The sequence below is a fragment of the Neoarius graeffei genome, chromosome 21, assembly GCF_027579695.1.
Source record: "Neoarius graeffei isolate fNeoGra1 chromosome 21, fNeoGra1.pri, whole genome shotgun sequence".
NCBI lineage: Eukaryota > Metazoa > Chordata > Actinopteri > Siluriformes > Ariidae > Neoarius > Neoarius graeffei.
The window spans coordinates 38,773,765-38,917,943 of NC_083589.1; the positions used below are offsets into that span (position 1 = coordinate 38,773,765).

General features: G+C 41.7%; 3 protein-coding genes across 13 annotated transcripts in view; all 3 read right to left on the reverse strand.

Annotated features, from left to right (window-relative positions):
- Nucleotides 1-5,753: 5,753 nt before the first annotated feature.
- Nucleotides 5,754-48,815, reverse strand: LOC132869724 (ubiquitin carboxyl-terminal hydrolase 15-like). Of its 6 annotated transcripts, XM_060903084.1 has the most exons (22): nucleotides 48,714-48,815; nucleotides 47,450-47,577; nucleotides 47,088-47,218; nucleotides 45,667-45,793; nucleotides 44,102-44,247; nucleotides 37,263-37,324; nucleotides 36,727-36,816; nucleotides 27,643-27,787; nucleotides 25,593-25,766; nucleotides 23,360-23,518; nucleotides 22,019-22,243; nucleotides 21,679-21,762; nucleotides 20,252-20,346; nucleotides 18,036-18,224; nucleotides 17,793-17,905; nucleotides 15,519-15,794; nucleotides 15,328-15,398; nucleotides 15,130-15,245; nucleotides 10,104-10,253; nucleotides 7,901-8,004; nucleotides 7,706-7,794; nucleotides 5,754-7,569 (listed from the first exon to the last, which is right to left on the reverse strand). In XM_060903084.1, the coding sequence occupies exons 1-22, from the start codon at nucleotides 48,800-48,802 to the stop codon at nucleotides 7,348-7,350; spliced, it is 2,985 nt and encodes a 994-aa protein (XP_060759067.1). In that variant the 5' UTR covers nucleotides 48,803-48,815; the 3' UTR covers nucleotides 5,754-7,347. The 6 variants fall into 6 exon arrangements, with proteins under 6 accessions (XP_060759067.1, XP_060759063.1, XP_060759062.1 ...); XM_060903080.1 differs by lacking the exon at nucleotides 36,727-36,816 and having other exon boundaries at nucleotides 7,706-7,788; XM_060903079.1 differs by lacking the exon at nucleotides 36,727-36,816.
- A 5,433-nt stretch (nucleotides 48,816-54,248) lies between these two features.
- LOC132869725 (sodium- and chloride-dependent GABA transporter 2-like) lies at nucleotides 54,249-87,379 on the reverse strand. Its single transcript, XM_060903085.1, has 15 exons — nucleotides 87,325-87,379; nucleotides 86,787-86,960; nucleotides 80,441-80,575; nucleotides 80,157-80,297; nucleotides 79,945-80,032; nucleotides 78,112-78,244; nucleotides 73,436-73,570; nucleotides 67,789-67,892; nucleotides 65,223-65,347; nucleotides 60,456-60,568; nucleotides 58,724-58,861; nucleotides 55,553-55,655; nucleotides 55,168-55,268; nucleotides 54,781-54,951; nucleotides 54,249-54,646 (listed from the first exon to the last, which is right to left on the reverse strand). Exons 1-15 carry the CDS (start codon nucleotides 87,329-87,331, stop codon nucleotides 54,497-54,499), a joined length of 1,818 nt encoding a protein of 605 aa, XP_060759068.1. The 5' UTR covers nucleotides 87,332-87,379; the 3' UTR covers nucleotides 54,249-54,496.
- A 6,393-nt stretch (nucleotides 87,380-93,772) lies between these two features.
- kdm5a (lysine demethylase 5A) overlaps nucleotides 93,773-144,179 on the reverse strand; it is an 80,209-nt gene continuing 29,802 nt past the window's right edge. For 2 of the 6 annotated variants that reach the window (XM_060903091.1, XM_060903088.1), the window contains 22 exons: nucleotides 142,774-142,852; nucleotides 142,528-142,619; nucleotides 142,204-142,362; nucleotides 140,893-141,012; nucleotides 140,603-140,761; nucleotides 137,698-137,879; nucleotides 135,306-135,468; nucleotides 135,098-135,217; nucleotides 134,487-134,681; nucleotides 129,018-129,199; nucleotides 128,690-128,814; nucleotides 128,450-128,600; nucleotides 118,187-118,304; nucleotides 115,438-115,793; nucleotides 115,115-115,253; nucleotides 114,821-115,000; nucleotides 114,014-114,736; nucleotides 111,532-111,660; nucleotides 111,127-111,271; nucleotides 100,975-101,192; nucleotides 100,120-100,557; nucleotides 93,773-94,840 (listed from right to left, as the gene is read on the reverse strand). In XM_060903091.1, the coding sequence (XP_060759074.1) occupies nucleotides 94,607-94,840; nucleotides 100,120-100,557; nucleotides 100,975-101,192; nucleotides 111,127-111,271; nucleotides 111,532-111,660; nucleotides 114,014-114,736; nucleotides 114,821-115,000; nucleotides 115,115-115,253; nucleotides 115,438-115,793; nucleotides 118,187-118,304; nucleotides 128,450-128,600; nucleotides 128,690-128,814; nucleotides 129,018-129,199; nucleotides 134,487-134,681; nucleotides 135,098-135,217; nucleotides 135,306-135,468; nucleotides 137,698-137,879; nucleotides 140,603-140,761; nucleotides 140,893-141,012; nucleotides 142,204-142,362; nucleotides 142,528-142,619; nucleotides 142,774-142,852 (4,407 nt within the window). In that variant the 3' untranslated portion in view covers nucleotides 93,773-94,606. Of the gene's footprint in view, nucleotides 94,841-100,119; nucleotides 100,558-100,974; nucleotides 101,193-111,126; nucleotides 111,272-111,531; nucleotides 111,661-114,013; nucleotides 114,737-114,820; nucleotides 115,001-115,114; nucleotides 115,254-115,437; nucleotides 115,794-118,186; nucleotides 118,305-128,449; nucleotides 128,601-128,689; nucleotides 128,815-129,017; nucleotides 129,200-134,486; nucleotides 134,682-135,097; nucleotides 135,218-135,305; nucleotides 135,469-137,697; nucleotides 137,880-140,602; nucleotides 140,762-140,892; nucleotides 141,013-142,194; nucleotides 142,363-142,527; nucleotides 142,620-142,773; nucleotides 142,853-144,179 lie in introns of all 6 variants that reach the window. The other 4 variants (XM_060903090.1, XM_060903086.1, XM_060903089.1 and 1 more) reach the window with 3 other exon arrangements.

The following is a 144,179-nucleotide window of genomic DNA, read 5'->3' on the forward strand; positions in this document are numbered from 1 at the left end:
AGAGCGGGTCGTGTTCACTGAGCTCTAGATAAAATCTGGGGAGCTCATAAACTCGTCAGAGTGAAGCCAGCTGGCCGCCATCTTACCACTCACATCGTGTGGATTTGGCTTGTGTGTGAAACTATTCTATCCGATCAAACTTGCCTCAAGAAAAGGATCTCTTGATTTTATTTTTTTCTGGTGGTGTAGTAGTTAGGTCTGTCGCTTCACAGCAAGAAGGTCCGGGTTCGAGCCCCGTGGCCGGCGAGGGCCTTTCTGTGCGGAGTTTGCATGTTCTCCCCGTGTCCGCGTGGGTTTCCTCCGGGTGCTCCGGTTTCCCCCACAGTCCAAAGACATGCAGGTTAGGTTAACTGGTGACTCTAAATTGACCGTAGGTGTGAATGTGAGTGTGAATGGTTGTCTGTGTCTATGTGTCAGCCCTGTGATGACCTGGCGACTTGTCCAGGGTGTACACCGCCTTTCACCCATAGTCAACTGGGATAGGCTCCAGCTTGCCTGCGACCCTGTCGAACAGGATAAAGCGGCTAGAGATAATGGATGGATTACTTTTTTCCTTTCATTACCTCCTCTTATTTTCTCAACTTTAACCCCCCCATTCCTGACATATCATTATAGTGCTCCCCTTCACTGTTATAGTTTTTTCCCCCCCTTTTCCAGTCCAGTCTCTGATCACTGTTCTTTTTGAACAGCTCTTTTACTACTACAATTATTTTTACGGAGATTACTTCAGTTTTTCCTCTTCTACAGTATATCTTACTCTTCCGTATATTTCTTCTATTTATTTTACCAACACAGAAGCTGTACAATACTTTCCTTCTATTCAGGACAGTCGTCGAAACAGGATTAGTTTCTTGTGTTATTTGTCATTTTCACTTCATTCTCACAATCATGTCTTAACAGTATTTATTGGTCACATAATTCAGTGTCATTTTAGACACAACCAATTACATTTTGATGCTTTTTTATTTTTAAGACCACACAGTGTTTAGCAAATGGTGCAACCTTTAATGTAGTAAATAAATGCAATGAGAAATACAACTTGGCAAACAATGTGACAAATGCAACTTTTATCACAATTATGAATGATGCATGCATTGGAAAATGAAATCATTCATGCCTGTGCAAGATGAGTTTTGTTAACTGCTTGCGGAGTGTGGGTCTAGTCCACTCATCTTCTCATTGAAGCATTTGGCAAGATGGTGCATCCGCCATCCATATTATCAGACATTGTATTACTCATTGCATTTATTTACCACATTAAAGGTTACCCCATTTGATAAACACTGCATGATCTTAAAAAAAAAGCATCAAAATTGAATCAGTTGTGTCTAAAATGACAGTGAATTATGTGACCAATAAATACTGTTAAGACATGACTGTGAGAATGAAGTGAAAATGGCAAATAACACGAAAAAATAATCCTGTTTCAACAACTGTCCTAAACAGAAAGGAAGTAAAGAAAGAAAGCACAACTTTATTCATCACACACGTGAAATTCTGTATTTAACCCATCTGAAGCAGTGAACACGCACACAGAGAGCAGTGGGCAGCCATGCTAACGGCGCCCGGGGAGTTAGGTGCCTCATTTAAGGGCACCTCAGCCCAAGGCCGTCCCATATTAACCTAACTGCATGTCTTTGGACTGTGGGGGAAACCGGAGCACCCGGAGGAAACCCACACAGACACGGGGAGAACATGCAAACTCCACACAGAAAGGCCCCTGCCGGCCATTGGGCTCGAACCCAGGACCTTCTTGCTGTGAGGCGACCGTGCTGCCCGGTATTGTACAGCCTCTGTGTTGGTATAATAGAAGAAATATATGAAAGAGAAAGATACACTGTATAAGAGAAAAACTGAAATAATGTCCATAAAATAATTATAGTAGTAAAAGAGCCATTCAAAAAAAAAAAAAAATCAGACACTGGACTGGAAAAGGGGGAAAAAAACTAACAGTGAAGGGGCGCATTATAAGCTATGTAAGGAATGGGGGTAAAGTTCAGAAAATAAGAGGAGGTAATGAAAGGGGGGAAAGTCTGGAGATACTTTTCTTGGGGCAAGTTTGATCGGATACAGTGGTTTACCACATAAGCCAAATACACGTGATGTGAGTGGTAAGATGGTGGCCAGATGGCTTCACTTGTCTCTACAGCCAGGAATAGGCTCGGAGCTCTCCAGATTTTATGTCGAGCTCAGTGGTCATGTTCCACAGAGCCACCATGTTGCACCACCAATGTTTCTACAGTAGCCCAGAAAGCACAAACCAAACACTGTCTCTAGAGAATGCATTTCGCATTTCTACAAGTGACAACTTGAATCTATCACCAGGGTAAGACAAAGAAAAAAATAAAGAAAGGAAGACGAAGATGAAGAAAGAGGTAAATGTCAAAGTTGTATTTTGCTTATGTAATTGTTTTGCTAGATCCAATAAATTAATAACAATATAATAACTATTTATTGTTTATAATAATCATAATAATAATATCTGGCAAAGCCATGGCCTAATGGTTAGAGAAGCAGCTTTGGGACCAAAAGGTTCGAGTCCCTGAACCAGCAGGAATGACTGAAGTGGCCTGGAACAAGGCACCTACTGTAACCCCCAGCTGCTCTGGGTATGCTGTCTGTCACTCTGGATAAGAACATCTGCTAAACATGTCATTAATGTAATGTAATGTAATGTAATGTAATATGCTCACAGTTTAAGTCTGTCTGAAGTAAAGCTTATTCCTGCACATATAGTGCAAGTACACACAAAGCCCAGACAAACACCAGCCTGCCAACCACATACCAAGCTTTTCATTTTCAGAAGTTAACCATAAAAGATTAAAAAAGTGTTTGACACTTGCATTGTTTTTAATTTTATTTCACAAATTGATCGAAACCCACCTAAAATATTGAAATGTTGATTAGCCTAACAGTCGCTGAGATAAAACAACAAAAAAAGTGCCTATGTATGCATTATTAATGGGACAAAACAACTGGTGTAAAACTTCAGCTCTGCTCCCTGACAGCCACCGTAGTGTTATAGATGCTTGGAAAGGGAAGGGGTATTCAGTTGGTTGTAATCTCAATACTAGATACCACTAAATCCCACATAGTGCACCTTTAAATGAAAAAAAAAAATCCTGAATTTGCAATATTTTCAACGTGTATAAATGTATTTAAAAATTTGGACTGAAGTTTAATTTCATGTTTTGCCAGTGTAATCAACCTTCATACTCTCACTTGATGTGGGAGTCAATATTTGAAATTCAAAATAAATGCATTTAATCAGTGTCTAAAAAGCCTTCAGTCTCTAATTTGCAGAATAAATCATAGAAAAGAATTACAGAATGAACGAATGAACGAACAAATAAACATTTGAAGATAGATGCTTGTTTTCTTTTTAACACCTCTTAACACACTGACTCAACAGCTTAATGGTAGGAATACAATCCAAGCCATCAACATGTACCAGTCATCAGATACCCAGCTGGGCACAAGAGGAGATCGATGCAGCTGATGTCAAGACACGAAAACTTCAAAATGCATGGAGGATTCCATTTGAAAAGTTCAGCACCCCAACTCTATGAGCCACGGAAATAGGAAGGGCAAGGATTAGTGAGCGTCAGACCCACAATCCAGGATGAAAAACAAGGCGCATCCATGAGAAAGATGATCTGCCAGGATGAACTAGTAAGAGAGTGGACCAGAATAAGACAGACAGCAGAAGACAGAGGGTGATGAGGATGAAGAGGAAAAATCATGGAAGACCAAGCCCCTCCATGGGATGCATCAGCAGCAGATAGAGGAAGTGGCTGAAGTCCTACCAGTGGCTAGAGAAGGCTGGCTTGAAGGACAGCACAGACACTCTGATCATGGCAGCACGAGAACAGGTCCCAAGTATGAGGTCCATAGAGGCAGGTGTCTACTACAGTAGATATAAGGTGCAGGCTGTGCAAAGATGCCCCTGAGACAAATCCAGCATGCAATCCAGGATGTAAGATGCAAGCTGGGACAGCATACACTGAGAGGCATACCCAAGTGTCTGAGAAAGTGTACAGGAACATCTGTGCTGAGTACAGACTAGAACTCCCCAAGTCCCAATTAGACATGCCACTAAAAGTGGTTGAGAACAACAGACCTAAGGTCCTGTGGGACTTCAAGTTCCAGACTAACAAGCAGGTGCTGACTAACCAACCAGACACAGTGATGGTAGACAAGAAGCAGAGGAGTGTAGTTGTGATAGATGTGGCAATCCTAGCTGACAGTAACATCAAGCAGAAGGAGCACCAGAAGTACCAGGGACTGAAAGAACAACTAGAACAGATGTGGAAGGTAAAAGTCCAAAGTGGTCCCAGTGGTGATTGGAGCATTAGGGGCTGTGACCCCCAAACTGGGAGAGTGGCTCCAACAGATCCCAGGTACAACATCTGAGGTCTCTGTCCAGAAGAGTGTAGTCCGAGGAACAGCCAAGATACTGCACAAAACCTCTGGTAGAGGACCCAAGCTTGAGGAAGACCCCACCACCACCACTAGGGGGCGTGAGAGGCAAGTTATTTTTAATATATACAGTATACTGACTGTGATGACCTGGCGACTTGTCCAGGGTGTACCCCACCTTTCGCCCGTAGTCAGCTGGGATAGGCTTCAGCTTGCCTGCGACCCTGTAGAACAGGATAAAGCGGCTAGAGATAATGAGATGAGATGAGACAGTATACTGAATTGTTGCGTGTACATCTCATCTCATTATCTCTAGCCGCTTTATCCTGTTCTACAGGGTCGCAGGCAAGCTGGAGCCTATCCCAGCTGACTACGGGCAAAAGGCGGGGTACACCCTGGACAAGTCGCCAGGTCATCACAGGGCTGACACATAGACACAGACAACCATTCACACTCACGGTCAATTTAGAGTCACCAGTTAACCTAACCTGCATGTCTTTGGACTGTGGGGGAAACCGGAGCACCCGGAGGAAACCCACGCGGACAACATGCAAACTCCGCACAGAAAGGCCCTCGCCGGCCGCTGGGCTCGAACCCAGGACCTTGTTGCTGTGAGGCGACAGCGCTAACCACTACACCACCATGCCGCCCCGCGTGTACATTAAAAGGATAAATATAACAAACATGTTAGGTAGTGCTGAAGCAAATCTGGCACTAATGCAAATGACTGAACTAGAATGTTTCTTGTATCTACAGTTTGTAATGAACTGTATGCTATTAGTTGAATTCATCATTTCCATTATTGCGATAATCTTTAAAATCTATGAGAAGCAGCTATTTTAACAGTCGTCAGCACTATTATAATTATATTGAAAAGTAACATTAAACCTGCATATACCATGGCAGGCCAGTTAGTGTTCTTGGAAGGAATTTGTACCTTTAGTCGAGAGAGTGTGTGTGTGTGTGTGTGTGTGTGTGAGAGAGAGAGAGAGAGAGAGACTATATTACCTCCCCAACAGACTTTTTAGTCTGATAGTATTTTCAGTCCATGACATAGCGAACCAGTATCAGGATGTATTCACTGACAGATATTGTACTTCAAAAAAAGTCGTTCTGGATAAGGGCATCTGTCCAATGCCATAAATGTAGGCCATTGCAGGGCAGCATACACACACATTTACACCAAAGACCAATTTAGCATAGCCAGTAAAATTAATCTGTACTAACAGAGGGTATTTAGGCATTACTGGATTGTGTCATACTTGCACCGTACTGAAAATATTCTTAGTGACTTACCTTAATACAGCATGCGCAAAGGAAAAATGCCAGCAAGAGACTTTACACAACTTTATTGAAGTTCTGTATATAAATACACATGCACATTTCAAATGTAAACCCAAGTGAACTCAAGTGCAGCCAAACACTGTAACCCCCTTCGTCATGCAAGGATGTCCGAGTTGACCTTTACAAAAGACTCCAAGCAATAGCACATCCTTTAACAGACCTAAATCCCAGTCCCCTTTATACTGCTGGGCAATACATTTTCTCTCTCTCTCGTGGTCTTAAATACATTTGTTTTGTAATGCTTACATATAAATAAATAAATTTATCAAATGTGCACTCACAGAGTGAATTCTTATATACATTATTTATAAAGCCTACCGTCAGTCTCACACAGTCCGATTATCCCTGTGCCCATGCTCCCTATTACACAAAGCACATACAGCAGTAGCCCCACTTTTTTGTGTAGTTTATATTAAAGGCGATTCAATCACCCTAACGAAGCCCTGAACTAACACGAACGCAAAAAAAAAAAAAGTCAATTCCTTAGTCAAATACATTCTGGCTGCCAATCTGGGAGAACTGGCGAATTTCAGCAGTCACTAGAGCATGTGTTTGTCAGGTTAAAGTGTGTGTGTGATGAACAAGTGAGCTTGCACCTATGGCTGCATCTATGTAAGGTGAGAAATGCAAATAAACTACAATCTGTGCAAACAGGCAACAGTCTGAGATTAGATTTAAGGCGAGGTGATGGAGGCAAACCTATTGCATCACCAAAATGTTCATAATCTCATTAACAAGCATCTATGGTGAAAAAGAATGAGACTTGCATCTAAAGCAATGGTAAAGCTATGGTTCTTTAAAAAAAAAAAAGGAAAAAAAAAAAAGGGGTCATCCCTTTAAGAAAACCTTTGTTTTTGATGTATCTTAAAGTCAGAGTCAGGAGACCCTTATTTGCAAGGCATAAGTTATCCTAAAACTCATAAGGAGGCATACAGCAGCACAACTGACTAAAGTTTTTACATATCAGTGCTCTTCTGACATGAGTGAAATAGTTTGATATATTTTCCATTGGTTTAAAGGCATCTTTCTGAGCAGCTGATAGATTGGACACCAGAAAGCTATATCCCGCTTCTGCAGTATTTGTGGCACTAATACTAGCTCTAAAAACAAAAATGGAGTGTGCAACAAAAACAAACAAAACAGTCAATGAAATTTCATTACCCTTAAAAACCCCATAGGTTCGCTGTCCATCGAACATTATATACAAGGCAAAATAACGATAAAACCTATAAATGTGTCTCTCAAGGAGAAAATAAAGTACACCACACTACAATGAAGGAAACTGAAAGAGCAACACTGCTGACTTTCAGGCATCACATTTAGACCTCTGCTGAACCAGATCGGGTTTTTGTTCACCATCAGATTTTTAGATGTGCGGAAGGAGCAGAGGCAGGGGAACCATGTGGAAAACTTAAAAAAAAAAAAAAAAGGCAGAATAAACATCACCCTGCTGTATTAGAGGCTAAAATCACAAGGGCTCTCATCACCCAGCCCATCCAGCTGTGGGACTCTCTGGTCTCGATGCGCTCGATATGGCTTCAGATGACTGACCCCACCATCCTGCGAAGCCAGGTCTGTCCCACCTCAGTTGGTGTTCATAGAAATGTCATTTGGCTCCAGCTCTTCATCCTGCTCGTTATCGTTTAGGTCTTCCTCCTCTTCGTCGTCATCTTCATCACTCTGGCCGTTGACCCCTTGTGCCAAGCTGTTCTCTTGCTCCTCAACATCCTCGTGGTCTAAAGCAAAGTAACCTGTTCCCTTTACTGTGTCCTGACGTTGGTAGAATAGGACATATGCTGCTTTGGACTGCAAACACACACACAAAACACACACACTTTGGCAGATGGTTTTGGCCATGCCTTTCTCATGTCCAAATGAACCATAACATCTCATCCCAAACAAAGCTAAAATGAACAGACTATAACTCCAGAAAAGATCTCACCACAATCTGATCCTCACTGACTGGAGATACAATGCTGTCATCAAAGTTGTACCACTTGTCATCGTCCTTGTTTTTGGCGTAGGCTGTATCTGCCAGTTGCATCAAATTTGTGTGATTCAATATGTATACTAAAGTAAACCCATGCTGGTGACCTTGTGTGTGTGTGTGTGTGTGTGTGTGTGTGTGTGCACTCACAGTGGCCTCCTCCCATTCCTCCGTAGTGGTTAGATACAGCAATGAGGTTGTAGCGGCACGGCCCAGCATTGGGGTTGATCAGGAACTCTGACATGTCCAGGTCACTGAAGAATAACAGAGGTCTTTGTTATACACATTATCAATTATTATTATTATTATAATACATTACAGGACACTTTTTCGATGGAATAAAAACATTTATTTTTTTCGCGGTCCAAATCCTGTGCTCTGATTGGCTGGTGAGCGGGTCTGTATCCTACAGTACGGACCCCAGTTACGGACCCCGGTTACGGACCTCTGGCAACTCGCTCGTTCACAACAACAACAAACATAGGAGCATTTTTTTGTCAACATTTATCTTTTTTTATAAGAAGATTTATTTATAAGATTATCAAAAATCTTATAAATTTTTGCCAGCATTTCTCAGGAGAATAGCATTAATTTTACAGCATGGATAGCGATAATGACAGTGTTCACAGCGAAAGCGAGTTTTACTACCCTGAGGAAGAAGAAATAAAACATTTCAGGAGAAAGCTAAAAACCTGTAATTTGCTAACGCCGAGCAAAAAACATGGCTGAATCCTGAATGACTCCTATTTGTATAAATAGGGGACTACATAGGCGGCAAAATGTAGTTGTTTTCCTGCCATGGAAGTGCACTTGTATACCGAGGAGAAAGCAATTTGCATTACAGCCGTGAATGAGGATTCAAAATGGCGGCTCGGCTCGGTTTTCCCTTTCGGGCGCTCTCGTTTTCTGTTAGAATTTGGTAAAGAAAAAAAAAATTATTTACCAGCTTAAGGTCGGTCTGTATGGTGAAATACCGTGAGCTCGGCCTTGAATACTGATGCTCAGTACTTTCAAGACCTCAGTCACGGTATTTCACGATACGGACCTCCCAGCTGGTAAATAACATACCGTATGTATTCTATTTCCTTCTAGCAGGTTTCATTCATTTGGTTTGACAGCATGCAGTATTGTTAGCATATCGCTTATCCTACGTGTATTACGTCACTCTACCCAATGGAGAATGAGCGTTGAATATGGTTTAGGATATTGCATGGCTGTCAAGACAACATGACATCACACATCGGCGCTGATGCGATACATATTACACGTAAAACTTCTGCGCTCGCAAGTGACTGTGACAATTTGTAAACAAACATGGCCGCCAGGTTCGCTTCATTAACTTACAGGAGATTTTGAGAGAATTTTGAAAGAGAAAGACATGTTGAACACGTATAATAATAATTTTTCATGGTATATCAGATATATTCCATTCAGCTAGCATGATACTGAAATCGTCTTTGACTCATTCAATATCACGCTAGCTGAATGGAATATATCCGATATGCCACTCAACACCAGCCAATATTACTTAAATATTACACATACGGAGTTGAACGCTAAGACGCAATATCTCATCTCATCTCATTATCTGTAGCCACTTTATCCTTCTACAGGGTCGCAGGCAAGCTGGAGCCTATCCCAGCTGACTATGGGCGAAAGGCGGGGTACACCCTGGACAAGTCGCCAGGTCATCACAGGGCTGACACATAGACACAGACAACCATTCACACTCACATTCACACCTACGCTCAATTTAGAGTCACCAGTTAACCTAACCTGCATGTCTTTGGACTGTGGGGGAAACCGGAGCACCCGGAGGAAAAAGACGCAATATATTACAGGAAAATAATCAACAGGTTGTGTGACATGTTCCAAGGTAAAATGGAGATACTTTTACCATCCTGAAGCTGATTCATTTCCAGTACAGCACTAAGTGTTTTCCCTACTGCAAGTTACCACTGACTACCATTTTTATTCATTAAAGATTGGTGTCATAATTTTTATCCATTTATAATTACATTTAATGTGGACCATCCGCTAAAAATGTGTTAAATGTATTACAAATGATTTGCCTTGCAGCTGTAACTACTGTCCGAACTGTGATTTTATAGAAAGTTAATCTACATCATCTGACCAATCAGAATTGAGTAGTCAACAGTACTGTGGTATAATACTGTCGTGCACTCTAACAAAGTTAGGAACTTGCACATTAAAAAGTACAAAACCCACCTGAATTGTACCATCACGTCTTTTCATAAACATTTAAAATCTGCTCATAAATTGATTGTGTGGTTATTTTTTAAACGTATTTGGGCATTACATGATAGTAAATTTATGCTTATGATGAGCCTACTGAAGGGGGAAGTCCACCAAGGAGTCCAGCTTATCCCTCATGTAGCGACTGTAAGAGAAGCGCTTCAGATGGACCACTAGTACAGGAGGCAGGGACCACAGGTCTAGCTTTTTAGTGGCCTGCTGGTGCTGTTTACAACTGGGACAATACCTGGAATCACACAAAAGACCAGTTATACACACATACACACACAGGTAAAAGAAGTAGATTTAAAAATATTCATAACAGCCAAATTTCGATACACTTTATGAAAACGCATACTCTTATTTGCCAAAAACACCATTAGATCTATCAAGGTTTTGGTCTTTTCATAATGAATAAAGGAATTAAACGATTAAAAATATCACTTCAACAAAAATAGTAAGCATATACGGTCACTGAACACTTTATCAGGAACACCAGTACACCTACTCGTTAATGCAATTATCTAATATGTGGCAGCAGTGCAATGAATAAAATCATGCGCATACAGTCCAGCAGTAATATTGCTGGTAATAGTTACAAGACCCATCAGAATGGGTGTGTGTGTGTGTGTGTGTGTGTGTGTGTGTGTGTGTGTGATCTCAGTGATCATCACCATGGTATAATTGGTGGTGCCAAATGGGCTGGTTTGAGTATATCTCTAACTGCTGATCTCCTGGGATTTTCACACACAACAGTCTTTAAAAGTTTACTCAGAAATGTGCACAAAAGAAAAAAAAAAAAAAGGCTTAACAAAAAGGCTCCAGTAACGCGGATAACCACTCTGTACAATTGTGGTGAACAGAAAAGCATCAGAGAATGCACAACACGTCGAACCTTGAGGCAGATGGGCTACAACAGCAGAAGACCACATCGAGTTCCACTTCTGTTAGCCAAGAACGGAAAGCTTTGGCTGCAGTGGGCACAGGCTCACTAAAACGGACAATTGAAGACTGGAAAAACATATCATGGTCTGAAGAATCTTGATTTCTGCGGAATCACACAGATGGTAGTGTCAGAATTTGGTGTCAGCAACATGAATCCATGGACCCAATCTGCCTTGTCTCAACAGTCCAGGCTGGTGGAGGTGGTGTAATGGTGTGGGGAATGTTTTCTTGGCATACTTTTGGCCTCTTAATACCAATTAATCATTGCTTGAATGTCACAGACTATTTGAGTATTGTTGCCGACCACGTGCATCCCTTCATGGCCGCAACTTACTCATCATCTAATGGCTACATCCAGCATGATAATACACCATGTCACAAAGCAAAAGTCATCTTAAGCTGGTTTCATGAACATGACAATGACTTCAATGTTCTTCAGTGGCCTTCGCAGTCATGGGATCTGAATCCAATAGAACAACTTTGGGATGTGGCAGAACCAGATATTTGCAGCATGAAAGTGCACCTGAAAATCTGCAGGAATTGTGTGATGCAATCATGTCAACATGGACCAGAATCTCAATGGAATGTTTCCAACATCTCATGGAATCCATGCCATGAAGAATTGAGGCTCTGAGAGCAAAGGGAGACCCTACCCAGTATTAGTATAGCGTTCCTAATAAAGTGCACCAGGAGTGTATAGGCAAGTGTAGAGCCATATTTGCTCATGTGTCTCTCTTGCCAAGAGCTGGTCTACTTACAGCAGTAGTGTGGCCCTAAATAAATAAATAAATAAATAAATAAAAAAGGTGTTTGCTGATTATATTGGACATTTGAATCAAGACCAGTTTGGTGACCAAAGTTTGTTTCTTTGGTTTTGTCGTATTGCTAAAAGTAAGGGAAACCTATAGTCCCTACTTGTGTACCATGCCAAATGAACTAAACTAGGGTTTCTGACACTGTATGATACACTGCTATCTATAAAATGGACAAAAGTGCATTGTTTAGAAGCAGCCACCCTGAATCAATTTCTTCCTCATTGTGACTCTTCGATAATGAAAGTCAGATGAGTCTTGCCCAAATTGTTGAACTGTAATGTGAATATACAGTGGTGCTTGAAAGTTTGTGAACCCTTTAGAATTTTCTATATTTCTGCATAAATATGACCGAAAACATCATCAGATTTTCACGCAAGTCCTAAAAGTAGATAAAGAGAACCCAGTTAAACAAATGAGACAAAAATATTACACTTGGTCATTTATTTATTGAGGAAAATGATCCAATATTACATATCTGTGTGTGGCAAAAGTATGTGAACCTTTGCTTTCAGTATCTGGTGTGACCCCCTTGTGCAGCAATAACTGCAACTAAACGTTTCCGGTAACTGTTGATCAGCCCATTCCTCCGTACAGAACAGCTTCAACTCTGGGATGTTGGTGGGTTTCCTCACATGAACTGCTCGCTTCAGGTCCTTCCACAACATTTCAATTGGATTAAGGTCAGGACTTTGACTTGGTCATTCCAAAACATTCACTTTATTCTTCTTTAACCATTCTTTGGTAGAACAACTTGTGTGCTTAGGGTTGTTGTCTTGCTGCATGACCCACCTTCTCTTGAGATTCAGTTCATGGACAGATGTCCTGACATTTTCCTTTAGAATTCGCTGGTATAATTCAGAATTCATTGTTCCATCAATGATGGGAAGCCGTCCTGGCCCAGATGCAGCAAAACAGGCCCAAACCATGATACTACCACCACCATGTTTCACAGATGGGATAAGGTTCTTATGCTGGAATGCAGTGTTTTCCTTTCTCCAAACATAACGCTTCTCATTTAAACCAAAAAGTTCTATTTTGGTCTCATCCATACACAAAACATTTTTCCAATAGCCTTCTGGCTTGTCCACGTGAGCTTTAGCAAACTGCAGACAAGCAGCAATGTTCTTTTTGGAGAGCAGTGACTTTCTCCTTGAAACCCTGCCATGCACACTATTGTTGTTCAGTGTTCTCCTGATGGGGGACTCATGAACATTAACATTAGCCAATGTGAGAAAGGCCTTTAGGCCAAGTTTACATTAGACCGTATCTGTCTCGTTTTCTTCGCGGATGCACTGTCCGTTTACATTAAAACGCCTGGAAACGCCGGGAAACGGGAATCCGCCAGCGTCCACGTATTCAATCCAGATCGTATCTGGTCCGGTGCTGTGTAAACATTGAGAATACGCGGATACGCTGTGCTGAGCTCTAGCTGGCGTCGTCATTGGACAACGTCACTGTGACATCCACCTTCCTGATTCGCTGGCGTTGGTCATGTGACGCGACTGCTGAAAAACGGTGCGGACTTCCGCCTTGTATCACCTTTCATTAAAGAGTATAAAAGTATGAAAATACTGCAAATACTGATGCAAATACTGCCCATTGTGTAGTTATGATTGTCTTTAGGCTTGCCATCCTTCCACTTGCAAGTGGTAAGTGACGCGCATGCCCGATATGCACTGAGATCACACACACAGCGGCTCAGTCCCAAATCACTGCTCGTGCGCTCTGTGAGCTGCGCAGGGCCGGAGTGCGCACCCTCCAGAGGGCACTCGCTGTTCAGGGCGGAGTGATTTGGAGCGCAGGATGCCTGCGGAGCCGAGCGTATCCGTGTATTGGCGTTGCTGTGTGCAGGCGAATCGTGTATTGGTGTTGCTGTGTGCACACTAATCATTTTAAAAAACGTTAATCTGATGATCCGCTGATACGGTCTAATGTAAACCCCACCATAGTTGCTTAGAAGTTACCTTGGGGTCCTTTGTGACCTCGCCGACTATTACACGCCTTGCTCTTGGAGTGATCTTTGTTGGTTGACCACTCCTGGGGAGGGTAACAATGGTCTTGAATTTCCTCCATTTGTACACAATCTGTCTGACTGTGGATTGGTGGAGTCCAAACTCTTTAGAGATGATTTTGTAACCTTTTCCAGCCTGATGAGCATCAACAACGCTTTTTCTGAGGTCCTCAGAAATCTCCTTTGTTTGTGCTATGATACACTTCCACAAACATGTGTTGTGAAGATCAGACTTTGATCGATCCCTGTTCTTTAAATAAAACAGGGTGCCCACTCACACCTGATTGTCATCGCATTGATTGAAAACAACTGACTCTAATTTCACCTTCAAATTAACTGCTAATCCTAGAGGTTCACATACTTTTGCCACTCACAGATATGTAATATTGGATCATTTTCCTCAATAAATAAATGACCAAGTATAATATTTTTGTCTCATTTGTTTAACTGGGTTCTCTTTATCTACTTTTAGGACTTGTGTGAAAATCTGATGATGTTTTAGGTTATATTTATGCAGAAATATAGAAAATTCTAAAGGGTTCACAAACTTTCAAGCACCACTGTACACTTTAGGTGGCTTCTGAGCTGCTGGTCATATTCTTTTGGCCAACGCTTCACTCCACACAAAGGGCAGACTCAGGCAGGAGGTGCGGCCCAAATTTAGAAAATGAAATTGTACACTAGAAATGAACTGAGGCAGTGTTATAGCTTTAATTTTTTTTTTGTACATGAACGTATTTGGGCGGCACGGTGGTGTAGTGGTTAGCGCTGTCGCCTCACAGCAAGAAGGTCCGGGTTCGAGCCCCGTCACTGGCGAGGGCCTTTCTGTGTGGAGTTTGCATGTTCTCCCCGTGTCCGCGTGGGTTTCCTCCGGGTGCTCCGGTTTCCCCCACAGTCCAAAGACATGCAGGTTAGGTTAACTGGTGGCTCTAAATTGACCGTAGGTGTGAATGTGAGTGTGAATGGTTGTCTATGTGTCAGCCCTGTGATGACCTGGTGACTTGTCCAGGATGTACCCCGCCTTTCACCCGTAGTCAGCTGGGATAGGCTCCAGCTTGCCTGCGACCCTGTAGAACAGGATAAAGCGGCTAGAGATAATGAGATGAGATGAGATGAACGTATCTTGGAATTTGACTAATTGTGTCTGTGTAAAAACTATCAATGAACCAAACTTTGACACCAAACATATCTTGGCGTTGAACAAATGGAAAATTGTGTACATTATTTTTGGCCAATCTATTCCTTTAAGTATAATTTCAGAAAAGGTAGAAAAGATAGGAGAGAACCAAACAACCAAAATATTAAAGTAATGAACATTTGTTGGGGGAAAAATGGAGTATACCCAATCTCACCATGGGTCCTCTGCTCCTAACTTTTCTTTGGTAGTGAAGAGTTCTATGCAGTCCTTTAATTTAAAGAAGGCCTTCTTTTGAGGTTTGTATTCCATGCTTTCGTGCTTATCGCAATCCTGGAGCAAGAGAGGAATGGCATATGGTCACGACTACTAGAAAGTGTGACTGGGGGAGAAAACACGACTCTGCAAATTTTACCTCCACTACACTTTCATCAAAGTATTTCTTCTTCATCTCTGGCTCCCAGTCCAAGGAGAGATAGGATCTGTCTAAAAGATGCATCTCATTTCACAAATCATTGTGCTGCCGAGATACAACTATTAAAATGTCATTATTTAAGTATACAATAGCAGATAAAAAAAAATTTTCAGCGATTAAACACGTCATACCACTGAGTCGAAGGTGTCCCTCATCGAATCGGATCTGCCGTGGCTCTTCTTTAATAAAACTCAGATCAGTCTTGCCCATGTTGTTGAACTGGAATGTGAAAAGTCGTTTTTTGTGGCCTGTGAGCTGCTGGCCTTTGGTCGTGTTCTCTGGGCCGACTCCATTCTCCAGGTCGTTGTCCCCGCCCACTGAATCCTCTGATTGGCTGTTGTCATTCTCTGATGGGAGTTCCTGGTCCTGACTGGATTCATCATCCTGCTCATCAGTCTCCATTTCACCTAAAATTAGATTGATTGATCCTCACAGAACAGTCTCTTACTCCTATATAAATCGATAGTTTATTTTAAAAAAAGTGTACAATATTCCACTTCCTCCAAATGTATCTGCAACAGATAAGCCACATGGTGTCCATTTCCAACTTCAGATATAAACGTCCGTCACATGCAAAATCTTTTGTGCAAATGCAAGCCGACACATTTGTTTTAAACGGCACACAATTCTTAAGTAAATGTCATGCAGACTTAAATGCAGTTTAGTAAAATTGTTTGTTTTTGTAGATTCCAGTGTGTACCTGATAGGTGTCAGCCATCTTGGACAACTCGAATCACTAGTTCCTTAACCTCAGATGCTATGTGACCCATAGGTGGACCATCCGAGATCTTTTGTATATTATTTCGGCCACAAACTTTAGGATCGTTAAGCTTGTCGACACCTTTGCTAGTTTGCCAGTGGGAAACTTTGAAAACACTACAATTCAATTAACTATTCAAAGCACGGAAAATATAAAAATATTTTTAAATATTATCGAAAAGTTTTGTTTAAAGCAGTTAGCAGCTGGTAAACGAGTGTGTTTGGTCATCTGCCATGCTAGTCAGTCAATTTGCCTTTTCCTGGCAAAGTAGTTGGTTCTTGGCCACACTGACCGAAACATACCAGATTCTCTAGCGAATTTTAGCATCTTTCTACAAAAGATCCGCATAAGACAAGAGATGGGGTTGAATGGACAAACCAGACACGCAGTAGAAGGAACTGGAGCAGAAAAGTTGGAGGATAAGCGTTCCATTTTGAAATAAAAAAAAATTTGTAAACACAGACAAGTCCTGCTATTTTACAAAATGCAGCATAGCAGTCATCTGAAACAAGTCTATGTAGATTTGGGCGTGTATTTATGAAAAGATTATGGCTGAGCCAAACTTCCATTGTTTATTAACTACATTAGCTTCATTATCTTTGTTGTTTTTGCCTTAACCTTTTTTTTTTTCTTTCTGACAAACCATTCACAGTGAAACTGGTACATGCTTTGTTAGTAGTAGCAAATTCCTGGAAAAATGATTCATCTCATCTCATCTCATTATCTCTAGCCGCTTTATCCTTCTACAGGGTCGCAGGCAAGCTGGAGCCTATCCCAGCTGACTACGGGCGAAAGGCGGGGTACACCCTGGACAAGTCGCCAGGTCATCACAGGGCTGACACATAGACACAGACAACCATTCACACTCACATTCACACCTACGGTCAATTTAGAGTCACCAGTTAACCTAACCTGCATGTCTTTGGACTGTGGGGGAAACCGGAGCACCCGGAGGAAACCCACGCGGACACGGGGAGAACATGCAAACTCCGCACAGAAAGGCCCTCACCGGCCACGGGGCTCGAACCCAGACCTTCTTGCTGTGAGGCGACAGCACTAACCACTACACCACTGTGCCACCCAAAAATGATTCAAACAAAAATAATTTGAAGAAAAGATCTGTACAGTTAATAATCCCACAGGTCAGGTGGATCTTCTTGAGCTGTTAATTTGAAGATTTATAAATTTCCATTGCTTACTTCTGTCCTACTGCTATGGAGGCCTTTTATTTTTACGGCTTCAGTGAAGGTTTATGTTCCAACAATGTATAAGTCATGTAGACAGTCTACAAAGCAGAGGCTCTTAGCTCACAGAAAGCAGATGTGAGTCAGGTTAATGGTGTTTCTTAAGTGACGATGTTATCATCTAAATCTACCCCAAAAATGATTTCATCCTGAAGAAACTGAGGAGGAGCAACATACAGAATTAATCATGTTAGATTATGTAAACTAGTGCTGTCTTTATAATACCACAACTAAGATTTACTGCACTTTAAAAAAATGCCAGCTTGTTAAATCATAAGGCACCTTGAGCACAGGATGAGTGTGCTTGTTTGCTTGAACTTGCTTGTAATTAAACTGACGAACATGCTTTCTGTGCAAACAAGAGCGGGAGATTAAAGGATGCGTTCAAACAGCATGCTTACTGGGCGAGCCCTCCTCCAGAATACCGTTAGTGGCATTGCCGTTGATGGCATGCTGCTTGGACAAGTGCGTCTCATCACAGTCCTCTTCTTCCAGAGCTGAGCGCACAAAACGACTGCAAATGTGACACAGAGAAATATTTTACCTGGGGGAAAAAAATTCATTCAGGCTACGGAAAAGGGGGCGAGAGATTGGGGTGTGCATGCAAACAGGAGAAGGTGAAAGGGACATCAAGAGAGCCGTACCACAGACGGAGAAGTAGCAGGTTGTAGAACTTCTCCTCGCTGAGCGTGCGCGGGATGGTTATGAGGAAAGGTAGGCCAAAGAGGGGCGTGCTGCTATGGTTATAGCCAGACTGCTTATACTTTTCTCGCAGGTGCACAGGAATCACCACGTGCTCCGTGTCTTCTAGCCGGTTTACTCCAACCTCAAACCTGTACAGAAATAACAATATTATGCGATTACGACCAATTTCACACAGCTAATACTAAACCTTTCACCAAATAACCAAGAAGCATGTATTACAAGACTTCCTGAACTGGTGGTATTAAACTTACAGATGTATGCTGGATATTAATGTAAAATTAAAAAAAAAGTGCTCGTCACGATTGTGCAAAAGAACAAAGACGGCTCACGTATTTGCCCTAATGTGTTACTGTAAAAGTGCTGCACAAACAGGCCTGGGAATTAGGAGAAAAGGTGTTGTGATATAGCGGTTGATGGCTTGAATGTGCTACCAGACTGGTTTGCGGCACCTTTTAACTGTTCGTTAGAACTTTTTTCCCGTGACTGATTGATTGACTGATTGTAATACTGAATGATGGCACCATACTGCACTAATTGCTGTAATGAATTTCACTGAAGCAGTAATTCTGTAGTTTTCAAAAAGCACATGCATAAAAATGTGCCAAGATAAATACCATAACTGTGACTACATGCTCGCAGTCAAGTTGAAAAACACGGCTCTCAATCAAAAAAAATTTCTTTTTTAATTAAAAAAAAAAAAAAAAAACTCTAAAAACAAAACTTCAACAAAATAACGTGGAAATGTTTTTATTTAATCTTGCCTGGGATTTCTTCCTACAAATATTGTGTTAAGCCTCGGTCACAACCGGCCATATGTGCTCCTACGGCCGGTCTACGTGCAAAAAACGCAAGAAAGGCACAGAGGGCGTGCGTGAAACGCACGGAGGGCGCGTGTGTCGTGCTGATTTTCGAGCCGTAGACTGGCCGCAGACCGGCCGCAGAGGTTCTTTGTCCTGTCAAACAAACTCTACGGGCGTTTAAGTTTTTTTCAGGTTGCAAGACAAACTTACGGCCAACGTGCGTCTTTCTCCATGAACAAAAAAAACGCAGCGATTTGGGAAACGCCAAAAATCGCACGGCCAAAAAAATCGTACGTCCGGTTGTGACCTAGGCTTTATGTATGGAGCCAATTTAACAAATACATTAGTAAAACTGTTTAAAATTCTGCCTAAAGGTTCGAAAACGTTACCTAAAACCTAAAGCTGTTGAATAGCTATGTGCCACAGTGAAATGAATCGAAGCCGAATTACTTCGGTTTATAATCAAATACTTGGTTTATTTGTGGTTGAGACACATGCGAGAATATATGAGAATCATATTTGAAGAATCTAAAATATGAAACATTTTGGGTTTTTTTAAACACTTGTTTACCACATAATTCCATATATGTTCTATATATTGTCATAGTTTTGATGTCTTCATTATTGTTCTACAATGTAGAAAGTAGTCACAATACATGAACACCTATGAATGAGTAGGAGTGTACTGGGACTGTTATTTTTATATATCACACACACACACACACACAAATATATTTAACAGTTATTCCACGAAATCGAGTCATACCGGAGCTGATAGCTGACGAGACGCGTAGCGTTGACTTAGCTTTAAGCCATGTACGATGAAATTGAGTGGAATAACTTATTATATCCACATTCACTGGATTTTGAGAAATGGAGCATTTTTATTTTTTGCAAATTCGATAAATAAAACTTTATACAAAACATCCGACAAAATCATTTCCACTTAGAATGTAAACAAACCAGCGAAATGACAGTAGCAATTTGTGAAAAAAAAAACTGTTATAATAATTCTTGAAAAATGATTTATATTTAAAAAAAGTTCTTACCATCAAATACTTTTATTCCATATTTTGTTGCCTTTTTTTTGTATTTTTTTAGGGGGCTGTTTTCGAGTAGAGTTTTTATTTCGTTCTCGGTTCATTCTGCAACACGCTCTGCCATTTTGTTTTTCTCTACTCACGGTATATGAGCTGATAGCCTAGTAGTAAAGTAGCCAATCAGAGCATGCAATTGCTCATATCCAGTGACTGTGGATAGAAATATATTAAGTGTGTGAGAAAATTCTCATATCATAATATAAATGTTTACATTTCTGACTATATTGCTAACCGAAAACTAGTCATAATACTTACACATAGATATCATCCCTTTCCATTATACTGCTCAGGTTCTCATTGGTGGCAAAGATTCGATGGAACCGGTGGTTGTAGATATCTGTGACAATCATCTAAACAGCAACAGCAAAACAAATAAGTTCACTGCAGTAACACTTCCCTAATATGTGCGGTGTGGGCGCCTTTTGGTGGGACTTTGGCAGCTACACCACTGGAATGACATCCTGACGACCTTTTGGTGGACTCCCCCCCCCAATTGTTTTTTTTGTAATTTAAATTTTTATTGAAGTTTTCCTTTTTCAATTCAAAATTGCACACGAAAACAATAAAGTAAAAAAAAAAAACCCCACACACAACAAAAGGGAACCAGGGGAGATATTTAAAAACAAACCTTCACATTCTGAGGAGGAAAAAAAAAAAAAAGGCAATAGTACAAAAACAGGAAACAAAAACTTTAAAGAAAATCTGGTCTCTTGCGTAGCACAAAGTATAGCCAAATCATCCAATCATCATTAAACTTGTCTTGTTGGTTTCTCATTGCGTAGGTAATCCTTTCCATTTTATACCCATCGTACACCACATCTAGCCATTCATCCACACTTGGTGGGTCTCTTTGAAGCCATTTTCTAGTTATGGCCTTTTTAGCCGCCACCAGTAATACCCTCAGCAAATATTTCAACGTTCTCCCACAGTCAAGTTCCTCAAGATCGCATAAATACATGGTTCTAAAGTCCAGGTTAATGTCCATGCGTAGTGCCTCCTCCAGGCAACCATGAACCCCCTCCCAGAAGGGGGCCATGGAGGGACAGTCCCAAAAAATGTGGTAATGATCGGCTCTATCACAGCCACAATGCCTCCAGCAGTCCGTTTGTGTTGAGAAACTAGCTTTCTGAGCCGGTGTACAAAAGAATCTGATAATATTTTTCCAGCTATAGAATCTCCACTGGGGGGAGCTTGTTGTTTTCCATTGATAAGAACATATCTTCTCCCATTCCTCCTGTGTTAATACTAAGTTGGTCTCCTTTTCCCATCTCAGCTTAACCTTCATTGTATTGTTTCTCGTCATGGATACAATGGAATCATACAGTCTGGAGATAATCTTTTTGCATTTGAGACCTTTTACTGCTTCCAGGAATATATCTATAATTTTGTTGCCTGACTCTTCCTCTTTTTTAGGAAATTTTTTGCAAATATAATCCCTTATCTGCAAGTATCTAAAAAGGTCCTGATTTTCTAGCCCAAATTTATCTTTCAAATGCTGAAAGCTATACACCTGTCCTTGGTCGTTGACCAGAGAGCTATATGTTGTAAGGCCTTTGTTAGTCCAAACATGGAATCCCCCCCCAATTGTAAAGCGACATTGGGTATGAGAAAGGCGCTATATACCTTTAACTGATTATTATATTATTAAATGACCAAGACTTTGTGAAACAGTGATCGTTTACCTTTTCTGCAGGTACTCCGGACAGAGCCGAAAGAGAACCACAGAGGTCCGAGATGTAGCCAACTTTGGGTACCGTCAGCTTATACTGTAAAATGAAGAAATATATAGTAGAACATTACAGTGGACATTCAAGGACTCTTCTTTGGCAGCCTGTTTAGATTTTCACTTCTAACAGAGGAATAAATCGATTAATAGCATATCAACTCACCTATCCTTCAATAAAACCACCAGAGTAGATTTTAGGTGTGCTCAGTCTTGCTACAGGGTTGAGGTTGTGACTAATGTACAGTGTTTGTACTGTACCACGTGGTGCTGTTTGGTGGAAAAGCACTATTATTTACCTGTGTGGGTTTGGTGAGGGGGTCCAGCCGCACCAAGTAGACCTCCAGCGTACGCTCCTTCTTCATGGGCAAAGGAAGTGTTAAGTAACAGAACGGATCAAATGTCACAGAGATCTTTGAACACACAGGGCAGACCAACGTAGACTTAAAGAGCCCATGAAAAATATCCACAATGATGGAGTCGTTCCTCTTGATGTGGTTCTCCCAGGCCTCTTCAGCTACTACCTGACAAGTGAACACTTCGATTCAGTGCAAGCAGAACTAATGTGTGCATAATCACTACAAGGCGCTTAACACGATGGTATAAAAACCATAACAGCTACCATTTGACACATTAAATAAAAATATCAAGGTGCGGTCTTGTAAAAAGGGCGATGAAAGAAAAACTCTTATATTTTCATAATTTAAAAACACCATGTACAACATGTATAATCTGAATTACTTATACTTGTAAGAATCAAGTAATTCTAATTTGAGAAAGAACCCTTTAAAATATATATATATATAAAAGCCTGACAATGTTTACAAATTTAATGGATTATTTGAGCACATTTTGATGTGAATTAGTCACGCTCTATAAAAGCTTCAGGGCATAGGATTTTTTTCTCATATATATTTATTTTAAAAAAAAAAAAAAAACACACACACGAGCTGAGTCAGGAACAAATTATTCTCCAATATGATATTAAGCTGCTGTGAGACACCTCAACAATAAGGAAAAAATAATTCACAGTCAGCACTGGATCAGGAGCGTCCGTTCAAAACATATGTACGCGTACATCATGTGCCAGATACATCGGATGTCATCTTGCCATCAAACGTAATCGTGCCCAGCCACACATGAAAAACCATGGCAGCTGATCAGGAGAGAATATGAGTGTGTGTGTGATATTTTAACCAAAGTGAACAAGAGCCTGTGAGTGAAAAAAGTCTGAAATATAGGAAACGTATTTCAGGACTGATGGAATTTTTTGCCGCATTGTTGATGCATTTATCTGTTCTCTGTATCTGATGAAGTTTTATTAAAGGTGTTTTTTCCCCTTTTATAACTGATTACATCTTCAGTAACTGCAAAAAAAAAAAAAAAAACCCCACCACCACCTATTTGTACTTTAAACTGGTACTGTAGGCATGTTGTGTAAATCAAATGGTGCTAACCCCCAAAAAATCCATTTTAATTCCAGCTTGGAATGCGGCAAAACACCGAGGGGGATGAATACTTTTGCAAGATACTGTACGTCATTAGTTTTGAAAGCTAGTGCAGTTATATGCAGTGAAAACCTCAAGTCATAATTCTGAGAAGAATTTATTGCACAGAAACACACAGGCTGTGTGAGGTACCTTGTCTGGTCTTCCATCTGCATCTTTAAGCTGGATGTAGGGCTTCTTCCTGATACGGTTCAAGTCCTCGTGCAAGCCATCGAGAAGAAAGGCCAGCAGTTCGTGCGAGTCCTGTTGCTGATAGCCTGAGAACTGAGGGGCAAAGCGCCCTACTTGGGTCTAAACACACAGACCGAACACGATTTGCTTTAGGAAGTGCTAAAGCTTGCAAATGGTTATTTTACATGACACAAAATCCAACCCTTTTTTTTCCCCCTCCCTATTACTGCCAACTTTTATCTGTAAACTACAACCCCGATTCCAAAAAAGTTGGGACAAAGTACAAATTGTAAATAAAAACGGAATGCAATAATTTACAAATCTCAAAAACTGATATTGTATTCACAATAGAACATAGACAACATATCAAATGTCGAAAGTGAGACATTTTGAAATTTCATGCCAAATACTGGCTCATTTGAAATTTCATGACAGCAACACATCTCAAAAAAGTTGGGTCAGGGGCAATAAGAGGCTGGAAAAGTTAAAGGTACAAAAAAGGAACAGCTGGAGGACCAAATTGCAACTCATTAGGTCAATTGGCAATAGGTCATTAACATGACTGGGTATAAAAAGAGCATCTTGGAGTGGCAGCAGCTCTCAGAAGTAAAGATGGGAAGAGGATCACCAATCCCCCTAATTCTGCGCCGACAAATAGTGGAGCAATATCAGAAAGGAGTTCGACAGTGTAAAATTGCAAAGAGTTTGAACATATCATCATCTACAGTGCATAATATCATCAAAAGATTCAGAGAATCTGGAAGAATCTCTGTGTGTAAGGGTCAAGGCCGGAAAACCATACTGGGTGCCCGTGATCTTCGGGCCCTTAGACGGCACTGCATCACATACAGGCATGCTTCTGTATTGGAAATCACAAAATGGGCTCAGGAATATTTCCAGAGAACATTATCTGTGAACACAATTCACCGTGCCATCCGCCGTTGCCAGCTAAAACTCTATAGTTCAAAGAAGAAGCCGTATCTAAACATGATCCAGAAGCGCAGACGTCTTCTCTGGGCCAAGGCTCATTTAAAATGGACTGTGGCAAAGTGGAAAACTGTTCTGTGGTCAGACGAATCAAAATGTGAAGTTCTTTATGGAAATCAGGGACGCCGTGTCATTCGGACTAAAGAGGAGAAGGACGACCCAAGTTGTTATCAGCGCTCAGTTCAGAAGCCTGCATCTCTGATGGTATGGGGTTGCATTAGTGCGTGTGGCATGGGCAGCTTACACATCTGGAAAGACACCATCAATGCTGAAAGGTATATCCAGGTTCTAAAGCAACATATGCTCCCATCCAGACGACGTCTCTTTCAGGGAAGACCTTGCATTTTCCAGCATGACAATGCCAAACCACATACTGCATCAATTACAGCATCATGGCTGCGTAGAAGAAGGGTCCGGGTACTGAACTGGCCAGCCTGCAGTCCAGATCTTTCACCCATAGAAAACATTTGGCGCATCACAAAACGGAAGATACGACAAAAAAGACCTAAGACAGTTGAGCAACTAGAATCCTACATTAGACAAGAATGGGTTAACATTCCTATCCCTAAACTTGAGCAACTTGTCTCCTCAGTCCCCAGACGTTTACAGACTGTTGTAAAGAGAAAAGGGGATGTCTCACAGTGGGAAACATGGCCTTGTCCCAACTTTTTTGAGATGTGTTGTCATGAAATTTAAAAATCACCTAATTTTTCTCTTTAAATGATCCATTTTCTCAGTTTAAACATTTGATATGTCATCTATGTTCTATTCTGAATAAAATATGGAATTTTGAAACTTCCACGTCATTGCATTCTGTTTTTATTTACAATTTGTACTTTGTCCCAACTTTTTTGGAATCGGGGTTGTAATTTTGTTTAGTATAACATTCTGACAAGGTCTCATACATGCAAGATTCGGATGTACATACATTCTCATAAATGTAAGATTAGGATGTCATGGGAGTGATAATAAGCATATTAAATTTTAGTCTCTTCATACAATTGTAACCATATATTTAAATAACTTGCGAGGGAACTTGGTGACAAAACAGTGTCGCATGCTCTACTGTATCTTTTGCACAAAAAAGCCCTAATACTAAGGTACCACAGTAAATTTCTATGCAGTTACCACAATATATAAAGAGAACAAATGATAATCTAAAAACATTATCCTTTCTTTGTTCAGTTCTCAAATATTTGCCATTTACCTTGAAAGGCCTAGGAGTGACGTAGCTGTATTTGCCAGACCAGAGCTGTTTGGTGAGCTCAGCGTAAGCCTTTGCGATCTCTCCTTTCATTCCTAAAGGGTTGTCCTCGTTCAACTCATCCTGATATTTGTCCTTCAAGAAGTACTCCGTGAGTGGAGGAATATTACTCAAACACTGCAGGACACAAACACAAGGTAGAGTGAGAAAGGTCCAGAATGGAAGCGTGAAGTAAAAACTCAGTCGCAAAACGTCAGAAGGTACAAAGTACACACACTTCCAGCTTGCTCAAATACACTGTCTGTTACAAGTGTCATCATAGCACTCAGCACTACAAAGCATTAGTGTTCATCCTGCAGGTTCCTGCAGCGGCACTTTTTGCTGAAACCATAAATTCCTACTTGCTGATGAAACATTACAGCATCTCTAGGTCCTTCAGTATTCTTTAAAACCTGCAGTCCATCTTCTAATACTCAACTGATGTTTCTGATTAGACTTTACATTCACTGGCTTCTTTAGAAGACACACAAAATGACTCGATTAAATTTATAAATATCACAATTAATAAATAATTGCACATTAATAATGTAATCATTATCTATACTAAGTAACTTTAAAAACGCACAATGGAATTCAACACGATATCACTTTAGATCCATGCATATATTTGAAATTTATGATATTGTATGTAATGCACACACATCTTGAAACATCGATAAAGGACATTTATTGTCAAACTCAAGAATTAATTCACAATAAAAAAATTCAAAGTGACAGTTGGTCCATGTTCGGACCGTCATGCTGGAGATTCTGGGTCTGTGTCGTCCAGGGGTCTCAGCAGCAGTGACTGAGGGTGTCAGGAATCTGTCACGGAGGTGAGCTAGCCTGATGTGCTGATCCTGAACTGGCGTCGTGACTCGAGGCTGACCAGGGCGTGGACGATCCCTGGTGCTCCCTGTCTGTCTGTAACGCTGACTCAAACGGGAAATGGTCAAATGATGAACACCGAAGTGCCGGGCGACCTCTGTCTGTGTACTTCCGGCACACAACATCCCGATGGCCTGTTCACGTTGATTTTGGCTTAGGCGTGGCATCTTCAATAATGACAATTTTCCCATCATTCCCCCCGGGTATTTATAGGCAAGATTGTGTGTGTACAGTGTATGCAAAATTTGTTTGAAAATTAAAGCCTGTCCATGTCATTGACTACCCGAGTCATATTGTACATTATTGAGTACAACTCCCTTAAATTCTGATTTGAGCACAGATTTGGAACTTATTCGGGCGGAACGAAGTTATTTTTCCATTGTGATATATTTCTTTTCTTCTTGAGATAAACTCAGCACGAATTCAGCAAGTTTTATCAATGTGCGTTTTTAAAGTTACTTACTGTAATTCTCAGATCTTGATCTAGCAGATTATCAGAGTGTTTCCATAAACAATATTCTTCTAGAGTTTAGATATCGGACATCTAGATTTTAGCTCGAGGAAAATTCAGTGCATGTGTACTATTAAATATGCTCCATTTCATCTTTCTACATCTGTGCATGTGCACAGACAGACGTGAGACAACTAAACCTCCAGACTGCTACTAATTGATTTGATTTCCCCAATTAACAAATTCATTTCATATAAACTGATCAATAGATTGCTTAATTATAAAATTATTTTGTACATGTAAACACACTCACGAATTCCAGTGCACCTCCTTACAGTGGTAAGGAAAAGTGTAATACACATGTTGTCACTAGGGTGGTACCGTCAAGAGTGCATATTTTACACCTTTAGTGTGCATCTTTCAAACGGAAATGTGAATGTAATGTAACTTCAGCTACATAACTGGACCTTACTGACCACTGATGCAGATGTACTTTTAAATATTACTCTAAAAGCTAATTATAGATCCATCACATGCATCTTCCCTGGTAAAAGAACCATATTAAAAGCTAAGCATGCACTCTTGATGGGATCAAAACAGTGACAATGAAAAATAAAGTCTGGTACTGAGAAGGCAGTACATGAGATGAGGTAAGGAGCTGAATCCATGTCCTACCTGTGTAGCCGAGTTCATGAAGCAGGTATTTCCCAGGTTGGAGAGGCCACACAGGCCTGCTTTCTCACTGTGCCTGCTCTGGTCCGAGTACTCGTAGCTGGTATAGGGAGGGTAGGATGAAAGGCTGTAGCTAGAGTTTTTCACACTGCAGTGAAAGAAGAAGTGCCGAGACAGACAGAGAGACAGATGGGGGAAATACAAGAAAAAAATATATATATTTAATTAGAGGAAGCAAGAATCCGAGTGCACGTTCCAAAAAGAAGCTGCATCACATCATAAATAAACCGCTGACTTGAGTTTCCTGTACCCGTAAACAAAACCAAATCCTATTACTTCGAACGCTTATCCTGCTAAATGCCTAAACGTCCTACAGTCCAAACTGCACTCCAGCACAAGCAAACGTAAGCTCAAAACATCAAATCTGGCATGCTCAGTGTCTACGATCAGCGCTCCAAGTCTCTCGCACGTCCTCCCCGACAAGGCCCCAGTGAAAGCACATGGCTTTGCAGCAGACCTCTGGGTGCAGTGCACGCCTCGGTCCCATTGATCTTGCTGTGTGGTGTCGCCGCTCAGCACTCTCTCGAGCCTCTCCGGCCTCAGGCACCACCAGCAGCACAGGAGCATCTCCCCTCGGCCGCCATGCCCCCACAAACATGCAGAGAGACAGAGAGAGACAGACAGAGAAAGAGAGAGAGAGAGAGGGGGGAGAGGAAGGAGAGAGTAGCTCCCAGCTACTGCTGAAGCAGGGGAGCACTGCAGGCCAGGAGTGTCATCTGAGCTTGTCCTGTTCCTCCCGCTCCAAACAGGAGAGATGGAGAAAGAGAGGGGAAGGGGGAGGAAGAGAGATGGTGGGGGGGGGAGAGAGAGAGAGAGAGATATTTATAGAACAGCAGCAGCAGAAAGCTAGTAAGGCAGCTTCAGTCGCCGGCAGGATGATCAGCTTTTTTTTTGGGGGGGGGGGGAGGAGAGAAAGAGAGAGAGAGAGAGAGAGAGAGAGAGAGAGAGAGAGAGAGAGAGCACTAGTCGAGGTTGCGGTATGCTAAGCAATCCAGGTGCTAAGCACTCCGGATGAGACTTGTACGGCACTCTTGTTGTGTGACTAAGCATTTCTGTAGAGCACTACAATTCAATATATGGAAAAGAGAAGCCTGTAATTGAGCACACTAGCCTAAACACTGTATTGGAAAGTGCACAGAAAACACGGTGTGAAGGTCATAAAGACTGCAGTGTATGCAGAGTTTAAAAAGCACACAAATACATACAAAGATGGAGAGAGTCAGTCAATTTTGGGGGGGGGGGGGGGGACAGAGCATCCATAAAGAACAAAAATGCAGAAGGGGGGGAAGAAAAAAAAACTAGGGGCAAGACGACAAAAAGAACCGTTACATACGTTTCCGCATCACCACTAAATGCATGGTTAATTATCTACAAGATGCTACTTTAGCACAAATGGTGCCATCTAAAACTAACATCATCTGCAATTCAACACATAAATCATTTCTATTGTACAATTACAGGCCGTAATATTCCGCCTACACAGTCACTGCTACAAGGACATGAAGGAGAATCCAAATCAATTAACACTTGCCATTTCCCTCCATACACACTCCACGCATGCTTCGGGCAAAAGGGTTGTGCAAACACGAATATAAACAGGAGGCTGTGCTGAATATTTAACATGCATTTCAAACGGATTTGCTACACAAGATGTTGCATACTGAGGCAGTGCTGAGAAGGATACACAGCAGAGGAGACACATGCCGTGTCTTAATTCAATCCTCGTTCACCGTATAGTGCACTATTTGGGACGCAGCCATTTTCAGGTTGTCCGAATTCTCAATGGACAAATCACGTTCCCTGGTTGGTGCACCGAATTTACGGTGTGCAACTGATGCACACTTGGGTCGCACGAAAGTACCAAAATGCATAGCAATTTCTTTCAGGTTGAAATTTACTGGTCAGGACAGATACCGGATCGGCCGACTTCAGGTGAGTAGAGGAGCGATTTCAGACACTAAGGCTGTCAATGTTCTGAATCAGAGTTATTACAGTATTATGCTTTTTTTTTGGGTCAGGTGGGAAGGCAGAGGGTGAAGAACAAAACCTATTCAAAGTTAACAAGATCAAATTGCAATGTTTTACTGCATTTTCACAGAAATGAAAAGCAATATACCCCTCTCCAACTGTATGGCTCCCCCCCCAATATTCTTTTAATCATTTAGATATTTGGTGGATACTTTCATCCAAAGCGATTTCACAATTGAGCCAAGTATTTAAAGTTTAAGGGCCTTGATTAAGGGTACAACAGCTGAAGCTAGACAACACTCAACTTTCAGTCTACCAGCAATCCCTCCGTTTTGAGAATACAGCATTATTACTTTGTAAGCTTTATTGTTTTTATATTCATACACGGGTGGCACGGTGGTGCAGTGGTTAGCGCTGTCGCCTCACAGCAAGAAGGTCCGGGTTCGAGCCCCGTGGCCGGCGAGGGCCTTTCTGTGCGGAGTTTGCATGTTCTCCCCGTGTCCGCGTGGGTTTCCTCCGGGTGCTCCGGTTTCCCCCACAGTCCAAAGACATGCAGGTTAGGTTAACTGGTGACTCTAAATTGACCGTAGGTGTGAATGTGAGTGTGAATGGTTGTCTGTGTCTATGTGTCAGCCCTGTGATGACCTGGTGACTTGTCCAGGGTGTACCCCGCCTTTCGCCCGTAGTCAGCTGGGATAGGCTCCAGCTTGCCTGCGACCCTGTAGAAGGATAAAGCGGCTACAGATAATGAGATGAGATATTCATACACTAATATGGTCATGTAAACAATCTGTAATCGGCCCATAAGATCAGAAATAAATTATTCACATTATTCATTCTCGACCTTGTTTAGCATCCGTATTGCATATATTTCACTATTATTATTGCCAATGAGCTGTGTATAAATGCAATATTGGTATAATTTCTGGAAAAATGAGCCCTCTAATTAAATGAGAAACGCATAGAGTGAAAACAGCCTAAAGCTTTGAGCTGATTTACTGATATGTAACGCACAATACATTTACTACTGCACTACTTTCTGCTCCGTAACATGTGTCTTGGTGTTGTCACTAGATCTGGGGCACACGATCCAAGCCTGACACAGGCAGATATTTAGACATCTATTATATCCAAGCAAATTCGCTTAGAGAAAGAAAGAGAGAAAGACAGTAAGTGTGGTATCCAATTATAGATGACAGCAAAAGCACCCCTGTTTGATAAAAACATGGGATTTAAGAAAAGCCATTTACGGAAGTGCTCTGTAGCGATTTACACTTGCAAAAACTTTGAACTGCGTCCCAGAATAACTTCAATCTAAAACTAGAATATAAACCAGCCAATATGAGACTAAATGTAGAAGCCTAGTGTGTTTTTTTTTTATTATTATTTAGCGATTTAGTACTTGCTAGGGGCTAGAGAATGCATGACTTAATTCACAAGTCGAATATGAATTCTTTTTATATTTAAAGCAAACACTGATTTAGCACATCTGTAGTTTTCGCTTTTTTTTTTTTTATTAGTTCAGCTAAATGTAACAGCAAAAAACATATCATCTCATTATCTGTAGCCGCTTTATCCTGTTCTACAGGGTCGCAGGCAAGCTGGAGCCTATCCCAGCTGACTATGGGTGAAAGGCGGGGTACACCCTGGACAAGTCGCCAGGTCATCGCAGGGCTGACACATAGACACAGACAACCATTCACACTCACACCTACGGTCAATTTAGAGTCACCAGTTAACCTAACCTGCATGTCTTTGGACTGTGGGGGAAATCGGAGCACCTGGAGGAAACCCACGCGGACAACACGCAAACTCCACACAGAAAGGCCCTCGCCAGCGACGGGGCTCGAACCTGGACCTTCTTGCTGTGAGGCGACAGCGCTAACCACTACACCACCGTGCCGCCAGCAAAGAACATGTCAGTTAAAAGCCGTATGCAGACTACAAATTACATTTCCAACTTCAACGCTTCTTTAAGTATCATATTACACCATTTCAAACCATTAGGTGAAACAGGACTTACTTTATTTATTTTACTCTCATGGCATATGGGCAATCGGATATGAAGCATGCGAGACAAAGAAAGACCACGTTGCTTATGATAAGGAGCATATTTCAGTGTGGCACAGTGCCAGTATAAATTAGAGTTTATCCATCCATTCATTCATCCATCCATATTTACTAACTGCTTTATCCAATCACGGTCACTAAGATTGTCAGTATTGTTCAGGTGGTAGGCGGGTTTGGATGGATGGATAGATAGTCCTGTACACCCCTCTACACTTTAAATAAAGTGATATGAAAGTGAGTAAGTTCTATGAAAACAAAAAGGGGGAGGGACTTCGCAGTGTACTCTTATACAATATGCAGTTGAGTATAGAAGTGATTTCAAACAGTTTCAGACCAATAATGCAGATTTAGCTCCTTTCTTCGCCGTCTGCCTCACTACTGGGTTTTTTGTTTTGTTTTGTTTCTTCCCCCACTACCCTGACCAGCTGACAACTCCCCACAGCACCAAGTGGTGGCTCAGTGGTTAAAAATTTGGGCTACTGATCAGAAGGTCATGAGTTCAAATCTCAGCGCCACCAAACTGACACTGGTGGCTCCATGAGCAAGGAGCCAAACAATTGGTCAATTGTATCTTAATGTAAGTGTTTAGAAAAAGTGAGTCTTCAATCTTCATTTAAAAAGACAGTCACCCAAGTTCCAGTACAGGTTGGTGAAATATCAATGAATGCCAGTCTATAACTGGTAGTACACCAAGTACAATGCAGTACCATTATCTTCACATCACATCACATTATCTCTAGCCGCTTTATCCTTCTACAGGGTCGCAGGCAAGCTGGAGCCTATCCCAGCTGACTACGGGCGAAAGGCGGGGTACACCCTGGACAAGTCGCCAGGTCATCACAGGGCTGACACATAGACACAGACAACCATTCACACTCACATTCACACCTACGGTCAATTTAGAGTCACCAGTTAACCTAACCTGCATGTCTTTGGACTGTGGGGGAAACCGGAGCACCCGGAGGAAACCCACGCGGACACGGGAAGAACATGCAAACTCCGCACAGAAAGGCCCTCGCCGGCCCCGGGGCTCGAACCCAGGACCTTCTTGCTGTGAGGCGACAGCGCTAACCACTACACCACCGTGCCGCCCCTACCATTATCTTAACATACAAATTTATTTTTGGCGCACCAAGGTAATGTGTGCTCCTCTGGGTGCTTACCACATACTTCATTAAAAAAAAAATCTGAACACTTCATCTTGCACTGCATTATTTACACCGAAACCCAATTTTCTGCACCAGCCCTCCTAACCACACACAATTTCCTCAATGCACAAGCTGTTAATGCAGCATAGCACAACACGAGACTATCACTGTAATGAACATTTGTGAATTTAAAACAGTCAACTAACAGGAACTGCAAGAAACAGAAGATTTTTTACAAAGTAGTCATAAAAAAAACCCACAGCAACTCAAGAGTGGTAAGATGTAAGGTGGCCGTCTCAAACGCATGCAAAAACGGTGAAATGGTGAAACCAACTGTTTTTAGATGTGGATATGGATGTTCTCTCGTCCTGAGGTTTTTGTATCAGCATGCAGCAGAGTAAAAGAGTGACACAACACACACAAACTAGTGAACACTACAAGCTAAATCTAAACCTGTGCTCTCTTAAGCGCAGCTCAGAGGGACAGTGTGTGTGCTGATCATATAAAATCCTCATTTCACCAATGTGCTGATTCTCACACATTTTTATGTCAGCACTTCATTCGGTCATCTAAGGTTAAATGAGTAAAGGCCTCACGATATACATCCCATAAAATTAAATCATCTCTCAACTACACAAAATGAGTTTTCACAAGGCTGTCCAAAAGGGTTATACAGGTTCTATTCCCCAAAGCACAACAATGTAAATTAATCCTCAGAGATACAAAAGTGGTCCTTAAGCTCCAATTATGCACCTTAAAATATTCTGAAGGTACTCTACAGCCTCCAAATCAAAATACATAAAATTAAAAAGTTAGTACTTGAGACGAGCATTTACAGTTCCATCATCTTTTCTCAGAAAAAGAAACAACGTGGGTCCAGCGCATCTTTTAAATTAGACTAATCTTAAAATAAATAAATAAATAAATAAAATAAAACGCCGCCCCCACACACCTCACGCAATAAGCAGCATAACAATAAGATTCTCTGTACACTTGTCACTATTGGAGCCAAGATTTCACCAACAGCGGCAAGCGATATGGTAATAGAGCAACATGGAGACGTTACGGGGGAAAAGGTTTGAAAGGAAGTAGCAGAGATAGCTGCTGTCTTTGGAGAGTGTATGAAACTAGTACAGTTAGCTTGCTTCACTAATCTGCCAACAAAGCTAGTATGAAGCCTTACATGTAGGAGCTATACATACCGACTACTGTTACTCCTCAGAACTAAAACACCACTGGACAGCACGCGCCGACACAGCCACGCAAGACAAACTACAAGTTTGCTGTTTCTTGCTAGTGCGAACAAAGAACAGCAAAGATTTCCTAAAGATTTGCAGTAAAGATTACCTAAATCTCATCTCATTATCTCTAGCTGCTTTATCCTGTTCTACAGGGTCGCAGGCGAGCTGGAGCCTATCCCAGCTGACTACGGGCGAAAGGCGGGGTACACCCTGGACAAGTCGCCAGGTCATCACAGGGCTGACACACAGACACAGACAACCATTCACACTCACATTCACAGCTACGGTCAATTTAGAGTCACCAGTTAACCTAACCTGCATGTCTTTGGACTGTGGGGGAAACCGGAGCACCCGGAGGAAACCCACGCGGACACGGGGAGAACATGCAAACTCCGCACAGAAAGGCCCTCGCCGGCCACAGGGCTCGAACCCGGACCTTCTTGCTGCGAGGCGACAGCGCTAACCACTACACCACCGTGCCGCCCAGATTACCTAAATATTTAGCCTTTTTTTTAATGTTACTGGCAGTCGCGTTTTTCCTTACTTGCATCCCTGAGCTGCAACCTGATTGGTCTGTTAATTTAAAAAAAAAAAAAAAAAAACACTCAACACCAACCAGTACTTTTATTACAATGTATGAACAGTCAATGACAGCACTTTTTAAAATAAGTGTTCCCCCTATCTTGTAGCTCAACACAGGTGGGGTTTACATTAGACCGTATCAGCGGATCATCAGATTAACGTTTTTAAAAACGATTAGCGTGCACACAGCAACGCCAATACACGATCCGCGTGCACACAGCAACGCCAATACACGGATACGCTAATCACATGACTAATTAGACGGCACGTACGTTGAAATGTAATGTGTAAATTTCTCCTCAGCGGCTCGGCTCCGCAGGCATCCTGCGCTCCAAATCACTCCGCCCTGAACAGCGAGTGCCCTCTGGAGGGTGCGCACTCCCCGGCCCTGCAGCTCACAGAGCGCGCGAGTGAAGCGCACGAGCAGTGATTCGGGACTGAGCCGCTGTGTGTGAGATCCCAGTGCATATCGGGCATGTGCAAGTCACTTACCACTTGCAAGTGGAAGGATGGCAAGCCTAAAGACAATCATAACTACACAATGGGCAGTATTTGCATCAGTATTTGCAGTATTTTCATACTTTTATACTCTTTAATGAAAGGTGATACAAGGCGGAAGTCCGTGCCGTTTTTCAGCAGTCGCGTCACATGACCAACGCCAGCGAATCAGGAAGGTGGATGTCACAGTGACGTTGTCCAATGACGACGTCAGCTAAAGCTCAGCACAGCGTATCCTCGTATCTCAATGTTTACACAGCACCAGATCAGATACGAACTGGGTTGAATACGTGGGCCCTGGTGGATTCCCGTTTCCCGGCGTTTTAATGTGAACGGACAGTGCATCCGCGAAGAAAACGAGACAGATACGGTCTAATGTAAACTTGGCCATAGACTTGTAAAATAGGAGTCTGTGCTTGAAAGGGGGAGGAACTAGTCTGAAAGCAGCCTTATACTACCTTATATTATGTTACATATTTATACCCTGGGCGGCACGGTGGTGTAGTGGTTAGCGCTGTCGCCTCACAGCAAGAAGGTCCAGGTTCGAGCCCCGGGGCCGGCGAGGGCCTTTCTGTGTGGAGTTTGCATGTTCTCCCCGTGTCCACGTGGGTTTCCTCCGGGTGCTCCGGTTTCCCCCACAGTCCAAAGACATGCAGGTTAGGTTAACTGGTGACTCTAAATTGACCGTAGGTGTGAATGTGAGTGTGAATGGTTGTCTGTGTCTATGTGTCAGCCCTGTGATGACCTGGCGACTTGTCCAGGGTGTACCCCGCCTTTCGCCCGTAGTCAGCTGGGATAGGCTCCAGCTTGCCTGCGACCCTGTAGAAGGATAAAGCGGCTAGAGATAATGAGATGAGAATGAGATGAGATTTATACCCTGACAAATGTCAACAAATACCTTACTTTTATCCTTTATGGAGACTACCTACCCATTTGTGAATTCCCCTCTCCAATTAAAAAGAGCAATCAACCCATCTTATGATCTGGTTACCCACCAGTGTTCCCAACCAGAGAACACAGATCCCCATTTTCTCATGGATTTGTCTCCAGAAGAAAGCCAGACTGATCTTGAGAACCCTTAAATCCAGCGTCACTATGAGTATCCCTAGTGTGCAACAGTAAGGCAGTGAGAATAACCTCCACTTAACTTCCAATGCATTAAGCAGTGATACACTGCAGAGAAAACCAGTACACACACAGTCACTCCAAACTGGCCAAAAGAACACGCAGAAGCTCCGTCCCAATACTCCAAACTGTTCCCACCCTCCTTTCCCCTGTGCACTCAGCCAGCAAAATGGTTAAGGCTGAAGACAACACTTGCGATAAAGACTGGATTGGAATTTTGCCATCTGTCGCTGCTGAACGGCGGAGGACGAGGGAAAGGAGGCTATTTGGCGTACTTGGCTGGCTCTGAAGTGCACAAACACACAAACCCATGCTGCCTTTGGGTATGTTGTCAACTATTTGACCCGCCCTCCCATAAACCCCTCCCACTGAACCACGCCCAATTTGGCGCTTACTTCCTGCTGCTGAAGCTGCTGTTATGATTGTTTGTGAGAGATGAAGGGGAGATCTTTGGTAAAGCAGAGAGATTGGAAGCACCAGATGACCTTCAAAAGATAAAGAATATCATGAGTTAGAAGAAATTAAAGCAAAGCCATTACAGCCTTAAAATCTGAAGAAAACGTTGACTTTTTTTTTTTTGGAAATAATGAAATGGGTTATGGAAGCAACTCAAGCAAAGTATAAACAGGAGTGTAGCAGTTAAGCACAACATGACAAACAGTAAGAAAGAGATGAAAGAATGAGGCGCAGGGTAACTAAAGTAGCTCGAAGTGATCACAGGACTCTAAGAGGGTTTTCAAGCTTCTTCTAATTATAAAACATGACTAGGAATTAGTACTGGGAGTTCATGGTATAGTAGTATGATTGGGACTTCACCGCCACTAAACAAACACCCACACACAACACGAATGCGAGACAAACACATTAAGACACTTCTACTGTTGACCTGTGATGGTAAAAAGCAGTGGAGAATAATATGCAAATCATTTACTTCGGCATAGAGGAACCTCGAGGCCAAGTTCCATCCTCGTTCTTCTGCTCGATAACAAGAACCTGCAAAGAAAGGTCAATTCAGTCACACAGAGTCAGCTGAAGTATGGTTTTGAAATTAGCTTCAATATCTGCTGCTTGCATTTCCCATTAATTCAGGGGAAATCTCAAATATCAGGCATAACCCTGTAACATACCAGCGTGGTAAATGTTCTAATAAAGTCCATCAAATAATTTAAAAACTGTTCCAAAATTATCTTGTGGCCAGAAATGGAACTGAATCAAATAAAGAACTAATTTCTGTTATATTACACCAGGGGGCAAAACCAGCTATTGACAAAATGTGCTGATATCATGTAATTCCTCATTAGCATGCTAATACATTTTACATATAATATCTGATAGAGCCATTTAAATATACAATCTCAATGAAGTCTTTCAATTCCTGGGTGTAACACTACAAAAATCTCAAATACTTATGCAAGACACTGATATAACCACCGCCAAGCTACACATCAATGAAATTCAAAATAGAGCCCTGCACTCCCGCGGGAGTCCCGCAGGACCCGACGCAAAGCAGTGCGGCGCGGGACAAATTTTGAAAGCTCATTGCGGGCGCAGGTGGGAGGGGGAGTGCACAATGCGGGCGCGGACGGGAGAGGTGATAACCTGCAGTCCCGCTAACTAAAAACGTGTTTAAAATAAAATTTATAAATTATTAATTTATGTCTATCGTATATAATTTGTGCTGGATATTTTATTTGGCATTAATAAAAACATTTTAAGATGCCTAAATTTGCGGATGTGGTCTAATCTCACGTACGTTTCCGATTCCTTTCCGCTCTTCCGTGTTTGAGATCTCCGATCATGGCAGAAGAGCAGAGCTCCTCTAGTGAAGTTCACAGTGCTTCAGAAGTAAGTGCTGCTTTAAAAAGAGGTACAATTACCGTTAAAAAGTCAAGAGTATTAGTCCTAAGTATTAAAAAGTATTTTAAAAAAAAGTATTAACTAGTATTAAAAAGGACTGTGTATCGCACAGATTGTTCAATTTAAAGCGAGAAATAGTGTATAATCTGAGGAGCTGGTTGTGGTTGCGCAGCACTTCATATGAGAGGAGAATGAAATCGCGGTTGGAATCATAACGCCACAGACTCGGAAGTGGGAGCGCGAGTGCGCAAAGCGAGAGCTGTCAATCAAAGCGAGAGCTGTCAATCATGAGCGCATGCAGCGCTCAACTTGGAATGTGTCAGCAGAATGTCAGAGTCTAAACAATAAACTTACAATAAATGAAGGATCGGTCAGTGGAGAGCTCAGCTAAGCTCAGCATGTTTAATTCCCCAAGCCAATGACAAGAACTTTCATGAGAAATAACGCGAACGTCTGCATCATGCGGGATTTGCGGGCGGGAGCGGGACAAAATATGGCAGGCGCGGGCGGGAGCGGGACTGAAAATCATAATTCTTTGCGGGAGTGGGACTGCTTCAAAAATCACTTCAACCTAGGATAATACTAAAGCTGTACACCAAATTTCATCAAAATCCGTTCACTACTTTTTGAGAAGAGACCAAAAAATAAATAAAAAATCCTGCATTCACAAATACCTGGATTTGCATCAAAATCTAGGCGATTGTTCCTTGGTCCATGGCTCACCTTTCATCAAAAATCAGTTCACTACTTTGAGTTACGTTGGGACAAGTCAAACAAACGGAGCTGAAAGCATAACCTCCAACAAAGTTGGCAGAGATGACTATAATTGGAGGCAAACTATAACTGCAGCGAGTTCATGTGTTTTGTAGGTGATTTATGGTGATTTGTTCAACCTGTGTGTATTCAGAATGCAACTTTCAGATAAATGAACACATTTATGAGATGTTACTGGTCACTCAACTGATTTTTTTTTTTAAATCAACAATTTTATAAAAATCACACTTTTCACCAACCCAAGGATGCTTTCCAGAGTAACAACAAACAAACAAAAAACAAAACAACAAAACAAAAACAATCCAATCCATTTGAATATGTAAAATGTGACCGATTACCTACAACCCCGATTCCAAAAAAGTTGGGACAAAGTAAAAATTGTAAATAAAAACAATGCAATAATTTACAAATCTCAAAAACTGATATTGTATTCACAATAGAACATAGACAACATATCAAATGTCGAAAGTGAGACATTTTGAAATTTCATGCCAAATACTGGCTCATTTGAAATTTCATGACAGCAATACATCTCAAAAAAGTTGGGTCAGGGGCAATAAGAGGCTGGAAAAGTTAAAGGTACAAAAAAGGAACAGCTGGAGGACCAAACTGCAACTCATTAGGTCAATTGGCAATAGGTCATTAACATGACTGGGTATAAAAAGAGCATCTTGGAGGGGCAGCGGCTCTCAGAAGTAAAGATGGGAAGAGGATCACCAATCCCCCTAATTCTGCACCGACAAATAGTGGAGCAATATCAGAAAGGAGCTCGACAGTGTAAAATTGCAAAGAGTTTGAACATATCATCATCTACAGTGCATAATATCATCAAAAGATTCAGAGAATCTGGAAGAATCTCTGTGCGTAAGGGTCAAGGCCGGAAAACCATACTGGGTGGCCATGATCTTCGGGCCCTTAGACGGCACTGCATCACATACAGGCATGCTTCTGTATTGGAAATCACAAAATGGGTTCAGGAATATTTCCAGAGAACATTATCTGTGAACACAATTCACTGTGCCATCCGCCGTTGCCAGCTACAACTCTATAGTTCAAAGAAGAAGCCGTATCTAAACATGATCCAGAAGCGCAGACGTCTTCTCTGGGCCAAGGTACATTTAAAATGGACTGTGGCAAAGTGGAAAACTGTTCTGTGGTCAGACGAATCAAAATTTGAAGTTCTTTATGGAAATCAGGGACGCCGTGTCATTCGGACTAAAGAGGAAAAGGACGACCCAAGTTGTTATCAGCGCTCAGTTCAGAAGCCTGCATCTCTGATGGTATGGGGTTGCATTAGTGCGTGTGGCATGGGCAGCTTACACATCTGGAAAGACACCATCAATGCTGAAAGGTATATCCAGGTTCTAGAGCAACATATGCTCCCATCCAGACGACGTCTCTTTCAGGGAAGACCTTGCATTTTCCAACATGACAATGCCAAACCACATACTGCATCAATTACAGCATCATGGCTGCGTAGAAGAAGGGTCCGGGTACTGAACTGGCCAGCCTGCAGTCCAGATCTTTCACCCATAGAAAACATTTGGCGCATCATAAAACGGAAGATACGACAAAAAAGACCTAAGACAGTTGAGCAACTAGAATCCTACATTAGACAAGAATGGGTTAACATTCCTATCCCTAAACTTGAGCAACTTGTCTCCTCAGTCCCCAGACGTTTACAGACTGTTGTAAAGAGAAAAGGGGATGTCTCACAGTGGTAAACATGGCCTTGTCCCAACTTTTTTGAGATGTGTTGTCATGAAATTTAAAAATCACCTAATTTTTCTCTTTAAATGATACATTTTCTCAGTTTAAACATTTGATATGTCATCTATGTTCTATTCTGAATAAAATATGGAATTTTGAAACTTCCACATCATTGCATTCCGTTTTTATTTACAATTTGTACTTTGTCCCAACTTTTTTGGAATCGGGGTTGTAAAATGAGTTTGACACACTTGCCTGAAATACTGAGCCACAGAATCTAGACATCTTTTTGAAGTGCACTAACTGGCTACGCAGAGGTGCAAACCATAGCTGAACAGTTGGGACACACTCCCTACTGCTTACCGTCATCGTCCTTTACATAACCAGCTGTCATTTTACCAGTCAGTCCAGAAACAACTGAAAACACTTTTGAACACGTTATAAAAGGTCCACAAAAGTGAGTCTGAAACACCACCAAAGTACTAACTTGCTTATGCAAAGGGTTAGTTTTAGTTTGGATGGCATCCTATCAAAATACATGCAAGAAAAAAAACAAAGACTGTGCATGTTGTTACAGGAAAATAATCAAGAACAGGGTGGTATGATGTGAAGCTGAGGGGCATTACCATCACAAAGTTGATTACTTTCCTGTAACAGTACATCCCAAAGTGTTATACATCCATTAATAACATACTAATTGGCCAATGATTAAGAATTATTAATTTATTAATGAATTAAATAATTTAATCATTTATATTTACACAAGGTCTAAACAGTCAGAAACTGAAAAACAAAAATCCCCCCATCTTGGACAAAAAGCTACAGATTTCCATCTAACTGTTCCAAAGCACTGACACTGGAGACTCCTTCCATAAATGTTAAACATCTTCATAAAGAAAGCATCATAATTAGCGATTTTTCTTTGCTCGTAAAAAATGTACTTGTCTAATCTGTCTATTATCTTAGGGTGTTTTCACACTTGGTCCCTTTCAGCCATCTAACCAAACTCAGATCGATGACTCAGCATTTTTTGCACATATGTGAACACTCCAACCGTACCCAGACCCCTTTAAAGCGAACCGAACTGAGACCACCTCAGGAGGTGGTCTCAGTACGGTTCGCTAAAAATCAACGGTACGGTTCGCCTAATCTGCGCATTGTGAACAAAAAGTGCACCGGGTTCACTTCGCCTTTTTCACTGTAGTTTAACCTTCTTCGTTTGCCGTAGTTGGTCACGTGACTGTAGCAGGGAAACTCAACTTCCTTTTGGAACTTACCACAGCCGCTTTACAGTTCTCTGAACTTACTGACTGATGATGAGTCGGCCACAATAATATAACTATATTATATATATATATATAGGCGGCACGGTGGTGTAGTGGTTAGCGCTGTCGCCTCACAGCAAGAAGGTCCTGGGTTCGAGCCCCGGGGCCGGCGAGGGCCTTTCTGTGTGGAGTTTGCATGTTCTCCCCGTGTCCGCGTGGGTTTCCTCCGGGTGCTCCGGTTTCCCCCACAGTCCAAAGACATGCAGGTTAGGTTAACTGGTGACTCTAAATTGACCGTAGGTGTGAATTTGAGTGTGAATGGTTGTCTGTGTCTATGTGTCAGCCCTGTGATGACCTGGCGACTTGTCCAGGGTGTACCCCACCTTTCACCCGTAGTCAGCTGGGATAGGCTCCAGCTTGCCTGCGACCCTGTAGAAGGATAAAGCGGCTAGAGATAATGAGATGATATTTTATATATATATATATATATATATATATATATATATATATATATAAGTTTATTTTCCTTAATCCGCACTATTTTGATCAAAGAATACAGCAGGGCAAGCATGGCAGCAGACATTTTGATTCAAAAGAAAATTACCCAGAATTCCGTGCACTGGGGGTCTGAGGGCTCTAGAGGACCTGGTGTGAACAGAAAGAGGACTAAGGCCCGATCAAAGCTTAACTGGACCAGAAAAAGAACCCAGTCCTCTTTGTAATAAATTCACAGTGAGAACACAAAAAGAACTGAGTTATTTTTCTGGTGGTCCACTTTTTGGTCCACTTAGGGCATATTCACACCTACGTTGTTTGGTCCGGACCAAACGAACCAAATTTTCCTTGGTCCGGACCTTTTGGGTTGGTCTGAATACAAACCACCGAACTCTGGTCCGGACCAAACAAGCGGACCGGGACCGAGCTGCAAGGTCGGACTCGGTCCGGACCAAAGGAACCCTGGTGCGGATCTTTTGGAGGTGTGAAAACAGACCGGAGCTAATCTGACAGTTTTGCTTTTTTGTACATCGGGAGCTTCCGTCGTTTGTCGAGCATTATGGGAAACAGAGTCTTGACACTCCACCGCAAAGTGCAAACACTGTTTCGGTTGTCAAGGGTCGTTCAGTCACCAGTGGTAGGCGAGTACAAAAAATGAGTAGGGGGCAAACGTGGGCCGAGGAAGAAACGCGTACCCTTGTGGATATACGGGCAGATATCCACATATCTGAGCTTTTGGAGAGAGAACACAAAAATGCCGATGTGTTTGCTGTATTCAGTGAGAAAATGAAGGAGAAGGGGTTCACGCGCTCCCCAGAACAATGTCGGCTAAAAGTGAAGAAACTCCGTCAGACCTACATTAAAATCAGGGACATTCTTTCAAAAAGTGGCGGTATTAGCGACGCAAAAAAGAAATTCATCTATTGCGTGAAGAGCCAGAATGGTCACAACATGATGTGCGCTCATCAGCGCTATCCTCCGTAGCCGCCTTGCCCTTTGTAGTCGTCGATAAATTACTTGTACAACAGCATAGTAATCGCACGATTGTGAAAACAGTAAAAACTGGAAAAAACATATAGCTTTGATGACATTAAAAAGAATAACAGCACGGAAAGCCTCCGTGACTACTTTTGAACTTAACGCTTTGTTCGTGTCGTCTCTGACCAATAGCTGAACGACCTCAGGGCGCGTGGCTTTGTTGACAGATTTTGGTCCGCTTACTAAAATGTACAGTGTGAAAGCGAACCGCACCAAAATGAAAAAATAAAAAAAACATTCGGTTCGGACCAAAGCAAGTGAACTATCGAACTATCCTGGTCTGAATACACCCTTAAAGAGGACTGAGCCTGGTTCCTTTAAAGGGGACCAGGTGTGAAAACACCCTTAGATTATGTGGAACATCTACCAAAACAGTCCCTACTAATTAGCTGTTAGAGAAACAATAATGCATCTGAAATATTCCCAGCTGAAAGCATTCCAGTGCCAAACTTATTTAGTCACTTTAAGACGCAGCCATTGATAAGCAAAGCACAATCAAAATCTGTGTCACAAACAATGCAAAGTTTATTTTAGCACAGTACGGTTTCAGTGAAGGAAAACTAAATCACACTGTACTTTAGAGAAAAAGTTGCAGTGCTGCTTGCTTTTGCATTGTCCATTATTGTCCTACCTGGCCCTGGTAGAGTCCAGCGTCCTGAATGGTGCTGTCCGGTTTGTTCAAAGGCTCAAAGGTGTTGCTCATGTATTTGTTCCACAATCTGGTCTCCTTTTCATCAGGAATGCTGAACAGTTTGCGCATCTCCTTTTCGATAGTGTCTGCAAGGGACAAGTCTCATATTAATCATCACTCAATTCAGGCGTGCTGTATAAACGTGTCTAGTCCAGGTGGTTGAAAGGTTAAAACAAATTTTATACACTGGAATTTGTTCATCAGGCTGATGATGAAACTACTCAAAGGTGAGCCTTGAATACTTTTCAACATCAGTGAACACTGGAAGACTGATGAAACGTAGAACAATGCAAAAAGGGAGGGGGGGAAAAACACTACAGCAAGGATACACCACAGCATATGGCCACCATACAGAGATTCCCACTATCGTCACAGTTTTCTTTCACATTACTGATAACATTTCCAACAACTACGTATTACTTTAACAGTAAGCGTTTCTGCACTTAAATACATTTCAAGTTATGAAATAAATTTCAACCTACAGTTTCATTTTTTCTTTCTCTTTTAATCTACAACGTGGAAAGCCTTTATTTCACAATCTTGATTCGTCATCTTTTCATTCTGACACGCAATTTAGGGCATAAAAAAAAACAATTTGGAGTTAGAGAAGGAACACATATTGCTATCTGAACGAAAGTAAAGCCTAGGTCGCAACCGGACGTACGATTTTTTGCCCGTGCGATTTTTGGCGTTTCCCAAATCGCTATGCTTTTTTTTGTTCGTGGAGAAAGACGCGCATTGGCCGTAAGTTTGTCTTGCAACCTGAAAAAAATGTAAGCGCCCGTAGAGTTTGTTTGACATGACAAAGAACCTCTGCGGGCGGTCTGCAGCTCGAAAATCAGCACGTCACACGCGCGCCCTCCATGCGTTTCTTGCACGTAGACTGGCCGTAAGAGCACGTACGGTCGGTTGTGACCGAGGCAAAACAGAGAGCCAGCAGAACTGACACTCGTTAGCTTGGGTGAAATTAATGAGTTGAAAGAACAAAACCCATTCACTTGTATGTGTTACTGGTGATTTCTGAAATCAGGTGAATCCAGATTCACCTCGGTGATTCTAAATTTACCCAAGTCAACATTCTGAAAAGGAATTTTTGGGGGGAGTTCATAACGAAAAACACTTCAACAACCACTCTCTAGTCACCTTTCCCCTCATTTCTCAATCATCCCATCCCCTTTATATATTCTATCCTCTTATACCTCTCTTCCCAGAATTACAACAATTCAACATGCTTTTTTTTTCTCCCCACTTTTACTGGAATCGAACTCAGGACTTTCTGCTTTGAAGTCCACAACTTTACCACTACACCACAGAGGAGTCAGTTGTAACAAAGAAATTCAACATTCCACTACATTACCTAACCCTAATTCACCTAGGTGAATCCAGGGTCACCTGATTTCAAAAATCACCTGTAACATGCAAATGAAATCATGAGATAAAATGAATGAGCGTGACCATGACATCAATTTGGATTCGTTTGAAGTCACCAAATCGCAAAAACTTACCTATTGTGTCTGCTTTACTAAAGCGTCGAGTGATGACGTTGTCAATGTTGCTGTCTTCACATAGCTTTAACTCGGTGAGGTAGACCTCCACTTTGCAGTGCTTCACAAACATACCCTGCTCAACCACCTAGAGACAGCAAACCCAAGATGCCAGTGGTGAAATTAGCAATTGTTTCATACCATTTTTAGTCATTAGCGCCCCATTGTAGAACATTTTTTTTTGCAAATAAGCAATCCCAACCAAAGAAAAAAAGCAGTATGTATGAAGTCATTGCTCAATAACAGCAGGCACGGTAGTGAAACACGCAAATGAGAGATGCTTAATTTAGCAACCAAGCACAGAGACAGCTGAAGGGTCCCCTACTATTTATTTCACAGCACTCCTCCACAAATGAAGCAACACACTATAAGAATAAACTGCCTCATGTACTTGATTCGCACTTACTATCCTCAACACCAAGGTGCCAAAGTGTATAAATTAACAGCGCGAATCCGACAACTGGGCAAAATTATTTGACTCTAGTCATGTCTACGATACTTGCTCTTGCTCTAGTACACACTCGTTCCCTCCCTGTCCCTCTTTGACCTCAACCAGCATTGCTCCTCTTTCCAAACAAGGACATACACAGGCAGGTGCCGAGAATCAGCCTTTAGGCCACATCAAGCACCAGGGAAAATGCTAAATCCCAATCAACCTCTGCGCAGAACGGGAAGTCCCTGAAACTGAGGAAAAAGAATGAACCTCTTGCATGTTGTGCCTAGCAGATCGCTCCATGTAGCGTTTCAGTCATCCGGAGTCCCTCTTAAAATAGAAACGCACAAGCTACTCGATACCCCTGCGACATACATGGCAAAAAGGGGAGGAACAATCGGGTTAAAGAGAAACTCCAGAAGCTGCCATGATGCCATGACTGGGTACATTTGAATAATCAGCACGGCCACTTATTATAATGAAAGCGAGGCACTAATAATGGTAGAGAGAGACAGAAAAGTTTGAGCAGGACTTTAATTATATGTTATTATTACATGACTTTATATCAGGTCAAAAACTGTAATAAAATAGTCAAGTGATTTGACTGCTGATGGAACGCTTCATATTTTAGGAGAGCCACAAATCAAGTGCAAAAACAGATTAACTGCTGGATATCTTGGAACACTGAAGCAACTTCTCAAATTTATTTCATACTCTCTAAAGAAAAGTAAAGTGATGACCGAGAGGAATGGAAACGACTTTGTGGAACATGATGGAATTCTCTCACACCACAACTCTGTCAGCCTTCACTCTGAACAAACGTCTTCATTAAACACACCCAAAGCAATGCAGTCAACTTTGAACTGACTGGCACAAGCATGAAGTACATTTCATATAAACTTTGAGGCACACACACACACGTACATACACAAACTGATAAGAGACATACCTTTCGGGCGATTGGTTCCTGGCCCTCAGTCAGCCCATACCAGCTTACTAACTTATTCCAGCCCTCAGTAGGCACAAGGATGTAGTCCAATTCATCAATAAGGTGCTCCTTAATAGCAAGAACGTCCCCGTCTATAACCATAAAGAGACACGCACTGGTCAATCATGTGGCCAAGAGCGTACATTTTAATGAAATACCTAGCTGCATTACTAAGAGTTATGAGATTGATATGCAAGTATATAACATACAGTACATGGTCTTATTATTAACATATGAAGCAGGACATTAAACATTTTCAATATACAACAGACATTAAAACCAAGTTTTAGCTCTGGTCCTGGAAATCAGAAGCTCTGGCTGACCTTTAAGGAGACCGGAGTTGTCCACTGGTCCAGGGTAGACATTCTGATCCCCCATCTGGTACTTATCCCAACTGTCAAAGCCCACATATTTCTTCCACTGTTTGAACCAATGACTGTCTATTAAGTACCTGTTTTAAAAAATAAAATGTTATGTTTGCATGGTTAAGTCTGCACATGATCATGACGACACATTTCATTCCAGTGACGGCTTTTAGGATCAGAGTTAGAACCGTGCTATAGCCTGTGACATGATCTCTTAATATAATATCTATCAAAACAAGCAAGGTAGTCTAGGCTTTACGCTTACCTACTGTACATTACTTTAATATACCAAATACCAAACAGGCTGGGCTGCTGTTGTCATTCTACATTGCACTTTAACTGCTCAGTGACACATACATGCAAGTGGATTCACTAAATACATGACCCAGTCCTGGTCCTAAAGCAGCTCATCATATGATGAACAGTGATCACACAGTGTGTTCTGATAAAACATCTCGGATGAGACACATTTCTGAGAAGGCTTTAATGATCAGTGAGAACTCTGCTACTGTGATGTGCTGTGCTATATGAGCTCTTAATTTGGCGTCCATCAAAACGACCGATATTAGACAGATCGATATGGTCCTTGAGTTGAACTGTTGCTGTAATTCTACAGCCTTCAGGACCATCATCATGTGCATGTAGCACCTCATGCAGATCCGGTTCAACTGAGAGCTGATGAGTCAGGTGTGACAGAGCAGGAAAACTTTGGAGCTAAACTGAAATCTTGCTTATTCACTTAAATTAAAATTACGACACGTGATTATCAGCTAGATGAGAGAGTTTCAGTAAAATCAACGCTAACTGACAGGAAGACCTGGTTTATGTGAGACAGTTTGTTGACAGGTGCCAGTCTCTCGTCTCCGCCCTGGCTGGTCATGACAGATGTAGCTAACGTTAGCTAGTTAGCTAGCTAGCAACAAGAGCTAACGTCTTTTCTACACAGACCATTTAAAAAATGCAGTACGTATTTTTAATGAATAACAACTATAATTATGTTTGGTGAATGTAGGTGAAGTAAACAGTACATGAGGAAAAAAAACACTATCTGTCTATATTTGTGCTAACGAGCGCTCAGGCCGGCTAAGCTAACTGCATCGTTAGCTAGCTGTCAACACGGGCCGTTCCGTTCATTTTCCCGGTAATCTCGTGCTTGTCATCGCGCGACTCGAGCTATCAGAGGTTCCACCACTCCTACGGAAGCGTGCTGTTCAACTCTCACCAAGTGTCTCCTTTCCGGAGCTGAGTTTTGAGCAGCGCTGCGACCTCTCCTCGCTGAGTATCTAGATCAGCTGCTCCTCCCTCCGCCATCTTTCCTTAGACCCTCGCCCCGGTGCATTGTGGGACAGGGCGGGCGTCACTGGTTACGTCAAGGTGAACGAAGAGGTCCGTTTTGACCAATCAGCGCAAACAATCGGGCCTGTAAGGAGACGTGCGCTTCTGATTGGTCAGCTTCAGTTCTGTCCGTTGGAGCGCGTATGATTCCAAAAATTCTGGTGTTGAATCCTGTTAAAATCAATATCTCCAAGAGTCGATTCTACACAATAAGTGTGTCTGTGTGTACGTTTTTTTTTGTCATAAATATTACACTGTTGTCGTTATTTAAAAAAATTATATTTCACTGTGCGGAATCGACTCCCAAGTTTTGACTCCATTACAAGTTGATGTTTGACTCCAAAGCTTTGGAATTGAATTTGGAGTCGACTCTTGATGACCGAAGCCTGAAATTGGGCTGCGAGTCACTTTTAGTCCATCCTGTGTCTGTGACTGTAATACACTACTCAGCAAACATCAAGGCACATTATGGGAACGCAAGCACAGCCCAGCACTCACATTATGATTTACAGGAAATCAAAGTACTGACTTTGATGACAAGATGATGTGTGTCTGTTTTAATTGTAGATGTTTATGTTTAGTTTTATTTTAACTGCACATTGGAGCCTAGTCAAATGAAATTTCAATCTTCTGTGCTAACATATATTGACTTTGACATGATAATCAGCTTTGAATGTTCTTTTTGTAAATTTAAAGATATCTTTTTATCCTTGGAAGTATAACCACATGTGATTAATTAAATGGGTTTTTTTGTCACAAACTACCGTGAGTCGCTGTCACTGTTTTATACTATTACTTACTCAGGCAGTGCATTTGTTATTATGCTATGATGTGAGTGCATTAGGTTTTTGAGGTGGATGAAGTATTTCTGAAGTTTCAGAAGTGAGTAAGCTGTTTATTTAACTTTAGCTTCCCCTACGGCCCTATCACATGTAAAAATATTTTCACTAAAAATTGGAAATAAATGGTATGGTTATTTGTCCTAAGGCCGCAGTTATCCATAAGTATGCAGTGTTAGGCTTCTCACAGCACAGGAATTTCAGCATGCATCCTGTCTTACAGTCTGTAGTATACTGAAATATTTTCGCCAAGCTATGCGTATTTCTTTTTAACATAAAATGATTATTCATCATTAATATCATAAATACATACTTCCGTTTGTTTGTTTTTTTTTATATAACAAACCAAACCGTTTGAATATCGATTGAAATTTGAGGAAGTTACGGTCATCTGAAAAGTACGTATCGCTACCAACACAAGACTGGTATTGCTCTTTATGCCTTTAGATGGTACTTAAAAATGGCACAACTCTCAGTGTGCAAAGGGTCTCAAAAATATAGTGAACAGGGTCAAATTTCAGATTCATATTACAGTACTAGTGTTCAGCTATTAGCTTGTAAGTTATATATTCAAAGGTGCGTGTCTTATGGTCCACTTGTCAGGCGAAACCTTTAGCCCCAGGCACCCACTGGGGCAGGCAGACCATGGCGGGTCAGCACCTTATTGGCCAGGGGCTGCCCAGCTAGGATGGGCGGTAGCTGACCAGTGAAGTAAGAGTACCTCTCCCATTGTCAGAGATGACCCATGGTGCCCATGTTTTACACAAACCAAACTTGGACTTATAACCCGCCATCTCCCGTGTTGTGCCCTCACGTTTGCACGAGGTTAGAATGTCCTCTCCAGGGCAGAAAGCCAGGGCAGAAATAAGGACTGAGTTGCCCATGCTGTAATCCCCATCTCTTGGCATCCCAAGTGTGACCCGAAGGAAAGGCAAGGGCCAATACGTCCGGCACTTGTTCAGCTGCTGAAGCTGCCAGAGAGGTATTCCATGAATAACCAAACTGCCAATTGGGGCTTCTCTCTGGTTTTGAATTTGGGGTACATCTCCCCTAGACCAACTGCCAAATGGCTGATGAGTTTGATCTACCCTTATATATATATAAAACCCCAATTCCAAAAAAGTTGGGACAAAGTACAAATTGTAAATAAAAACGGAATGCAATGATGTGGAAGTTTCAAAATTCCATATTTTATTCAGAATAGAACATAGATGACATATCAAATGTTTAAACTGGGAAAATGTATCATTTAAAGAGAAAAATTAGGTGATTTTAAATTTCATGACAACAACACATCTCGGGGCGGCACGGTGGTGTAGTGGTTAGCGCTGTCGCCTCACAGCAAGAAGGTCCAGGTTCGAGCCCGTGGCCGGCGAGGGCCTTTCTGTGTGGAGTTTGTATGTTCTCCCCGTGTCCGCGTGGGTTTCCTCCGGGTGCTCCGGTTTCCCCCACAGTCCAAAGACATGCAGGTTAGGTTAACTGGTGGCTCTAAATTGACCGTAGGTGTGAATGTGAGTGTGAATGGTTGTCTGTGTCTATGTGTCAGCCCTGTGATGACTTGGCGACTTGTCCAGGGTGTACCCCGCCTTTCGCCCGTAGTCAGCTAGGATAGGCTCCAGCTTGCCTGTGACCCTGTAGAACAGGATAAAGCGGCTACAGATAATGAGATGAGATGAGATGAGATGAGATGACAACACATCTCAAAAAAGTTGGGACAAGGCCATGTTTACCACTGTGAGACATCCCCTTTTCTCTTTACAACAGTCTGTAAACGTCTGGGGACTGAGGGGACAAGTTGCTCAAGTTTAGGGATAGGAATGTTAACCCATTCTTGTCTAATGTAGGATTCTAGTTGCTCAACTGTCTTAGGTCTTTTTTGTCGTATCTTCCGTTTTATGATGCGCCAAATGTTTTCTATGGGTGAAAGATCTGGCCTGCAGGCTGGCCAGTTCATTACCTGGACCCTTCTTCTATGCAGCCATGATGCTGTAATTGATGCAGTATGTGGTTTGGCATTGTCATGTTGGAAAATGCAAGGTCTTCCCTGAAAGAGACGTCGTCTGGATGGGAGCATATGTTGCTCTAGAACCTGGATATACTTTTCAGCATTGATGGTGTCTTTCCAGATGTGTAAGCTGCCCATGCCACACGCACTAATGCAACCCCATACCATCGGAGATGCAGGCTTCTGAACTGAGCGCTGATAACAACTTGGGTCGTCCTTCTCCTCTTTAGTCAGAATGACACGGCATCCCTGATTTCCATAAAGAACTTCAAATTTTGATTTGTCTGACCACAGAACAGTTTTCCACTTTGCCACAGTCCATTTTAAATGAGCCTTGGCCCAGAGAAGACGTCTGCGCTTCTGGATCATGTTTAGATACGGCTTCTTCTTTGAACTACAGAGTTTTAGCTGGCAACGGCGGATGGCACGGTGAATTGTGTTCACAGATAATGTTCTCTGGAAATATTCCTGAGCCCATTTTGTGATTTCCAATACAGAAGCATGCCTGTACGTATGTGATGCAGTGCCATCTAAGGGCCCGAAGATCACGGGCACCCAGTATGGTTTTCCGGCCTTGACCCTTACGCACAGAGATTCTTCCAGATTCTCTGAATCTTTTGATGATATTATGCACTGTAGATGATGATATGTTCAAATTCTTTGCAATTTTACACTGTCGAACTCCTTTCTGATATTGCTCCACTATTTGTCGGCGCAGAATTAGGGGGATTGGTGATCCTCTTCCCATCTTTACTTCTGAGAACCGCTGCCACTCCAAGATGCTCTTTTTATACCCAGTCATGTTAATGACCTATTGCCAATTGACCTAATGAGTTGCAATTCGGTCCTCCAGCTGTTCCTTTTTTGTACCTTTAACTTTTCCAGCCTCTTATTGCCCCTGTCCCAACTTTTTTGAGATGTGTTGCTGTAATGAAATTTCAAATGAGCCAATATTTGGCATGAAATTTCAAAATGTCTCACTTTCGACATTTGATATGTTGTCTGTGTTCTATTGTGAATACAATATCAGTTTTTGAGATTTGTAAATTATTGCTTTCTGTTTTTATTTACAATTTGTACTTTGTCCCAACTTTTTTGGAATCGGGGTTTTATTTATATATATATATATATATATATATATATATATATATATATATATATATATATATGGGCGGCACGGTGGTGTAGTGGTTAGCGCTGTCGCCTCACAGCAAGAAGGTCCGGGTTCGAGCCCTGTGGCCGGCGAGGGCCTTTCTGTGTGGAGTTTGCATGTTCTCCCCGTGTCCGCATGGGTTTCCTCCGGGTGCTCCGGTTTCCCCCACAGTCCAAAGACATGCAGGTTAGGTTAACTGGTGACTCTAAATTGACCGTAGGTGTGAATGTGAGTGTGAATGGTTGTCTGTGTCTGTGTGTCAGCCCTGTGATGACCTGGCGACTTGTCCAGGGTGTACCCCGCCTCTCGCCCGTAGTCAGCTGGGATAGGCTCCAGCTTGCCTGCGACCCTGTAGAACAGGATAAAGCGGCTAGAGATAATGAGATGAGATGAGATATATATATATATATAAACACACACACTCACTCATGGGCCACTTTCATAGGAACCCCTGTACAGCTGCTTATTCATGTTCATGCAATTCAGTTAATATTCACTTCAAACATCAGAATGGGGATGACCACTCTCATCTCTCAGTTCTGTATTTCCACACACAGAACTGAACTGTCACTATATGTTTTGTTGTTGTGTGAAAATTCCAGATCAGCAGCTTCTAAAATACTCAAACCAGCCCATTTGGCACCAACAACCATGCCACAAAGTCACTGAGATCACATTTTCCCCCATATTGATGTTTAATGTGAACATTTACTGAAGCTCTTGACCTGTATCTGGATGATTTTGCATGAATAAACTTCTTGGCTGGTGAGCATATAAAGCTAACAAACTGTTAAATTGTTAACCATTATTGAGCCATTATAAACATGCTGTAGACCAAATTTGTATATAATAATTTTGGTGATTGGGATGATGTGCAATGGTTTAAAAAATGATTTAGAATTATACAGCAGGCTAGAGGCAGATATTGCAGTATTTGACTTTTGTAAGTATTCCATGCTTAAATGTATTTGATAAATATGTCAATTTAAAGTGTTTATTAAAATAAGTATATCATTACATTTTGTTGTGTCTCTGGGAAGATTGACAGTTTCTACTTGAAATGATTTATTATTATTATTATTATTATTATTATTATTATTATTATTGCTGACATAATGTTCTTTAAATGATGAATGACCTTAATTTCCCAGCTTGATCAATTTACCCTTATAATTTGATTCCAAAGATACAAGCATATAGAAAATGAACAGCATAATGCTCAGTGTACAGTACATTCAGGTCTAAAACAATGCTACAGATCACAAAAAATGAATGAATACTAAATAACAGACATTTTAGCATTTACTATGTTAATTCTACTATATATATATATATATATATATATATATATATATATATATATATATATATATATATATATAAAGCCTTGGGCCATTTAGTGCATTACAGTCATGTGAATCGGTATAGTGTGCACAGTAATATAAAATCTGTATCAGCACCTTGATAAAATGTAGTAACGCTCAATACCTGAGTACCTTCACTACTTTGCTCAATACGAGATTGTTTCAGTCCTTCGAAGAAGGGGAACACCAGCAAAAATGGTGAGTCTATTGATATAAAACCTCTGTTTTCTCTTTATTTCACTTCTATGGCTGGCCTATGTGAAATGTGCTTATGATTATCTCTAACATTCATGGCTGTCACATAAAGTTCTAAAACTTTGTGTCCATTTGTTGGCCTGGAAAAGAAGCATCTTTATTTGGTGAAGCCGAGTCTGCCAAAGCGAAGACAGCCAGCAAGCTCTCTTGTTCCTTCCTGGTTCTGGGTAAATCAGAGGATGGCCTGATGAGGATCTGTATACGCTAGAGAGAGAGAATGAGAGAGAGCTAGCTGAGATGGCCATATGCGAAAGAGAATTGGAAGGCATTTGCTTTTAGATTCTACGATAATACATGAAATTTCACAATATATAAGTTGTATTCTTAAGGTATCATACCTCTTTGAGAGTTCCTTTTGTGTTGCCAATTTTGTAGATCATCCATGCAGGGATACAGAGCATTGAGGACAAAGCCATTAGCCATCCTATTGCATAACCCCACCAAGGATATACGTACTCATTGTTGTATTTAAGAGGTGTATATTTGATGAGGGAGAACGCAAATGTGCCCTAAACAGAAAAAAGAATCACTTGGTAAAAAGCAGGATTTACTCTGGGTGGTCTTCACTATGGTTTCGGTAACTGGACAAACTACTGGCTACAATTCAGTAGTGCATGAAAGAAATTATTATTTGTTATTAATTATAATAATTTCATGGTAATATGTAATCTGAAAGGAAAACCAAAGTTAATCAGTGTCAGCCTCAGTAATAAAGTGTGTCTCACTATGCAGGTGAGTGGCGTGAAAAACATCCAGCAGTACTTAATTATAGGGCCTGGACGATAGCCAATCATATCCTCTATATTATCATAGAAGCGATCTGCACCTGAGAAAACAAGATCGGGGCCTCATCATGAAAGATCAACAGGCAGAAACACAAGACATCTTACACACTTCACCCAAATCTGGAGAAAAAATATGCTCAATTAAAAAAAAAGGTTGTCTAGTCAGATAGCACTGGCAGAGCTGACTATGATATAATTATGAGATTTCAAATTCATGGAAATCTTTTTTTATTTATTGTTTCAGCATCAAAAAATTCAAAAGAAGTCCAGTTTTTAATCTTCTTTATCATGCTCTTGTCTTGTATTATATCCAGCTATCGCATACCATAAATCCAGGCAATGCAAACCGTCTCAAATATGGCCATGAAGAGCAGACACATGCCAGAGGCTGCATAGTAGTCAAAGAGCTGGAAGACGTACATCCCACCCTGTTTAACGCAGATTAAAATATGTAGGTTATATTTTGTTAGCTTAGTTTAAGCTTAGAGATGAAAATCTAAAATGACTTGCTCAAATGGGTCACAGTCAGATGAATTCTGGTGAGCCAATCACAATATACAGTGCCCTTCATGATTATTGGCACCCCTGGTAAAGATTAGTTTAAGGGGGGAGGGGGTTGTTTCGAAAAAAAAATCCACCTTTTGGTGAAGTCACTTCATCTCACACTGAAAAAAATGAGAAAAATCCAACCTTTAATAATTGAAATGCATTTATTCAGAGAAAAACAAGTCCCTCATCAATAAATAATTATTTTCAACAAAAACACATGTTCCATCATTATTGGCACCCCTGGAAATCTTAGTGAACACAATGTAACTGAAGCCTGTTTCCTATTTAAATTGTACATTTTGGGGTTGATTGGAGTGTGGAGGAACTTTCAAGCTGTAATCCATGACTTCCTGATTAACTGGGGAACAAATATGAAGTGACAGAGGCCAAATTCCCTTAGTCATCCATCAACAGGGGAAAGATAAGAGAAAACACAAACCAAATAAGGGAGAAGTGTGATGACCTTCTTAAGTCAGGGAATGGTTATTTAAAAAAAAAAAAAAAAGCTATTCGCCTGAAAATGTCCATTTCTACTGTTACAGCAAATTTTTTTTTTAAGTGAACACCAACTGGAATTATTAGAAACTTGCCCGGAAGAGGACCCAAGTTTATTTTGTCCCTGCGTACAGTGAGGAGGAGGGTAAGAGAGGCCAAAAAATAAATAAAAATCCCCAAGGATCACTGTTGGTGAATTACAAGAAAAGGTAAAATCTTGGGGTTTCCAAGTCTCCAAAACCACCATCTGACACCACCTCCATGCCAACAGATTATTTGGAAGGTATGTCAGAAAAAAGCCTTTTCTGTTGGTTAACTACAAATGTAAGCACCTGAAGTTTGTGAAACGCTACTGAACCATGTTCTCTGGTCTGATGTAACAAAAATGGAGCTTTTTGGCAGTAAACACTCAAGGTGGGTTTGGTGTAAAAAGAAGGATGACTATAATGAAAAGAACATTGTCCCAACTGTAAAATATAGTGGAAGGTCTGTGATGTTTTGGGGCTATTTTTCCTCCAAAGGCCCTGGAACTTGTTGTGGTACATGGCATCATGGACTCCATGAAATACCAGGACAGTTTAAATCAAAATCTGGCTGCCTCTGCCAGGAAACTAAAACTGGGTCATCCAGCAGGACAACGATCTGAAGCATATGTCCAAATCAACACAAAAATGGTTATCTGACCACAGAATCAAGCTTCTGCCATGGCCATCTCAGTCCCCTGACCTGAACCCCCATTGAAAACCAGTGGGGTGAGCTGAAGACGAGCGTGCACAAGAGAGGGGCGAGGACCCTGGATGATCTGGAGAGACTGTGTAAAGAGGAATGGTCTCAGATGCCCTGCTCTGTATCTCCAACCTTATTAAATATTACAGGAGAGACTCAGTGCTGTTTTACTGGCAAAGGGACGTTGTACAAAGTATTAAATGCAGGAGTGGCAACAATCATGACAAGTGTTTTTTGTTGACAAAATTATTTCTTGATGAGGGATTTGTTTTTCTCAGAATAAATTAATTTCAGTTGAAGGCAGGGTTTTTCTCATTTTTTTTCAGTGTGAGATGAAGCTACTGCACCAAAAGGTGGAATTTTTCTAACCCTTTTTACTCACCTTCGCAAGGGGTGCAATAATTTTGGAGGGCACTGTATGGCAGACATATTGCTAAAGCTTATGAGTTCGTCGACAGCTGTCAGTATTAACGACAGCCATATTCATTGTTTCCATTCATTATGATAATGTTAGGTGTTTTTAATGTGTGAATGAGACATGCTATGCCCCACACACCCTACATCCCATCCCACCAATAATCTGTCTCCTGGTCCAGCCGTAATTAGGCAGTGTGCGTTCATGTATTTTGGAGGAGTAGCATTGGAGGAAGCGTTGAAGGGAGGGGGTGGGATTTTTCGGTTGGATACATTCAAAATCGAGCTTACTCTTAATGATTTCTTCAAAATTACCTACCCTAGCTTGAAGGTACATAATTGGGTCATAATTATTTTTTAGAGTAAATTTTACACTATATACACCTTCGTACACTACCGTTCAAAAGTTTGGGGTCACCCAGACAATTTTGTGTTTTCCATGAAAAGTCACACTTTTATTTACCACCATAAGTTGTAAAATGAATAGAAAATATAGTCAAGACATTTTTCTGGCCATTTTGAGAATTTAATCAACCCCACAAATGTGATGCTCCAGAAACTCAATCTGCTCAAAGGAAGGTCAGTTTTATAGCTTCTCTAAAGAGCTAAACTGTTTTCAGCTGTGCTAACATGATTGTACAAGGGTTTTCTAATCATCCATTAGCCTTCTGAGGCAATGAGCAAACACATTGTACCATTAGAACACTGGAGTGAGAGTTGCTGGAAATGGGCCTCTATACACCTATGGAGATATTGCACCAAAAACCAGACATTTAGTAGAATTTAGCTAGAATAGTCATTTACCACATTAGCAATGTGTATTTCTGATTAGTTTAAAGTGATCTTCATTGAAAAGAACAGTGCTTTTCTTTCAAAAATAAGGAAATTTCAAAGTGACCCCAAACTTTTGAACGATAGTGTAGGTCAAAGATACATATAGCAACAAAACATAAGGATACAATCCCAGCAACAAGGAATACAGTTTAGTAACTTTTTTTTTTTAGAATTTACTGCCATTTCTATGAAATGTAGTCCATGAGAATGTAGTTTGGAAAGACCCAAATAACTGCAAGACGTATTCTATTCTCTGAAGCTCCTGAGATATTCTACAGTACATCATTCATCCTTTTAGACTGGGGGCTTTAAATGGGAATTAGACTGACCATCTTCCACACAGATGTTCCCCTTTTGTTTTGCTTTGTTTCTGTTTCCCTTTTAATTCACAGCTTGGCACACCAGAATGTCTCCGACCATCAACCTGATTAAACAAACTAAATGTTCTTTGCTTTTATTGCAAAACTGAAGTGCTTACTTCCATCAGCATGATAAGTCCCACGAAGAAGGACAGGATACACACCACAAGCAAGAAGAGCTCCCTGCATTTCTTACGGCGAAACACAGTGGGATACATGTCCACTACGGCCGTAACCAAGCTTTCCACACACACAAACTATGGCAAGAAAGACAAAAATAAAACAATTGTTTCAGATGTGCAGTATTGTCTAATGGTTGTTCAGATATTCATAACAGTGAAAGTCGTGTGTCTCATGGTTTCGAAAATGATGGATCAAAAATTTAATCATGAGAAACAAATACACAGTACTTGGTGCTGGTAAATGGTAGGTTTGGTGTTGTCCATGACACTATTTTACATTATTTTTTAGCAACTTTAATTTTCTAAAATGAGTATCCAAGCTTTATTTTAATGAGTTTGTTGTAATGCATTACCTTCTCTAATCATTCAAAGAGGTCTCCACAGCATTCAGTTATCATAATAAATGTATTTAAAAATGTCTTTCAACAAACCAAAACATACACTGATTGATATGGTGAAGATTTCTATAAGGAGATGTTTACTGTATATAACTTTTACGGAAGGGGATTAATTTTCTCATGAGATTCTGTTTTCTCACAGGAAAGTCTTTGCATTTCTGGTTTCTCTGTAAGAAGCTGCATTGTTTTCTTTGTCTTATTAACCTCAAGAGAAAATGATCTAACATCTGGTTAAAGCTGCTCCAATGTAAGGGATAATGGGAACTAACTTTTCATGGACATTCCACAACACTAAATGTAACTTTAAAGAGTTAAAAACTACAATGGGTCATTCTTTAATAAATATAAAGGTAGGCAAATTGCTGTGATATAAGAGGGATAAAACACTTCAGAGTATGCTGTTAAAAGAAACTAATCAACTCTGTGGTGGTAAAATTTACTTCTTTTCATGTCACATCACACTGCCATTGATTAATGTTCACCTAACAGCAAGCCATGTCATGTTTTACCACACTAGTCTGTTCAGCTTTACCCCATATTATCTGTTCTCTTCATTCAAACCCAGTTCACCCAGATGTGTGCCAGAATATAGTCTCACACTAAGCTAAATCTTCTCACAATGCTAGGTTATAAGAGGACATACTTGTGCACCCATATTGCCAAAAGTATGTGGACATCTGAGCATCAGCCCCCAAATCTGTCCCTGAATGTCTCATTCAAAAACCATGGGCTTTTGAATAATATGGAGTTAGTCCCCTCTTTGCTGCTAGAACCGCCTCCATTCTTTTGGGAAGGTTTTCCACTAGGTTTTATCATGCTTTTTGTGGGGATTTGTACTAGTCACAAGAGCATGACTGAGAGAAGGCTCTGATGATGTCAGGTGAGGAGGCCTGGTGTGCAGTTGGTGTTCCAGTTCATCCCAAAGGTGTTCGAGTGGGGTTGAGCTCAGAGTTTTCTGCAGACCACTTGAATTCTTCCACGACAACTTTGGCAAACCATGTCTTTGTGGAGCTTGATTTGTGCAAAGGAGGGAGATCTTGATAAAGCTACAGCATACAATGATATTCTGGATATTTGTGTGCTTCCAACTTCGTAACAACAGTTTGGGGATGAACCACATACAACTGTGATGGTCAGATGTCCACATACTTTTGGTCATATAGTGTATGTCATGCATAAACTCGCAAATAAATGCGCAGCAATGTATAATTCCAGGTAAATTTGGGGCAAAACTAATGGTATTTAGGTAGTAGAAGCGGCTAAACACTAACTTGGCTGTCCAGTCCGAGGAAAACAATCATGATAAAGAAACAGCAGGCCCACAGAGGAGAGAAGGGCATCAACGTTACAGCACGGGGGTATGCGATGAAGGCAAGGCCAGGGCCTGAAATGCAGCAGGGTATAAGTGAAAGCTTTAGTTATATTAATGTAGTTCTACATCTAATATCAAGCACATGTGCTAGACATCATCAAAATCAAAACATGCACACAACCAAGTCATGTAGGGCTGCAACAACTAATCTACAAAAAAAAAAAAAAATAGTTGGCAACCAGGGGAACCATAACCAGCAATTGCCTGGATCCCCAAACTGGAAGTGGGCCCCAAGGACAACTGATTACATTAGTCCAAAACAATTTAATTTAAGGGATTCTCACAAAATTGTTGTTGTTGTGGAACGATGTAATGTAATCAGCCATCCTCTCCTACTTCATGTAATAAATTTTATGATCGGTCACATACAGGAGACAAAAACAGCATGTCCTGAAACCCTCTAAGGGTTCCCATGACACTAGCTGCTGCCAAAAGCTTCGTAATTACAGAACAGCAATCTAACACAAAACAGTTTTAAATGAGAATCTGTTATGCTGATATTATCTATGCCAAAGGTTTAATATGTCTCAGCAGATGAATTGGTTTGTTGCCAGTACAATTCTAAGAACATCTAGCTAGTCAGTAGCCTAGCTTATTCTGTCTAAACTGTTATTTATGCTAGGGCTGCCAAAATATGTCACATTAACGCATTAATAACAGATATTTTTAGGGCTGTCAAAGTTACAGTGATGGTCAAAGGTCACGGATATGGAAGATGTAATGGTTGCATTTTCTGTAGCCAAGTCCCGCAAGCAGCAGTTTTAAAAGACTTGAGAGTCCAGAGCACTGTTGTAGTCGAGTCACTAAACCTCGAGTCCGAGTCCAGTCTCGAGTCCCCAGTGGTCAAGTCCGAGTCGAGTCCACTATTGATCCAAGTCGAGTCCAAGTTGAGTCCAACACTTCAACCGCACCATTTGACGGTGGCTGTTTTAGCGCCATTAACATTAGTTTGTTCCTGAACATGACGTATGAACAGGTGAATGTGCTTCTCTTTGTCAGGGAGTGTGAAGTATTCTGTCAGAGATGGTTGGGAGATGGATGTAAATGCAGAAGGTGTGTTTATTAATACAAGTGAAGACGGTAAACAATCCAGAACGGCAGGCAAAATCGTAAAACAGTGAAACAGGCAATAGGTCGAGCGACACACAAACAGGCTATCGTAGACTCGGCAGAATCAAAGACAAGAAACAGGAAATCAGGGATCAGGAAACCAAACAAGGAAATAAGGCTCGGTAATGTGCCAGCAATGCAACTCAATACTTCGCAAAGTGAGTGTGTTTTCACAGTTTTTATATAGGTGCGCTGATTGCATCTTAATCCTGTGCAGGTGCGAGTTGTTTACAGTGCGCACGAGAGAGTCTATGCGCCATCCAGAGCGCGCCTGAGAGTCTATCTGATGCATGCGGCAAGGCATGCAGGTGTGGCATTCTTGCGCAAAATTAGTACAAAAATTAATGTAGATATAAATATCTTATGCCAAATTATTATGGTATGTTACAAAAAATAAAGAAAAAATCAGAGTCCTCATCTCCAATTTACGAGTCCTAATGCAGTTAATGCACGAGTCTGAGTCAAAGTCCGAGTCATCAGTGCTCAAGTCCAAGTCAAGTCACGAATCCTTAAAATTAGGGCACGAGTCCTGGATTCGAGTACTACAAGCCTTGTCCAGAGTCCCTTTTGCCCGGGGCCCCTTGAGTCCCTAGAAACACTCCTGCTGGCAGTGAACTTTATGGATTCATAAAACGATGTTATGAAGCATGTTATGGTGAGTGCTACATCACTTCTTTAAAAAAATTTGACTGAAATGACAGAGAACAGAGAAACTCTTGACAGTACATTACCCTGCTGGACATAACTTTGTAATGTTTTAATTTGAGTAAAATAATCATTCACTTGTGGGAATGTGAGAAACAGTCTACGTGTGATGAAAACTTTGAGTCAATTCTGCACACTGAAAATGATTTGCCTTGTGTGCACACACAGCAAGCAAAATTAATTTAGCATCAGAGTTTCAGTGAGCGAAACAAGCAGCAGATACAGTATTTATGTTGTTATTCGGAATTTGTCTGTTCGGCATTTGAACAAATGAGGGCTTGAAATACAGGTAAGTCACACCAATGTAAAAAATGTGGTAAGTGATAAAATGCAATGAGCAGAAAAAAATGTACCGTCACCTTGCATTAGCTTGAGTGTCTCATTTGATGAATGTGGGTAACTGATATTCTCATGCTGTGACAGATTATCCAATCCATTCATCCATCCATCCATTATCCGTAACCGCTTATCCTGTGCAGGGTCGCGGGCAAGCTGGAGCCTATCCCAGCTGACTATGGGCGAGAGGCGGGGTACACCCTGGACAAGTTGCCAGATCATCACAGGGCTGACACATAGAGACACACAACCATTTCACACTCACATTCACACTTACGGTCAATTTAGAGCCACCAATTAGCCTAACCTGCATGTCTTTGGACCATGGGGGAAACCAGAGCACCCGGAGGAAACCCACGCGGACATGGGGAGAACTCAGAACCTTCTTGCTGTGAGGCGACAGTGCTAACCACTATACCACCGGTGCCACCAGATTATCCAATAAATATCAGTAATCTATTGTACAACCCCGATTCCAAAAAAGTTGGGACAAAGTACAAATTGTAAATAAAAACAGAATGCAATAATTTACAAATCTCAAAAACTGATATTGTATTCACAATAGAACATAGACAGCATATCAAATGTCGAAAGTGAGACATTTTGAAATTTCATGCCAAATATTGGCTCATTTGAAATTTCATGACAGCAACACATCTCAAAAAAGTTGGAACAGGGGCAATAAGAGGCTGGAAAAGTTAAAGGTACAAAAAAGGAACAGCTGGAGGACCAAATTGCAACTCATTAGGTCAATTGGCAATAGGTCATTAACATGACTGGGTATAAAAAGAGCATCTTGGAGTGGCAGTGGCTCTCAGAAGTAAAGATGGGAAGAGGATCACCAATCCCCCTAATTCTGCACCGACAAATAGTGGAGCAATATCAGAAAGGAGTTCGACAGTGTAAAATTGCAAAGAGTTTGAACATATCATCATCTACAGTGCATAATATCATCAAAGGATTCAGAGAATCTGGAAGAATCTCTGTGCGTAAGGGTCAAGGCTGGAAAACCATACTGGGTGCCCGTGATCTTCGGGCCCTTAGACGGCACTGCATCACATACAGGCATGCTTCTGTATTGCAAATCACAAAATGGGCTCAGGAAAATTTCCAGAGAACATTATCTGTGAACACAATTCACCGTGCCATCCGCCGTTGCCAGCTAAAACTCTATAGTTCAAAGAAGAAGCCGTATCTAAACATGATCCAGAAGCGCAGACATCTTCTCTGGCCAAGGCTCATTTAAAATGGACTGTGGCAAAGTCGAAAACTGTTCTGTGGTCAGACGAATCAAAATTTGAAGTTCTTTATGGAAATCAGGGACGCCGTGTCATTCAGACTAAAGAGGAGAAGGACGACCCAAGTTGTTATCAGCGCTCAGTTCAGAAGCCTGCATCTCTGATGGTATGGGGTTGCATTAGTGTGTGTGGCATGGGCAGCTTACACATCTGGAAAGACACCATCAATGCTGAAAGGTATATCCAGGTTCTAGAGCAACATATGCTCCCATCCCGACGACGTCTCTTTCAGGGAAGACCTTGCATTTTCCAACATGTCAAGCCCAAACCACATACTGCATCAATTACAGCATCATGGCTGTGTAGAAGAAGGGTCCGGGTACTGAACTGGCCAGCCTGCAGTCCAGCTCTTTCACCCATAGAAAACATTTGGCGCATCATAAAACGGAAGATACGACAAAAAAGACCTAAGACAGTTGAGCAACTAGAATCCTACATTAGACAAGAATGGGTTAACATTCCTATCCCTAAACTTGAGCAACTTGTCTCCTCAGTCCCCAGACGTTTACAGACTGTTGTAAAGAGAAAAGGGGATGTCTCACAGTGGTAAACATGGCCTTGTCCCAACTTTTTTGAGATGTGTTGTTGTCATGAAATTTAAAAATAACCTAATTTTTCTCTTTAAATGATACATTTTCTCAGTTTAAACATTTGATATGTCATCTATGTTCTATTCTGAATAAAATATGGAATTTTGAAACTTCCACATCATTGCATTCCGTTTTTATTTACAATTTGTACTTTGTCCCAACTTTTTTGGAATCGGGGTTGTAGTTAGTGAATTGCTGTCTGTAGTACTGTTGCTTAAAATGCTGCTTTATGCTTTTTAAAAATGACATTTTAACATATTTTGCGCCCATAAAAATATTTAATCCATGAAAAATTACAGTTGATTAATTGCAAAAACTTAAACAAATTAATTGATTATCAGAATAATAGTTCATTGCAACCCTAGTCTCACGCAAAACTTACAAGTATTGTAATATACTATGAAACGTTATACTAAGTTAAAATAAAGAACAATGACCAATTTTGTTCCCGATCTTAACCATTTGAAATGTTTCAGACTAGTTGACGCTTACAAATACACAACTGTTCAAACATTTTATATCTCTAGGATTCAATATTAATTTAGATCTGATAAAATGGTGTTGCAGAAGGCCTGAAACTAATCAAACACTTCATCAACTCAGCTCTTTCCACAGAGAGGTACGTACCAGATTCAGCCACTTCGGAAATCGGCACATCCTGCTCATATGACATGAAACCAAGGATGGAGAAGATGGCAAAGCCAGCCACAAAGCTTGTCCCACTATTTAATAAGCACAGAGCCAGGCAGTCCCTGAGACAGATGGACACATTTGTTATTGAAAGCTGCAATTCAAAATACAGCATACAGTATGTGTAGGATACGTCCACTTTATTAGGAACACCTGCCAATCATATGGCAGCAGCACAATGCAAAAAATCATGCAGGTACAGGTCAAGCGCTTCAGGTAATGTTCACCTCAAGCATTAGAATGGGGGAAAAGTGTGATCTGTGTGACTTTGTGACATGGTTGTTGGTGCCAGATGGGCTGGTCTGAGCGTTTCAAAAATTGCTAATCTCCTGGGAATTTCACAGACGACAGTCTATAAAGTTTACACAGAATGGTGCAAAAAAACAAAAAACACTGCGTGAGCGACAGTTTCTGAAAAACTCGAACCAGTTCATTTGACAGAATCCATGTCAGAAAGTCACAGAGATCATACTTTTCCTTCATTCTGATGCTTGAGGTGAACATTATGCTGCTGCCACATGATTTGCTGATTAGATAACTGAGCAGGGGCGGCACGGTGGTGTAGTGGTTAGCACTGTCGCCTCACAGCAAGAAGGTCCTGGGTTCGAGCCCCGGGGCCGGCGAGGGCCTTTCTGTGTGGAGTTTGCATGTTCTCCCCGTGTCCGCGTGGGTTTCCTCCGGGTGCTCCGGTTTCCCCCACAGTCCAAAGACATGCAGGTTAGGTTAACTGGTGACTCTAAATTGACCGTAGGTGTGAATGTGAGTGTGAATGGTTGTCTGTGTCTATGTGTCAGCCCTGTGATGACCTGGTGACTTGTCCAGGGTGTACCCCGCCTTTCGCCCGTAGTCAGCTGGGATAGGCTCCAGCTTGCCTGCGACCCTGTAGAAGGATAAAGCGGCTAGAGATAATGAGATGAGAGATGAGATAACTGAGCAGGTGTACAGGTAGCAGTGTGTGTGTGTGTGTGTGTGTAGAGGATATTACGTGGTGGTGCGAAGATATGAAGTTTATCTTTGAGTGGTGAATATATTTCATGAGCGAATGAAGTGTACGAGGGATATATTTTTCAACACGAGTAGATAAACTTCATATATTCGCACCATCGTGTAACGTTCTTTATATTATATGGACACTTCCACAAAAAAATACAACTAAGTTAATCAAAAGAAATTTCATTTTGAACCGGTTCACCGTTTCAACAACACGTGTCTAGTCGGCAGGAAAATGCTGGGAGTGACATCATCAGAGTGAAATATCGGAAAATCTGTCACTCAGATCCGCGATGTATTTTGGATGAAAAATGCAGGTTTTTCAGCACGAGAAGATAAACTTCATATCTTCAAGACGTGTGATGTTCTTTTTATTATATAGATACATTCACAAACAAAAACTACACAAGTTCATCAAACCAATTCATTGATTTCTTCACGAGTGAAGATTTTAGAAAATATGTTGCTCAATGTCCCGGATGTAGTTTGTATGAAAAATACGAGTGGTGTATGTGCTCATGTCTATGTAATAAATATGTATATATTACACACACAAAAAAAATTAGTTCCGGTGCACTAATTTGATTGGTTGAGTGGCATTCCAAGAGTGCTGATATTTCATGATAACAGCACTGGGATGTTTCAGTGTGTGTATCACTCTGCTCATCCACGTAAAATTCCACTTCCAAATGGTTTTGAAACGTGTATCATTTCAAACTATGCTCGTGACATCATCAGCAAACATGGCAATTGATACTTTTCAGGAATATAACTTTTAACTTCAAATATGAAAGCTCGTCAGATGCAGATGAAAAGAAAAAAGGGACGGCACCTTTAACTTTATTGGAAGCACCTTTAACTGTCAGTTAGCTAGCCAGCTAGCCGATGTGCTACAAAGTGAGTGTAGCTTCTTAGGGATCCATTTCCACTCATCTCATCTCATCTCATCTCATCTCATTATCTCTTTATCCTTCTACAGGGTCGCAGGCAAGCTGGAGCCTATCCCAGCTGACTACGGGCGAAAGGCGGGGTACACCCTGGACAAGTTGCCAGGTCATCACAGGGCTGACACATAGACACAGACAACCATTCACACTCATACTCACACCTACGGTCAATTTAGAGTCACCAGTTAACCTAACCTGCATGTCTTTGGACTGTGGGGGAAACTGGAGCACCTGGAGGAAACCCACGCGGACACGGGGAGAACATGCAAACTCCACACAGAAAGGCCCTCGCTGGCCACGGGGCTCGAACCCGGACCTTCTTGCTGTGAGGCGACAGCGCTAACCACTACACCACCGTGCTGCCCCCATTTCCACTCACAGAGGGAAAATAAATGGAACACTTGGCCATATTATGTACAAAGTGTCACTCAATATCAATTCCTTGTTTATAGAGCTGTTGTATAAAAGCAATATCACACACGAGGTCATGCTGTTGTCGATCAATTACATCCAAATACATACAGAGTGCACAGTGAATATAATGGTGATCATATGTACAGTAATACCTGTAGCAGTTGTTGTTATACTTGTTGTAGCTCCCGAGTGCTGTTAAACTCCCCAAGCACAGCGCATATGAGAAGAAAATTTGTGTTCCTGCATCCATCCATACCTGGACAAAAATACAGAGGAAATCGATATGAAACGGTAACAATTAATAAAGCTGTTCTGTTTCTGAATTCGCTGTCACCTTTCTGAATTTGTTCTTGTGTTTCTGGATTTACTGCTGCATTTTCTGACTTGCTGTTGTGTTTTTGGTTTCGCTGTCGAGATTTTGGCCTTGTTGCATTTTCTGATTTGCCTTTTTTGTTGATGTCTTCACACACAACAGAAAAAAACTGAAATCTGTTTTATGTTAAAATAGCAATCAAAGCTGAGGTTCTCTCTTTCCGACTGTGATACACTGATATACTGTACAGTATATTCTTTATTATTCTATCCAAATTCACTGGATATGAGCAGTCGCGCTCTGATTGGCTACTCTACTACTAGGATATCAGCTCATATACCATGAGTAGAGAAAAAACAAAATGGCGGCGTGTTGCTGAACCAACCAAGGATGAAATAAGAACTCGACTCAAAAACAAACCCCCCAGCCAAAAAAAAAAAAATTGAATGAAAGTATTTGATGGTAAAAACATATCTCTTTTTTATTTTTAAATATGTATTATTATAGCATTTTTCACAAATTGCTACAGTCATTTCGCCGGTTTGTTTAGATTCTAAGCGGAAATGATTTAGTCAGACGTTTTGTATAAAGTTTTTATTTATCGAATTTGCAAAAAATAAAAATGCTCCGTTTCTCAAAATCCAGTGAATGTGGATAGGATAAAACAGTTATTCCACTCAATCTCTTCGTACATGGCTTATAGCCGACTCGGTGCTATGCGCCTCGTCAGCTATCACCTCATGTACAACTCGATTTCATGGAATAACTGTTAAGTACTGTATAATACCTTGCCCATACTCCATATCTTCTCTTAAAATGTCAAAAGGTCATGGCACCTTATGTTTTGGATTATTGTCTTGTTGCATGATACAGCCATATTTCATTTTTAACATATTTGAATTTCTTTTTTGATAACACATTCTCTATGTCCGAAATCACTCAGTCGTTCACTACTCCCTACTCACTATATAGGGAATTCTATATAGAGGACTATATAGTGAGCTCATTGGTAAAATGAAAAAAACACTTTTGGACACTACTCCACCGTGCCGTTATTTACGTCATTACTGTCGCACAATTAAAACGTGCCAGATCAGTCGGCTGGTGGGTTTTCAAAATAATAAATACATGCATGCATTTTTGTGATAAATACATATTATACTGAGCGTATTTCCCACATTAATAAATACAAAATACTTTGTGTCTGCTGCTGCAGTTCTTTTAAATCAAGGCTGAATACTTTCTTCTTTGCCGCTGCCTTTTATTAACTCAAATTTGAGGCTTTTGATTAATTGCTCGCTCTGCACTGTAACTTTTATTCTTGTATTTTATGTCTTATTCTATTTTAGCTTTTTTATTCTCTTACTATTTTTAATTGTACTTGAAATGTCTGTTTACAATGTCTTTCTTCCTCCATCCATCCACCCACCCCAACACACTTTTTTCTGTCAGCGCAACTGCAATGCATGATGGTAGATATTGCTTGGTTAGTGACCATGGGTTGTGCACAACTTTTCATGATGCATTGTGGGATACTTTGAGCGCACTATATAGGGTGTAATAATTCTCATTATACATTCGGACAGCACTACAAAAGGGCAAACTCACTATATAGTTCACTATATAGTGAGTAGTGAGTGATTTTGGCCACAGGGATTGTTTGGGTGGGGGTGTTACATTTTTCCCAGGGCACCATGCACACAGCAATGATTGCATATTTGGCATGTACACACACACACACACCAAGGAGCAATTTACATTAGCCAGTCCATGTATTGATGATGCCCATCAGACGATTCCTTACCTTGCAGGAACATTTGGCTTTTCCCTGTAAAATTCAATAACACTCCAGCACCTGATAACTCCAGCTAGTGTTACACACACACACTACAATGTCAGTGTTGCTGCTGTGATCCTGTGGTGGCCATTACGGATAATGGTAATATGGTAAATGATACCATTATGGATGTGGTAAAGGGAGGCTGAGTATCTGCATCGCACAGATCTCATCTCATCTCATTATCTCTAGCCGCTTTATCCTGTTCTACAGGGTCGCAGGCAAGCTGGAGCCTATCCCAGCTGACTACGGGCGAAAGGCGGGGTACACCCTGGACAAGTCGCCAGGTCATCACAGGGCTGACACATAGACACAGACAACCATTCACACTCACATTCACACCTACGGTCAATTTAGAGTCACCAGTTAACCTACCCTGCATGTCTTTGGACTGTGGGGGAAACCGGAGCACCCGGAGGAAACCCACGCGGACACGGGGAGAACATGCAAACTCCGCACAGAAAGGCCCTCGCCAGCCACGGGCTCGAACCCGGACCTTCTTGCTGTGAGACGACAGCGCTAACCACTACACCACCGTGCCGCCCCATCGCACAGATATTCACAAATTTCAACTAGTGAAATTGATGCATGATATTTAGTGTTTCAAGTATTCTTGGACCAAGTACTGTGTTTTCACTAAATGTACTGCACTTAGGGGGAAAAGGCACTGGGTTTCGATTTAGATAAACACTGCATGTGCGAAAGCTCCAAAGGTAAACATTTTCTTGAGCAATCAATAAATGATTCAGCAATGAGACATGGGCTCTTCAAATGGGAGGAATCTGAAGTTTTGACACAATATGTCTTAAGGAAGTCGGTTAGGTTTATAATGATAGAATGTAATAGAATTATTAAATTATACTATTTTAATCATTTTTTAAAATAATTCTTGAAGTAATAGGTTAAGGATTGTTGGCTACTATGATAAACTCCTCGTTAACCAAATTGAATCAATATTGCTGTTGACATAAGAACAAAATGGGAGTACAGTGGTGCTTGAAAGTTTGTGAACCCTTTAGAATTTTCTATATTTCTGCATAAATATGACCGAAAACATCATCAGATTTTCACACAAGTCCTAAAAGTAGATAAAGAGAACCCAGTTAAACAAATGAGACAAAAATATTATACTTGGTAATTTATTTATTGAGGAAAATGATCCAATATTACATATCTGTGAGTGGCAAAAGTATGTGAACCTTTACTTTCAGTATCTGGTGTGACCCCCTTGTGCAGCAATAACTGTAACTAAACGTTTCCGGTAACTGTTGATCAGTCCTGCACACCGGCTTGGAGGAATTTTAGCCCATTCCTCCATACAGAACAGCTTCAACTCTGGGATGTTGGTGGGTTTCCTCACATGAACTGCTCGCTTCAGGTCCTTCCACAACATTTCGATTGGATTAAGGTCAGGACTTTGACTTGGCCATTCCAAAACATTAACTTTATTCTTCTTTAACCATTTTTTGGTAGAACGACTGGTGTGCTTAAGGTCGTTGTCTTGCTGCATGACCCACCTTCTCTTGAGATTCGGTTCATGGACAGATGTCCTGACATTTTCCTTGAGAATTCACTGGTATAATTCAGAATTCATTGTTCCATCAATGATGGCAAGCCGTCCTGGCCCAGATGCAGCAAAACAGGCCCAAACCATGATACTACCACCACCATGTTTCACAGATGGGATAAGGTTCTTATGCTGGAATGCAGCGTTTTCCTTTCCCCAAACATAACGCTTCTCATTTAAACCAAAAAGTTCTATTTTGGTCTCATCCGTCCACAAAACATTTTTCCAATAGCCTTTTGGCTTGTCCACGTGATCTTTAGCAAACTGCAGATGAGCAGCAATGTTCTTTTTGGAGAGCAGTGGCTTTCTCCTTGCAACCCTGCCATGCACACCATTGTTGTTCAGTGTTCTCCTGATGGTGGACTCATGAACATTAGCCAATGTGAGAGAGGCCTTCAGTTGTTTAGAAGTTACCCTGGGGTCCTTTGTGACCTCACCGACTATTACATGCCTTGCTCTTGGAGTGATCTTTGTTGCTCGACCACTCCTGCAGAGGGTAACAATGGTCTTGAATTTCCTCCATTTGTACACAGTCTGTCTGACTGTAGATTGGTGGAGTCCAAACTCTTTAGAGATGGTTCTGTAACCTTTTCCAGCCTGATGAGCATCAACAATGCTTTTTCTGAGGTCCTCAGAAATCTTCTTTGTTCGTGCCATGATACACTTCCACAAACATGTGTTGTGAAGATCAGGCTTTGATAGATCCCTGTTCTTTAAATAAAACAGGGCGCCCACTCACACCTGATTGCCATCCCACTGATTGAAAACACCTGACTCTAATTTCACCTTCAAATTAACTGCTAATCCTAGAGGTTCACATACTTTTGCCACTCACAGATATGCAATATTGGATCATTTTCCTCAATAAATAAATGACCAAGTATAATATTTTTGTCTCATTTGTTTAACTGGATTATCTTTATCTACTATTAGGACTTGTGTGAAAATTGATGATGTTTTAGATTATATTTATGCAGAAATATAGAAAATTCTAAAGGATTCACAAACTTTCAAGCACCACTGTATATACTCACTGGACGTTTTATTAGGAACACCCATCCACCTGCTGTTTTATGCAGTTCTCTAATCAGCCAATCCCTTGACAGCAGCACAATGCATAAAATCATGCAGATACAAATCCAGAGCTTCAGTTAATGTTCACTTCAAACATCAGAATGCGAAAAATTGTGAGCTCAAAGTGTGACTTTCACTGTGGTATGGGTGTTGGTTTGAGCCAGATGGACTGGTTTGAGTATTTCAGAAACTGCTGATCTCCTGGGGTTTTCACACACAACAGTCTCGAGAGTTTACACAGACAGAATGGTGCGAAAAACAAAAACCACTAAGTGAGCGACAGTTCTGTGGGTGAAAGCAAACACCTTGTTGATCAGAGAGGTCAGAGGAAAATGGCCAGATTGGTTCGAACTGCCAGGAAGGATATAGCAACTCATAGCAACTTGTTACAACCATGGTGAGCAGAAAAGCATCTCAGCATGCAAGATCAGAAGACCACATTGGGTTCCAGTCCTGCAGCCAAGAACAGGAATCTTAGAATCAAGAACAAGATTCTATTAAAGTGGCCGGTGAGTGTATATTTATTTTTTAAATAAATTTTTAACATTTATTTATTTATTTGTCTGTTGTTTTATGATTTTTAAATGCCAACCATGAAGAACCTTGCTGCCAGTAACAGTAAGCAACATCTATAATAATGTGTTATGCAAGTCTGAACAATCCAGTATTGTTCATATTAAATCCATATTAAACCAAGCTCACAGAGTAAAGCGTTCAGTTCCCAGATTGCTGTGAACTTTGAAAGAATGTCACTGAGCAAGCAAAGCTGCTTTAAAACACGAGAACAAAAACATTTAGACTATGTGTGTTGGGGATCATTGTTTGTAATCTCCACTCTGTGATATCCAACCAAGAACCCAGATGGCCTCAGTAAACACTCTGAACGCCAACTGAGGGTCTCGACATCAACTAAGGCACCTGTCTGTTGACTCTTAATGTACCATGAAAGAATCAGTGAATTTACAGGGACATCGTCTGGAAGTAGAAAAAGGCATGACTGGGTTGTACCTGTGGATCAGCTAAACGTCCAAGATCAGGGTACAGATAAAACTGGATTCCTCTGCTGGCCCCTGGCAACGTGAGACCCCGAATAAGAAGCACCAAGAGCATGGCGTAGGGGAATGTAGCAGTGAAATACACGACCTACAAAGAAGACGACAAATGAATGTTTAGTAAGTCATATAAACCATGGTACATCTCAAAAACCTAGGGAGAAGGAGCAATAAAGGGAAATGAACAAATAAAGGCCAAATGTAGTAATTTACATGAAAAGGACATTAAAGCTGGGCGATCTGACTATATAGTATCAACACAGCAATAAATTCTTCCATTTTACACTGTACATGTCATGAGTAATGCTAGTATTGACTCTAGTGTTACTCCTAGTAATAGTTGACTGGGTGGATGTTCGATTCCTTTTCATACCTCTTTTCCTTTGTTAAATATTTTATTTCTGTTGATGTTAAATAAACATATCACTGAAACCATCTGTTCTTTCTGGAACATTGTTCGTAAACCAAAATACCGTACTACATACAGCAGTTTGCAAAAATATTCCCGTCCTTAAAGCAGATATGCAGACCCGTGGCCTCACTTTTGTTTATAAATGCCTTGAGACCTCAAGAATGGCACAGGAATACTTTTAAGTGTTAACAATAAATCTAATGTAATAATTTTTATGATTAAAGTGATTTATATAGGTAGCGGTCTGAGTGAATGACCTTGATGTCCGTAACGTCACAACAGGAAGTCTATTGGTCTCATTGTCACTTCCGCTAAACACAGAGCTGACTGCAACTCCGATCCTCCATTTTGAGCTAATTTATCGCCATGCCACGTAGATGTGTTTTTGGCCAGTGCAGCAACATGACAGAAGGTGGATTTACGTTGCATTCCTGGCCCAAGAATGTTCAAACTGCAAAGATTTGGACGCGGTTTGCAAGTTCACGGGCACATTGGGTGGCTATGAAGTGGTCTCTCCTCTGCTCTGCACATTTTACTGAAGACTCGTATGCAACCTCTGATCTGTTGAGGAGCGTTGGCTATAAGCCCGTATTGAAAGAGGGTGCAGTCCCAACAATTAAAGAAAAAGAAAGTATTTATTTATTTATTTTTAAAGTGAGTTCAGTTGCACCAGTCCTCCTGGAGCATGAGCCGAGGGTTGTTGGTAAAACCCAGGACGGGACGGAACGGGACATATCGCTTGGGCAGTGACCTCCCTGCAGTTGTTGCTAAAACTGGTGAGATCCGTTCCATCCCAGGTTTTAGTAATTGCCTGAGCCAAGCAGTAATGGCGGAATACATGGTGGAATACACAATATGGAGAGAATGAGTGGAGCAGCCATCTTATTTCTAAACTGGATATTGCTGCCATCTCGCCCTTATGTGAAAGAAGCGAATGAATGGAGAACTGAACGAACAACTGAAAGTCAGATTGTTTCAAAACAATCAGCCTTCAAGAAGCGAGAACACAGACGGGTAAGCTCCGACTCTCATTTGGATAAAAAAACAACAAAAACAGCTCGTTGTTTACCTGCATTTAGATTAATACATGTAACTTGTATTGTGTGTTTAAGTTACCGGTATAAGATTATTTAATTTGCTTCAGAATGTCATTGTCTCAGTTCATCTGATTATTTAATTAGCCTTTTATGTTTTATCAGTGAAAATGCATGCATGTACATGTATGTTGCATAAGTTATAACACTTATCCTGTTTTAATGAGAGTCAACCCACAATCAATGAAGTCAAATCAGTCTTAGTTGAGCAAGTCGGTAACGGTATTTCTTACTTTCACCATAAATTTTTATTTATATGACTTTGGTCGATAGCTGTAAAAGGCCTCGGCCTTAAAACCGGTTACTGCTGTGACATCACACACTCAGGGCTGGCTGGCTCAGCGGGGCGGCTTGAATGCCAACTTTGCGGTTGATTTTAACTCTCAAAAATATATATTTTTTCCCCATTTATGCATTTATGGTGAGGGTCTGCTGGGAACGTCTGGCCAAGCACTCTGTCAGGGAGGCCTTTAACTCCCACCTCCAGGAGAGCTTCTCCCAGCTTCCGAGGGAGGCGGGGGACATTGAGTCTGAGTGGACCATGTTCTCTACCTCCATTGTAGACACGGCTGTTCGGAGCTGTGGCCACAAGGTCTCCGGTGCCTGTTGTGGCGGCAATCCCCAAACCCAGTGGTGGACACCAGAAGTAAGGGATGCAGTCAAGCTGAAGAAGGAGTCCTATCGGGACATGTTGGCCTCCGGGACTCCTGAGGCAGCTGATGGGTATCGGCAGGCCAGGCGTGCCGCAGCTCGGGCAGTTGCGGAGGCAAAAACTTGGAACTGGGAGGAGTTCGGTGAGGCCATGGAGGAGGACTATCAGTTGGCCTCAAAGAAATTCTGGCAAACCATCCAGCGCCTCAGGAGGGGGAAGCAGTACTCTGCCAACACTGTTTACAGTGCGGGTGGGGAGCTGTTGACCTCAACTGGGGACATTGTCGGGCGGTGGAAGGAATACTTCGAGGATCTCCTCAATCCCACTGTCACGTCTTCCATTGAGGAAGCAGAGGCTGATGACTCAGAGGTGGACTCATCCATTACCCAAGCCGAAGTCACTGAGGTGGTTTGCAAGCTCCTTGGTGGCAAGGCACCGGGGGTGGATGAGATCTGCCCTGAGTATCTCAAGTCTCTGGATGTTGTGGGGCTGTCTTGGCTGATACACCTCTGCAACATTGCGTGGCAGTCGGGGACAGTGCCTCTGGAGTGGCAGACTGGGGTGGTGGTCCCTCTTTTTAAGAAAGGGGACCAGAGAGTGTGCTCCAATTATAGGGGAATCACACTTCTCAGCCTCCCAGGGAAGGTTCACTGCAGGGTACTGGAGAGGAGAATTCGGCCAATAGTCGAACCTCGGATCCAGGAGGAACAATGCGGTTTTCGTCCTGGTCGTGGAACACTGGACCAGCTCTATACCCTTCATAAGGTGCTCAAAGGTTCATGGGAGTTTGCCCAACCAGTCCACATGTGCTTTGTGGATCTGGAGAAGGCATTCGACCGTGTCTCTCATGGTATTCTGTGGGGGGTGCTTCAGGAGTATGGGGTTCGGGGCTCTTTGCTAAGGGCTGTCCAGTCCCTGTACGAATGGAGCAGGAGTCTGGTTCACATTGCCGGCAGTAAGTCAGACCTGTTCCCAGTGCATGTTGGACTCTGGCAGGGCTGCCCTTTGTCACCGGTTCTGTTCATAATTTTTATAGACAGAATTTCTAGGCGCAGTCAGGGGCCGGAAGGAATCCTGTTTGGGAACCACAGGATTTCATCTCTGAATCTACAGATGTTGTTGTCCTGTTGGCTTCTTCAAACCAGGACCTTCAGCATGCACTGGGGCAGTTTGCAGTCAAGTGTGAAGCGGCTGGGATGAGAATCAGCACCTCCAAGTCCGAGGCCATGGTTCTCGACCGGAAAAGGGTGGCTTGCCCTCTCCAGGTTGGTGGAGAAGTCCTGCCTCAAGTGGAGAAGTTTAAGTATCTTGGGATTTTGTTCACGAGTGAGGGAAGGATAGAGCGTGAGATCAATAGGCGGATCGGTGCAGCCTCCGCAGTGATGCGGTCGCTTTACCGGTCCGTCGTGGTGAAGAAGGAGCTGAGCCAAAAGGCGAAGCTCTCGATTTACCGGTCGATCTACGTTCTGACTCTCACCTATGGTCATGAGCTTTGGGTAATGACCAAAAGAACAAGATCGTGGATACAAGCGGCCGAAATGAGTTTCCTTCACAAGGTGGTTGGGCGCTCCCTTAGAGATAGGGTGAGAAGCACAGTCACTCGGGAGGAGCTCGGAGTAGAGCCGCTGCTCCTCCACATCGAGAGGAATCAGCTGAGGTGGCTCGGGCATCTCTTTCAAATGCCTCCTGGACGCCTCCCTGGGGAGGTGTTCCAGGCATGTCCCCCCGGGAGGAGGCCCCAGGGAAGACCCAGGACACGCTGGAGGGACTATGTCTCTCGGCTGGCCTGGGAATGCCTCGGTGTTCTTCCCGAGGAGCTGGCCAAGGTGTCTGGGGAGAGGGAAGTTTGGGCTTCCATGCTCAGACTGCTGCCTCCACGACCCGGCCCCGGATAAGCGGATGAAGATGAGACAAGACAAGATTTATGCAGCATACAAGAGTCAAGGATGGAGATACTATCCACTCAATTTATTTAAAAATAAAGGCTCTGCGTTAAACATTTTACTCCGCTTTAAACGTTTCCTGTTTCTGTGAAACTATTTGCCATAAATCATTCAATCATTTTTTCATTTTCAGGAGCTGCTTTATCCTGGTCAGGGTCCTGGGGATATTGGGTGCTAGGAAGGAATGCACCCTGCACAGGACACCATGCACACACATACACATCTAGGTGAAAGTTTATGTTGTCACCCCACCTACCTGCTCGTTTTTGGCTGGTGGAAGGAAACCTGAGAACCCAGAGGAAAACTCACATGGAGAACATTCACATCTCACAAACAGACAGCAACCTGAGCTAACATAGTGTCACATGATGTCAATATAAATAACCTTGTTCCTGGAAGGCCAGAGTTTGTTAGCAAATAAAATGAAATAAACAGCATCATGAAGACCAAGGAGCTATCAAAACAGATAATGGCACAACCTAGAGATAAATTATTTTTGCCACATCACCCAAATTCTAAAAAAAGACCAACCTTTCCAGTAGATTTCACTCCTTTCCAGATGCAGAAGTAGCAGAGGATCCAGGCCACAAGCAGACACAAGGCCAGATCCCAATTCAGGGAGCCCATATGGTTGATACCCGAGGAGAGTCGCAACACCCTTCTCCTGTTTCCATGCACCAAATAGACATTATTTCACTTAGACCGCATCCCTGTTATACCCAGATATACAGTCAAATACAAAAGGTTTGCAAACCCTTAGTACAAAATGAAGACAGTTTTATACTAGCAGGATATTTAATGAGTTTGGCTTCACAGATGTTCCTTCATCACAAGTTGTGTATGTGAAGGTATTAATAGTGGGAAAACAATTATGAATGAATATTCTTTGATAATTTGTATGCCCACTGCCTGTGACTTCTCTCGGGTTCTCCTGCCATCTTTTCAGTCCCTTCATTCACAACATTACATTACATGCATTTAGCAGACGCTCTTATCCAGAGCAACGTACAACGAACACACACACACCCAGCACCTGGGGAGCAGTTGGGGGTTAGGTGCCTTGCTCAAGGGCACTTCAGCCATGGATTTTCCTGCTGGTCCAAGGAATCAAACCAACAACCCATTGGGCCCCAAGGCTCCTTCTCTAACTTTTAAGTCATGGCTACCCATTCAACCCATTTTTTCCTGAAATATCAGATCAAACTTGCTTGAACAATTTATCCCCTTCTACTTACCATATCTGTTATAATACTGTCTTCTTCAGACCAGGTTTCAAAAACAAGATTTTATTTTGGATTCCTTTCTCGTTGCAGGATGTATCCCATTTCATTTGTTCATTTCTTGAAATTCGATCATGTAGTGGTAAATTTGAACATGCAGGGGCAGCATGGTGGTGCAACGGTGAGTGTTGCTGCCTCACAGCTTCAGGATCTCTTCCTGAACTGCCTGGAATATCACATGTTCTTCTACGTGTGTGTGTGTGGGGGGGCTGTTTTCTCTGGCTTCTCAGGTTTCATCCCACCTCCTAAAATCATGCTTGTACTGTACTCTGCTCTACCCTAAATTTCCCTGAGGGATGAATGAGTGTGCGAATGTGTATGTGCACGGTGCCCTGTGATAGAGTCATGTAACATCCATGGCATATTCTTGGCCTACTCCCAATGACGCTAACCAGGTTAAAGCACTTACTATTGATGAATGAATGAATGAATTACTTAAAGCTAGGGTAGGTAATTTTGGAGAAACCAGCTTAAGTAAGCTAGATTTTGAAGATATCCAACTGAAAAAGTCCACCCCTTCCCTTCAGCCCTCCCTCCAAAGCTACTCTTCCAAAACACATGAACGCACACTGCCTGACTACTGCTGGAGAACGAGTCCATGAGAGAGAGCATTGGGGGAGCATAGTGTGTCGTTGTCATATCCAACTACCTCGTGTCTAATTCATATGTCAGAAAACACCTAGCATTATCATAATGAATGTAAACAACGAACATGGCTATTGTTCGTACTCACAGATGTCGACTAGCTCGCTAGCTTTAGCAATAAGTCTGCCTAGCCTTGTGGAAGACTCTGGTCACATGCTATGAGTGCACAGGCAAAGTGCGCATAGGAACATAAAAATTATGTTCCCTAGCATTAATGTAACACAAGTAATTTTCCTTTCTTTCACTCAAACTACAGGATGCAAACTTTTATAGTTGACTGTAAAAGTAACTACACCTCACATTCTGTAATCCAAACCTCACACGAAGTTGCAATAGAAAAAAACACATTATCTGCTTATTTTCTAAAGTCTTAATAGAGAACATGATATATATTTTTTTGCAGAAAACAAAAGCAACTAGTCCACCTTTTTGCACTTACTCCCAAAATTCAATGACAGGAGACGTAGCATTAGCAGGCACTGTGATGTTGACTGAATCATTCTTCTTATGGAATTCCACACAAGTATCTTTCAAAGAAAAAGAAAACACACACACACACAAGTAATTACCCAGCATGCCATGCACTATAATTATCTATACTCGAAAGACTAATAAGTATGGCGGTTTTTATAGTCATGTTATATTTCTCACCGAGATTCCAAACATTTTGACATGAGGACCATGGCAGCTCCCAGGAAAACGAGTAGTAGAAGTAAAAAATGGCCCACGCCAGAACAATAATGTAGTAGAAATTCAATAAGGACACAATGATCTGTGTGCCATAACCTAGACCTGTGTAGAACATTGTGAGAGAGGAAATAATCAGGAAAGATAAAATGGACATTTGACTCCATAGGGGAGAACAAGATGGAAGAAATTACTTCAATCTTTGTCTGATACTCTTCTTTATAAAACAGAATAGACAAATGTTTTACCCTCAAAGAGAGGACTGATCTTTCTCCAGCAAGTGATGCCTCCTTCACTAGTGTACTGGCCTAAAGCTGTCTCCAAGGTGAACAAGGGGATCCCACAAGTGAACAGGAAAATCATATATGGGATGAGAAAGGCACCTGCAAATTTCATGGAGGAACACGACATATTTGTACTGTACAGCAAAACAAGCAGCAGATGGAACAAACAATAGGGTCGAATTGAAGCTACGTTCGTAACTCTAAATACACTCACTGGACACTTTATTAGGAATACCTGCATACTTAACAGTTATTCTACGAAATCGAATCGTATGAGTTGACAGCCGACGAGGCACGTAGCGCTGAGTTAGCTTTAAAGTGCTGATGACACGTTTTTGACATCTTTGGCGATGTTTTATAACATAAAAAGTAATTCACGATGATCCATATATTAATTCACGAAGGCGCCTATTTTACAAGTTATGATGATAAACGGGGCTATTTGGGCAAATTTGACGGGGCTGCAGCACCCAGGAGACGAAGGAGGAGGAGGAGCTATATGACGTCAGCGAAAGAACCTTTCTCCTAACTTACCAGTTTGTTGTTGATGCGACAGGTGTTCAGTTTATCATTATTAGTATTTTTATTAGACATTATTATACATTATTATATATATATTTATTATGCCTTCGTGTTGTGTTGCCGGCTTTTGCTCCAAAACCCACAAGGATGGGGTAAGTTTATTCAAGTTTCCCAGAGATCCCGAGCTGCATGCGAAGTGGGTGAAGCAAGTCAGGCGCACTCGTGACAAGTGGGAGCCCTCACCAACATCCGTCCTGTGCTCTGAACATTTCGATTTGGATTGTTTTGACACCCTTCCCAGCTTAAAAGAATCTCTTGGGTGTTCAGTTCAGCACAAACGTGTGCTGCTACCATCAGCAGTGCCTACACAGTGTTGCCAGATTGGGAGGTTTCCCGCCCAGTTGGGCGGTTTCAAGTGCATTTTGGTGGGTTTTGAACATATTTTGGGCTGGAAAACGTCAGCAGTATCTGTTGCCAGATACTGCTGAAGTTTTCCAGCCCAAAATATGTTCAAAACCCACCAAAATGAACTTGAAACTGCCCAACTGGGCGGGAAACCTCCCAATCTGGCAACACTGCCAGTATTCCGGAGGGGGTCTACTAGTAGCTATGCCGGATCCAAAGACAGTCCTCCTGTCAGAACATGTGTTGTGAAACGACATAAGATAAAGGTACGTAGAGCTATAGATTCTACATGATAATCATAAATGTAATCATAAAGTCAGCATGATATCAGTCATGTATTTGCTTGTGAAAGCTTGCGGCTTTCATGTAACTGCCGCCTAGCAACGAGAGGCAAAGGGTAAAGAGGGTAGACTATCATAGATTCTATTCGGAAGAGATCAACACAATTCTAGACTCCCAGAAGAGGAAGAGCTAGCACTAGAGAGTTCACCGGCGTTTTCATGCGCCATTTCCATTGAGTAGAACCAGAGTAGAACAGCCAGTGAACCGCAGCGTGTTCTTCCGCTGACGTCACAACATGGCCGCGAGCCACGGACCCAGTTTTCTTGCGCTGTGCAATTAAAAGTTGGATATTTGCGTAACAACAGCTTCTTTTCACGTAATTATAACAGAAATCTAACATGTTTGCCATGTTGTATAGTTTATTTAAGAAATTGCATAGAGTCATGTTCGTGTCATCAGCTCTTTAAGCCATGTACGATGATATTGAGTGGAATAACTGTTTTATCCTATTCACATTCACTGGATTTTGAGAAACAGAGCATTTTTATTTTTTGCAAATTCAACAAATAAAAACTTTATACAAAACGTCTGACAAAATCATTTCTGCTTAGGCAGACTTCTTAAAAACCTATCGATGGCTGCATGAATCGACTTTAGTGTTGTTATTTTGTAGAAAGTGCCGTCTTGCGGTCGTGCTGAGGTATAGAACAGCTTTAGACATTTATTCTTCCTTGGACATTTAGCCAGGTTCCCAACTTGAAAAAGGGCTTTAAATAAGAAGGTGTAGGCATTTTTGAGGAAAAGTAATTCAAGTGTTGTTTCTATATGATTTTTGGGTGCTGAATCCATTTCTGCCATATAACATTCTCTAAAAGTTACGGTTTAGCCGTAAACGACAAAACAAACATGGCCGCCGGTGTATTTCGTGTTTGCGCAATAACTTTGGAATGGATGGATTTGCACCAAATCTTGTGTGCTAATACTCTGTAATAGATACATGAACTGACAAAATTTTGGAGACCAACTCTTTCAAGATGGCCGACTTTCAAGATGGCCGACTTTTTGTTTGCGCAATAACTTTGGAACGGGTTGACGGATTTGCACCAAATCTTGTGTGTTAACACTCTATAATAGGTACATTAACTGATTAAATTTTCGAGGCCAACCCTATCAAGATGGCCGACTGTCAATATGGCCGATTTTTTGCTTGTGCGATAACTTTTAAACGGGTGGACGGATTTGCACCAAATTGATAAGTACATGAACTGAGACTCAAATGGTCAAGATGGCAGTAGCTTTATGTACTACCCTGAGTTTTTTTTTTTTTTGCGGGGGGCAAAAAAACAACAAAAAAAGCAAAAATTAAAAAATAAATAAAAATAAAATAAACATGGCTGGCAAAACTTTATAATGCATTTACTGTAGTTTAACCATTGCTCAATAAAGCTAAACTATACATCCACAGGTTTCAAACATGTTGATAATGAAAACCTATATCCATGAAAACTATGTGCATGACAAGAACAGTAATATTATAAACGTGAACATTTGAACGTAAACATAGCCTATTGGCCTATTCAATCTAATCCAGCCCTTGGATAATTTTCAACAATAAACAAAAAGAAGACACTGTAGTGTCACCTACTGACATAACAAAAGCTATTGATTCATGCAAGTACTGTTTGACATTCTGCATTTGCAAGATGCAGTACCTGGGTTAGGCTTGCATCCACATCGGCCTGTCTTGCATCCCGTGGAGCAGGCACAGGAGATGAACTCCTCACAAACCTCTGGAACTGGTGGCAGTGACATGAGCTGAGGAACAAGCAAGTTTTCCTCCATTTTCCACCCCATGGTCTCAGGGGGTGGGAGAACTGGCTTCTGCAAGTTAGCTTGGTTCCAGACTAAAGCTTGAAAGTGAGAGCACTGAATATGGAAGTACAATGCATCTCTAGTTGGTGGCAGCCTTTCTATTGTCATGCCCCTTACAAGCATGGTTGCTCTGACATCATTGATGTGGTCAGCATCCATTGCACCATACAGTTTGCAGACAAACTGTTCTGCATTCTGAATGGTGTGTTCACTAAGCTCTGGACCTTCACCAAGTCCCTTTAAGAGATGATGGTGCTGCACAAACACATCCCAACATGACTTTTTTGTGTGCCCTGCAATGTATGAAGTTGAATCACTTCCAGTCAGTGCATGGAAAGCTGGAAGCAGCTTCAGAACCTGTGGTTCCATCTTCAATTGTTTCACAATAGCGTGAATTGGGAAGTATTTTCTTTCCTTTGATGTACCTGCTTTCATCCAGAGCTTTTTGCATGGCATCATGTGGAAGTGGGCAATCAGTAGGATCAAGATGTCAGTGTCTCTTGCTGAAACAACAATGGTTGATGCCTTGCTTGTTATGCAATGGAGAACAATTCTGGTGTCTGCTTCCTCATGCTTAGGCCAAGTTTACATTAGACCGTATCTGTCTCGTTTTCTTCGCGGATGCACTGTCCGTTTACATTAAAATGCCTGGAAACGCCGGGAAACGGGAATCCACCAGGGTCCACGTATTCAATCCAGATCGTCTCTGGTCCGGTGCTGTGTAAACATTGAGAATACGCGGATACGCTGTGCTGAGCTCTAGCTGGCGTCGTCATTGGACAATGTCACTGTGACATCCACCTTCCTGATTCGCTGGCGTTGGTCATGTGACGCGACTGCTGAAAAACGGCGCGGACTTCCGCCTTGTATCACCTTTCATTAAAGAGTATAAAAGTATGAAAATACTGCAAATACGGATGCAAATACTGCCCATTGTGTAGTTATGATTGTCTTTAGGCTTGCCATCCTTCCACTTGCAAGTGGTAAGTGACGCGCATGCCCGATATGCACTGAGATCACACACACAGCGGCTCAGTCCCGAATCACTGCTCGTGCGCAGGGCCGGAGTGTGCACCCTCCAGAGGGCACTCGCTGTTCAGGGCGGAGTGATTTGGAGCGCAGGATGCCTGCGGAGCCGAGCGTATCCGTGTATTGGCGTTGCTGTGTGCACGCGAATCGTGTATTGGCGTTGCTGTGTGCATGCTAATCGTTTTAAAAACGTTAATCTGATGATCCGCTGATACGGTCTAATGTAAACACCACCATAGCTTCCATGCAGTTGGTGTTCAGTGTTGCATTGGACGCTTCGACACCCTCTTCATCACTAAAGCCACCTGCTGTCACTATGGTTTTGTTGACTGTCAATTAATGAATGTCAATTAAGCTCACTGATTCAGATGTGGTCCAAACAATAATGGCTTGAAATTTGCACATAAATTGCATATAAAGCTCACATTTTCGACAGTGCATACTTTAGGACATATTTACTTATTCAGCTTTTTGTTTGGGCATATTATGTTTGCCTAAAACATCAATCTGAACATGTGCTTACAAAAAAATCGACAGCCCATAAAATTTACTTCAAGGGCTCAAAAAACAATTTTCATGAATAATGTTTGATTGGAATGACATTAAGACACAAGATGTCCTGGGGATGGTCAGTTTTGCAAGCATATACTCAAAAAATGCCATTTAACAGAAGTCCATTGATCGCAAGGAAATTTATTTGTTTAATTCGTCCCACTTTTAAATTGATCAGGCTCACCCCAATTTAATATTTCTTAATTTAATCATGAAAAAAACAATGTTCAAATTTAACAAAACATAGGACATGTTTATGGTTTGTATCAACAAAATTATACACTAGTTTTTAAGTTTCACTTGATCTTCATCAGGTTTGGATTAGGCGCCTAATATTCCAGTATGTCAGGCCTCATTTGCATATGTAAACATGACATTTCAGACAACTTGTAATACAAAAAGTGTTTGTACTAATGTAAACAAGAAACTGATAAAGTTTTATGGTGATATATAAAAGTTTAAAATTTTAGCCTATCTGCCATTAATTTCCAGCCTGGGAAGACGACATCTATTTTTAACCAAGAATTACAAAAAACTGGGGACCTGATTTCAATGTTATATGGTGGATTTGTATTTAGAAGACATTGAATTTTCTAAAAATGCTGTATAACAACTTTTCCCCAAAAATGCCTACAGGGTTACAGAATTCTGAATATCCGGACCTGGCTAATTTCAGTGATGTAATTTTCAAACCTTTTTGAACTTTTGAACCAGTCAAAAAATTCAACAAATCTTAATGCTTCAAGATGAAGAATGTAAATAAACCGGCGAAATGACGAGCAATTTGTGAAAAATGCTATCATATAAAAGATATGTTCTTACCATCAAATACGTTCATTCCATATTTTGTTGCTTTTTTCTATGTTTTGGGGTTTTGTTTTCAAGTAGAGTTTTTATTTCGTCCTCGGTTGGTTCAGTAACACTACTCATGGTAGTGTAGCCAATCAGAGCGCGCGATTGCTCATATCCAGTGAATGTGGATAGAATAAATGCAATTATCCTAATCAGCCAATAATATGAAAGCAGCACGATGCACAATATCCTGCAGAAGAAAAGATTCAGTTTCAGCATCGCATCAAAGAGAATGGAGGAAAACATGATCTCAGTGACTTTGATCATGGAATGGTTGTTTGTGTCAGATCAGACAAGCATCTCAGAATGTAACCCAAACTTAAAGGCAGATGGCCTACAGCAGCAGAACAAAACATCATTTTCCAGTTCGATTAGCCAAGAACAGGAATCTAAGACTACTGCAGGCACAGACTCACCAACTGAAGAATCGGAAGAGACCGATCTTGTATAATAGGTGGTGAGCATATATTTAGTAGCTGAAATGACAGGGAAAGTGGTTGTTTTAAGGGGGTTGGATTTCAAAGACCCCCCCAAAACAGTCACATCTGACAGCTGCCTGAAGGAAACAGAGTTGGGATTCCAAACAACTGCTGTCACTCTGACCTTTGAACTGTAACCTTTAAGATCTCCTCAATGCTAACACAACCTTCAAACCTGTTATAGATTTTTTGATATAGTCGTGCAGAATGAGAAGTCTTTGGCAACCTGAGAGAACCTACAGGTCCAAGATGAAACATCTCATTTACAGTTTAGCAGTCAATCTCTGGCTTCTGAGAAAACAAACAAACACCCTCACCTCCTCCATTCTTGTAGCACAAGTACGGGAATCGCCACATGTTGCCTAGACCAATGATAGAACCAGCTACAGATAGCACAAATTCCAGTTTGTTGCTCCATTGTCCTCTTTCTTGGATCTTCTGCTCGTCTTCTTCATACCTGATCGCATTAGCCTGGCTTGTGTTGGCTGTATCTTTTAAGCATTTGAAATTGGTAAGACATGTTACTGAACATCTCATTCAAAGAGGCAAAAAGTAAAATCAGTCATAAAAAGCAGAGATTCAGTGATAATAATGAAAATATTATATTTCTCTGGTCTCTGATTTGGCAGGTGCCTTTACAATAAAAAAAGTTCACTCAAACATGCAATGCGTCTCATTTTGTGTGTCAAAGGTTCATCATAAGAATGAATTTAAAACCTTTAGAATCATATCATGCTGTGATTCCTTCTGAAGAGAAATGATTACATCCACATCTTTACAAATAATTTCGCCACAACCACCGTCATATGTTCCTATACAAATAGAAGCTTAGATTTGTGCAGCTCTACAACTTACCCTTCATTGCACCAAAGCACAAGTGCAGCAAGTTAAATTCGAGTGTCCAGTCCGGTTGTTACTATAGAAAGAAAAAGCGGGTGAAGGTTTGAGTGTGTAATCCAACCTCATCTGGTCTGCTACCTCCCACTAAAACACCACGACCACCCCCTTACTCAGACACACATATATATACACACACACTCCGGATTGTTTTTATGACCCTACACTAATGACTACAAGGGCACACAGCATGCAGAATGGCCATTGAATACAAAACATATTTGTAATAATGAAGTATTTAAAAGATCCAAAAAATGTTCATACTTTCAGAAAATTTTTAATTATGCACTCTCAAGCTCCTGCAGGCTTTCAATGTAAGCCTCACGGATGAGGATTTAACATAAAATTGAGCTACTATTTGCACATTCTGATCCAAGTCCACTTATTCAAGATCAGTGACCTTATTCCAACCCTTTTCAACCTGCACATACGCCGTTTACATTGATATAAATGCTTATTAATGTAATAAGCATGTAATGATTCACCCAACCCATGATTCGATTCATATTTTCGAAAAAATATTGAAATTAATAAAAAATGCAACATTTATTTACCTATTCTCAGGGGCGTAGCCATCATTTTAGAAGTGGGGGGGGACAAATTGTTCAGAGGTCTATTGAGTGATTTATCATCCTCTCGCATTCAATTGCACCTCTCCTTAGCAGCTAAAGAACCACATAACCACAAACAGCACAGCACCAGGGAACCGACTTTAGTTCTTTAAAATGATAGACTATCAAAATCTAAAGTCAAAATCTAAAGCTGCCAAACTCTGGTTGAGTTGACATAGAATGACCCTGGAGCATCTACAGCCAGATAATTAAGTGCCAAATGACAACACTGAACACCAAAAGTTCTGTAAAACACCATTCCTGTTTAAAATGATCAGCACCAAAATTGAGTGGAAGTGACAAGGTAACAGGCTAACGAGCCACATAATTTATTTTAATGTCAAGAAGTGACAAGTGAAAGTGACACAACAATAAACATATCAACATTAAGATCATATCAACATTAACATCAGATTAATCAATTAAGAAAAATGGTAGGACCTATGCCTGCTGCCCAATACAGTAGTCAAATAATATCTGCAAATAAATAAAAAACAAATAAACAAAAAGTCTCTTTGAAATTACATATAAACTACATCTTTAAACATCTGTGTCAGTATTTCACTTTTGAACTAAGGGGATCAAAGGCTACAGGCTCTCCTGATTAACTATATTACAAAATAATATCATCAGTTCTAGATTTCTTTTAGACCCAAGCAGAAACAATAATATAATCAAAATAAAATAACAGTTGTATTCAGTAAAAAGTAACCCAGTCTCTTTGTTGATGATCCTCTATAATATTACTCAAGTAAAAGTAAAATGTGTTTTGCAACAAAACAACTCTTAAGAGTACAATTTATCCAAAAAGTTACTCAAGTAAATGTAACGGAGTAAATGTAACTAGTTCAGAATCAGAAACACTTTTATTGCCAGGTGTGTGGACACACACGAGGAATTTGACTCCGGTTCACTTAGCTCTCATAGTACAAAACAGATAAAAAAGCGTATAAACAAACAAGCAAACAACAACAAAAATAGGTGCATAGTGCAAAGTAATCCAGGTAAGTCAATTATGGAATAGTTAAATAAATATAAAGTATACAGTGTGCACAGAATGATGGTGTTCAGATATTTTACAAGTGATATTACTGATATGGGTGGCACGGTGGTGTAGTGGTTAGCGCTGTCGCCTCACAGCAAGAAGGTCCGGGTTCGAGCCCCGTGGCCGGCGAGGGCCTTTCTGTGTGGAGTTTGCATGTTCTCCCCGTGTCCGCGTGGGTTTCCTCCGGGTGCTCCGGTTTCCCCCACAGTCCAAAGACATGCAGGTTAGGTTAACTGGTGACTCTAAATTGACCGTAGGTGTGAATGTGAGTGTGAATGGTTGTCTGTGTCTATGTGTCAGCCCTGTGATGACCTGGTGACTTGTCCAGGGTGTACCCCGCCTTTCGCCCGTAGTCAGCTGGGATAGGCTCCAGCTTGCCTGTGACCCTGTAGAACAGGATAAAGCGGCTACAGATAATGAGATGAGATGAGATTACTGATATATGAATCTGGATTTTAGCTGTTCATCACAGAAAAGATTTCCCTTTTGGTGCAATATGGTGCATAGTGCAAAGATGAATAGTAAATTTAAATAAGTATAAATATAATATAAGTAACAGTGAGCACAGAATGACTGTATGAGTGTGCAGATATTTTGCAAGTGATATTACTGATATATGAATCTGGATTTTAGCTGTTCATCACAGAGACAGCCTGAGGGAAGAAACTGTTCTTGTGTCTGGTTGTTTTTGCATACAGTGATCTATATCGCCTCCCTGAGGGGAGAAGATTAAACAGATTGTGACCAGGGTGTGATGGGTCCGCAGAGATGTTACCTGCCCGTTTCCTGACTCTGGACAAGTATAAGTCTTGGATGGAGGGCAGGTTGACACCAATGATTTTCTCTGCAGACCTTATTGTCCGTTGCAGTCTGTTCTTCTCCTGTTTGGTGACCGATCCAAACCAAACAGTGATGGAAGAGCAAAGAACAGACTGAATGATGGGAGAGTAGAATTGTGTCAGCAGCTCCTTAGGCAGGTTGAGCTTCCTGAGCTGGCGCAGAAAGTACAACCTCTGCTGAGCCTTTTTGATGATAGTGACTGTGTTAGTCTCCCACTTCAAGTCCTGAGAGATTGTGGAACCCAGAAACCTGAAGCTTCAGTCACAGTGTTGTTGGTGATGGTGATGGGCAGCAGAGTGGGGGGGCTCCTCCTAAAGTCCACTGTCATCTCCACAGTTTTGAGCGTGTTCAGCTCCAGATTGTTCTGACCACACCACCAGACCAGCCGTTCAACCTCCCATCTGTATGCAGACTCATCACCGTCCCGGATGAGGCTGATGACCGTTGTATTATCTGCAAATTTCAGGAGTTTAACAGACGGGTCTCTTGAGGTGCAGTCGTTGGTATAAAGGGAGAAGAGCAGTGGGGAGAGCACACACCCTTGGGGGGCGCCAGTGCTGATAGTCCGAGTGCTGGATATGATGCTCCCCATCCTCACCTGCTGCTTCCTGTCAGTCAGGAAGTTTGTAATCCACTGACAGGTGGAGGAGGGCACAGTGAGCTGGGTGAGCTTGGTGTGGAGGATGTCTGGAACAATGGTGTTGAATGCCGAACTGAAGTCCACGAATAGAATCCTGGTGTACGTCCCTGCAGAGTCAAGGTGTTGCAGGATGTAGTGAGGTCCCATATTGATTGCATCATCTGCTGACCTGTTTGCCAGCAGGGGGTCTGTGATGTCCTTCAGGTGCGACAACACCAGTCTCTCAAAGGACTTCATGACTACAGATGTGAGAGCTACAGGCCTGTAGTCATTCAGTCCTGTGATGGTGGTTTTCTTGGGAACCGGGATTATTGTGGAGCGTTTGAAGCATGAGGGGACTTCACACAGCTCCAGGGATCTATTGAAGATCTGGGTGAAGATGGGAGCCAGCTGATCAGCACAGACCTTCAGACAGGAGGGTGACACACCATCTGGGCCAGGTGCCTTCCTGATCTTCTGTCTGCGAAAAAGCTGACAAACATCCTCTTCACAGATCTTGAGTGCTGGTGTGGGGTCAGAGGCAAGAGGAGGCAGAATAGCAGGGGGTGTAAATGAATCTTTAATGTCTGGGGGGGAGAGGTGTGAATTTGTCGAATCTGGAGTAGAACACATTCAACTCGTCAGCCAGTTGATGGTTCATTGCAGTGTAGGGGGATGGTCTCCTGTAGTTAGTGATATTCTTCAGGCCTGTCCACACTGATGCCGGATTGTTGGCTGAAAGGCTGTTTTTGATCCTTTCAGCGTAGCTCCTCGTAGCTCGTAGTTACTACTGCCTCTAAGGTGGGGTTTACATTAGACCGTATCAGCGGATCATCAGATTAACGTTTTTAAAACGATTAGCGTGCACACAGCAACGCCAATACACGGATACGCTCGGCTCCGCAGGCATCCTGCGCTCCAAATCACTCTGCCCTGAACAGCGAGTGCCCTCTGGAGGGTGCGCACTCCGGCCCTGCGCAGCTCACAGAGCGCGCGAGTGGAGTGCACGAGCAGTGATTTGGGACTGAGCTGCTGTGTGTGTGATCTCAGTGCATGTCGGGCATGTGCGTCACTTACCACTTGCAAGTGGAAGGATGGCAAGCCTAAAGACAATCATAACTACACAATGGGCACTATTTGCATCAGTATTTTCAGTATTTTCATACTTTTATACTCTTTAATGAAAGGTGATACAAGGCGGAAGTCCGCGCCGTTTTTCAGCAGTCGCGTCACATGACCAATGCCAGCGAATCAGGAAGGTGGATGTCACAGTGACGTTGTCCAATGACGACGCCAGCTAGAGCTCAGCACAGCGTATCCGCGTATTCTCAATGTTTACACAGCACCGGACCAGACACGATCTAGATTGAATACGTGGACCCTGGCGGATTCCCGTTTCCCGGCGTTTTAATGTAAACGGACAGTGCATCCGCGAAGAAAACGAGACAGATACGGTCTAATGTAAACTTGGCCTAAGTTAGCTAGCTAGCTTAACTAACTAAATTGACATCTGTTTGTCATCTTTTGGCTAAACATTATCTACATTCAACAGCATTACTCAACTTACACGGTTTGTTTGGAAAAAACTGTCTAAAGTCTTTAGCCACTTGGCTGGTTTGCTGAACATACAGAAGCACTGCCCAGATCTGAATCACACCAAAGATACTCATACAATATTTTCTAAAGCGTCTCTGATCACACACGACAGCGGTGTTTGTTTGCCGTCTTAGCTCTGCCTGCTCATGATGCGTTTAGAGGCGGCTCTGAAAAACGCATTTCCACATGTTAAAAATGAATTAAGTGGTTGTAATGGCTGTAAAAAGTGTGGGGGACAGAGGGCACAAATACAGGAAGTGCGGCGTACCCCGCATCCACTACGCCCATGCTTATTCTTTATTAAGTTAAATATTCCTTTTGTTAAATAAAAAAAAAAAAAACAGCTTTTGTTTCATTTTCTTAATAACCAATAATTATAATTATTTGGTCACATTTGTAAAATATAATAACCTATAAACTAAAATATTCCTTTTATTAAAAATGAAAACTTTAATAACAAATAGGCCTTTTCTTAATAAACTTTTGAACATTTCCTCCATTTTTCTTCTCTTTTCTTTTGCCAGTCTGTAAAAAGAGAACTCTGATTTTTGATTTCCGAAATCTCACAAAAGCTCTTTCCTATTTTTAAAAAAGTGTGTGTGTATTTTGGCAGCATTAGAGCTGTGTTACTTCTACTTACAGTGTCACATGTATTCCTGTTACTGTATTGCTGTCCAAACGACGCAATTACAACTCGCATAATCTGAGATTACACAGCCTAATAATCACAATTTTTATTTCATTGACTCAAATAGTCATACATTTATTGTCCCATGATATGACATGCCTAGTATGCAAGTATATATAACTATATATACACTAAATACATAAGAATCCAGGAAGTGCAGTGTACTAATTGTAATAGTGGCTGTAGTAAGAAAAATCAGATGTTTTCAGAAAAAGACGACGTTGTAAACTCAGCTGATGAAGAAATGTTCTGCTTCTCTGAAAACTTTGTGAACTATGCCCAATATATAAACACAGATTTAAAAAACTAACCCCCCCAAAAAAAACTATTACTGTATATTATACATATTCACTTTGTCACTGCTGTTATTTGTTGCCTTTTTGTCTGCCTAGTTTACTTTTGACTCTCTAGTTTATTTCTGTTTTTACTTTTATTGTTCATAAATTATTAGGTGGTAACCATGACAATATCGTAAACCATATTCAACACTCATTCTCCATTGGATAGAGTGACGTAATACACATAGGATAAGCAATATGATAATATTGCATGCCATCAAACCAAATGAATGAAACCCGCTAGAAGGTAATAGGACGTGTTTTTATTCCATTTAAAAAAAAAAAGTGTCCTGCATGTACAGTATAATAATTCCCGATATTTCACTCCCAGTGCTTTTCCACTGACTAGACGCACGTTGTCAAAATGGCGAACCGGTTCAGAATTAAAATTCTTTTGTGGCAGTGTCCATGTAACAAAGAACATTACATGGTGGCACATATGAAGTTGATATTCATATCCTGTTGAAAATATTTTCACTTGTTCACTTTGCTCACTCGTGATCTATACATTCACCACTCAATCGTAAACTTCATATCTTCCAGCCAACGTGTAATATCCTGTACCATTGTACACCTATTGTACACAGCAATTCACAAGCCTCTAAAAACATGCATTTTAAAACATTTGCTTCCACAAAGAAATGCACAAAAACCACCACAAGACCTAGATTTGTTTCACTAGGAATTGTTTTAATAAAGTTGAGCAACAAAAACATACACATTGACTTATTAATTCTTTAAAATCTATTTACATCATAAATATTTTACCTACATACATCCATTTTAAACTAGTCCTACATATTTGCAGGGTAACTCATTTATGCGGCAACCAAATAGCTTAATAATCCTCCTAAAGGCTGTTAATTATGGGATATCTGGAGCAAACCAGTAATGCATTATAGGATACTTCTTGTAATGCATGATGATTCATTTAAGCAAATTAAAACAGAGCTGTGCAAATGCAGTCTGGTCCAGCTGAAGCAAACTACAGCCAATGTGCGTATGATGAGAGAAGATGTAGTAGTCTTGGGCTTAGAGCTGAGCTCTATGGTCTAACAGTTTACAGACAAAAAAAAAAAAAGGGGGAAAAAGAAAAAAAAAAAAACAGAAGTGAAGACTGATGTCTGGTGGAACAATACAAATCTCCAGCGTACCATATTTCATCATTTCCCCTTTAAATATCCATGTTTATTGTATAGCCCATGCACAGGATCCTTAAATGGATTCACCTTCAAAAAAAAAAAAAAAGTGGATCAGATGTTTTTATTCATGCATTACCCTCATCCTTCTTGCTTATGGATTGCAAATCTTGAATTGTCCAAAATCATAGTCAGTTCTTAGTCTCAGCAATCAGTCATAGATGATACATGGAGCATCAATCTGCTTTCCGCTTCCCAGATAAACAAAGAAGAGGAGGTTGAAGTGGAGGAGCAACAGCAGTTGTAGGTTGTACGCGCGTGTGTGTGTGTGTGGTGTGTGTGTGTGTACACGTGTGTGCGCGTGCTAGCTGCCCTCCTGAACCTCTGCTTGGTACAGGGGGGAGAGAGTCTGTGTGCTACACATGGCTGACGTCATCACCACAGTCTCTATGCCCACTTTGACTCCCATCACTCCGCCGGCCTTACGTGAACAAGCCGAGCAAATGTAGTCTTCGTTCTCGGCCATCTCGCATGACACGCCCACACACACCTGATGGAACCACTCGTCACATCCTCCATCACACTGAACCCAGTCCACCTGAGAGGAAAGAAGAGAGTCATATTAGAAAATACATAAAAAACAGTGCATTATTCTTATTATACCATAGAATTTTTAAAAGGTGTGGATGAATTTTGGACAGCTCTGACGGGAGTCATACAATTTTGATATCAGTTTATCGTTCTAATACATTACTGTTTCTATTGCAAAAGCTAATCCATGGTGGATAATGCTTATAATCTAATGCATATAAGAAGGTTTGTTTTTTTTAGTGCGCCGTTATTTAATAAATTAAAAAAAAAAAAAACATGCCATCATTGATAGGGTGAAGTTTTTCAGTTATGTCATTTCTTTGGAAGGAGTCTCCAGTGTCAGCACTTCGTAAACAGTCAGTAAATTCTCCACCATGACCGAGGTGAGGCTGGTGACGGAGTGACTCTTAACAGTGACAGTAATGTAAGTGATAACAGGACGTAACCTGTCTCAAGGAGATTCCATAACATTAAATATTACTATAAACTGTTAAAAACTGGGACATTGTTTAATAATAAATAAAGAATTGTAATCTTTGGGCTTTGGAATAAGAGGAGTAACATTTCAAATAACACCGTTCTTGTCTCAGTTGAACTTGTAATTTGCTGAAAGCGCCAACATTACTGTGTGTTTATAAACCAAAATGACAGGGGAAAAAAAAAAAGCAGCAGCCTTAACCATCTCATATCATCTCTAGCCGCTTTATCGTGTTCTACAGGGTCGCAGGCAAGCTGGAGCCTATCCCAGCTGACTACGGGCGAAAGGCGGGGTACACCCTGGACAAGTCGGCAGGTCATCACAGGGCTGACACATAGGCCAAGTTTACATTAGACCGTATCTATCTCGTTTTCTTCGCGGATGCACTGTCCGTTTACATTAAAACGCCTGGAAACGCTGGGAAACGGGAATCCGCCAGGGTCCACGTATTCAATCCAGATCGTGTCAGCTCCGGTGCTGTGTAAACATTGAGAATACGCGGATACGCTGTGCTGAGCTCTAGCTGGCGTCGTCATTGGACAACGTTACTGTGACATCCACCTTCCTGATTCGCTGGCGTTGGTCATGTGACGCGACTGCTGAAAAACGGCGCGGACTTCCGCCTTGTATCACCTTTCATTAAAGAGTATAAAAGTATGAAAATACTGCAAATACTGATGCAAATACTGCCCATTGTGTAGTTATGATTGTCTTTAGGCTTGCCATCCTTCCACTTGCAAGTGGTAAGTGATATGCGCTGGGATCACACACAGCGGCTCAGTCCCGAATCGTGGCTTGTGCGCTCCACTCGCGCGCTCTGTGAGCTGCGCAGGGCCGGAGTGCGCACCCTCCAGAGGGCACTCGCTGTTCAGGGCGGAGTGATTTGGAGCGCAGGATGCCTGCGGAGCCGAGCGTACCCGTGTATTGGTGTTGCTGTGTGCACACTAATCATTTTAAAAACGTTAATCTGATGATCCGCTGATACGGTCTAATGTAAACCCCACCATAGACACAGACAACCATTCACACTCACATTCACACCTACGGTCAATTTAGAGTCACCAGTTAACCTAACCTGCATGTCTTTGGACTGTGGGGGAAACCGGAGCACCCGGAGGAAACCTACGCGGACACGGGGAGAACATGCAAACTCCAGCCTTAACCATATATACATTATATCTACCTCACATTCCACATCACACTCCAGTTTTGACCGCGTAATAAATCGCATGATGTCGTTTAGCTTTTTAGTAGGGCTGTTGATGTTAATGTGATGATAAAGCGTTAAGGCAAATTCCTTTTAACGCCACTAATTTTTTTTTTTGATGCATGATTAAACGCATGCACGTTATGTGCCCCTCACCCATAGTTTGGGGGATCAGGAAGTGACATAGCACAAATGAGTGATGTAGCAAGTCGCTGGTCGGTGTAAGTTGTGATAAAGTGCACTTATGTACAGAATCAACTAATATTGTTGCATTCTGACTGTTTACATAAAACGTGTGTATTTTTATATGCTTTTAATGGTCCAGAGGGGAGAAAAGACGACGTGTTAAGGTCCAGGTAGGTGTGTGTTAGGGTGCATCAGTTGTCCCCTAAAAATAAAAAGTTCCTCCGATCATGATGCATTTTTGTTTTTATGTTCCTTTTGGTAAGAAAACACACTGGGTGAAATATTTTGACAAAATTCAAAAGTTTAATGGTGGCACCAGGAGCTCAAAGTTATGGAAAAAGCTGCTATTTTATGACTTTTATGACAAAATTTCGATCACTTTTCATGAAACATTATGGCACCTTATAGAGTATACCAAATATCTTAGATACACATTTTTAGTATATATTCTAAATATATTATCAAGCACAGTTTGAGTTTTAGCTGTTCATTGAATCATTGTTCAACTACTTTTAAACAATACAAATGTATTATGAATCACATTAATTCTTCTCAATCCCTTGCAAAGGTTCTTAACATGATCTCTGGGTCACAAGAAATCAATAAATGGAGTCCAACATTGTGATTCAAACCTTACGCGAAAACATAAAATAAGCGGTTTTTGGCAAAAAAAATGAACCTCATGGTGCCACCATTAGACTTTTGAATATGGTCAAAAAATTTTACAGGATGTCTTTATTGGTGAAAAGGAACACCCAAACAAAAATGCATCAGATTTTATGAAAGTGAGGGCAACTGATGCACCCTAGTGTGTGTGCGCGCATGCAGGCTGCACACTGGAGTGAGAGAGTTTGTTTTATTCTGAGAAACGCGTGTGTTATATATTTAAAAAAAAAAAAAGTTTATAAATGCAGTTTTTGCTGATGAATATACTGTTTTTTTTTTTTTGGGTCTGGTTTCCATCAAATCCTGCACTCTGATTGGCTGGCGAGCGGGTCCATATCCTACGATACGGACCCCAGTTACGGACCTCTGCCGACTCGCTCGTTCACAACAAACATAGTAGCAATTTTTGTCAACGTTTAGCTTTTTTTAAAAGTAAGATTTATTTATAAGATTTTTTATCAAAAATCTGATAAATTTTTGGCAGCATTTCTCAGGAGAACAGCATTAATTTTACAGCATGGATAGCGATAACGACAGTGATCACAGCGAAAGCGAGTTTACTACCCTGAGGAAGAAGAAATATAAGAAAACATTTCAGGAGAAAGCTAAAAACCTGTTGCTAACGCTGAGCAAAAACATGGCTGAATCCTGAATGACTCCTATTTGTATAAATAGGGGACTACATAGGCGGCAAAATGTAGTTTTTTTTCCTGCCATGGAAGTGCACTTGTATACCGAGGAGGAAGCCATTTGCATTACAGCCGTGAATGAGGATTCAAAATGGTGGCTCGGCTCGGTTTTCCCTTTCGGGCGCTCTCGTTTTCTGTTAGAATTTGGTAAAGAAAAAAACAAAATATTATTTACCAGCTTAAAGCTGGGCATACACTGTGCGATTTTTGGCCCGATTTTCACTCGTGCGACTATTTTGGAGATCGGGCCGAGTTTTGGCTCAATCGTGCGTCTAGGATCGTGTAGTATACATAGGCTAACGACAAGCGATTAACACCTCACGACCTCCTCCCGATCGATCGGATGAAAATCAAACCTGTTTGAAATCCTGAGCATCGGATCGTATAGTGTGAGAACAAGAATCGTAAGCTGCGTGCTGTTTACCCCTGCGATTCACTCGTACAGTGTGAGCAGCAGCTGAATACCGCGATTGGAAAAAAAAAGGAAAAAAAAAAAAAAAAAAATCGCACAGTGTATGCCCAGCTTAAGGTCGGTCTGTATGGTGAAATACCGTGACCTCGGCCTTGAATACTACTTTCGAGACCTTGGTCACGGTATTTCACGATACGGACCTCCCAGCTGGTAAATAACATTTTTCCCAGTGAGTTTTTGCATTTTACTGGAAAACATCTTTATGAGCTGCATGGCTTCATAAATGTATTTATTTGGGTTTTGTATTTTCATACAAAAACCTCCACATCAAGAGGAATCAGCTGAGGTGGCTTGGGCCCCTCTTTTGGATGTCTCCTGGACACCTCCCTGGGGAGGTGTTCCAGGCATGTCCCCCCGGGAGGAGACCTCGGGGAAGACCCAGGACACGCTGGAGGGACTGTGTCTCTCGGCTGACCTGGGAACGCCTCGGTGTTCTTCCCGAGGAGCTGGCCGAGGTGTCTGGGGAGAGGGAAGTTTGGGCTTCCATGCCCAGACTGCTGCCTCCGCAACCCGGATAAGCGGATGAAGATGAGATATGTATTTTTATTTTATTTATTTAAAGATGGACACGACTGTCGTCCAGAGTTCACATCACCGAGTTAGTTTAGTTTATTGCGTAGTTTGAGGCTGAAAGTTAAGGACAGAACTAGAGGAAAATACTGCATTGTATTCTTCACACTGAATTGTGCGAAACCCTCAAAATTATAAAGTTAATGCTGCTTTAGTTTTTTAATCCAGTTTGGGAATAAAATATCCACAAAAATGATTTTTGCTGTGTCCAGCCTTATCCTTCCTGACCTGACCACATATATTTGCATCAAGCAGGCAGATTTGTCCACGCCCACTCACCTCACCAAAAACATGGGGGGGGGAAATCCCTTTAAGGTACATTTAGAACAGATTAAAAATGTGCAATTAATCACAACAATGGACAATGCGATTAATCACATATTTTAATCGATTGACAGCCCTACTTGTAGGTTTTATAAGGGGGCAGCACGGTGGTGTAAGTGGTTAGCACTGTCGCCTCACAGCAAGAAAATTCTGGGTTTGAGCCCAGCGAGGGCCTTTCTGTGCGGAGTTTGCATGTTCTCCCCGTGTCTGCATGGGTTTCCTCCGGGTGCTCCGGTTTCCACCACAGTCCAAAGACATGCGGTTAGGTTAATATGGGACGGCCTTGGGCTGAGGTGCCCTTGAGCGAGGCACCGAACTCCCAACTGCTCCCCGGGCGCTGTTAGCATGGCTGCCCACTGCTCTGGGTGTGTGTGTGTGCTCATTGCTCACGCGCATGTGTGTGTTGACTGCTTCAGATGGGTTAAATGCAGAGAGGAATTTCACAAGTGTGTGATGAATAAAGTTGTGCTTTCTTTCTTTCTTTCTTTACAATAGTGAAAGCATTAAGATTTTGTCTCCGTTTCCGCTGAAATGAACCGCTTCTGAGTCGAACAAAATAATTGGCTCTGAATAAAATCCCCAAATAATCATTTCATAATAATTGTAATTCCGCCACGACATTAAAATCACCACAGACCAACTGCTTGACGCCTGCCTTCATTATCATCAAGTGAACCTGAACTCTCTCACCAACCTTATCCTTGCATGGTCTCTGGCAGTTCTTTGCTGCACAGACAGCATTCTCGTCGTTGGAGTCCTCCGCACCTGACCAGTCATACTTCGAGGGGATGTCCAAGATCTTCTTCTCCTTCTTCTTCTCCAGACCCTCCTTGGCGAACTCGGCTTTGGCTGCAGCTTTTTCTTTCCTCTTCCTCTCCTTCTCCTCCTTAGCAAGGCGCTTGGCCAGTTGCTTCAGCTCACGTGACTTCTCCGGACTGAGCTTGAGCTTCTTCTTTTTGGGCTTGCCACCAACCTCGAGTACCCTTTTCATGTCTTTGCATTTGGGGCGAACTTCCACGCCTGACGAGGCTAAGAGTAATTGCTGCTCGGCTCTCTCCAGTTTCCGCTTTCTCTTCTTCTCCATTTCCTTTACCTTTAGCTTCATTGGCTTCTCGAGCAGTGTGTCCTCCGACTGAGGAAGAATGAAAAAAGAGGGTTGGGGACGGCGACAGACAGGACATTTAGAGAGAGAAGTTAGAACAAGAAAAATATGCTTCATCACGAGTAAAATATGCAAGCTTTTTTTTTTTTATAAGGGGGAAAGTGGTGTGGTTGCAAGAAAGAAGGATGAAACCTACAATCCTACAGCTAATCCCATGTACCTCACTTAGGTCCAACACATCGTCTTTATGACCCTCAAGAGAATTTTGAAACAGAATGTTCTAAACTGTACCTTTCAAGGTACAAACGCTTGTCAAGTGGCTCAAGGTGCCGAGAGGATATAGTGCGACTTTTAAATCCTATTTATGCACCACATTATAGTGGAACAAAATGGTTCAAGTAGCATCTTTTTTCCTGACAGTGCATTAACTCACTTCCCGTGACTCACCTCCACCTGCAAGAAGCGCTCCTCCGAGGGCGGGTGTGTGGCCTGCAGGATTCTCCAGATGTGCTGAGTTTCATCCAGAGAGACCTCCAACAGGTCTCCCTCCATCATCAGTACCTCCAGTTGGGCCTTGGCAGCCGGGGACAGCTCCAGCACAGGAGGTTCCAAACTGCGCGGCACCAGGGGCGTCTTCCTGGGCTGTTTCCGCGGAGTGGTTGGATCTGGGAGAGGGATACAGGAACCAGATGATCTTCTGCTAATCTGACTCAATTGATACATTTCGACTATTCTGAAATCGTTTCCACATCAGCTGGATTGACCAAGTCCAGACATACAGTGGCAAGAAAAAGTAAGTGAAACCTTTGGAATGTACAGCGATGCTTGAAAGTTTGTGAACCCTTTAGAATTTTCTATATTTCTGCATAAATATGACCTAAAACATCATCAGATTTTCACACAAGTACTAAAAGTAGATAAAGAGAACCCAGTTAAACAAATGTGAGAAAAATATTATACTTCATTTATTTATTGAGGAAAATGATCCAATATTACATATCTTGAGTGTCAAAAGTATGTGAACCTTTGCTTTCAGTATCTGGTGTGACCCCCTTGTGCAGCAATAACTGCAACTAAACGTTTCTGGTAACTGTTGATCAGTCCTGCACACTGGCTTGGAGGAATTTTAGCCCATTCCTCCATACAGAACAGCTTCAACTCTGGGATGTTGTTGGGTTTCCTCACATTAACTGCTCGCTTCAGGTCCTTCCACAACATTTCGATTGGATTAAGGTCAGGACTTTGACTTGGCCATTCCAAAACATTAACTTTATTCTTCTTTAACCATTCTTTGGTAGAACGACTTGTGTGCTTAGGGTCGTTGTCTTGCTGCATGACCCACCTTCTCTTGAGATTCAGTTCATGGACAGATGTCCTGACATTTTCCTTTAGAATTCGCTGGTATAATTCAGAATTCATTGTTCCATCAATGATGGCAAGCCGTCCTGGCCCAGATGCAGCAAAACAGGTCCAAACCATGATACTACCACCACCATGTTTCACAGATGGGATAAGGTTCTTATGCTGGAATGCAGTGTTTTCCTTTCTCCAAACATAATGCTTCTCGTTTAAACCAACAAGTTCTATTTTGGTCTCATCCGTCCACAAAACCTTTTTCCAATAGCCTTCTGGCTTGTCCACGTGATCTTTAGCAAACTGCAGACAAGCAGCAATGTTCTTTTTGGACAGCAGTGGCTTTCTCCTTGCAACCCTGCCATGCACACCATTGTTGTTCTCCTGATGGTGGACTCATGAACATTAACATTAGCTAAATGTGAGAGAGGCCTTCAGTTGCTTAGAATTTACTCTGGGGTCTTTTGTGACCTTACTGACGGGGCGGACTGGCCATCGGGAGTAGCGGGAGTTTTCCTGGTGGGCCGGTGGTTCAGTGTAGGCCGGCGGAGAAAAAAAAAAAAAAAAGTTGCGCTGGCTTTTCATATGATAAGCAATGTTAACACTTTCTCTAGTGTCTGGATAATCAGCATTGGCTTACATGGGCGTCAGTCTTGGGGCTGTTGGCCAATCACAGCCGAGCCAAAGGCTTCGGTCCGGCCCCCTTCTCCCGCTTCATCTGTCAATCAATTAATTAGCCGTGCAAAAATGGAGAAGAAACGCAAGGGAGGAGCACAAAAATTAAGAGAAAAGAAAAGGCACGCACTACAAGCAGACGTGACCAAGTGTCAGAAACTGACAAATATATTTTCTGCTGCTGCATCATCTGCACCATCCTCAGCGGCGTCGCCGTCTGCAGGACAACATGACCCAGAGGGGGATGCTACTCAGGTGGGCGGCTGGAATGTTATAACATTATTTAGCTAGCTTGCTAACTTTTAGCACAACGCATTTAGGCTAGTTTGGCTGTAAAAACGTCATTATTGTGTTTGGACTACACTAGTACTGCTAGGCCTAGTATACTAACAACATTTTTTTAAACCATCTTAGCCCTATTATCAAAAAAAAATTATATTTTACTGATAGTTTGGTTTAGTGGTTTACTAAAACAATACTAACAGTATTAATCTCTTATTTAGACAGAAGATGATCCAGCTACTGCTAGAGGAAGTCAAGCCCAGGAAGTCAGTGCTCTCTCTTCAAAATTTGATTTTTTTTTACAAGGCCAAAACCAGAGGACTTAGATTATTTCTTGAGTCATCATCCCCAGCAGAAGGCAGAGAAGGCTATAGTGCAGAGAGCTTTTTCTTGCAAAGATGGCACAAATAGGAAATGGCTTTCATACAGTGAAGACAGACAAGCACTCTTCTGCTTCCTTTGTATGGCATTTGCTAAGGCTACAGATAGCAGTTTGTTCATCACTGGCATGACAGACCAGAAACACATACATCAGAGAGTGGAAGAACATGAGAGGAGCAATCTACACAGAGGCTGTGCAGAAGCACATTTCCTTAGGTCCTCAAAACGCAATGTTGAGAACCTTCTCATGGGACATCAGATGTCTCTTTGTAAAGTGCAGGTGCGCAAGAGGCGGCAAGTGTTGGAGCGCATCACAGATGTGGTGAAGCTCATTGGAAAAAGAGGTTTGAGCTACAGAGGGTCACAGTCGGAGACAGCATACATGCTTGATGATGATACAGTGGATCATGGCATCTTCTTGGAAATTATTGTGTTGCTTTCAAAATATGATGTTAGCCTCAAGGAACAATGAGCTACTTGAAGAGAACGAAGAAACAGAGCTGGAAGTTGAGGCTGCTCTGCCACCAAAAAGGGTTCGAAGAAAGAAATCCATGCCTGGAGAGATATGTCCCAAGATGAGACTGTGTCTGACACAGAGGCATTGTACAGAATAAATGTCCACAATCGCATCATGGATACAGTCATTGAGAGCATGCACCAGCGATTCCTCAAAAATGGCACCTTGTATGCTGATTTGGCTCTTCTGGACCCAAAAAACTTCAGCCAGGTAAAAATCATATTCAAGTGGTTTCCCAGAGACAGCATTCAAAGTTCTGAGCAAATGTTTACTACCACTTGATGACAGGGCAACGGTCACCAATTTACAGAGTGACCGTTGTCACTCTGTAAATTGTGACAGAGTCTGGCAGGACAGTGGGATAAGTTGAAGGCCTCAATATTTGAGGAATACACAACCAAGACAGCAAAAGAGGTTGGGTCAGAGGATGCTGAAAATGAGATGGAGATGGTGAACACAAAGTGCTCATCTTGCCAGGACTGTCCATTGTGTTGCTACCGTATGCTGAGGAAGTACAACCTCCTGACAGATGCATACCACATAATCGGCCTTGCATACAAGTTCCTGCTTACTCTGTCAGTCACACAGGTAGCATGCGAGCGTAGTTTTTCAACACTAAAATTCATCAAGGACAGGCTCAGGAGCACCCTCTTTCAGCAGCACCTGGAGGCATTTGTGCTCATGGCCACTCAGCAAGATGTTCTTAAGATGCTGGATAGCGAGGACATCATAGATGGTGTTGCAGAGAAAAAAAGTGTGCTGCTGCAGAAACTGCTACTTCAGTAAGGTGATATGTTAACTATTATGGTATGATCATTATTAGTGTGACTTACATGTTCACCAATTTTCACACTATTAAGCAACTATTGCAGACCATTTTAAGTAACTATAAAAACTATTATATATTTGTTCTAATCAAGGCCTCAGGTTAAATGATGTCATTATCCCTTCAATAATGTTTACATGCATATTTTGAACATATTTGTTCCGCCTCCAGCGTCATCTGCCGCCATGGCCCCTGAGTGGGCCAGTCAGGTACTTAATTCCCGGGCCACTTTTTTGCCCCAGTCTGCCCCTGCTTGCTGACTATTATACACCTTGCTCTTGGAATTATCTTTGTTGGTCGACCACTCCTGGGGAGGGTAACAATGGTCTTGAATTTCCTCTATTTGTACACAACCTGTCTGACTGTGGATTGGTGGAGTCCAAACTCTTTAGAGATGGTTTTGTAACCTTTTCCAGCCTGATGAGCATCAACAACGCTTTTTCTGAGGTCCTCAGAAATCTCCTTTGCTTGTGCCATGATACACTTCCACAAACATGTGTTGTGAAGATCAGACTTTGATAGATCCCTGTTCTTTAAATAAAACAGGGTGCCCACTCACACCTGATTGTCATCCCATTGATCGAAAACACCTGACTCTAATTTCACCTTCAAATTAACTGCTAATCCTAGAGGTTCACATACTTTTGCCACTCACAGATATGTAATATTGGATCATTTTCCTCAATAAATAAATGACCAAGTATAATATTTTTGTCTCATTTGTTTAACTGGGTTCTCTTTATCTACTTTTAGGACTTGTGTGAAAATCTGATGATGTTTTAGGTCATATTTATGCAGAAATATAGAAAATTCTAAAGGGTCCACAAACTTTCAAGCACCATTGTTTAAATTTATCTTAAAATATGGTATGATCATCTTCTAAGTTACAGTAATGAACAAACAATCTGTTTGAACTAATAAAACACACAATTATAATCTTGTGACTTTACTGAACATGCACATTAAACATTCACAGGGCTGGTGGAAAAGTAAGTGAACCCTTGGATTTAACAACTGGTCGAATCTCTTCTGGCAGCAACAACCTCAAACAAGTGCTTCTGGTCGCTGTGGATCAGACCTGCACAACATTCAGGAGGAATTTTCAGGGTTCCTGCTGGCGCTCGTCATGTTCGTTATCGACAAACATAAAATTACTCGCGGCCATCCCAGTGTCAAATGTATTCGTCATAGTCATAAATCATATTTTCTAGAAATCTTTCCACTTGCCGAAATCCAACCGCAGCGAAGAGATGGTAGAAAGCTAGAGTGTAAACAATAAGCACGTACTTGTGACCAATAAAAATCGACTCCACAATGACCAAATGAGTGCAAAGCTTTTGACCAAGTGCAGTGCGTCTTAATCAGCTTGGTGTGGTGGTGGAATTCTCTCTGTGTGAACCAAACGAACAATGGTGCAGTCTCAGCTGGTCAAGTTTTTTAGGTGAGCTTCAAGCGCTGAAGAAGATTTAAGGGCCGAAACAGCCACGGAGCCCCTACCGTCCCAGAGCACATCCGGTAGTGTCAGCAATGCAGGGATCGGTAAAAAACGCCAAAATGAAAGTGCTGTCAGCCGGCAAGCGACTGGAGGGATCTATGTTTCAGATGGTGTGGCGTGTCGAGTCCCCGTATGATGTAAAACGAGGAGTCATTCTGTGTTTGGTTCGTAAATCGACAGGAAATTCGGATTCCTTCACTGTTGGTTGTTCCCAGATTCTTCTTGACTCTGTTCAATTGTGAATCAAGTTGTGTGTTGAAGTAAAGGCTAAAGGGAGTCCTAATACTTCTTTTGAATAATTCCATGCTAAAATAACCTTTAGTAAGCTCAAACTAAAGAGGTTTATTTTAGCTTGATGGTGCACAGGGAGCCCAAAATCAAGTCTGATTAGTCTGGAGTGGAGACCAAATTTTATATGGAATGGAGAGGCCTAGCTGTATCTGTACAAATATTTGATCTGTGCCAGTTTGGTTGGTGTAAACCTGTATTAAGTCCACTCTGATGAGTTGGTAACCAAGAAAAAAAAAAACAGACTAAGTGAAGAAAAAAAAATAAGAAAAAGTGAAGAATACTTATTTGACTTGATTTTTCAAGGGAAAACAAAAAGTGGAGAATATTTTTCAGAACCCAGCGTGAACCCTGACTTTTGGAAGACTTGCTCCCTTACAGAACTGCTTCAACTCAGCCATGTTCTTAGGATGTCTGGAGTGAACGACTCTATTGGATTAAGGTCCATGCTCTGACTGGGCGACTCCAAAAGGTGGATTTTACTTTATTTCAAAACCATTCTGTTGTAGGTTTACTTTGATGTTTAAGGTCACTGTCCTGCTGCATCACCCAACTTCTCCTGAGCTTCAGATAGCATACAGACACCCTGACATTATCATGGAGGATAGCTTGATAAATTAATCCCCCCCCCAATCGATGATAGCAAGCTGTCCAGACCCTGAGGCAGGAAAGTGGCCTCAAATCATAATGCTCCCTTCCACCATACCCCCTGCGTTGGGATGAGGTTTTCACTGGCCCTTTTTATACCATACGAAGTGCTGTGTGCGCTTCCTGAATAATTCAACCTTTGTTTCGTTAGTTCACAAATTATTTTCCCAGTAGCACTGTAGTGTCAAGGTGCTCTTTGGCAAACTTCACGCATATAGCAATTTTTTTTTTTTTTTGGTGTGCAATATCCTGCCATGGACACACTGCCTGTTCAATGTTTTGCATACAGTAGACTCATGAACAGCGATATTAGCCAGTTCCGATGATTCCTCCAAGCATTTCGCTGTTACTCTAGGGTTCTTCTTTACCTCATTGAGGATTCTGCGTTGAGCCTTTGGAATAATCTTAAGGAGACTAGCCATAGTATTAAATTTGTCCAGTTGTAGACAGATGAATATCTAAACTTATTGAGATTGCTTTGTTCTTGATCGTGGTCTGCTGAGATCTCTTTTATGAGGCATTAGTTCATATCAGCTGATGCTTCTTGTGAATAGCAAACCCAAAATGTTTGAGGGTCAAAGTAACTAAGTCACATCTACAGACTCTTTTCATTGACTGGACTCCAGATTTGCCAAGTCCTGACTCCAGTGAGCTTTTGTTGAAGTCATTAGCCTGGGGGTTCACATATTTTGTCCAACATACACTGTGAATGTTTGAATGATGTATTCAATATGGCCAAGAATAAAGCAGCAATGAGTGTGTTAGTTAAAACAGATTGTGTTCATTATTGTAACCTAGATGAAAAAAATCAGACCATTTTTGAAGTTTATATATAAATGCACATAATTCCAAAGGCTTCACTTACTTTTTCTTGCCACTGTAGCGTTATGCTTCTTTCACACTGTGTGGAGTGTAAACTCCATAAAGATGCATTCTAATCCCAAAAGTCCACTTTTTCATAAATCAAACTACAAAGATGTCATGACTGTGCAACCTGTATTTTCATAGTAAAGTGTATGTACAGTAGCATCCGTTCTGAATTTTAGGGCAGATACACTACCATTCAAAAGTTTGGGGTCACCCAGACAATTTTGTGTTTTCCACGAAGTCACACTTTTATTTACCACCATAAGTTGTAAAATGAATAGAAAATATAGTCAAGACATTTTTCTGGCCATTTTGAGCATTTAATCGACCCCACAAATGTGATGCTCCAGAAACTCAATCTGCTCAAAGGAAGGTCAGTTTTATAGCTTCTCTAAAGAGCTCAACTGTTTTCAGCTGTGCTAACATGATTGTACAAGGGTTTTCTAATCATCCATTAGCCTTCTGAGGCAATGAGCAAACACATTGTACCATTAGAACACTGGAGTGAGAGTTGCTGGAAATGGGCCTCTATACACCTATGGAGATATTGCACCAAAAACCAGACATTTGCAGCTAGAATAGTCATTTACCACATTAGCAATGTATAGAGTGCATTTCTGATTAGTTTAAAAAGTGATCTTCATTGAAAAGAACAGTGCTTTTCTTTCAAAAATAAGGACATTTCAAAGTGACCCCAAACTTTTGAACGGTAGTGTACACCAAAAAGACAAACCTAAAAATAACTTCATTTAGTTCTAGCTTTGGGACAAGCAAAGGCTGTTAACCAAATCAACAACCAGTGACAAAGAAAAAAGTATTTATACAGTAGGAAAACTGTATCCGATAAAGAGAAGTTACGAGTCCATATTTGCCTTTCAGCAAACCTACGACGGCTTATTAGTACCATCGTGGGCTTAAATATATATATATATATATTACAGAGTTGGGGAGGGGGTAGTATTCTGAGGAGCAAAAAAACAAAACAAAAAAATCCCTTAGAATTTGAGATTAAATTTGTAAATTTATGAGAAAAGATTAGGATATTCTCTGAGATAAAGTGATACATTTGTGAGAAAAAAAAAAAACAAAAAAAATGAAATGGAGCATTGTCATCACACCACAGACGCCACAGCTGAGCTGAGAGAGGGGAAATATTAAATATAAAAGATTGTTATACATACAGGCCACTTTCTCCATGGAATAAAAACACTGATTTTTTTCGCGGTGTGGTTTCCATTAAATCGTGCGCTAAAGAGAGTAACAGCGGAAATATCGTCAAAGTTCTACTTGGAGGTGAGGAAAAGTGACGGAGACTTTTACAAGAGGACGTCACTCGTGGACTTCACTCAGCAAAGCCCTTTTGTTTTGAACAACTGCAGTATAACAATTAACTACGACCAAAAGTAACCGAACTTGAACTGTCAACCTGGATATAGCTTGTATACAAGCTGGGCTGTTGTTCAGGCTTTTTGGACTTGTACTATTTTTACTGTTAGAACTTTGACTTTGTACATGTGCATTGGATTGACAGAACATTGAATTACATTCTATCAGAATCAGCATTCAGTATTGGTAAGTTACCCCTCTGTTCTTAACTTTTTGTAAAATCTATAATTGTTCCATCGAATGTGTATGTATAATAATAATAATAATAATAATAATAATGGTTGGCTTTTTTCGTGGTATATCAGGTATATTCCATTCAGCTACTCGTCTTCAACTCGTTCAATATCCTGCTAGCTGAATAGAATATATCGGATATACTACAATAAAAGCCAGCCAATATTATTTAAATACACCATTTAAAAAAAAAAAAAGATTTTCAACTACATGTCCCAGAATGCACTGCAGCCAGGAAGCATGTGATTCTTGTCTCAGAGAATGTCAGTGTTTTTTCTTTCTCGGAAATATATGACTTTAAAGGGGAACAGAGGGCAATATATAGAGTAAATATAACAATAAAACACACATTGACGAACTTTATTCAAGACTTACAAAAGTTTTTTGTTCTAAGGTTGCAAAGTTATAGTGTTTTGAAAGTAGCTCGAGCCAACTATTTCCGCAGTTTGAACAGCCCGCCATGATATTAATTTTATCCAATCAGAATGCACGTTCATTTTCTCTGCGTAACACTCATGACGTATGTATGTGCCCAGTTGTGTTGGCTCATTGAGGTTGGGAATAGCACGTGTGAAATACCTGTTTCTGCCTCTTGCGACGATTTCGCAAGTCCACGGGTGGCGCCTATCTCATTGCAGCAAATAAATTCTGCTGGACTCATGAGCAACTCCACGTTACATTTTCCGCACGAGCACCACGCCGTGTCACCTGCACGCAGACACTCTGCCCCACGCTCGCCACGCCCATGGTCAGCATCAGTCTCATCCTCGCCGTCATCCGAGCTTTCTTCTCTTATTTCATCACCGGAGTCGAGAGTACCTCTCCTAGGTTCAAACTGGTACCCTTCTAAGCCATAGCCTGCTTGCAGTGTGTCTTGCGGGATCTCTTCGTATGATTCGACAGAGCTGTCGCTTTCACTTGATGCGCCCGACGCCATGATTACATGCTTCTCTCCTAGTGCAGTGGGTAGCGCTGACGTCACGGTCTTTTAAAAATGGCGACTCTTGTGCCGTTTAGTGTACCGACTATTATATTTACAATTACCAAGATATTTCGTTGTTTTCTAGTATATAAATTTGATAGAATACTTAAGAATACGTTACTTTGTCACATCAGCAACTGTATATATTATATTTGGTACCCCTTTAATATCACAGAGAACGTCTGAGGTTCCCCCCAACAAGTTTAAGACTTTAATCTTGGAAATTCAGCTCCATAATTTAATTAAAAAAAAAATGCCCACTGCTTTTCAGTTTTTCCCCCTTGCATATTTATCACTTTATAATCTCAGAGAATATCCCATTTTTTTTCTCGCAAATGTACAACTTTTTTCTTGGAATATTACCCCCTTTCCCTCAGCTCTGTAATTTTTTTTAACCTACAATATCCCCAATACACAGTCATACAAACCAGATTAAAACAGAGTGGCAGAATTTTGAATTTCTCTCTTGACGCATGCTCTGCATACAGATATCAGCGCAGAACATATGACGAGTAGCAAACATGCCTGAAACAACATTACCTTATGAGAACTGTATTGTTGGCATATTATAATTCTGGTACAAATCCCGTTCCACATTAAACATTTATTGCATTTATAAAAGTTTAGAGATTTATCAGAGAGACAGAGCCTGTAAGGTTCCTTACTCTGGGGGCAGGACTTGGAGGCAGAGGAGTAGGCATGTTCAGCACAGAAAGATGGTGTGGCCGGCCACATGTGACTCACAACCTCTTCTGACTTCACAGGGATCTCCTCATCACAGAACAAGTAGGGCTTTACCTCACCCGAGTCCTGGAGTCAGAGGAGGTTTTTAAGTGTTGTTTAAAATATAAAACGGTGAAAATGTAACTATGATGAACGCTCTCTTATCGGAGTCAAACACGCACATAATATTTGTACATTTTAAACCGATAAGATTGGTCTATAATATGAGAATAGACAGGCAGATAGATAGCTCAGCAATATCAAAATTGGTCAGTTTAAAAAAAAAAAAGGCAGAGCAAAGACTGTGATTAAAATATTGTGCATCCTCTGCACTTTCTTAAAGATACCTTCATGTCATAGCCATACGTCTCACGGATGTCCTCATCGGAGTCTGTCTCTTCATCGTCATAGTCTAGAGACGGCCGTGGTGAGGTTGTCCTGTTGAATCCGGCCTGCTGGAACGTCTGAATGTGTCCCTGAGAGGAAGAAAAGAAAAAACAGCAGCAGCCTTTATCTATCACATGGACATTACAGCACTGTGAAAGTCTTTTCTTCAAATATCCCAGCTTGTTAGGAAGTTGTGGTCAGAGCGCAGGGCCAGGAGGGGGAAAATAATGGGGGGGAAGCCCCACTTCAGCACAGTAAACCAAACATCCTATGCATGCCAGACAGTAGTAAATGTTAAGGTTATGCACAAAATAGGTATAGCAAATTGTTAAAACTCCAAGAAAGGATCCAGAATCACGTGTTAAATATGTAAAAGGGAACTGAAGTCATTTTTAAACTTGCTTTATTTCTTAATTAACGTGTTATTCAATTAAGTTTTTGGTTTTATTAACCTTATATACAGGGCTTTGAACCAGAATTTTTTTCCTATTGGTTCGTTCCGAACAGAAACGGAATTTTAACATTTCCGGTTTTGGGTTCCACCATTAAATAGACGTTCCCGAACCAGTTAGAACAAAAAAATTTCGTTCCCGGAACGGTTAATGACGTTCCCTGTCAGCTGTTTAACAAATGGCTATAAAATTATGTCTCTGTCTCATCCGGCTTAAGCCAAATGTAGGCTAATTCTATTAAAACCTTCATTAAATAAGACAATAAATAATTCAAAACAATTATTATTTCAAATGTTGGCGATTTGGATTCTCAGTATGTCTTCCCATCTACACAAACAGAAAAAGTGCCAAAAATGAAAGATAATTCGTTTAGTGTGTTACCAAAGGCTAGTCAGGCCCTATGCATTGATAGGCTAACAGAGGTTAACGTCATTTAATGTTCGCGAGCCTCTCATTAACGTGGACAAATATACTGATATCGTGTTTGAAATTGACGTTTTTGAATAACGATAGACTGCAATATTTACCTCTTATTTAAGATGTGGAGACGTGATAGTAGTCCACCCTCCCGCTCTCTCCATTCAGTCAGCGAACGTCACACAGGAAGTGAACCCCAGCGGGTCATAGAAACTTGCGCAGGAGAAGAATGACTTTTATTTGTAGGCTACGGAAACTTTGAGGAACGAAATAAAAACCGGTATTAACCGGTTACCATTATTTTTAATAAGCGTTTCTGTTCCGGAACATAAAAAATAATAAAGTTTCTGGTTTCGTTTCTGTTCCATGTGAAATAGAAAAAGTTCCCGGTTTTCGTTCCTTGAACCGGTTCAAAGCCCTGCTTATATATCGTGACTTGTACTGGCATACTATATTACACTTATTGGCCTTTTCGGTTTTTAGCCATGTTGAATGTAGCTCGTATGGTCCACGGCAGGTGTCACTTATCCACGTGATCTTCACAAGACTTGTTTGAGACTTCAAACGTGAAGCGTCAGCGCCGCCATTTTGAAAACTGTTTACACAGCGGCCAGATCGCCATATCATTCCGATTTAGATTAATTTCGAGATTTGCCAGCTTCATCAGTGATGGAGATTATTCCATACGACTTCGAACCACTGGTTAAATGGACACCCCACCAAAAAAAAAACGCTTTCGGACACTCGTCTGTCATGCTGGTATTTACATGACTACTGTCGTACAAGTAAAATGTGCCAGATCAGGCAGCTGGTGGGTTTTCAAAAATAATAAAATACATGCATGTATTTTTGTGATAAATCCATATTATACGGAGCGTATTTCCCACGTCAATCAATACAAAGTACCTGCATCTTTCAGTTCTTTTAAATCAAGGCTGAATACGTTCTTCTTTGCCGCTGCCTTTTATTAAATCAAATTTGAGACTTTTAATGTGATTTCTTTCAGTGCGACCACAATGCATGATGGGATATATCGCTTGGTTAGTGACCATCGGTTGTACACTGCTTTTCGCGATGCATTGTGGGATACTTTGAGTGCACTAGATAGGGTGTAAATAATCCTCACTAAGGTTTCGGACAGCACTACAAAAATGGCGTCCTCACTATATAGTGCCCTGTATAGTGAGTAGGGAGCGATTTCGGGCACAGGGAAAACTTCCGGCTTGATTACATCAGCATTGAAAGAGGGCGCGCGCGTCTTTTGACAACGTTGGCAGATGTCGGTCACTTTGATTTCCGCTGTACGTTTTACTTCCGTCCTACGATGTCTCGCACAGGTCTCGACGAATCTTGTTTACAGCCATCGCTTTGACATACGGACTGATATATTACAGAGCGTATTTCACACACTCATAACTTGCTATAGCAGTGACAAAATAGCTATCAAACATGCATTCCTACATTTTATAAAATGAGATAAATAGAATTTTGATAATATAAAATTTGCCTTCGGTTCCCCTTTAAATATTAGATAAAACGGTTCTGAAATCAGAGTCCGAGGCCACAGACTTGCCTGTAAGTCTGGATTGGCAGCAGCTTTCTGCAGCTCGGCGTTGATGATCTTCTCGGTCTTTTCACGTGCTGCGAGCTCCACCATGCGCTGGCTGAGGACAGACAGCTTGGCTAGAGCAGAGGAGAGTTCGTCGGTGGCCAGGGCTTGCCGTGCCCGGTCTTGCCAACTCATGGCACGCTCCGTCAAACACTGCAGTGCCTCACCCTCAGGCAGTCGCACAGGAAGCTTCTGCAGGGACACTAATAACGAGAGGATGGTCTCAAGTCGGGGTCGCCTTGAACGCTGGCACAGTGGGCACAGAAACTTAGACTCTTTGCTAGCACTCTGCCAGCTGCTGCCTGTTGTCAGCTTCTTCTGTGAGCTTGCTTTGGGCAAGGGCACACAGGCACCATGGAACCAGTCTTTGCACAGCTCGCACTGAAGCATTACACCTCCAGCAGTCTTGCGGCACAGGCAGAAGCGGACCTCGTCAATGCGCTCGGCCATGCTCATCTTGGCCAGGTTGGCAGCCCGCAGTGAGTGCATGGCTTCTGCCTCCTGCTGCTCCTGAGCCTTAAAGGCAGCCACCACAGCAGACGGTGAGCGCTCCTCGTCTGCCGCCTCATCAAGGTCACTCAGGCTCTCGGGCTCTGCACCACGCTCTTTCTCCAGCAGCTCTTTTGCTCGCCTGCGCTTGCTTCTGCTGCTGCCGTACACACCAATGTCGGTCCGGGGACTCAGAACCTGAGAGACAAACCCTCAAAATGAGACATGATAACTTAAATATTATATTTCTCTGGCTTTAACGAATGCTGTCTTGTCTCTCACCTGTAGCAGTGTGTAGGTGGAGTTTTTCTTAAGAAAGGTGCGTGCGGTCCTCTCTCTCCAAGCTCGTGCTGAAGCTACCTGGGACTCCACCTGTGGCAGGGCGTCCAGACGTACAGGAATGGAGCGGCCCCTTGCTAACAAAGACTCCAGCTGATCCAGGTACGCATAATTGGTGCCGTTCTGCCCCAAGAATAAAACACAGCTCATCAGTTGGACACGAATCAATAAAAAGTTCTTTTCTAGCCACGAAGTAGCAAAACTTAGAGTCTAGTGTACTTAGATGTGCTAGTGTACCTGGATGGCCTCTACTCTTGCTGTCCACTCTTTGGCTTTGTGGAGAGCTTCCCGGAGAGCCAGAACATTAGGCAGATAGGCAGGGATGTTCTTGGCCTCAACAACGATGCTTTCAAGGGTGATCATACTGTGGCGAGGCCTAAAAGTAACATTAGCACACTTAATTTCCGCAAAAGTTTTCTCCTGGCAAAAAACTAGACACGCTTAGAAAATATGCTAAGTTCGGAAAGGTGCTAAAGTACGCAGCGGACTTTTAAGATTTAAAAAAAAAAAAAAAAAAAAAAAAAAACCACACGAGTGTTTAGGTCGGTTTTGTTCATTACCTGGCATGCAGACATGCCCGTGCCTTGTCCTCCCAGCGCTCGGAGACAGTGAGGATTTCCTGCAGTTCTGCCATAGCTTTCTCCACGGCGTGGTGTGGGGCCAGACCCACACCAGAGTCAATGAGGCGCTTCATGAGCTCGAGTGTGACGCGCTGTGGCTCGTGCAGGGTCAGACGCACCTCATCCAACCAGCGCGCCTGCTGCAGCTCTTGCTTCAATCGTGCCAGCTCTGGTAGCTCCACGTCAAGCCCTGAGCCCAGCTCTACCAGAACCTGCAGTTTAGCAGAGTCTGGGGTCTCGTCTGCCAGGGCTAGCTGAGCGCGCTCGTGGAAATCCTCCACGTTCTCCAGCAGCTCCTGAGAGAATAAAGGAGGACATGGTGAAGGATAAGAGACAGAGAAGCTGAATCATGACTGAAAAAAAAAATAATAATAATTGTATAATAAAACCTGAAGTTGATTCTATGTTTAAAAAAAAATGTTCAAGTGCAGTCCCTACACTGCTGCTTATTTTGCTGCTTTTTAATTCGAGAACCCTTCAGACTTAAGGAGTGTTTACTGTTGTGCTTGAGATGAAGTTTTCAATTTCAGAAACTATTTTTAGCTTTCATATCATTCAAGATTAAACATTAAGAAAATTATGATTCACAAGACTGCCTTACAACAGATCTCACTTGGCCTTTCTTTTTTTTTTTTTTTTAAATTATGCTGCTTCTGTTTACATTTCTCTGGCCCAGGACTTAGCTCCACCCCTTACCTGGAATAGCCCTGCTCCGTTTCCTGAAAAAGCACACGTTATATTTACCAGGCATATGTGGTTTCAGAATGCATGGCTCATCATGTCTTCATCGTACTTGCAAAACACTTTGAAGTCATCTGAAGGCTCTAAAAATGACAAACTGCTCCATTAAGCCATGCTTGAAGACGAACAAGCGTTTCCTAAGGAAGTACGCGGCTCAGGGTTTTGATTCCGACATGGTGACTGAAGCAAATCTATTTAAAGTGCATATCACGGGTAAATTTAGGAGCAAGATCAATGTAATTCTCCTATTTTATATTAAACTTTGGTCAAATATCTGTCACATTTTGTGCAATTTTTTTTTACCTTGTGCAATACCAGAAAAATTCAGTTGAAATCAAGCCATTTGAGGCGAATTGGTCCGCCTCTGAAAAAACTTGGCATTTGGATTTCCAGCAAACACTGATTTTCGTGACGTCACGTGCGGGACGCCTCCCTCTGAATCCTACGCCAGTGCTGGTTTGTTTATGAGAAAACGACCTGGTGGTTTTCTGCAAATTTCTTCAACGTTATCGCGTAATTATTAAAATGGTTAACAGATGTATCGTAGGAGGGTGTAGCAACACCAATCATGATGGGATTAGTACTCATCGTTTCCCAAAAGACCGGACAATGAGAGAGAAATGGGAGCGCTTGGTCTACACAGACTGTGCACTGAAACCGTGCAAAGCTTGCGCAGCCTGCTGGCGCTTCCGCAGGTGACGTCACGAATCTGGCTCCAGACTCCCTCGGGATTTTTCCAGACGCGTTTTGTTATTTTATTTTTTTCTGCTGTAGACAGATGGCCTTGTGCAAAATTACCCTTCTGGATGAGTGTGTAAAGGGACATACTTTCATATTTAAAAAAAAAAAAAAAAAAAAGGATATGCACTTTAAGTAAATCTTAAAGATTCTCTGACCTGGGTCCATAATAGACACCATCTCTACACTCACCATTTTTTACCAGCTCCCTTTCAACATGGCTTTACCAAGAATACAAGGAGGGCATGCATATTTTATTTATTTTTATAGTGCATCAGTTGCCCCCTAAAAATGAAAAGTTCCTCCAATCATGATGCATTTTTGTTTTTATGTTCCTTTTGGTCAGAAAACACACTGGGTGAAATATTTTGACAAAATTCAAGAGTTTAATGGTGGCACCAGGAGCTCAAAGTTATGGAAAAAGCTGCTATTTTATGACTTTTATGACAAAATTTCGATCACTTTTCATGAAACATTATGGCACCTTATAGAGTATACCAAATATCTTAGATACACATTTTTAGTACATATTCTAAATATATTATCAAGCACAGTTTGAGTTTTAGCTGTTCATTGAATCATTGTTCAACTACTTTTAAACAATACAAATGTATTATGAAATCACATTAATTCTTCTCAATCCCTTGCAAAGGTTCTTAACATGATCTCTGGCTCACAAGAAATCAATAAATGGAGTCCAACATTGTGACTCAAACCTCACGCGAAAACATAAAATAAGCGGTTTTTGGCAAAAAAAAAAATGAACCTCATGGTGCCACCATTAGACTTTTGAATATGGTCAAAAAATTTTACAGGATGTCTTTATTGGTGAAAAGGAACACCCAAACAAAATGCATCAGATTTTATGAAAGTGAGGGCAACTGATGCACCCTAATATATCTGTGCAGGTTCAGATATGTATTTATACTTTCTCCTCTCAGAACCCATCATTTGGGAATGTACACTGTAAAACCATTTTAAACAGAACTAACACCTTAACGATTTCTTACCAGACCCTAAAAATAGCTGGACACTCTTCCTTCACAGGCAACAAAACAGCAGCAAAGCTACACACCCAAGAGACAAACTAAAGCAGGAGTCAATGACTTCTCCTGATGTTAAGGTCGCATCAGATTTATGCAGAATCACCAACCAACATACTTTGGTTGTAAGGTGAGAAGAGAGTCTGAGAGTGAGGTTAGTGCCTTACTTTGACCTGCCGCGCCTGGCTGATGATACATGGCAGACGGTACAGCTGCTCCACAAACGCCTTCAGCTCCTCCACCGTCAGCTTGGTGCGTGTACGACTGATCTCTGTGCGCTCCCTTCTTAAACCACAAAAATCAGTTTGTTAATCAATCCATTTCAAGTACATTTTTCATCCAGACAAAAGGTGACAAATGAAAGGAAAAAATCTGTCTCTCTTTGATGCTGGATTTTGCTGGCAGGCTTCGAGTGCACTCGTCCCCAACCTGCACAATACACTGTAATATCAATAAAAAGGTCTTCTAACTGATCACCTTTAGCTTGTGATGAACCTGCCACAGTCTACAAGGGCTCAGTGCATGGTTTAATAAATCTGAGAATAATGCAAATCATATGCTATGACCTGTACGGTCACCAATCAAACCAATCACCTTTGGGAGATGGAGATTTTGGAGCGACGTGTTAGAGAGCATTTACCACCACCACACCAACTGAGAGAATGTGTTTCAGACGAATGGTGTTCATCCCTCCAGCACAGTTCCAGAGACTTAGAATAGAAACTGTGCCGAGATTCGCTGGAGCTGTTCTGATGGCCCAACACTTTACTAACCCATTTTTTCCCCCCTTTATCACCTGTCTGTATATGGGTCCAAGATAGAAAATAAAGGACTATCCACATTCACTGGATATGAGCAATCACACGCTCTGATTGGCTACTCTACTACTAGGCTATCAGCTCATATACCGTGAGTAGAGAAATAAATAAATAAATTTTTTTAAAAAATGGTGGAGGCGGTTTGCCGAACCAACCAATGACCAAAAAAACCCTCTACTCAAAAACAAAATCCCCCAAAATACAAAATGAAAGCATCTTTCTTCATTTTCCATTAGTTATTATTATAGCATTTTTCACAAATTGCGACTGTCATTTCACCAGTTTGTTTACATTCTTCATCTTTAAAAGGGCACATCTTGGGTAAATTTGGGAGCAACATCAATGTAATCTTTTATTTTATATTAAACTTTGGTCAAATATCTGTCACATTTTACATTTTGTGCAATTGTTTTACCTTGCGCAATACCAGAAAAATTCAGTTGAAATCAAGCCATTTGAGGTGAATTGGTCCGCCTCTGAAAAAACTTGGCATTTTGATTTCCCGGCCAACATTGATTTTCGTGACATCACGTGCGGGACGCCTCCCTCTGAATCCTACGTCAGCGCTGGTTTGTTTATGAGAAAACAACCCGGTGGTTTTCTGCAAATTTCTTCAATGTTATCGCGTAATTATTAAAATGGTTAACAGATGTATCGTAGGGCAGCACGATGGTGTAGTGGTTAGCGCTGTCGCCTCACAGCAAGAAGGTCCTGGGTTCGAGCCCCGTGGCCGGCGAGGGCCTTTCTGTGTGGAGTTTGCATGTTCTCCGCGTGTCCGCGTGGGTTTCCTCCGGGTGCTCCGGTTTCCCCCACATTCCAAAGACATGCAGGTTAGGTTAACTGGTGACTCTAAATTGACCGTAGGTGTGAATGTGAGTGTGAATGGTTGTCTGTGTCTATGTGTCAGCCCTGTGATGACCTGGCGACTTGTCCAGGGTGTACCCCGCCTTTCGCCCGTAGTCAGCTGGGATAGGCTCCAGCTTGCCTGCGACCCTGAACAGGATAAAGCGGCTAGAGATAATGAGATGAGATGAGATGTATCGTAGGAGGGTGTAGCAACACCAATCATGATGGGATTAGTACTCATCGTTTTCCAAAAGACCGGATAATGAGGGAGAAATGGGAGCGCTTCGTGCGAGGTACCCGGAAGAACTAGCAACATGCAACAGACCACAGCATCATATGCGGGGCTCACTTCATAAAGCCCGACGACTTTGAGAACTATTTGCAGTGGGAAATGGGCTTGAAGAAGCAACTTGATCTGAAAAAAAGATGCAGTTCTATCTGTTAGAATGCCCAAAGCAACACCGTCTACATTTGTGTCAGCGTCACCAAAGGAGCCAGCCATGTTCGTCTCCCCTGACAGAAGGTGAAGTACCGCATCCACTGAGGCCAGAGAAACTCATTGCGTGGCTCGCAAGCCACATGCGGCTCGTCAAGCTTTAATTGGTGGCTTGCACTCGCATAGTAGCTTATAACAATATGGTAACAGCCAATAAATTTTTTCAAATGTGCTACAATAACATACAGTGAATACTGCACTACAAAAACGCAAACATGTGCATTATACTTAATGCAGTTGTTTGTGTTTTTGTCTCATTATCTCTAGCCGCTTTATCTTTCTACAGGGTCGCAGGCAAGCTGGAGTCTATCCCAGCTGACTACGGGCGAAAGGCGAGGTACACCCTGGACAAGTCGCCAGGTCATCGCAGGGCTGACACATTGTGTTTTTGTAGTATTAAGTATTTTTATTAAGTATTAATTAAGGCTTAATGGTGTTTCCTAAAGGGGGCACTGTTAAACCTGGCCGCAGTGCACGCTAGCTCCGCTAGCCAGCGTGAGATGCAGGCACAATGGATCGGTTTTTAATTAAAAAGGGCAAAAACCAGCAAAAAAACCAAACGAAAATCAGCATGAAGACGCCGGAGAGGGGACGAGCAGGCAAACGTCGGGTGTACCCAGTAAAAAACGAAAAAAGGTACAAAGCATACAAGATAAGCACAGGAAATTGGACAGACGAATTCTTATTTATTCTTCATGGCATGAATCCTCTGTGCCTAATATGCAAACAAACCCGCGCCTGTTTCAAACAAAGCAACTTGGAGCGCCATTTCAAAACCGCGCATCCAAATTTCAATGAAAGTTATCTGCCTGGCAGTGAAATAAGAAAAGATGAAAATAGCACAGCTCACACAGCTCTGTGTAAATGTTTGTAGTTTTCCACGTCAATGAAATAACACGGTTAGAACTATTCTGAGATTTAGAAAGTCATGTAGTATCCACGAAGTATTACACAAACTTTCATGATCTTTGTAGAAAGCCAAAGCAACGTAAAGACTAAATAAAGAATCATTATGGTGTAACATATACAACCCCGATTCCAAAAAAAGTTGGGACAAAGTACAATTTGTAAATAAAAACGGAAGGCAATAATTTACAAATCTCAAAAACTGATATTGTATTCACAATAGAACATAGACAACATATCAAATGTCGAAAGTGAGACATTTTGAAATTTCATGCCAAATATTGGCTCATTTGAAATTTCATGACATCAACACATATCAAAAAAGTTGGGACAGGGGCAATAAGAGTTTGAACATATAATCATCTACAGTGCATAATATCAAAAGATTCAGAGAATCTGGAAGAATCTCTGTGCGTAAGGGTCAAGGCCGGAAAACCATACTGGGTGGCCGTGATCTTCGGGCCCTTAGACAGCACTGCATCACATACAGGCATGCTTCTGTATTGGAAATCACAAAATGGGCTGAGGAATATTTCCAGAGAACATTATTTGTGAACACAATTCACCGTGCCATCCGCCGTTGCCAGCTAAAACTCTATAGTTCAAAGAAGAAGCCATATCTAAACATGATCCAGAAGCGCAGACGACATCTCTGGGCCAAGGCTCATTTAAAATGGACTGTGGCAAAGTGGAAAACTGTTCTGTGGTCAGACGAATCAAAATTTGAAGTTCTTTATGGAAATCAGGGACGCCGTGTCATTCGGACTAAAGAGGAGAAGGACGACCCAAGTTGTTATCAGCGCTCAGTTCAGAAGCCTGCATCTCTGATGGTATGGGGTTGCATTAGTGCATGTGGCATGGGCAGCTTACACATCTGGAAAGACACCATCCATGCTGAAAGGTATATCCAGGTTCTAGAGCAACATATGCTCCCATCCAGACGACGTCTCTTTCAGGGAAGACCTTGCATTTTCCAACATGACAATGCCAAACCACGTACTGCATCAATTACAGCATCATGGCTGCGTAGAAGAAGGGTCCGGGTACTGAACTGGCCAGCCTGCAGTCCAGATCTTTCACCCATAGAAAACATTTGGCGCATCATAAAACGGAAGATACGACAAAAAAGACCTAAGACAGTTGAGCAACTAGAATCCTACATTAGACAAGAATGGGTTAACATTCCTATCCCTAAACTTGAGCAACTTGTCTCCTCAGTCCCCAGACGTTTACAGACTGTTGTAAAGAGAAAAGGGGATGTCTCACAGTGGTAAACATGGCCTTGTCCCAACTTTGAGATGTGTTGTCATGAAATTTAAAAATCACCTAATTTTTCTCTTTAAATGATACATTTTCTCAGTTTAAACATTTGATATGTCATCCATGTTCTATTCTGAATAAAATATGGAATTTTGAAACTTCCACATCATTGCATTCCGTTTTTATTCACAATTTGTACTTTGTCCCAACTTTTTTGGAATCGGGGTTGTAGTATAAGACTGCTTTTTGGCTTCAGCAGAAATACTGTTCACAGACTTCGACAACAAGGACGCGATCCTTAAACAAATAAAAGGATTACAGTTGTCTGATTCAACAAAATTCCCAATTTCATCAGCTTCCACTGAATCATCCATCAGGAGGCACTGGTATCAAAGCTCCGAAACAATGAATTCAAAAATGTGATGTAAAGGGTTGTGCATGTGGTCAATTACATTGTTTCAAGAGCACTAAATCACAGACAGTTCAGACAGTTAATTCAAGACTATGACACAGAGTACAGCGATTTAGTGTTACACATGCCCCTTTTCCACCAAAGCAGTTCCAGGGCTGGTTCGGGGCCAGTGCTTAGTTTGGAACCAGGTTTTCTGTTTCCACTGAACAAAGAACTGGCTCTGGGCCAGAAAAACCGGTTCCAGGCTAGCACCAACTCTTTGCTGGGCCAGAGGAAAGAACCGCTTACGTCAGCCGGCGGCGGAGTTGTTAAGACCAACAATAGCAAGACCGCGAAAGATGGCCATTTTTAAGCGACGAGAAGCAGCAGCCGTACAAATGCGAAGTCTCATCTCATCATCTCTAGCCGCTTTATCCTGTTCTACAGGGTCGCAGGCAAGCTGGAGCCTATCCCAGCTGACTACGGGCGAAAGGTGGGGTACACCCTGGACAAGTCGCCAGGTCATCACAGGGCTGACACATAGACACAGACAACCATTCACACTCACATTCACACCTACGATCAATTTAGAGTCACCAGTTAACCTAACCTGCATGTCTTTGGACTGTGGGGGAAACCGGAGCACCCGGAGGAAACCCACGCGGACACGGGGAGAACATGCAAACTCCACACAGAAAGGCCCTCACCAGCCCCGGGGCTCGAACCCGGAACCTTCTTGCTGTGAGGCGACAGCGCTAACCACTACACCACCGTGCCGCCCAAACGCGAAGTCATCCATTATTATTATTATTATTATTATTGCTGTTGCTTCTTCTGTGTTGTTTTTGCTTCGATACTCGCGCCAAGGTTTATGCAAACGTAGCGACGTGACTGACGTATACAGCGACATAATGATGTGGCTTCCCTTAGCACCGCGAGCTACGGAAAAGCAAACTGGTTCTCAGCTGGCTCGCAAGTTGAACGAGTTGTGAACCAGCACTGGCCCCGAACCAGCCCTGGAACTGATTTGGTGGAAAAGGGGTAACAGTGAAGTGAGATGGTTGTCCCGTGGAAAGGTGCTGGAGCGGTTCCTGAGCCTCCTTCCTGAAATCAACACTTTCTTGGACAGCAAGGGGAAACACCAGCCAGAGTTGAAAGACCTACACTGGATCATCCAGCTGGCCCTCCTAACTGACATTACCGGTCACCTGAACGCTCTCAACTTGCAGCTCCAAGGGAGAGACAAGCTTCCAAGTGACATGCTGAGGGCAGTCAGAGCATTCCAAAACAAAATAACTGCTCAGTGGATACCTGACAGCACTGTTCCCTCTAAGCTGCACGCCTGCGCAATCGCGCAGTGCTCCCACGCTCTCCGCGCAGAGCAACCCTATGCCCGCGCAGAGAATTCTGAATGGGTTAGCTTGTTAGCTTTACCTGCTTTCCTGGCACTCCTAATTTTTTTTTTTAGAGTCAATATTAAAAAACTGATGGCCAGACACAATTATAGACAATAATACACAATACAAATATTTTTCATTATTTTGTGTGTTATTACTATTAGTAAAATAAAAGGTTTATGTGACATTGTAGCTTACGTATGGCACGTCCACCGGAACTGTTACGTGCCATCATGTTATGATTCTGTTGCTCGTGCTTGCCGTTTGAGTTTGGAGTGTGAAGCTGAGGTAAATGCAGCAATGGCGAAACGACCGGGTACGTCCATGCATCAAGCGAGAATAAAAAAGAAATGTGAAGCTTTTAAACTGGAATGGCTGTCGGAGTATGTGCGCACGGACAGACAGGATATAAAACTTGGGGACATTTTTTCGTTTTCGAGTGAGAAAGGGCTGCTCTGCAAGACGTGCTGCGAAGCCAAAGTAACAAGCGAGTTTTCGGAGGGAAAAGTATGGACTGAATGGAAGTTGGACTATCTCAAGCGCCACATTCAGCAGAAAAGTCATTTGAATGCTGTTGGGATTGTACGGAGGCTACGGATGGGAATGGGAATTGGTGCACTACTGCAGGAGAGCGCGAAAGATCGAGAGAGGAGGAATGAACAGTCACTGAAGAAGTCCGACCGTGAGCAAGTCAAAATTCTTAACGTCGGAATTATCCTTTACTACTAGTTTAAATTGTTTCTGTATTAATCACGATGGCTTTGTATAAAAGCATGTTAAATACTTTAGATGAAAAAAAAAAAAAAATCTCTCAATGCTCCCTAGTTTGCCACCTTTAACTTGTTGAATGTTGCCCCCTAGTGGACAAAAGACATACTGTTCTGATTTTTTTCTAGGCAAAAACAAGTTCTGGATACTAAGCCCAATGTACTTAAGTTATGGACTTTTATGGTCCTTATCTGTCATTCATGGACATAACAGGGAAAAATTGCACCCCCTGACAAAAATGTCATTGGTTATGCGTATAGTCCAATTTGAGGCAATGCTCACACTCACAGCATCCCAAATTATTTCCATTGGTGCTGCAGGGAGTCAGGGACACTTTATAGGAAGGTATTATTGCTATTGGAGTGATATTTGCCTCAACACACAAAAATGATGGGTAATGGGTTTGCTGTATGGTACTGTACAGATACGGTATGGTAAGATTATTATACAGTTGGCCCGCGTGTATGTCTGAAGTTGCTCACAATGGTACAAGGCAGGTGCTCAGGGACTTGGCACATATGCTCAGGCACATGAAAAATTAGAGGGAACATTGCCTGACAGAGAACTCATTCACTTCCCAAAACTCAGAGCAACAACCTCAAGTGACCCATCTCTGCAGCAGCACTTCAGCTACAGAGGATTTGTTGAAGTTTTGGAGGAACTGAAGGGCGAGTTTGAGTCCAGATTCAGTGATGTGACTGAACATAAGGAGATTTTCAATTTCATTGAAAACCCCTTCCATGTGGATGTATCCTCTCACTCCAACCATCACACAGCTCTGCCCTGGTAATCGTGCCACTCTGGAGAGTGAAATAATAGAGCTACAAACAAATACCATTCTCCAAGTTGAACTCAGAGCAGGTGTGGGCCACTTCTGGAGTTTGGTCTCTGAAGCAGACTTTCTCAGTTTGAAACCACTTGCACAGAAAGTGATGTCTTTCTTCATGAGCACATACACCTGTGAGTCAACATTTTCAACCATGAACACGATCAAGAGGAAACAGAGAAACCGACTGACCCATGCTCATCTTGAATGCCTCACTGTGGTTGCAACAATAAACTACAAATACAACATGAAGAAAGTCAAGGACATGCATGCCAGCTTCCGCTCATCCCAGTATTAAGGTAAATATGGTCTTAATTGAAAATGTATTGGCTGTGTTGTTTCTTTTTTTGTGGGATGTCCAATTTATATACGTAGAAATGCACATTTGCAAAAAGGGGACTTGGTATGTTGTCGTAAAAGTGGCTCTTCCCTTGATTTTGCTCTGCCAATGTGGCTCTTGTGGAAAAAAAAAAAAAAAGTGAGCATCACTGACTGAGGCCCTCGAAGCCGAGGACCAAGCAGAGCCGAGAAAAAGACCAAGAAAATTGGCAATTCACAAGTTGACTGTTGCCAGGGTAAGAAATAAGAGAGACTATACTCTAAAATAGGTGTTCCTGTGTTTGTGTGGTACACGGATAAAGTTATTTATTGACACACACAAAAGTAAACATGAAAGCACTGGGCGATAATACACTTACATCACATGTATGAAGGGATATGCGTGTCAGGGCTTGAGATCTTGGGACCTGTCAAACGCATTAAATGTAAACCCTGCTTAGCCGATTTCATGCGTGTAGCTTATGAAATCTCTCTCTTACAGTAGCCAGTACTCTTCTAAATGAAGAAATATATAAATACATAATAGTAATTTTGAATTACTATTGAATACTTGAATCATCATCAAATCCAAACAGATGAAGCCCCAATTCTGACATCTCATTATATTCTTCATTCAAAAGGTGAAGTAACATTGCGCTCAGGCGACAATTCCATATTTCAAGTCAAAATCGCTAGCTGCTAAACTTGATCTACACAGACTGTGCACTGAATCCATGCAGGGTCTCTCAGCCTGCTGGCGGATCTGCACGTGATGTCAGGAATCTGGACCAATCTGGCTCCAGACGCCCTTGGGATTTTTCCAGATGCATTTTGTTATTTTATTTTTTTCTGCTGTAGACAGATGGCCTTGTGAAAAATTACCCTTCTGGATGAGTGTGTAAAGGGACATACTTTCAGGGGGGGGAAAAAAAAAAAAAAAAAACTACTACATTGGTCCAGGATATGCCCTTTAAACATTAAAATATGTTGAACTTCTTTTAAGCTGGTTCGAAAGCTCAAAGAAAACTAAAATCAGAGTACTTTACTGTGCACGTATGCAAGTTGTCACATTTGCTAAGCGGAAATGATTTTGTCGGACCTTTTGTATAAAAGTTTTCATTTGTTGAATTTGCAAAAAATAAAAATGCTCCGTTTCTCAAAATCCAGTGAATGTGGATAGAATAAAACAGTTATTCCACTCAATCTCGTTGTACATGGCTTATAGCCAACTCAGCGTTACGCGCCTCGTCGGCTGTCAGCTCATGTACGACTCGATTTTGTGGAATAACTTTTTTTTTTCACAGTCCAAATCCTGCGCTCTGATTGGCTGGCGAGCGGGTCCGTATCTTATGGTACAGACCCCAGATACGGACCTCTGGCAACTCGCTCGTTCACAACAACAAACATGGTAGCATTTTTTGTCAACATTTATCTTTTTTTTTTTAATAAGATTTATTTATAAGATTATCAAAAATCTTATAAATTTTTGCCAGCATTTCTCAGGAGAATAGCATTAATTTTACAGCATGGATAGCGATAATGACAGTCTTCACAGTGAAAGCCGAGTTTTACTACCCTGAGGAAGAAAAAAAAAAAAAAAAAAAAAAAAAAAAAAAACACATTTCAGGAGAAAGCTAAAAACCTCTAACTTGCTAACGCCGAGCAAAAACATGGCTGAATCCTGAGTGAGTCCTATTTGTATAAATAGGGGACTACATAGGCGGCAAAATGTAGTTTTTTTCCTGCCATGGAAGTGCACTTGTATACAGAGGAGGAAGCCATTTGCATTACAGCCGTGAATGAGGATTTAAAATGGCGGCTCGGCTCGGTTTTCCCTTTCGGGCGCTCTCGTTTTCTGTTAGAATTTGGTAAAGAAAAAAATAAATATAATTATTTACCAGCTTAAGGTCGGTCCGTATGGTGAAATACCGTGACCTCGGCCCAGAGGGCCTCGCTCAGCACTTTCAAGACCTCGGTCATGGTATTTCACGATACGGACCTCCCAGCTGGCAAATAACACACACACATTACATACATACATACAAAATATATATATATATATATATATATATATATATATATATATATATATAGTATTTTATATATATATAGTATTTTATATATATGTCATACTTATTAATTTTAATATTAAAAAATTAAAATCATTCAAGAAAATTAAATTTAAATAAATGAATGAATAAAAGAATGAAAAAATGTAATGAATAAATACAAAAACAGTTTGAAGTTTGGAAAATAATTTTTAAAAAACCCACAATAATTAGGAACTATACCCTATAAATAACACTATAATTAAGACTAATATAAATAACACTACTTATTACGACCCTCCCTGTGCCTCCTATGAATTCCTAATTCATAACCGGATAAGTGTGTGTTAATTTACTTGTGTCTCTGTTTGTGGTTGAGCAGAAGCTGGGCTACAGAAGAGCAGGTCTCTGCCTCCTTCACCATCTCTCTCAGCTTGCGGAACAGATTGTTCTCTGGATACTTCCTGTCCTCTGCGTCCTCCAGCAACACCTTCAGCTCAATCAGATCTGAGAACAGAGACGAAAGAGCTCTGTGGGGGCGTGTTACGTTGTCAATGCGTGCATGTGTAGTATATGTAAATGTGTGCAATAATTACCTTTCTTGTTTTTCTGATCAGCTGACAGTGCCTCACTGACCCTTTTGGCCCAGGTGTCGTAGGACTGGGCACGGGACTTTACACCATACAGCATGGCAGGGAACTCCTCCACATCATACCGGTACCTATAAACACACACAGTTACAGAACATGTGAGCGTTACACAGACATGAATTAAGATCCATTCATTATCTAGTGTGGACAGGATACACCAGTTTCACATAGCTGCATGACACCAGCTATTTAGGTCTATAATACGTGTACAACAAAACACACACGCAAAGATCGGAGTTGCAGATTCTTATTTATGTGATGTGTGTGCACTGACCTGAGGCACTTGTTTGCAAGAGGACAACTGCAGAGCTCTGCAGCATGGTGTAGGCAGACAAGGCGCTCTGGACTGCACGAGCACGTCAGAGCAGACAAGAAGCAGGTAGTTTTACATTTGTAACACTGACGCTCATCATCTGGAACCAGCTCAAACACTTCCTGTTCTGAGGACTGCAACCCCTGCAGGCAGAGAATGGAAGATACAATACACTTTACCAAACTAAATCATTTAACAGATTTACACAAAGTGGTTAGCGCTGTCGCCTCACAGCAAGAAGGTCCGGGTTCGAGCCCCGTGGCCGGCGAGGGCCTTTCTGTGCGGAGTTTGCATGTTCTCCCCGTGTCCGCGTGGGTTTCCTCCGGGTGCTCCGGTTTCCCCCACAGTCCAAAGACATGCAGGTTAGGTTAACTGGTGACTCTAAATTAACCGTAGGTGTGAATGTGAGTGTGAATGGTTGTCTATGTGTCAGCCCTGTGATGACCTGGCGACTTGTCCAGGGTGTACCCCGCCTTTCGCCCGTAGTCAGCTGGGATAGGCTCCAGCTTGCCTGCGACCCTGTAGAAGGATAAAGCGGCTAGAGATGATGATGATGAGATTTACACAACTCAGGAATGTCTCCTGGAAACATTTCTATACATCTGCAGATTCCAAGGTCATCAGTTCAAACAATTTTATGTAAGTACATGTTGCTGGGAGGTGTAACCACTTTGCCAAGCCACGTCACTGGAAGAAGAATCAAATGGTCACCCTCAGCTGAGAGGAAACTGGTTTGGATAGTCAGGAACAAAAGGAACCACCAAGGCACAGGCTTACCATGAGCTGGAAGCTGCTAGAACACTGTCTACAGTCAAGCAAGTTTTACACTGCCATGGACTGAGAGGCTGCTACCCAAGAAAGAAGCCCCTGCTCCAAAATCTACACATTCAAGCTCGACTAAAGTTTGCAGCTGACCACATGGACAAAGAAAAAGCCTTCTGGAGGAAATTTCATGGTCAGATGAGACAAAGATTGGAGTTGTTTGGCCACAATGACCAAAGGTGGAACACTGTACCAAGTCTTAAGCACGGTGGTGGTAGCATCATGCTCTGGAGCTGTGGATGAAATAATGAAGAATGAGGACTACCTCAGAATTCTTCAGGATAACCTCAAACCATCAGAATCTTGGACACAATTAGGACTTCCAACAGGACACTGACCCCAAATACACATCAAAAGTTGGTTGTGGAATGGAGAAAACAGGTCAATGTTAAGCTTAAAACAAGTCCTGACATCAACTCTATCGAAAATATGTGGACTGTGCTTAAAAGTCAGTTCTGTGCCAGGAAACACACTAATTTAATGGAACTCTACCAATTCTGCCAAGAAGAGTGGTTAAATGTCCAACCAGAATTTGCCAGAAGCTTGTTGATGGCAACCAAAAAAAAAGTGCCTGGCCAAGATGAAACCTGTTAAGGGAAATTTAACCAAAAATATTAGGTGTGCTGTACGTAAATTTTCATACCCTCGCTCCGAAGGGGGGGTACTGGTTTACCTCGGTCCTTCCGTCTGAACCACCCTTTTTCACAGCAACCACAAATCATAACCACTTTGTACCAAACATCAGCTTGGGGTTCTATACAGTTTTCAGGTCTGTCATGCATCAACTTCCTGTTTACCAACTTAATGCATTTATGAAACATATAAGGTGGATTTACAAAATTTTCCTAACACTCTTCTCAGCAACTACAAATCACAACTGCTTGATTCATAATAAGGTGTCCTATTCCTTCGATTGCTTGCATTCTGATACAAGTGAGAGTGGTGTGTGTGTGTAATATACACACACTATATATATATATATATATATATATATATATATATATATATATATATATATATATATATATATATCACATACACGTGTGTATGTATGTATGTTTTATATATATATATATATATATATATATATATATATATATATATATATATATATATATATATGTATGTGTCTGTGTGTGTGTGTGTGTGTGTATATAAAATGTGTGTATATATATAAAAATATACACACACGTTCAAAAGTTTGGGGTCACCCAGACAATTTTGTGTTTTCCATGAAAAGTCACACTTTTATTTACCACCATAAGTTGTAAAATGAATAGAAAATATAGTCAAGACATTTTTCTGGCCATTTTGAGCATTTAATCGACCCCACAAATGTGATGCTCCAGAAACTCAATCTGCTCAAAGGAAGGTCAGTTTTATAGCTTCTCTAAAGAGCTAAACTGTTTTCAGCTGTGCTAACATGATTGTACAAGGGTTTTCTAATCATCCATTAGCCTTCTGAGGCAATGAGCAAACACATTGTACCATTAGAACACTGGAGTGAGAGTTGCTGGAAATGGGCCTCTATACACCTATGGAGATATTGCACCAGACATTTGCAGCTAGAATAGTCATTTAGCACATTAGCAATGTATAGAGTGCATTTCTGATTAGTTTAAAGTGATCTTCATTGAAAAGAACAGTGCTTTTCTTTCAAAAATAAGGACATTTCAAAGTGACCCCAAACTTTTGAACGGTAGTGTGTGTGTGTGTGTGTGTGTGTGTGTGTGTGTGTGTGTGTGTGTGTGTGAGAGAGAGAGAGAGAGAAGTTCACAGTTCATCTTGTTCACTAGGGTTGGGCGGTATCCAAATTTTGATACCTTTAAACCGTCTCTGTGTTTTCCCGGGGTATACGGTATTACCGAGAAAAAAATATTTTGTTTCGGCCTACTGTGTAACGTGCGCCTATGCCTCAAATGTACTATTTAAAAGCAGCATAGCGAATTGTGTGCATTGTGGTATGGATTAAGCAGCAAAGCGAATTTTGTGCATTGATGAATGGATTAAGAGATATTTCAAAGCATCACGCAACTCTTCCTTCATCTTGAAAATAGCATTCAACTGTAGTTTACACATGTCTGCGTTGAAACGCCATTTGCAGCACTATTTCACCTACTCCATCAAAAAAAAAGTACACGATGAGCAGGATCATACCCTTTCAAGCATGGGAAATTAAAAAAAAAAAAAAAAAAAATCAACCAACACCCAAGTCCGTTTAGACTGCGCGATAAACCATATTCTTCAGCGCAAATGAGGCGAACCTAATTCAAATGCGTGATAGCTGCACAAGGCAAAATCATATGGGCCCACGTCATGCCATGGCGGGGAAATTAATAATCAAATGGCCTTACCTTGCTTAAAACGTTGTCTTGATCACATAACTCCTTACAATTATTCCACTTAAATCCATACGGTTTAACACACCCAACAAAGATAGCAAGCGCATTGCTAATTCCCACCAGAAACCGAACAGTTTACGCTACGATGTTTTCTTCCGTTTCTTCAGTAGATGACATTTCAAACGTTTATTACCCACATCCCAAATGTCATACGTTATATTATTTTACCTTGTTGTTACTCATGTAACCTACTCAAAACACAACTCATTGGAGAGATCTCGTGGAAGTGGAGTACCCCAGGCTATGGTGTGCCTTAGGGGACATATTAGATTTTTCGTTTGGTTTGAAACCAAAATACTGCCACACTGCCGATGTTGTATTTTTTTTTTGCCACTAACTCGTTATCTTGACTTGCCATCTTTCAACCGCGGTCTCAGGCTCTCTTTTTTTTTTTTTATATAGGACAGTATAGAGAGACAGGAAATGAGCGGGGGAGAGAGAGACGGGATCGGGAAATAACCTCAGGTCGGAATCGAACCCGGGTCCCTGGATTTATGGTACGGTGCCTTAGCCATCTGAGCCATGACACCCCCGGTCTCAGTCTCTTGCGAAGCTTTCTGTCAGACTCCAAATGTCACGCAGGGTTGCCATGGTAACGACATAAACAACCCTGCACGCGATGAGAACTTCTTTAGGAAATTGATAGAATTAGTGAAAATACGATCACACAGTTATTCGGGATGATCTTCAATTTATTATTTTATATTATGACCTCATGTACTCCATATTTATTTAGCTATTATATATTTTTTTAAAATGACGGTAATGAGACCGATACCGTTGGTACTTTTGGATACCTCGGGATACCTTCTTACCGTAATACCGCCCAACCCTATTGTTCACCCTGTGGTGATTTCAGAAAACCCAAAATAAATGAAAACTTGTGAACCAAATTCCTTTTTTCCCCCTATTAAAAAAAGATACATGTTGTACAATATCATTCTTCCCAAGAAGATATTCCTTTACTGATCCCCATGAAGGGAAATTCAGGTGCTGCAGCAACTCAAATACAGAGTAAAATATAGATAAATATAGGTCAAGTTAAAAATTATTGAAAGTGAAATGTTGCCAGCCATGACAAAATTCAGATCCAGATGTATGTAAACTTCTGGTCATAAGGGTATGGAAAATGTTTCTAGTGTTTTTATCTTATTAACTTAGAGAGAGAAAAATTAAGAGGCTGGCGAGAAAACAACTGTTTAAAGCTGTTAAAAGTGTAAGTGATAAAAGGAACCAACTTGTTTTTCAGATGTTCCACAACACTAAACAGAACTATCAAGTCCCTTCCCACACCATGTGGTGCACAGGGCGGCGCCGATCTCCGTTTCCGTAGCCCTCGGCCTTGCATCTATTACATAGCTAGGGTTACTGTGGGAGGCTAGTCCTCTGGTAACTGCGAGAGTTTGACTCCCCACTTGCATCTGTATTGCGGTGTGCCTTGCCAGACGGCGGCAGCAGGTACCAGTTTTATGATGGTCTTTGGTATGACCCAACTGTGAATAGAACTCGCGATCTCCCGATCGAGAGGCAGACACACTAACCACGAGGCCAACTCGCGGTAAACAGAAGTATAACTTGGTTAAAAATTATGATGTGTTGTTGATTAATAAATTAAAAATGATAATTTGCAAATGACTGCGGTGTAAGAGGAATTTAAAAAATAAAAATAAAAAAAATCAGGCCAGTGTGGATAATTTTTCCTATAACAGCATGCTTTTGCCATGTTTTATTCCTTATGTAAAAATGACATTTATAGCATTCACTAATATTTACTGGGGTAAAAAAAAAAAAAAAACATGGAATTTCAAGGTCCTGTAGTGCTGCAAAACCTAAAGGTGAACTGTCGTGATCTGTGGATTGAAGAGGAGAAAAAAAAAAAAAAAAAGGAGACACTGACCTCTGCAGGTCTGAGCTCAGCCTTTTACGTAAACACCAGGATTCAAACTGACGTTGCAAAATTTGGTCCTTTGCTGGACAGTGCTCTAGACCACTCAGCCACGGAGGATTACATCGCGAACTGAGGTTATGTAACGTGGCGCTTACATAGTCAGTATGCAGTGAAGCCACACCGCGACTGTGGAATCGCTACCTGAGGCTGGCACGCCAATTACATTCTTAAACATGCTCGAACTTGGTTAAACATACACTTACAGACAGGTGCCTCTACAGGCTTTAGCCAAAAAGCAAAGAGGAAGCAGTGTCTCACCATGTCCTGCACAGCCTGTCGGAGTCTGCTCTCCTCCTCGATCACCTCTGCCAGCTCTCGGCACACGACTGCTGCCAGCTCCACATCCAGGCTCTCAGGGTCCGCTGCCATCTTACACAGCAGCTCCTCATGGGAGAACACGCAGTGACGCTGCAGCCGCCGGTAATGCGCCACACACTGACGGCCCATGGGTAGCTACACAGTGCACAGGCAAGCAACATTAAGCAAAAGGAGGAATGGCGATAATTAAACACAAGTATACACACACTATAGCAACATAAATGTGCCAAGGATCTTTTTGCTACAACAGTGCTGCAGATCAGTGTGTCTCTTAACGAACGATTAAACTCAATGAAACAATACTGACACCTACTTGTATACTAAAAAAAGTACTAAATGCAGGGATTTTATTGTGGTTTTGTTAAAAGCTGGGCAGAATAGTAGCCTCCGAAAACAACACTGTTGGAGGGTACACTGTGCAGCTTCCTGTATTTTCTATTTGCTTTTCAAAATACCTGAAGCAAACAAAGACTAAACAGGATTTATGGTTCTCTTCGAGCCCATGTTCAAGTGCTACAGAGTTATTCCTGGGGGGTGGGAATCAGTGTTACCCAGTCTGCAGTGCAGAAGTTGACAGCTTCAGCAAAGTTGTAGCCCTGGTTGAAGCCGCTGTGATAGGCTCTCGGAAAGGTCACCACAAACTCTCCAGCGCACTGATTGGTCCGATACACCTGAGAGAGAAAAAAATCTGGTCTAAGGGTCTAGCCCAAAAACAAAACCCTTGTCAGTTGTGCATGTACAGTACGTGTGTTGACCTACTGGAACACCGTGCTCCATCAGAACGTTGGGGTTCATGATGGTGACCAGTTGGTGCAGTAGATCAGGCTGAGAGTCGAAAAGCTCCGGAGCCAATTTCTTCATCACCGCCTCCAGTTGTTCTGCCGCATGAGCCGGGACTCCATACCAAGTCTTAGGCTCTCCCCTGATTCACAGAACACCAAGAAGAGAACATCACTACTCTTCACTTTTCAACATTTCATCAAGACACCAACATGATACAAAATCAAAACTTTGACTACAGAGTGGAGTGCAAGTTTTACAGATGCGGATATAAAATTTGTTCCATCAACATTATTTCTGTAAACTCAGCATTGGTGAGGATTTCATTTCATTCGAGATGTAGCCAAGGAAAATCAATTGTCTCTTGACAATTGCGATTCTTCACTGATGCACAGATCTCCATAATCAGTTTCTTAATCAAGTTCAATTTATAGACCCCTTCGCAGTAAACATCATTCATACGTAAGCGGAAATTGCGCGCGCAGCCTGGACCCAAAAAAGACTCAGAAATGCCTAGTTGTTGTGTTGTCGGGTGTCAGAATCGTAGCAGTGATGGGGTTAAAATGTTCAGAATTCCAGCAGGATCTCACCCATTCCAAAAAAAAAAAAAAAAACCCAACGTCTATGGCTACAAGCCATCAAACGTGTAGACTGGGATGAAAGCACTATCAAAAATGCACGGGTTTGCAGCGCCCACTTCATCACAGGTAAGATCAGGCTATTTATTAAATCTTTCTTTTTTATTCTTTCTAGTCTTCGTTTATTGATGTAGCAAAATACTTTGGTAACGTTTGTCTGATTAGCTGGGTCATAGTTACACAATGTAATGAATATTGTTAGCATGTTAACTTAGCTTTGCATGCAGTTTTGTTTGTAGGAGAGCTCTCGCTTGACTCAAGCAGTCCAGATTTTGTGCCATCATTATTTGTGTATGCCGAAAATCACAATTTTAAAGCAAGGATGGAAAGGTAAAATTGTGTGCCCTCACTCTAAATGCCAACTTGCGTTGACTGCTCTAACCTAGCTCCCGCCCCGTTCAATTTCATTTCTGCTCTCTGCGTCTCGCTTTTTACGCAGCTCTGATTTCTCTTAGCTGCACTCTTTACACTATCATTCCTTTCATGCCATTACCTCCTGCAAATTGCTGTTTAGTGTTGGTATTTGCTGTTGTAGCTAAAGCCACATTGCCATCACATCACTGGCATAATTTGATTAAAACCATTTCAGTGTAAAACACGTTCTGTACATGCCCACACAATCATATGCGTCTAAAGACTTGTAGGCACGAAGTTTTTCGTGGGTGTACACTGAAGTCTTGTCAATAAGGTACGAGTATATATCTGGCCATTGTATACCAGGGAACTTACTAACATCGTCCGTCCACTCTTTAATTAAATGCGGATCCGGTAGGCGATGTCCACTTGTTAGAGTTAACTTATTTATGTAGCATTCTCGATCTTGTAACGACAATTGTTTGGCATAATCTGACAGCTCATAATGCCGGTCTATGGGCAGCGCCATTGTTTCTGGGTCCAGGCTGCGCGTGCATCCTGGCAACGGTCGGTTTGTTTACAAACATGCGAAGGGGTCTATATAGCGCCTTTCTCACACCCATGGTCGCTTTACAATTAAGGGAAAAAAAATTTTAAAAAGTCCACCAAGAGAGTCCACCAAAAGATGATCAGGATACAACTCCAATGGCGCAGCCACCACAGTCCTACCAAAAGGCACACAAAGACGCATCCCACACCGCCTGCACAGCCGCCAGGCAACATCACCTGGAACACCGAGCCATGGATCCACAAAGTGAGCACAGAAGCACTGCCACACAGAGCACCGACATACCCCAAACCACCCGCACAGCCACTGCGACGCCACCAGGCAACACTGCCTGGAACACCACACTAAGCACAGAAGCACCGCCGCACAGAACGCTGGACAACCCCGATGTTTAAGAGTGAGGAGCTCACCACAGTTCATAGCAAGGAGCACAGGCACCACCCACAGCAGACCAAGGCCCGAAAGGAACTTATGCCCAAAACCAGGCCCAGAGCCACGCCACAACCGGCAGACGAAACACCCCAAAAAAAAACCCACACAGAGAAAAAAAAAAAAAACAAAAGGTGGGAAAAAAAAGAAAAATAATAAGAAATAAAAAGCTCTGGTGAGAAGCAGCAGCCAAAACATGCACGGTGTACTCTCAACCGGAAACAGAAGTTACTGTGCTTTATTATTATTATTTATATTTTCAATCAGATTTGAGAATGCAACAGTGCTGTGAAGCAGCACCTTCACATCTCCAGTTACAACTAGAAGCCACACTGTTATACCATGGCAAAGCCTCCACGTTCTGTCTCGTTGATGTTCTTACCAGTGCAGATAGTTGATGGAGTAACTCCAGTGGTCCTCGATGTGCCAGCAGAAGGAAGAGAAGCACATGCCAACGTAAAGCCAAGGCACCTTCATTCCCGAGATGTCTGCGTTAATGTGGGCAAGCACGGACTGCTCCAGCACTGGCATGTTATTCAGGTTCCAGCCCGAGTTGGTGTAGTCCTGTGGAAGAGAGTGTGTCACTATAGCTACTTGAAAGTGAGATGAAACATAGCTAAAGACATACACCTACTAGTAATTCTTATCAGACATCAAATAGAAAACACTGCACGTTCGCGTACGTAGGGAACCACATGGTCTTAAATTATTATTCTATCCACATTCACTGGATATGAGCAATCGCACGCTCTGATTGGCTACTCTACTACTTGGCTATCAGCTCATATACCATGAGTAGAGAAAAACAAAATGGCGGTGCAAGTTGCTGAACTAACCGAGGACATGATAAAAATTCTACTCAAAAACAAAAACACCCCCCCCCCCCCAAAAAAAAAGCAATAAAATATGGAATAAACATTTGTTGGTAAGAACACTTTTTTCTTTCAAAAATTTATTATAGCAGCATTTTTCACAAATTACTTCTGTCATTTCACCCGTTTGTTTACATTCTAAGCGAAAACGATTTCGTCGGATGTTTTGTATAAAGATTTTATTTATAGAATTTGCAAAAAAATCAAAATGCTCCGTTTCTCAAAATCCAGTGAATGTGGATATAGGGTTGGGCGGTATCCAAATTTTGATACCTTTAAACCGTCTCTGTGTTTTCCCGGGGTATACGGTATTACCGAGAAAAAAATAATATTTTGTTTCGGCCTACTGTGTAACGTGCGCCTATGCCTCAAATGTACTATTTAAAAGCAGCATAGCGAATTGTGTGCATTGTGGTATGGATTAAGCAGCAAAGCGAATTTTGTGCATTGATGAATGGATTAAGAGATATTTCAAAGCATCACGCAACTCTTCCTTCATCTTGAAAATAGCATTCAGCTGTCGTTTACACATGTCTGCGTTGAAACGCATTTGCAGCACTATTTCACCTACTCCATCAAAAAAAAGTACACGATGAGCAGGATCATACCCTTTCAAGCATGGGAAATAAAAAAAAAAGAAAAAGAATCAACCAACACCCAAGTCCGTTTAGACTGCGTGATAAACCATATTCTTCAGCGCAAATGAGGCGAACCTAATTCAAATGCGTGACAGCTGCACAAGGCAAAATCATATGGGCCCACGTCATGCCATGGCGGGGAAATTAATAATCAAATGGCCTTACCTTGCTTAAAACGTTGTCTTGATCACATAACTCCTTACAATTATTCCACTTAAATCCATACGGTTTAACACACCCAACAAAGATAGCAAGCGCATTGCTAATTCCCACCAGAAACCGAACAGTTTACGCTACGATGTTTTCTTCCGTTTCTTCAGTAGATGACATTTCAAACGTTTATTACCCACATCCCAAATGTCATACGTTATATTATTTTACCTTGTTGTTACTCATGTAACCTACTCAAAACACAACTCATTGGAGAGATCTCGTGGAAGAGGAGTACCCCAGGCTATGGTGTGCCTTAGGGGACATATTAGATTTTTTTCGATTTTGCGCGGTCATTTACATTATTGCTGGCTCTTCCTTTTCGTTTGGTTTGAAACCAAAATGCTGCCACACTGCCGATGTTGTATTTTTTTTTGCCACTAACTCGTTATCTTGACTTGCCATCTTTCAACCGCGGTCTCAGTCTCTCTTTTTTTTTTTTTAGATAGGACAGTATAGAGAGACAGGAAATGAGCGGGGGAGAGAGAGACGGGATCGGGAAATAACCTCGGGTCGGAATCGAACCCGGGTCCCCGGATTTATGGTACGGTGCCTTAGCCATCTGAGCCATGACACCCCCGGGCTCAGTCTCTTGCGAAGCTTTCTGTCAGACTCCAAAATGTCACGCAGGGTTGCCATGGTAACGACATAAACAACCCTGCACGCGATGAAAACTTCTTTAGGAAATTGATAGAATTAGTGAAAATACGATCACACAGTTATTCGGGATGATCTTCAATTTATTATTTTATATTATGACCTCATGTACTCCATATTTATTTAGATATTATATATTTTTTTAAAATGACGGTAATGAGACCGATACCGTTGGTACTTTTGGATACCTCGGGATACCTTCTTACCGTAATACCGCCCAACCCTATGTGGATATAACAGTTATTCCACTCAATCTCGTCGTACATGGCTTATAGCCAACTCAGTGCTACATGCCTCGTCGTCGGCTGTCCATCGCTAGCGATGATGACTGCTTCAGTAGGATGCACAGAAACGCAGATGGGATGTGAGGCCCGCACCAGACTTATTTTCCTTTCCTAACGAAGTGCCTTGCACAGTAAAGTAAGACAAAATGATGTCGTGCCCCCATCGCGTTGTCTCTCTGGACCTCCAGACCTGATGCCAAGTGGTGCATAACAGTGCCACAGACCTGACGGGTATAGCAGTTGCCCCACGGTGATAACCGACTTGCCGAGTGATGCCATCCGTTGGCCACTTGAGCGACTCTTCCGCATGCCATCAGGTGGCGTACCATTGACCCTGTTGGGTTCATCTGCCACATTGCACCGAAAAGCGCCCTGCTGCCAGCGCCTTATTGGTGATGTACTATTTAACGCATAGCTGGAACCCAGGCAGGTGCTACCACTCCGGGTCAGAGCGGACATGGGAGCAATGGTGATTAAGGAATAACTCCACTTTCCCCAATACTCAAGTCCTCCTGGACCTGAGACTCACTACCGGTCACAGTTTAAAAGTTGACCACCAGCTCATGTATGACTCGATTTCATGGAATAACTTAATTATCATCAGGAAAAAGTGAACTCAAGCTGACCTCCTCATCCCCCAGTAGTCTTCTTTTTCCATCTCGGACAGGAAAGCCGCTCCCGACGTCTTTGGAGCTGATATCTGCTCCATACTCGACGATCACATCCTCCTCTATGCTGCTTACCAGCCTCCAGAACTCTTTTTCCACCAGCTCTGTAGGGACCATCTGTGAAGAGTTCAGTTCAAACAAACATTTTAACAGCAAAGAATAACTATCCAACTATGTTTTTGTTTTGTTTAAGGGGGTGACTGAGGTGGCAATGTGTTATGACTAAGCATTGACTGCATTGCTCTTACATGAACTGGCATGTTGAAGTAATCGGACTTAAAATGGTCTGCCATCTCTCCAAAGCTCTGGAGTGTGTATTCACGCACAGCCTGCTCAAACCCAAATGCCTCCCGGGGCTTGCTGCATTCCTGAGGGATAAGAGATGAGGACCATCACCCAACAGTTATTTAACTGGTTTAATCACAACCACTACAAGACACCCAAAGATCAACAGCTAGGATAGGCTATAGGGCTGTAACAATATGCGTATCGAAATCAAAATCGCGATACGCAGAGCCACGATCCATATCGCGATACAAGAAGGCAGAATCGCGGTACACCCTTTCAAACTTCTCCTCAGCCCAAAAACAGAGGTGCTTCCAAACTTCAATTTATGAATACTTTACTTTTTATTTAAATTACATTTTAAACTTACTTAAATTACTTTTATTTTTTTTATATCTATTAGTAAGTCGTTTTTTCGCCGACCTGCGACAATCTTCTGCGAGTCACGCAACGTCCACACTCGCCACTGGCAGAGCATTCATTTCTTTTAAGCAGTAGCCATTCTGGTTGCGACGCGGGGAGCAAATCTGTAAACAAGCAGCTCATTGGCTGGCTAGGTGTGCCACAAGCCAATCACAATCACTTGACCGGAAAGGCATGCAGTGTTGCCAGATTGGGCAGGTTTAGGTGCTTTTTGGCTGGTTTTGAACATATTTTGGGGTGGAAAATGTTAGCAATATCTGGCAACACTGAAGGCATGTCTGCTTGGGCGGAAGCCTTCTGCAGCAGTTACATTTTGACACGCGAGCAATGTTTCACCATAAAAATTCCGTAATTTCCATCTGTTTTCCGCGATCACAGAAAATCATTGGCCCTATGAGAGTGAGACAGTGAGAGAGCCACCCCCCAAAAAAAATCTTAACGGATTTACACGATTTGGAAAAATGACTTTTTCAGAACCGAAAAAAACAGAGCTTCCGGCTCAACAGTATTATTTTGAGAAATAAAACAATCTTTGGATATACATTTGTTCATTTTTGCATACATATTACTCATGCTCTGCAGTGGTCTGAATTATTTGTCATTAAATAGTTAATGTAAGTAAGTAAATGTTAATAAGTCAAATTTACTACTTTAAAAAAACATTTTAAAAAAATCGTGGGCGTATCGAATTGTGGGTCAAAAATCGCGATACGAATCGAATCGTGAGTTGGGTGTATCGTTACAGCCCTAATAGGCTAGGATTTAAAAAAGAAAAAACCCTGTAGTTGCAGGAAGAGGTTTGGAACATCAGGTCAAAATAAGGCTGTAGGGAGAATCCTCACTTTGCATACCTCTGCCACACACTTGGGACATCGCCAGTCACCCTTGGGCACATCTTGAAGGGGTGGGATCAGGCAAAAGGTGTGGTAGCTGTCATCACAGCCGTCACACAACAGGAGGCGGTCCTCCTCGTCACCCCGCCCACACGCCATACACATGTACAGGTCAATCTATAAGAAGATAAAAATATACATTTATAAACATGGTTTATTGGTTTAAACATAATACAAAGGGTTTTATTATTTAGGTTTACAAGTAATTTGAACACTTCAAGCTAAAGCATGAGGGAAAAAAAAAAAAAAAAAAAAAAAAAAAAAAAAACACTTAATACTCACAAAATTGACCTCCAGGGTCTCTTTGCGTGGACGCATCTTAATAGCAAATGCTTGAGCCTTCAGGTGCTTCTGCTTCTTTATGAACGCATCATCTATATTACAAAAACCCACACGTAAAAGACGATTTTGAAAGCGTGGCTGCTTCTTTGCAAAGTAGAAACTCTAAACTCTGTTGGTCAGAAATTACAAACTCGCTTACGTATATTCATTCAGTAACGAAATAATGTGAAAGTATGCAAATCTTACCGGCTGGAACGATCTCAAAATCCACCACCTTAGGACGACTGCTAAAGATCTGCAGGCCTTTGGGCTCTTTGTTTTCTCTCTGAAATGAAGATCAAATAAAGACTTTGGGGCTCAAACAAACCCATGGTACTCTGAGAAGACACGTCAAAGTGTAGGACTGAGCTAGAATGACAAGCACGTTCTCCCAGACTGTGTGTTGTTGGTAGCTGGGAATTCTGAGATGGTGATGGTTGCCTTACAAGCCATATTTCTTCAAAATCGCTCGAGAGTGGTTGTCGACACTCAATATGGACACAAAAGAACCAGAACTATTTTTCACAGGAAGACGCCATTTGATTGACATCAGTTGTTCCTAATTGCTGACAAATATGAGGATCTCGTTTATTTGCTGCTAACTGCTCCATGAACACTTCAGCATAACAAGTAACACTAAAGGGGGCATATTATGAAAAACTCATTTTCTCAATGCTTTTGCGCATACATTTGCGTACCTGGAGCCCACCACTTCACAAACTCCGAAATAAGACACCCAGTCTGTTTCGTTTGAGCCGTAGAAAACACGTGCTTCAACAAGACATTCAGATCTGGCTCCTCTTACTATGTCACAAGGGGAGCTCATTAGAATTATGCCACACCTCATCTGAGTATCTCTTCATGGATTGCTGGGTTTCAGGTCACGTGACTTTTCTTAGCGGTTTTACAGGAAGTGAAATTACTGGTGGTCTAAAACAGCTGCCGTAGTGCAAACAACTATCGATAACTTAGAGTACGCTCGTAATCCAGAAGCCACTGCTGGCTTTAGATATATTCAGGAGATTGCTATGTGTAATGAAATCGAACCCTACAGTCTGGGAAAGAAGGATTTGTCATACGATCTCGAAAACTACCCTTCAGTCGAGTTTCCCGACATCTCGAACTATCTGGTGTTGCAGACGTCCTTCTACACCGCAAAACAGATGAAAGCGTGGAAGAGTATGGAGGCTTACAACTTTTTTGTATGTGGCTGGGTAAAGGACTTCAGGATCAAGTCGCTGCCGAATGAATCCTGTATTGTTTTTGCCCATTTATTTATTAATTTTTTTTTTTACCTTTTCGTTCGTGTCTTTACAACGAAGTGCTGCAAGTTGAAGTGTAAAGAAACAGCAGTTTGCTTGATTCTCACTTGTGTTGGCTCTTATCTCTCAGCTAAATCATTCACAAAGATCATCAGAAACCCCTTTAAAGACCTGGATCTTAGTTAAACAAGACGGAGAAGTGATCACGGCGCACTGTGACTGTATGGCTGGGGAAGAATTTTGTCGTGACCTTCATGCATATGGACTTTGTGAGGAGTAAACAAAGAAACAGCTGGGGACTTTAGCGCTTTGTGACTAAAAAAAAAAAAAAGCACCGTAAAATAACGACAC

Bases quoted from the DNA above. Each gene is read 5' to 3' on its own strand.
- LOC132869725 (XM_060903085.1), bottom strand. The intron at 67,893-73,435 runs GTACAACCCAGT...ATTTTTGTCCAG, and splicing joins GACGTTTAGCTGATCCACAG to GTATGGATGGATGCAGGAAC. The intron at 55,656-58,723 runs GTAAGCACTTCA...TGCGTTAAACAG, and splicing joins GACTTATCATGCTGATGGAA to GGTGGGATGTACGTCTTCCA.
- LOC132869724 (XM_060903084.1), bottom strand. From the start codon at position 48,802: ATGGCGGAGGGAGGAGCAGCTGATCTAGATACTCAGCGAGGAGAGGTC. The intron at 18,225-20,251 runs GTAAGTATTATG...ATTTCTGTACAG, and splicing joins GAAAGGGATGATATCTATGT to GTTTGAGGTTGGAGTAAACC. The intron at 8,005-10,103 runs GTAGGCTCATCA...GTTATTCTTCAG, and splicing joins TTGGTGGACTTCCCCCTTCA to TGACCTGGACATGTCAGAGT.